This window comes from Aedes aegypti, chromosome 1, assembly GCF_002204515.2.
Source record: "Aedes aegypti strain LVP_AGWG chromosome 1, AaegL5.0 Primary Assembly, whole genome shotgun sequence".
Classification (NCBI taxonomy): Eukaryota; Metazoa; Arthropoda; class Insecta; order Diptera; family Culicidae; genus Aedes; species Aedes aegypti.
In genome coordinates this window covers 194,941,919-195,078,074 of record NC_035107.1, presented here as the reverse complement: position 1 = coordinate 195,078,074, position 136,156 = coordinate 194,941,919, and the positions used below count along the sequence as shown (strand labels likewise).

The 136,156-nt window shown below is 39.1% G+C and overlaps 8 protein-coding genes across 8 annotated transcripts; 5 read left to right on the top strand and 3 right to left on the bottom strand.

Annotated features, from left to right (window-relative positions):
- The first annotated feature begins 22,718 nt into the window (after positions 1-22,718).
- LOC5567782 (uncharacterized protein C7orf26 homolog) lies at positions 22,719-43,811 on the top strand. Its single transcript, XM_001657633.2, has 3 exons — positions 22,719-22,928; positions 22,998-23,302; positions 43,083-43,811. Exons 1-3 carry the CDS (start codon positions 22,853-22,855, stop codon positions 43,809-43,811), a joined length of 1,110 nt encoding a protein of 369 aa, XP_001657683.2. The 5' UTR covers positions 22,719-22,852.
- An 8,120-nt stretch (positions 43,812-51,931) lies between these two features.
- Positions 51,932-52,909, bottom strand: LOC5567783 (ribosomal RNA-processing protein 7 homolog A). The gene is made up of 2 exons (XM_001657634.2): positions 52,754-52,909; positions 51,932-52,697 (listed from the first exon to the last, which is right to left on the bottom strand). Exons 1-2 carry the CDS (start codon positions 52,776-52,778, stop codon positions 51,967-51,969), a joined length of 756 nt encoding a protein of 251 aa, XP_001657684.2. The 5' UTR covers positions 52,779-52,909; the 3' UTR covers positions 51,932-51,966.
- A 5,448-nt stretch (positions 52,910-58,357) lies between these two features.
- LOC5567784 (histone deacetylase complex subunit SAP30 homolog) lies at positions 58,358-60,007 on the top strand. Its single transcript, XM_001657636.2, has 3 exons — positions 58,358-58,841; positions 59,315-59,530; positions 59,601-60,007. The coding sequence occupies exons 1-3, from the start codon at positions 58,665-58,667 to the stop codon at positions 59,727-59,729; spliced, it is 522 nt and encodes a 173-aa protein (XP_001657686.1). The 5' UTR covers positions 58,358-58,664; the 3' UTR covers positions 59,730-60,007.
- A 34,796-nt stretch (positions 60,008-94,803) lies between these two features.
- On the bottom strand, positions 94,804-107,359 carry LOC5567785 (claspin). Its single transcript, XM_001657638.2, has 6 exons — positions 106,480-107,359; positions 103,045-103,200; positions 101,424-102,984; positions 100,059-101,356; positions 95,053-95,214; positions 94,804-94,982 (listed from the first exon to the last, which is right to left on the bottom strand). The coding sequence occupies exons 1-6, from the start codon at positions 107,200-107,202 to the stop codon at positions 94,854-94,856; spliced, it is 4,029 nt and encodes a 1,342-aa protein (XP_001657688.2). The 5' UTR covers positions 107,203-107,359; the 3' UTR covers positions 94,804-94,853.
- Positions 95,564-97,498, top strand: LOC5567804 (cytosol aminopeptidase). Its single transcript, XM_001657637.2, has 2 exons — positions 95,564-95,941; positions 96,001-97,498. The coding sequence occupies exons 1-2, from the start codon at positions 95,717-95,719 to the stop codon at positions 97,405-97,407; spliced, it is 1,632 nt and encodes a 543-aa protein (XP_001657687.1). The 5' UTR covers positions 95,564-95,716; the 3' UTR covers positions 97,408-97,498.
- A 457-nt stretch (positions 107,360-107,816) lies between the features above and the next one.
- Positions 107,817-111,796, top strand: LOC5567787 (probable cleavage and polyadenylation specificity factor subunit 2). The gene is made up of 2 exons (XM_021856554.1): positions 107,817-108,108; positions 109,555-111,796. Exons 1-2 carry the CDS (start codon positions 107,960-107,962, stop codon positions 111,743-111,745), a joined length of 2,340 nt encoding a protein of 779 aa, XP_021712246.1. The 5' UTR covers positions 107,817-107,959; the 3' UTR covers positions 111,746-111,796.
- Positions 111,797-124,269: 12,473 nt separating this feature from the next.
- LOC5567788 (anaphase-promoting complex subunit 4) lies at positions 124,270-129,811 on the bottom strand. The gene is made up of 4 exons (XM_001657641.2): positions 129,538-129,811; positions 129,366-129,482; positions 126,284-126,429; positions 124,270-126,221 (listed from the first exon to the last, which is right to left on the bottom strand). The coding sequence occupies exons 1-4, from the start codon at positions 129,665-129,667 to the stop codon at positions 124,317-124,319; spliced, it is 2,298 nt and encodes a 765-aa protein (XP_001657691.1). The 5' UTR covers positions 129,668-129,811; the 3' UTR covers positions 124,270-124,316.
- An 88-nt stretch (positions 129,812-129,899) lies between these two features.
- On the top strand, positions 129,900-130,741 carry LOC5567789 (single-stranded DNA-binding protein, mitochondrial). The gene is made up of 2 exons (XM_001657642.2): positions 129,900-130,087; positions 130,164-130,741. Exons 1-2 carry the CDS (start codon positions 130,000-130,002, stop codon positions 130,493-130,495), a joined length of 420 nt encoding a protein of 139 aa, XP_001657692.1. The 5' UTR covers positions 129,900-129,999; the 3' UTR covers positions 130,496-130,741.
- Positions 130,742-136,156: the final 5,415 nt, after the last annotated feature.

The window sequence follows — 136,156 nt, the reverse complement described above, 5'->3', positions numbered from 1 at the left end:
GGATTTGAGCTACAGTGATACTGTGAGATATATTCATCAGCTACAACTTTGCCAAAGACCGTTTTCAAATTGGACCCCTCAGTAATTAGTTATTGATGATTCATAGAAAACTGTCAAACAAAAATCAAAAAGAAAATCAAAAGAAAAAATCAATCCGGGGGCCCTGAGACTGGGGAAGCCAGGAACAGATTTTCAAACAATATGGTTCATAATTTTCAACTACTAAAGCCAGTCTTCAAGACTTTTTAAATGAATATTTGTTCTCCAAAGATTACTACGCGAGTATTCCATAGGCTTACAGATTCATCACAGAAAAGCTTCATGAATTATCTCAGTGATTCGTATAGAGCTTTCTTAAAAAAATATATACAAAGAGATTACTCCAGAAGTTATTATAAAGATTATTTTAGTGATTTACTCAGGAATTCGTTTTGAACTTCTTTAGATGACTTTTCAAGCTATGTTAAGTGAAATTTCTTCAGAATATGCTAAAGGAAATCGTTCACCAGTTCAACATTGAGATACCTACGCTTTTTTTTTTTCTTTTTCAGAAAACCTTACAGAATTTTCTAGAAGAATTTGTTCAGCTCTATTGATTCATTCAGTAATTATCAACACTGATTAATAACTTGAGAAATATTCCTACAGGAATACTTCCTACAAATTACACATTGGTTTATTCTAAGGTTGAGAAAAAAAATGTGTAGATTTTTTTTCGATAAACCAGACAAGAATTATTTCTTTAGAAACTCTTACGATATTTTTTAAGTATTGTTTTGTGCCATTTGAGAACCACATCTTCCCTGCCGTAATCTGCAAAAGTGTCTTACATGCCATTGGAATTTTCAGATCATTTTACAACATATCTGCAGAAATAATGAAATGTTGTATCTTTGTGACATGAAGTTCAGAAACTACTGCTCATTGATCTTTCTGGAGAACAAATTCCCACAATTGTTTAATGGTTCATGTTTAATAGCCCAAAATGTGTTAAAAAATTAAAAGGTGCTCACATCACGTCTTTAGACTACGGCAGTTCAGGAATTACCCCATAGATTATCACAGGAATTGTTCCATAAATTCTACCTGGGATTATCTCACAATATCTATTAGGAATTCTCCCGGAAATTTTACAATAAATGCAACCGGGGATTTATTTCTTCAGAAATTGTGAGCTCTTTCAATTATTTATTAAATATTCCAAAGTAAACCATCAACGAATTCTTTAATGTAATAGTTCATTTAAAGATTAAGGCCACAAAATTCCACAGCAACTATTCATTTAATTCCTTCAAGAGTTCCACTATAAATTTTTCAGGGATTAGACTTTCTCAAAAGTCTAGAAGAAATCAGGAGATCTTCTCTCTTGTAGAAATGTATCATCTATTTCACCAGAATCAGTGATATCTTTGTGAATTAGTTTAGAAAAATCCATCAGATTTTTTTTCAGGAATGCACTTCAACTATTTCTGGAATAAATCCTTAGCGTCTCCTTGGAGACGTTCTTCGAGAAATCCTTGATGAGTTTTTTTGATAGCTTTTTGTGAAAGTTTTGGAAGAACAGAAAAATCAAGATACTTTTAGATAAATTTCTAGTCCCAATATAATAGAAACTCGAACGAAAATAAGAGAAAATAAAAACAAAGCCTATAGAATCTCTTCATTGAGAGAAGAATCTTTTAAAAAATCCCTGGTATAATTTCTGACAGTATCTTTGGAAAAACTCTTGGATAAATTCTTCTGGGTATCATCAACGGGAAATATGGGGGATTCATGTGTAATTTGTAAATAAATCGCTTAATGAACTCCTGAAGACGACTTCGAATTATCAACTGTAAGCGAACACCTGAATTTCATACTCAGGAACTCGTTATATGCAAATAGTAATATTTGGCGCACCGTCACGAGAAATCCCCACATACATTTTTAGAAAGACCTTCTGCGATATAGTTGGATTCTCTGAAAAATCCTTATTGAAACATGATTCCTTATCAGTCTCTTTTATCACTTTTTCCAGGCTTGAGGTCTCCAAGGTCATATTTAAGATACTTAGCCGCTACCAGCCCTGTTGACCAGTCACATGCCAATTTTATGTTACCTAGCGGCAAAAACCCCTATTTAAATGGGCCTCCAATTTGACTCCGCACCGGGCCCCGAAAACCCTACACGGGAAACAATTCTGTGGTAAAATATACTATTTTAGCTGACTGCGCCCATTCTTGAAACTACCATGAAATTTCAGACCAATTTACTATGTTTACGGTACATCCCACCACATTACTAATACATTTGACAGAAATAATTCACAACAACCTGATTTCGACTACAGACATGATAATATCAAGCGTATTTCTGGTCTGCTGAAAATTGCCGGTGCGAGCGCAACCCCCTAAAATAGTAAAAACTACTACAATTTTTTTGCGGGTAGCTACGCTGCTGGTGGTATATCCGTGCATCACACTAGCACACCCTATAGTCCATTTTGCTGCTATAGATTACATACCTATTTTTGATGTTGCGCTGTAGAACTATTCAAATTCCTCAGTAGATGATATCCTTATTAAGGATTCCTTAAGGTGTTCATTTTACCACCCCTTTCCCGACTTATAACAACAGAGTAAAATAAATACATTTGTATTTTCCCCGTATTTTTGTATTTTAAAAATAATTGATAGTTTTTTTTTCACACCATACTGAAAAGGAAAACAAATGTCCATTAGTTATCAATTTCTCCGAATACCGAATTCCTTATCCGTCGGCATCAAGCCATGATATGGGCCTATTACTCAACCATGGATTATCAGGCTTTCACCGGAAATCCATTGTCATTTCAACAATTTTGCTCATTTTTTCTCCTTGCATCCCCAACGATACTAGGCAGTAATTAAAAGTAGATACTTTTTATTTCTCCTTCTCCCAATGTGAACTCCATTATCCAAGTCCTAATTTGGCTTTAGCGAGAAATGTAAAGCGTCCCAAACCCGCACCATCACCAAAGTGGCCAACCGATGGTCTTTCTTCTTAATATTCGGTCCATTCGACCCAGGGTGGAGGCCATTGTGGCTCACAGATTTAGCAGGAGAAATTTATAGGTGGCCCCTTCAAAGCAGGGTTTCCGTATGGAGTAGAGGAGGAAATCAATTTTGTTAATTAATTTTTAAGTCGCTCATCCTTCGCTCTGGAATGGTTTTACATGGTGTGACCATTGGACCAGAAAGTGGTTACTACTGAGGAAGCTCACATTAAACAAAATGATAATGTTTCCGAAAATTTGCTAAACCAAATGATGGTGAACCGCGCACTCTGCTGAAATTACGTGGTGGAAATGATTATTGAAATGCTTTTCCTTCCAATGACTTTTTATAGGGAAATCGTGCGAAGCAAAACCGATTCTTCATGGGCGCTTTGTTTCAGATTGGAATGAAAATTGTCATTTCTGTTGCACTGGGTTGATGCTTATATCTTATCGTTCGTGAGAATTCAATTGATCTGCTGTTGATTATGAAGCTCGTCTGAGACAAGATCTGATAATTGTACCATTGGGTCACAAAACAAGGACTTGAAAGAAACATATATTTATCATTAAATGATCTGAAAAACTAATTGGGAAGTTTTCAGTGCCAATAAAAATGTTTTTTTTTTTTAATTTTGTCGCATGGGGTGTTATCAAATCCTTCAATGTTCATTTCTAGTGATATTATTGCCAAGTAACATTAGTAGCTGAAAAACAGTCTATTCAAATGACCCTCAAATTTGTTCAAATCGCATTAAGCAAAAATGTATTTTAGATTGTAATGATTGATTGATTTGACTTTATTAACGAGATTTTTAGCCCTGGGCTAGTTAATCTCGGGACCAACGGCTTTACTTCCCTTCCGAAGGAAGTCGTCACTATAACTTTTTACGTCATAAGTGACTATGTCGGGGATGGGATTCGATCCCAGGTCCTCGGCGCGAGAGGCGAGTGTTCTAACCACAACAATTTTTTTTTTTTAGATTGTATGTTTTTTTAGCTTTAGCGGAAAGTATTCTATATCGGCAGATAGAGTTAACAAAGACGAAATAAAGACATAGTAGACGGTCACAAAAATGTTCGATATCAATGCAATTCGAACTGAATTGGCCGATTTACAACGGACTAGATCTTTACTAAACGGCAAATCCTCCAAAAATGTCGTGAATACCTGGTCCCAACGCATTCCCCTTTCATCGATTTCAAGGCGGCATACGATAGTATCGACCTATAGAGCTATGGGAAATCATGGACGAGAATAGTTTTCCCGGGAAGCTCACGAAACTGATAAGAGCAACGATGGAAAGTGAGCAAAATTGTGTGAATACTTCAGACGAACATTCCAATTCATTTGAATCCCGCCGGGGACCACGACAAGGTGATAGACTTTCATGCCTGCCGTTCAATATTGCGCTAGAAGGTGTTATGCGAAGATCCGGGCTTAACAGCCGGGGTACAGTTTTTACGAGATCCAGTCAATTTGTTTGCTTCGCGGATGATATGAACATTGTCGGCCGAACATTTGAAAAGGTGGCAGACCTGTACTGTACTCCCTCCTGAAACGCGAGGCAGCAAAAGTTGGACTGGTGGTGAATGCGATCAAGGCAAAGTACATGCTAGTTGATGGTGCCTAGCGCGATAGGGCTCGCCTAGGTAGCAGTGTTACGATAGACGGGGAAACGTTCGAGGTTGTCGACGAGTTCATCTACCTTGGATCCTTGCTAACGGCTGATAATAACGTTAGCCGTGAAATACGAAAGCGCAACATCAGTGGAAGTCGGGCCTTCTATGGTAGTCCTCTACGGGCATAAAACATGGACGATGCTCGAGGAGGATCTGCAAGCACTATGAGTCTTCGAACGACGCACACTGGGGCAGAATCGAAAGAACGCGGAAACAACCTGTAGTTCTTCGGAATGAAGAGATAGACGTTTGATGTCTTATGCATCCTTTCAATAAGGCCGACGTTTTGAGATGAAGTGATATTTTTAATGTCGTTTTTGCGAATAGCAAATATACAAGCATTGTAAAAAGCAAATTGCTAAGTACATTTAGCTACCAGTAAACCGCAAGAATGTTCATGATTATGTTGAATTTTTGTTTTTATTGGAAAACTGTTACATTGTCATGTACGATAATTTCAAACCTTTTTATAAGCTTAGTATACTTCCAGATCACATAGAAAAAATATATTATTGTTATCATATCATTGAAAAAAATAGTCACGAATACTCTGCACTTTTCGTAAGTGGATGGCTATGAAAACACCTGCCCGAACTTGCCCGATCGCAAGAATGGCGAATACGCAATATCCCTGTTTTTTAATATTTTACTAAAAAAAATCAAACAAAATTTTATTTGTACCATCAAATTTTCACCAGACCTGCTTTATGTTAATTAATGAGATAACCATAGGTGATATAAAGTATTTTAATTGAAAAATTACAAGCAAAACTCAAAAAAATTCGGACGCTTTGGCGCTTGCTTAGGACGATCTTTGGCGGTGTGCAAGAAAACGGCGTGTGGCAGTGAAGGATTAACCAAAAGCTCGCCCAACTCGACGGCGAACTCAGTATTCAGAAGGTGGCCAAAGCTGGAAGGATACGATGGGCAGGGCATCTTTCAAAAATGCCGGACAGCAACCCTGCCAAAATGGTGTTTCTATTGGATTTAGTGTTAACTGTTTAGATGTCGTGCTAAACTAGTCACTGGGGTAAACATTTTACCTGTTGACATAAATAAATAAATAAATAAATAAATGAAAGAGTAAGGGGTCTATTTTGTAATTCGAGCGAATTCCCGTGACTCGTCTGAAGTCATTGTCGATCAAAGTAAGCATGCATATTTCAGATGTCACCCGTCGTCTCCCATAGTAATCCAGTCACATAGAGTGACAACTGTCGATAAACTCGAGTGACAGAGCCAAGTCGAGCGAAGTTTTTGGTCGACAGTGACTCCAGTCGAGTCGTTTTTGATCGACTCGACTTATAAAATAGGGCCCTAAATAAATCGTTTTTGTGAGAATCTCACTAGCCCTTAAAAATCTTTCGTACAGAGTCTTTTCAAGGCTTCAAAGGGACTTATGTACAAAATTCTGAGATAATTTTGCTGAGAATTCTGTCAGAACCCCGCTCAAGAATTATTTTATAGATTTTATATGAATTTTGTTCAGAGTTCTGTCAAAATCCCACCTAGGATTATGTGGATTCTCTGCCCAGAATTTAGTACAACATTTGTCTCAGAATTATGGATACATCCAGTCGAGGATTCTGTTAAATGCTACCCAAGGTTTAAAAAAAGACATTTCAATGTTTCAGAGAAAGTCCTACCTAAATTAAAAAAAAGTTTTTTTTTTCTTTAGATAATTCTAAACCAAGTTTTGGCTTATACAAATTTAAGAATTCTGTTGAACTTAAGCCTAGAATTTCAAGAGAATCCAGCTGATTCTATGATTCAATGGGATATTGTTTGACCATTTTACTTGAAAGGAGTCATGGAAAGGTAAATTTATTCTGTAATCTCAATACAGTGGGATTTCGTTTTTGGCATGCTCCATTTTTGGCACCCAAAAATGGAGCAAATGGATTCGTTTTTGGAAACATATTTGATTGCCATTTCAAATTTCACAAATTTCTGTAATTGTTTTGTAAATATCATTGTGTTTTTTGTTCTAATAATTTGAAAATCTGGCTAGCTGGCCAGACAAGTTGCCAGGCTAGCTGGTGGGGCCGAGCACGACAGGGCTCGCCTAGGTAGCAGTGTTACGATAGACGGGGATACTTTCGAGGTGGTCGACGAGTTCGTCTACCTTGGATCCTTGCTGACGGCTGACAATAACGTTAGCCGTGAAATACGGAGGCGCATCATCAGTGAAAGTCGGGCCTACTATGGCCTCCAGAAGAAGCTGCGGTCAAAAAAAATTCACGCCCGCACCAAATGTACCATGTACAAAACGCTCATAAGGCCGGTAGCCCTCTACGGGCATGAAACGTGGACGATGCTCGAGGAGGACCTGCAAGCACTTGGAGTCTTCGAACGTCGGGTGCTTAGGACGATCTTCGGCGGTGTGCAGGAGAACGGTGAGTGGCGGCGAAGGATGAACCACGAGCTCGCCCAACTCTACGGCGAACCCAGTATCCAGAAGGTAGCCAAAGCTGGAAGGATACGATGGGCAGGGCATGTTGCAAGAATGCCGGACAGCAGCCCTACAAAGATGGTGTTCGCTTCGGATCCGGTTGGTACAAGAAGGCGTGGAGCGCAGCGAGCTAGGTGGGCGGATCAAGTGCATATCGATTTGGCGAGCGTGGAGCAGAACCGAGGATGGAGAGACGTGGCCACGAACCGAGTATTGTGGCGTGAAATTGTTGATTCAGTGTTATCTGTGTAGATGTTAACTAAATAGATGATAGATGACAGCGTGTCTGGTAGAACAATATTATTACAAAAAATAGGCATCTCTAAATCTTTCACCATTTAAAAATATAGGTTTTTAGCTTTCATTTGATGTCCACCGTCACCGGGGGATCCCGAACATTTTATTTTAAATTTTTGTTCCTTAAAGCACACTATTTTTGATATGCAATCATGGTAAAAGGCAGTTTTTTTTTTCTCTCGAGCTCGATGGTAGCCTATATTTCAAATGAAAGTTGATATAACAAAGATATATTAGGGTACCGTAATTTCGGGTGAAATTGATCATTTTTCACGGTTTTCCTTTTCTGGTTTCTATAATACAGTCACCCCACAGTTGTGGATCAGCTAAGGGTCATTTTTAAGAATAAAATATGATTACAAATCATGGTGACCTTGTACAAAACAAAATTACCCGCCTGGCAATGCCGAATATGATTGTTTTCGAGAATGCATATAAAAATCGTGATTATTTACGAAAAAGTGTCGATTTCGATAGAAATTTAAAACGTTGTCCATCCCACAGATGTGGATCAGTGGAACAGGAGGGTCCCTAATATGGATCAAATCGACTCGTATTATGGATCAGAACACTACAAAAGCAATTTATCTGTGAACACGGAGAAAAAAATTTGGTAAACACAACCAATTATTAGTTATTTTCAAACTAAAGTTTGGGTTGAATATTGCACAAACAATATTTTAGTTTGACGCAGCCTTGTATGGTGGTTGAAACAAACTAATTTCTTGGTTGTTTATTTTGAGGCTCTCCATTTAAAATCAACAAAATTTTTGTTAGAAACAAACTAGAAAATGGTTGTTTTGTTTGACATTTGTAGAAACAACCAAAAGTTTAGGTTGTTTCAAACAGGTAATATTAGGTTGAAATTACCAATCTTAAGTTTATAACAAACAATTTTATTGTTTAAAATAAACAATTTAATGGCTGTTTTGAAGCTTCCTGTTTTATTTTTTGCTTTTATATTTTTAATTACAAAGTAAACACAATATATCAAATATTTTATTAATTTATTTTTCTCAAAACTGGTTTCATCTTATGGTCGAAGAGTTCAAACCAAATCAAGGAACATCCATGGCCACCAGAGTCACGCGGCAGGATTCTGTCTTGCACTCCTTGTGCGTTATGTAATGGGAGTTTGAACATCCGTCTAAAATTGATAAAGAATGTCAGGGATAAACTGATTAAAACGTATATTATAAATACCTGTTTGCGTTCTGGATTAAATGTAGCAACTCTCGTTGCTATCGTAATGCTTTTCAGATCCGCTCATAGTGAAAAGAAAATTTAAAAATACAGTGGTTTACACCTTGATGATATTACTAGAATCAGTTCCATTGGGTAGCTAACAGTGAAAACATCAACCTAAATATTATTAAATCCAACGCAAACATTTGTTTGAAACAAATTGCGTAGCAGTTCAAAATAAACAAAAAAATGATTAAAAACAACATTGTTTCTTAGGTTGATGTTGACTACATATCAAGTTTGTTTCAATAAAAATGTTGACTTCGAATCAACAAAAATACAATTTAAAACAACCAAATTTCGACCTTAAATTTCAACCAACGAAATGGTTGTTTCAAACTAATGTCATTTTTCTCCGTGAACTAAACGAATGGTGTGTTAGTGAAAGTATACATTTCGGCTTTTCTTTCGGAATCGTCTTATCGTTGATTCATAACTGTGGTACGGGTTTCAATGCCCCACAGTTATGAATCAACGATTCTATGAATACAGAAAACATTTTATTTCATATGAACGAATAAAATACGCTCGAAGATATTATGATTGATTGCAATGCTGTACAGATTTATGGTTCACGTAGATAAAATGTGCTCTGCGTAATTGCAACTCTATTTGATGAGATATTTACCATTTAAGCCAACTTTGATCCATATCTGTGTGCTATCCATAACTGTGGGGTGACTGTATTTACAATGTCAAACAACTAGATGCATTAAAACAAGTACGAAGGTGAGCCTCATTGACTCATGTACCGAAATTTTCAAACAAATGTCATTTTAGTGCTAAGAAATATCTCTAAAATAAAAAATCGGGGAACCTCATTTCGGGGTGAAATTGATCACTTGTCAATGCGATTATTGTTAGTTTTCAAACCAGCTCTAAATAATACATTTGAGCACCCTGAATCCGAATATGCTTGCCAAATTCTTAACAATACAATATTCATAGAAATAATGAATAGCTAAATTTCAAGGCAAACGCGGAAAACGCCTAAAGGTATGCAATTTCCTAAGGAATTGCCTACTATCTAACAGAAATTCAATTATTTCCACTGAATGAGAAAATTGGTACGAGCTCTGGTTATGAAATCCGGTTTGAGGAAATATCTAAAGCATTCTCACAAACTTTCAGGTTTATACCATGTTCAAATCTTTGTTAAGAACTACAAGTTTATGAATGTTTGTCAATACTGTACCGCACGTGGTTTTGGAATTTTACATTATTTTCATAGAAATAAGCATTCTTTAACGTAAAAAACTTCACAACATACAATTCGACAATAGTTACGACAAACAACATTGATTCACTGCAGGTTACATTGATATTTGTGCTCCATTATAAAGAAATAAAGTCGTGTAACACGGTGATCAATTTCACCCTACTGATCAATTTCACCCGAATTTACGGTATACATATGTTGTAATAGAGAACACTGTCCTATGTGATCTTGTGGTTTTAATAAGCTATAGGATAGTTATTCGTACAGTGAAAGTATACATTCAGTTAAGGTCGGCTAATTTTCATTTTTTTACCAAGATCCGCGCAGCCAAATGGTCAGCAAATGAACTTCAACTAATATGTCAGCAAAAAATCAAGTTTATTTAAAGCAGCACCTTTGGGTGCCGTTGACATCAAACGTCACATTTGCTGAGATGTCAGCAAACGACCTTTGACCAAGATATGCACAGAGACATGCATCGGCTTTCTGATTTAAGTGTGTATTTACTTCTAGCGTATAACTGTTTCTTTTCATAGTTAGAATACATGGCTTTCTTCTCCTTCTGTCTGGAATTACACATCTTTTGGGACGAGGCCAGGTTCTTAGCTTAGAGTTCTTTGGATACTTATTGAATGAGAATTTGCTTCGCCAATCGTTCATTAAGGGATCGTTCAAATATTACGAAATGCAACAGGGAGAGGGAGGGGGTCTTACCTAGTGTTACGGTCCATACAAAAATTTCAAATTTTCCATACAAAAGCTGTTACGTGAGGGTGGGAGGGGGTCTAAAATTTGCAAATTTTGCGTTACGTAATATTTGAATAAACCCTAATGTGTTTGTATATTGTATGTCAGAAGAATATTCTCGACCGGTGAGTTCGAACCAACCATCTTAAAAAAATTACGTAATTCATAACAGTTTCACGACGATTTTCCTTCAATTACATATTTCATTGTTAAACTCCATACAAATTCAAATGATTGATACGAATTATAGCTCTTGTAAACCATTTTTACACATCAATAAAACTTGTGTTGATATGTTCAAAATTTTCACAATTAATATGATACATGAAGATGCTTGATTTACTTATTTGGTAGTGAAAAAATAAGTGATAAGAGATAAATCCTTCAGTCTGTTGAAAACTGCATTTTTTATTTTGTATAATGGTTGATGTGCTAGTAGGTAGATGATAGCCCGGGCAAGTGGAAAATATAAGTAACGTAAAATGGGGTGTTAAGGACACGTGGGGTTTTAAGGGATTGAACTTCTCAATCAAGTTCGACAAATCACAGAAACGTTGAAAGTCGATATATAAGTCATCTGAAATGCTCAATTTAATCGGAGGATTGTGAATAGCATTATGTAATAGGAGCTGTCTATTATTATTAAGTATTGTGGTTTCTAGATATTGAAAACGTTTCAGAACATTTTGGTTCGAATTTTATAGGCTTAATACATTCACCTACCAAACCATGAAATATATTTGAGAAAATTTCGCGAGTGACGTAAAAGATAAGTAAATTTAATTGAGATCATAGTAGAAACAAAAACTTCTTGAAATTATATCTGGGTTTCGATTTATAAGAACTTTTATTAAAAAAGTCTCATTTTGAAAATATATGGGGTGTTAAGGGATTATCTTTTCTAACTTTTCTAAGTTACTAAACTCATCAGATTTATGCCGTAATATTTTTCAGTATAGTTTTGGATTGTTCCGTGAAGTTAACCTGCAATGTAAAGTTAAGGGCTTTTTTTTTGTAAGTCACTGAATATCACCAAAATTGACTTATCTCAAAATTTGTTAAAATTGTTAGGAAAATTTAGATGAAAACTGATTTTTGAGAATATGGGGTGTTCATGATAATATTTTCAAAAGTTGTTCCAAAAGTTGTTTTGTGAAAAGTATGGAAATAGGAATGATTATCTTATTTAAGATGGGTTTGGAGCTATCTTTTAAGCACTACCTAGGTCCAAGATTAACAATTAGTAGTTTACGGAACAAGTTGCAGAATGATGATTTTACAGCACGAGTCGTAGGGTAATTACGGCGAGTGTTGTGAAATCGAGTTCTGCAACGAGTTACGTACAACATTTTTTGCAATTTCGTAAAAGACCATTTGAAGGTATCAGAAATCATATCGGAATGCATTCACCATCATTTTACATTTTCTGAAAAAATGTTGTGTAATGATTAATTACGCAACTCAAAACAGTTGCGTAATGAGAAAACGTTGCGTAATGGATCATTACAGCATAGGTTCAGTTGCGTAATGACTATTTCCGCACTGTATACTTCAGTGCAGGAAAGTAGGCCGTTTCATGACAGATTGGCGTGATGAAAAACAGCCAATTACTATGAGAAATTGCAAAAAAATAATATGAGGTTCTATCCGAGCTCTTTTTGGAAAACTTCTTAGGCTTCGTGGGCATGTGTTAAGTGTTGGCGAGCATTGAGTATATTTTAGGATTTTTTTCCGATCATGCTACTGAGTGTTACATGCAAATCCGTTATTTGATGTGGTGCTTTATTTAAAAGGCAAATTGGACACTTGCCCTATTCAAACTCATATCATGTTAAAATTATCCTTTTTTGTCAAGTCATGGCATGGTTGCTCTGCACTGTTCTGGGATACGAATACTGCATACCCAAGTAACCATAAGCACTAATAATAAGCCCTCAATCAGCATCATAGATGCGTACCGTAATCCGTGGTAACATTGATCATTTTTTTTGGATATTTCTTAAATATTTCGTTTGAAAATACAAATGTTGCCAAGTTTATATTTTTAAAACAAGTACTGCCACTCATAGCTTGTGACTTTATACTGAATTTTGTTTTTTGAAAGATTTAAGCAAGTTTAATAAAATGTTTTAGGCGACTTTTTGATTTAGCTGTTATGGGGTAACATTGATCACCTATGTAAAGAACGCTCGTAAATTTTGAAAAAGTCGTTACTTATCTAAATCATGGCCCCTGAAGACGAATATGAAGGCCAAACGCTTACAAGTCATTTACTTTTTGAGTTATTTTAAAATTAAAAACATCTCCAACCACGGAATACGCCTAAAGGTAGGCAATTGCCTAAGGGAATTCTACATTCTTAGCAGTAATTCGTTCATGTTGCCTAATTGAGCATACTTATGGAAGTTTCGACAACGGAATCGTTTTTGGCGATGTCATTTTTAGTGAGAATCGCATTTTTCTTGTTCATATCGTTTTCAGGACTTATGTGAGACATGAATCTTCGGCAGTGTCATCCCTAACAATTGAAACCATTGTTTCGGAAAGTTGACAAATTTACGCATACGGTAAACGCAATTTTTACAAAAATCTTCACTTTCATTAGCCCTTGAATATAAAAAAGAGAAGCACCACTCATGATTTGGAAATGTTCCATCAATAAATGTGCTAAGAACTTTTTTCGAGATGAGCCATTACGATCAATGTTACCCCGCTGATCAATGATACCCCGGATTACGGTACATGCATTATAATAGCACCACAAATGCTTACACACCTTATAACAGCACTTCCGCTGCATCGAAACCCTATTACAGCATCATTAATGCTTCTAAGCCTGATGCATACAGGCATTAAATAAGCACTACATTGGCTTTATATTCGAATACAGGGCATGTTTAAATGCCATCCAGTGTTTTGACAGATATACCACGTGCTTTGTGTTTGCATATAGTGGTAACAGGGAGTCAAACATAAATCTTCTCACTACTACAATTGCAGGTTTTATGACGGGGAAAAGTGATGGTTTAAATTGGTCGCTTTTCTTTCCAATACTATTCATCTTCTGTGGCCGTAGGAGCAAAGGTGCAGGACTTCAACAACTCAACAATACGGGTGTCGCAGGTTCGAGACGCAAAATGAGGAATTTCGTCATCATAAAACGAGGATCAAAATGTGGCAATTGCAAGTCCTCAAAAGGATGAAAACTACCAAAACGAATATGTCTGATACGAAACCAGTAAGCACGATAATGCGGCACGGTAACAGCATTATATGCGCATATAGGGTAATCATTTGATGCATGTCAGTTTTATATACGCATATAATGCTATTATAATGCCAGAAAAGGCGAAACAGCGTGCCATTATAGTGCCAAGATATAACCGTGCTTCTCTGCACCACTAATGCTGATATAAGACCACGTGAGAAACGTCAGTTGTTTTCGCTAGGTTTTTAGGGCGAATATTTTGTGCTTTCGCGTACGCAGCCAGAGAGCTTTCGCGTATGCGGCCAAGCAACTGGTACACGAGGTAAATAAATGAATGAATGAAAACGGAAACCAATAAAAATAAAACCTCCAATAGTATGCAAAAAATGTAATAAAATGATACAGATAGTACTTCTCCATATCAGACATATTCGTTTTGGTAGTTTTCATCCTTTTGAGGACTTGCAATTGCCACATTTTGATCCTCGTTTTATGATGATGAAATTCCTCATTTTGCGTCTCGAACCTGCGACACCCGTATTGTTGAGTTGTTGTCCTGCTCCTTTGCTCCTACGGCCACATAAGATGAATAGTATTGGAAAAAAGTGACCAATTTAAACCATCACTTTTCCCCGTCATAAAACCTGCAATTGTAGTAGTGAGAAGATTTATGTTTGACTCCCTGTTACCACTATATGCAAACACAAAGGACGTGGTATATCTGTCAAAACACTGGATGGCATTTAAACATACCCTGTATTCGAATTTAAAGCCAATATAGTGCTTATTTAATGCCTGTATGCATCAGGCCTAGAAACATTAATGATGCTGTAATAGGGTTTCTATACATCGGAAGTGCTGTTAGAAGGTATGTAAGCATTTGTGGTGCTATTATAATGCATGTACGCATCTATGATGCTGATTAAGGGCTTATTATTAGTGCTTATGGTTACTTGGGTAAAACCCAATTATGAACCCAATTTTAAAATTAATGTTTAAACATGATATAGCCGTTATTTGAGCGGGAAAAATTGCTAAAGTAGTTGCAGTAACCAGAGTGGATCTAGATAAGAGTGGCGTCAATGTCAAAATTAAAAAAACAGCGGTGAACTGTCATTCCCATACAAATCCGCGTTCCAATCGAGCAGGAGACCTGTCAAAACTGGAACATGACGTCACTCTTGTTATCAGGCACTCTAGCAGTAACATGCTCTTTCGTGTTGTTGAATAAAAACAAGAATTTACCGAACATTTTGAGACCCAATTAATAACTAAGTGCTCACCGAACTTTAAGCTGGAAGCAGGGTATGTATCAGCAGAGGGCATTACACCTCTGCTGATACATACCCTGCTTCCAGCTTAAAGTTCGGTGAGCACTTAGTTATTAACTGAAGAAAAAGAAAAAGAAATTTAATGTTTTCTAACCATGAAAGAAAACAGTGCTCGGATCAATATACTTCCACAGTACTAATAAGTGTCCAACAGTCGAACTTTCAACATATCTAATCGAATAAGTGTCCTATGGCTCGTTAAATCCTCCAAATCACAAAGGACAGTTTTATTTTTTACAAAATAAAAGCTAATATATGTTTATTTTATGAACTTTTATTTGGAATTGAAGCTTTCATCGAGCTAAAGACCAATGAAACTGTCATTCATAATGATTACGTTAAAACATAATGCATGTATACACCCCCGTTAATTTGAACGATACCATATGCAAACCATCGGGGTTCAATTTTAATTTGAACATCTAGTCACTCTAGAACCGTGTTTCTGGTCACCTCTTTCACTGTTTCGTTTTGGTTCTGCATTCCGTTCCGTTTTTAATCTGAACGATGTGCAAATTAGCGGAGTACAAATTAAAAAGTGTTCAGATTAAATGTGGTCAAACCAACGGGGGTACCCGGTAAAAACAAAAATTTAAAATAAAAAACAAATGTTCGGCCTCCCTCGGTGGAATTTTTTTGGGAAACACGCTAAATGAAAGCTAAAATCCTATATTTTCGAATGGATGACTATTTTTTGTGATAAACCTTTCCCATATACACGCCGTGTGTACTTTACTGTGCTTTGTTTGAAAATGTTGTGGAAAAATATGAAGTTGGTGCAGTCCCATTTTAAAAAATAAATGCATAACAGTCTCTATCGGAACTTTCACTCCTAATTCGCTCCCAATACGACAATTCGTCCGGTGGGGTGTGCTGCTGTCGTCATGATGATGGTTGACGAGAGCAATGTCAAACTCATTCATGGTTTCAAAACATTTGGAACAAAATATTTATTTTCACCGCTTACTTCACTTATGTATGAAATTGAATGAGATCCAATGGTAGAGAATTCATTTATTATGGATCCGACAGAAATAAGGACAAACATTTTTTTTTAAATATATTTTTTCTCAATCTCCAAGCGTCGCGACTAATATTTGAATAGTGCGCTGTGTTCATAAACATCGTAAGAATGCAGCGCCACACATGTCATTATGACAGTTATGTCGGGAACGAGTCACACGTCGCGTGTCCCACACGCGCGTTCCGATTTGGTGGGCGCGCGACAATATCTACCCAATGGTATTTTTAGGGGTAGCGGAGAATGTCCCGAAGCGTGTTTTATTCAAGCGCAAACATCGCTCAGGCTAAAGTTCAAATGAATCTAACCTCACATATCCTGGTTTTCCAACCTCAAACTAGTGCTCCTACCAGCCGGATCTCAATTTTTATGAAAGTAGTGCAATAATACAAAAACCAAACGTATGTAGAACATAGAAAATGGATATTCCTACCTTTTGCGCCTAACTGTTTCACTGTGAACCTTCTTATATCAGGAAAATAAAACATTTTTCGCCACAGCGGCATGTGATGGATGCGTGAAAAATCAAATCTCTCATCATCTGACTAGTTGCGCTACCAAAGTATAGATGGCTAACAGTATGTTGCGTTTAGCGATTGGAAGCGTATAGCAACTGAAAAACGTGATTTGTGTTCAAGTTTCTATTTTTCGCTGATGAATAGAAGCAAAATGAGTTATCTGTGCTGAGTTGCGAAATGAAAATGGCTTGCAGAAATGTGCTTGAAGATTATGATCTTTTGTGTGAGAAGACAAATTTCAAACTTTGTTCGCTATTTTCTCAATGCCTACTTATTCCATATGGGACAGTTATGCTTTAATGGGCAGACTACTACGCTACACGCAAAAAAAATGTGCGGTAAAAACTACCATTTTAGGGGGTCCCGATCAACCAGTCTTCATTATTCTTTATAGATCTTTGTCCAACGATGGCGATCGCTAACGATTCAAAACGAATCGATATCGATCGCTATCGAAAATCACTGACCGGGGTTAACTTAAGTGCTCGCACTGGCAATAGACCATTTCCGTGATTTTTTTTATTTGCTCATAGGCTTTCTTTTAATTTACTGGACACACTTTCCCAAAGAACCCATATGTTTTGAAGCCTATAACTATAGAAAAACAATGAAAAACTGGCGGCACACTAGTTCACCCCACGGTCCCCTACATTTTATTTCTCTCCAATGTTTTTAGGAACCCCTTTTTTCCCTATGATTTTATCTCCACGTTGTGGTGAATTTTGATCAGCTGTTCCTCTGTGGTCTCCACTTTGTTGTGATTCTCTTTCTCTATCCCTCTTTTATCGCGCTCAATTGATTGTCCTGCTCTTTGAAATTCACTGCTGGAAATGTTGATATTTTTTCATATGGAGTTTCGAGGTTATGTCAGGCGTGCAAAGATCTATCTCCTCTAATTATGCCACTTCCATGGTGGCTGGAATCCCCACGTCTATCCCGAAACCATTTTGGTGCTGGTGCTGCCAGTAAAACTTCTATCAAAACAGGTTCCACCATCGGAGACATAAGTTTAATTGCTCGCGCCTACATATTCCCCGTTTTTTTTTTTCTCAAGACTCTTCAGAACCATCACGACGAAATCCTCCATGACCACAATAAAGATTTTCGTATCCTTCGCATCGCATGAAGCTGCTGTAGAACCTAGAATAATTCCGGTAAGTAGCTCTCCTGCTCTTTCCTGGTTTTGTGGCAAGCGGAAAACTTCACTGCGTGGTAGCATATAATTTTTGAAGCTGTTTGATCCCAACGGGAAATCCGGAAGTTACGAAGTTTCAAGAGCTTCTCGATTGGCATCCCCCAGCTTCTATAGGTATGGTTCCCAAAATAAAACAATATGCTGCCGGGCAGTGAAATCTTCATCGCCGGTCGCAAGATCGGAAGAGAGCAGGATCCTTTCCGGGACTATTCGCACAGTCAGTCGTGCAGCACCACAGTAGCTTCCGGCATGGAGATGAAGAGGATGTTGTTATCGTGTAGGATTCTGGATCGGTAGAAGACCATAAAGTTACAATGATGGCCATTTCCGGGGAGTCCTCATAATTCTGTTGACGGTTTATAAGACCATCATTCGATAAACAAAATAAAATGCTTCTATATTTTCATATCGAGGGAAATTCACGATTTGGGCTTATCTGACCAATCAATAACAATGAGAAAATAATCAATGAAATTCTCAAGTACAATTTTTAGTCCTAACTGATGAAAATTTTATCAAACTTTAACTTTTCCAATATAATTAACATTTCATGAACCTATTTTCGAAACCCTTTTGAATACTACATCGATATTATTTTCAACATCGCCTGTTAGATACTTTACGCCATGGTGCGCCATATAAACAGTTTATTTTTTGTTTGCAGTGTAGCTGTTAACTCTCGTCGTAGTTTTATTTACGAAAGTTATGGACGAATCTGTATTCGGAAAGATTTCAGATTCGTCCATTACTTTCGTAAACAAAAATACGGACGTAATCAATGAACAGTGTTGTTTTGTAAACAGTATAGTTCGTGTTCTACAAATTTATGTTTTTTTTTTTTTTAAATTCATGATCAAACGTCATCCTTTCACCGCAGAATCGCTGGACAAGTTTCTTGTTAAACAGTAAATAATTAAATTATGGCTAAGAGAAAAGTTTTATTAGTTTCGCCCGAATCGCAAAGCACTCCGGATATGAGCGAGCGAGTCAGTTCTCGATTACTTTTTCAAATCGACGTAAGTAACTTTTATACGGTTTTGAGATAATTAATTAGGAAAAATCACAATCTATCTTCTAAAACTGTTTTAAAATGAATCACCTTTTTAACATTTTTTTTGGTACACGGCGCTCAAATTTTGCATACACTCAGCTCACGTTCTAAAACTAGGTAGTTTCTATTATTTCCCACAAAAATAACTATAAGAAAATGATAAGCCGTTTCATTCAGTTACTTTCGACGTTTTTCTACCAGTGTAAAATCGGCTCAAGTAGTGTTTTGTTTTGATTCGTGGTTAAGTCACTTTGTCTCTCCATACAGCGGGGCGGCGAAAGTAGTGGTTAGGTTGCGAAAGTTGAAAATGTTACTTTCGTCGTTTTGTAAATCCGGAAATTAAACGTTCTAAAAGTGAAAAGTTGAGTTGGTACAGAGCGGTACGTGTAGAATTCCGCCTGCTTAACACGTAGGATCGATAAAGTAAGCACAGACAAACAGACGTCACACTCTCATCGATGTCCATCGACCACCTTTTTAACGGTCGATTTGAATAAATGGTAGGTGGCCAACTTACCACCCGCAGCGCTCGCGTCGTTTTTGTTCGTGTTTGACGTTTACACATTACCTCCACCTGTTGGCCGATCGGCCAAACACACCGATTTTAGCATTGGGCGTATATGTTCTCGTGACTATGATTTTCATCGAAATTTGTTCTAAGTGTTACGTCTGTTTGTCTGTGAAGTAAGTTTGTATACTTTTTTGACTTGAGTCTGTATGAATAAGTTTTCGAGAGTTTTGTTGTGTGCTGGGATTTGACATTTCAGTATGTCTACAAACATTCAGTGCAGGGATGTTATTGATCGTTGTAGAAAAATCTCCACATTGTATACCCATAGGGTTGAAACAACTGTGCCGCACGGCGGAACTCACCTCAAATTTGGTGAATTTACAAATTTTCAAAAAATTGTAAGAAAATCAGGAGTGCATATAAAAACCATCTGAAAACGTTAATAATCATAAAAAATAATCGCCTTTCGAAGAAAAATATAAAAATAGGGGGTAAGATTTGACGGAAATGGTCTATTTTCAGCAGACCAGAAATGCGCTCGATTTTACCATGTCTGTAGTTGGAATCAGATTGTTGTAAATTAGTTCTGTCAAATGTACCAGTAATGCGGTAGGGTGTACCGTAAACATAGTAAATTGGACTGAATTTCCATGGTAGTTTTAAGAATGGGCGTAGGCAGCTAAAATAGTTATTTTTACCACAGAATTTTTTTCCCGTGACTATCACCTACTATTTCAAACACATTCTGATGGAATTTCTGATTTTCACAATGCTTCCTTTTCTCAGAAGCAATGGAATATGGGTATTTTTCAAAAACTACCACCTCACAATCCTGCTTTTTACGAGCGCTAATGGCCGCCACAATCAGGCTCGCTTTCTGGTAGGGATCAAACGATCTGACATTTCAGTTGGGTCGATTGACAGCGCATCGATAAGTTTTTGATCGATCTGATCGATTTGCTATCAAACAACCCAAGCCATATGTCAGATCGCTTAGTCCCTTCCAGAAAACGAGCTTCTTTGTGGCGGCCATTAGCGCTCGTTAAAAGCTGGATACTAATAAAAACAGTGTTGATGTGGGCACCAGAGCTTAGTCCGTCTGAGTATTGGTCCTGGTAGAGGGGAAACTTGGCTAAAGCCAGACCGAGGGTTCAGCCTTGACAGTTAAGCTATCAGACAGCTCCAACTGAATACCAAACAAAAAAAGGACCTTGACACTTTTGATCATGTTGGACGTTCACTCATGTATTGAGTTGTGTTTGATCCTTCGACCTTGACGCTTGCTCCTGCGGGGGCCGGCGATGAGGGCAGGATCAAACATGTCGCGCGTCGGTTAAGTAAAAGTGAAAAAAAAACCGCGATTGCTTAGTTGTGTTTGATCTTCCGACCTTGACGCTTGCTCCTGCGGGGGCCGGCGATGAGGGCAGGATCAAACATGTCGCGCGTCGATCGAGTAAAGTGAAAAAGTGCCGCCTTCGATTAGTTCTTTATGATCTTCCGACATTGACGCTTACTCCTGGGCAGTGCTTCAAGAAAGCCCGAGTAGTCGTCAGTTGTTTTCCCTCACGGGTCGCGCGCCTATTTTCTCTGAGTGCTTTTATATAGCCGAGCAAACGACTGAAGCTGAAAGAGGATTGTTGCTGCTCAATGATGACGGATCAATTGGTGAGCTCGTTTCATACTACTGTTCCTAATCTATAAAATATGTATGACTGTACCGTTAATCGTTACAACGGTGAGATGTAAATATGATGTTTCAAAAAAATATGAATGGTTCGTCACTGTGAGTGTCGACATAAACTCTGATTCATAAATTATTTATGTCTAATTTTTTTTTACCTTTATTTTTGTAATTAAAAATAAAACTTTGAATGGTTCGACACTTCAAGTGTAGACTTCCGAAAGGTTCACTTTATTCAACAAACTTTGAAAGGTTCGTCACCTCAAGTGTCGGCATAATTTTTCTCTACATAGATATTGTTCATATCAAATGAAAATATTATATTTACATATAAGCATGTTTATATCTCACAAATAATTATTTATCATGGTCTAATCGCTTATCAAAGTGAATCCTGTGACCCAACGATCCTTCCCATTAACAAACATCCCTCCCAGTAACCTTTGTGGAGATGCAGAGGCAAACACGGTCTCCAAATAGCAAAGGTTACACACTAACATTCCTTCCCCCAATCCCACCTGACTGCAAGGACGTGGCCGGCGCCGTTATTGACCATGTATAAATAGAGGCACTGAATTATGCACACTGAAGAAGATTATGGCCAATCCCAGCCGAACTTCTAGTTGATTCTTTGTGCATTTTCACTGACTTCGGTCAATCACGGAATAGCAACCATTGATATGTGTAGTCAGTCTAAGCTAAGCTAAGCTAAGCTGTTTGACGTTCACTCATGTATTGCGGCGCTTATATTAAATCCACGTCCAGTGGCGGCGGTAACGCGCAGAAGATATGCGCGCAATTCAAACGCAACGTCAAAATTCAAGTAGGCTTGGATTTTATTTGTTCTTCAAGGATACAAATGTTTCAAATTAGCTAAATCTGAAACATTTGGTGATTTTCATTATCACTGCGACGGTATTGCGGCGCTTATATTAAATCCACATCCAGCGGCGGCGGTAACGCGCAGAAGATATGCGCGCAATTCAAACGCAACGTCAAAATTCAAGTAGGCTTGGATTTTTTCGTTCTTCAAGGACGCAAATGTTTCAAATTTGCTAAATTTGTAACATTTGGTGATTTTCATTATCACTGCGACGGTATATCGACATTTTCAGATAATCGCATTACGTGGATTTATCTTGCAGAGCACAATATATCTACATTTTCAGATAATCGCATTAGGGGTCATGCACAAATTACGTCATGCTCCGAGGGGGGGAGGGGGTCAAGCCAAACGTGACAAGCCTTACAAAATGTTCGAAGGACTCATACAAAAAACGTGACAAAGGGGGGGGGGGTTAGGGGGTCGACAAAGTCGAAATTTGGCGTGACATGATTTGTGTACCATCCCTTACGTGGATTTATCTTGCAGAGCACAATACTCACGTTCATATGCGGTTTCGCATCTCAAAAAGCAACGACCGGTACGAGATGTTCTATTTTATTTACCTAATCAATCTTGATTTGGAATATTTTCGAGTGTAAATATGTTAAGCCGCGTTTCCACTGCATAAAAAATAGTCGCATTTAACTTTATTTAATTTTGAGTGTGGAGTGAACATTGTTGTGTCACTTTACTCTACCGTGAAAAATTCTGCTTTTGGACATTATCAAAACAAACTTTCAATATTTTGGATTTTCTTGATTTTTTGTGGAAAAAAGTTACAATTAACAGTGAAAATGAGTAGCCAAGAACGTCAAATTCTTCGGAAAACGGATTTTCCTGAAATGGCTCGAGATGCGCTACCCATAATAGGTAAACAAATTTGTGATTGATTTGTAAATGAGTCGGCATTCATTGCAGCAACGCTACTCCGATCTCTAGAAAACCTCATCATTCATCGCAACAAACACGACCTCGCAATGGATCTGATTGGGGAATTCGTGTTCCGGGAGCGCCGAGATGATCAGCGTGGGGGCGGCCAGCAGTATCAGAAGCAACCGGTCACTCCGCGGCTGTCGTCCATTGATGAGTTCCAGCTGGTATTGGTGCTGTGTGATTTCTTCTCCCGGCCTGGACCGGATGCCACTCGGAATGCGGTGTTCTTTTCGCTCTTTGGCGGTTCCATAGGACGAAGCAGCGTTCTGAACAAACTGATCAGTACAGCTGTGTCCGGATCGATTGCTCCGGTAAGTTGGCTTTAAAGTTCAAGCAATTGATATTTAGACAGGGCTGGTAGCGAGTGACTTTTTAATGACTTGGTCAGTGTTTTCGCCCTGGTCACTAGAGGTCATTATCTGCAACAAAAAGTCACTTTTTCAGTAAAATTGTCACTTAATTCACTATTTCAAGACTGGTAGCAAGTGTTATTTTAGAGACTTGGTCTCTATTTGAAGGTCTCCCAAGTCACTTTTTTTTTCTTTTGCTTGCAGTGAATACTGGTGCATAATTTGAAAGGCTCAAGAGAATCCTTTAGGTTTTCTCCTTAAGTTCTGAGATGGTACCTTCCTTAGCCGAGTGGTTAGAGTCCGCGGCTACAAAGCAAAGCCATGCTGAAGGTGTCTGGGTTCGAATCCCGGTCGGTCCAGGATCTTTTCGTAATGGTAATTTCCTTGACTTCCCTGGGCATAGTGTATAATCGTACCTGCCACACAATATACGAATGCGAAATGGCAATTTTGGCAAAGAAAGCTCTCAGTTAATAGAAGTGCTCATAAGAACACTAAGCTGAGAAGCAGGCTCTGTCCCAGTGAGGACGTTAATGTCAAGTAGAAGAAGAAGATAAACGTGCGCCAAGGGGTCATGCGCAAATTACGTCACGCTCCAAGAGGGGGGGAGGGGGTCAAACCAAGCGTGACAAACCTTACAAAATTATCGAAGGGCTCATACAAAAAACGTGACAAAGGGGGGGGGGGTCAAAATTTAGCGTGACATAATTTGTGTACCATCCCCAAGAAATATGCAAAAAAAGATCTTGTATGTTTTTTTCAGTTTGGTTTTCTGACAGCAATTTTATTCACGTATACGATGGTCAGGCAACAAGATGAGCAGCGGTTGCTGCAATCCTCAGGGCTCAGCTTCACAAATGATACACTCACTACATTTCACTTTTTAACTTTTATTCGGATGTCTTCACTGTATAGATTACAAAAACTTCTGAACCGCTTTGTGTGTGAGTGTGTGAAATTACTTTTTATTCAGATTTACTTTTGGTTACAATGATTTTTACAGTATAAGTGGTCTGCCTTGTTGGCACTTCAGCTTTGGTTATTCCTGGTTTTCTCTTAATCGAGGTAGTTTTTGGAAAATGGACTCTACTCCTTTACATTTTATGTTGGCTTTTGAAGCTCTGTTTTTTGAAAGAATTTGATAACCTGCTTATACTACAACTACAACTACAATTTGATAACCTAGGCTGGGGGGACTAAGTCCCTTATGACCTGTTGGTCTGACAGGCGGCAACGATTCCTGAACGTTTCGATAGCCTTACCAAAGCGTTCGTCGAGGGTTTTGATTTCGGCCAGACGGTGGACCTCAGATGTACGTGTTCTCCGTGGGACGTTCATTATCATCCATAGGAACTTGTTCTGGACTCTTTGGAGTTTCAGATGGTGTGATTTGGCGCAGCTCTCCCAGATTGGCATGCCGTACTCGATGACGGAGAGGATTATCAGTAGATAAACCAGTTTTAATAGTATGTTGCATTTTGTGACCGTCTTGTCAACCTGCTGTCTGAAGACAAACCTGCTGTCTAGTGTTAAACCCAGATAATCAGCCACATTGGACCAATCCACCGTTGACCCAATGAGGGTGATTTTACAATCCTCAGCCGGAGCAAGTCTGGGGGATTGGGAATGGGGAAAGAGGATGACCTGGGTCTTGCCTGCATTGATGCAAATCTTCCAGCTGGTGAAGTAGTCATTCAGGACATTCAGGCTCCGTTGCAGTTTAGATGTTAATGATCTGATGATTCTGCCGTTATGGACGATTGCAGTATCATCAGCAAATAATGATAGGAAACCATCATTTGGCCGAGGCGAACAAATTGTAAAGGAGCGGGCCCAATATGCTACCTTGAGGGACACCTGCCGGTATTTGGTATGCATCGGAGTTTTTCCCGCTCAGAGAGACTGAATGTCCTGTCTGATAGGTAGTTCTTGATAATCTTGATGAGATAGCTGGGAAGATTAAATCGCTGCATTTTGAAGACCAGGCCATCGTGCCAGACGTTGTCGAATGCCTTTTCGACATCGAGCAACGCCATGGCAGAGGATTTGGAGACAGACTTGTTCCGCCTGAGGATGTTGTTAACTCGGGACAGCTGGTGAATCGTGGATCGAGTAAGATGTTATTTTGGTCTGTGGCTGATAGTAGCCGACGGTAAATCGCTTTCTCAAAAAGCTTAGATAACCCCGAGAGAAGGCTGATGGGGCGGTAGCTTTTAGGCGAGGAAGGATCTTTCCCAGGTTCCTTGATGGGAATGACTTTAGCTAACTTCCAAAACGAGGGGAAGTAGCTAAATCGAAGGCACTGGTTGAAGATCAGCGCCAGATGTTCAAAAAACTGGTGACTCAAATGTTTGAGTTCCAAGTTCAACATTTTGTCGAAACCTGGGGCCTTCATGTTCTTGGAGAGTTTGATATAGGCCGACAGTTCGTCAGCTGTTATCACCAACTCCTCCGAGAAGTCGTTGGGGGTCTGATGTAGGCCAGCTTCATACTCAGCCACAGTAGCATCATGTGGCCTTACGATGTTTTGCCCTAGATTATGCGAGCTGACGAAATGCCGGCCTATCTCAGCTGCCTTCTCTTCAGGGGTTATCAAGCGATCCACAGAGCCATTGTTGTCTGATGGGATCAACGGTGGAATGGGTCTAGGTCTGGTTTTAAGGATGAACTGAAGCTGAAGGTTCGGCAGCAGGCGACAGTTGATGTTTTGCTTAAGTGCTGTTGGAGCTGGCTTGATCCCGTCGCAATCCGGGAGAGGAAACCCACGGGTTCGTTGGGGGAGCTACCAGCCGCTGCTGTGGTTGGAGTGGGGGAAGAACCGGTATTTCGCGGCGAGACCGAGCAATAACAGGAAAGTGGCGCTTGTTGAGTGGTGGGGCCACTGACTTCTTCTTGGTTTGGTTTTTGCTAGAGGCCCTGTTCCGGATCTCGATGAACTCGGACCTCGCCTTGCACGTCTTCGCTGTGGGTACGTACGTGGTTTCCACAACAGTTGGCGCACTTTGTATGGGCTTCTTCAATTCGTTGACATGCCTCGATATGGTGATCTTCGCCACATCGGGAGCAGCGGGCGTTCATGGCACAGTACCTTGTTCCGTAGCCAAAGCGGAGACAATTCATGCACTGCGCGACGTCTTTCTGCTTCGGCCTGTACCGGACCCACTCCACGACGATGCATCCGATGGTGCTGATGGTTTGAAGACTCTTCATCGTACTGGTGCCGTGTTCCAGATGAACCAGGTGGTCACGGTGGATGCGGGTTTGGTTGTGCCGGATGATCTTGTAGACGCCGGTGGGTTTCAGCCCGACACTCAACAGCTCCTCCATACGTTCCGATCCCGGCATGTCGTCAAGCCCATGGAGCACCACCTTCAGTGGTTTAGTTCCAGGGGCATCGTGGGTGAAGTACTGGAAGTGCTTCTCGTTGAGGTAATGCACCACCGCGTCGTAGTGGGGTTTACCTTCGGTCATCAGTTTCACACCGAAACCGCATAGGCGAAAGGTGCACTTTAGCCCGTGCGAGATGAGTTTTCGCAGATCCGGGCGTAGATCGGCTGGGTCGTTTTACACGAAGATTGGCGGGCACTTCACCTTCCGCTCGATCGTTTTCAGCTCGTCCAGCCGAGGTGGTTTCGCCTTCCGATTTTTCTTCGTCTTTGCCGGCAGATCACCAGCGTCGTTGTCCATCAGCCCATGGAACTGGTTCTGCGAGAGAATCCTCTTCGCAGCGTTGCCGTCTTGCTCGTTGCCGCTCGCGGAGCGCTTTTTCGAGCAAACGATAGCGGCTGCATCTGCCGTTGTGTCACCCATGACGGGGGATGATAAAGCACACGCCAAATCGAACGACTTTTCACTTTCCGAGAACTGAGCGTAAAACACGTCCGCACGTGTCGCTAGGTAACGAACGAATGATAATGAACCGCTTCGTGACGATACATTTACTTTTATGGACCGATGCACGGGTTCATTATTTGACGTTTTAGCGGTGCCGTGTTATTAAGGTAACCATGGAAACTAGTGAATTCGGCACCGCTCAAACGTCAAATTAGTGAACTCGTGCATCGGTCCATACTCTCAGGAGCAAAGAAAAAAAAAGATACAAAACAAAAACCCACGCGATTGGTCCTCCAATCACAAGATGCGTTCTGTAGACGTTGTACACACGCATTATGCTTCGATGACTGTACGCTTGTGGCTAATTCAGGTGTTGGTGTGTGCGTGTTGATTTCGCGATGGAAGGAAGGAATGAGAAAAGGGAAATAAAAGGGATGTTGGTCGTGCGCTGTACAGGGTATGTGTAGAGGGTTGAATTTAAGGACGTTGGGAAAATGGTTGTAACCACTTCGCTGTTGCGAACAGAGTCTTACTGCCGAATTTCACAAGATGTAGTCAAAAACAACATCATATGACTAAAGAAACAAAACGGCCGAAAATACGTAAGTTCCCCTTACGTTTTTTTCAATCTGCTCTTTCTCATGGTAGCTCCAGAGCTCCATCGATTTTTGATGAATTTGAGACAAATCGAATCAGATGAACAGTATGCAATAGTTACTAAAATATACAGAATATGTGTTGAAATCAAAACAACTCATCGTTGCAATGATCACGTAAACAACACGGCACCGCTCGAACGTCAGAAAGTGAACACACAGACAAACAGACGTAACACTCTCATCATTGTCCATCGACCACCTTTTTAACGGTCGATTTGAAAATATGGTAGGTGGCCAATCCGCCACTCGCAGCGCTCGCATCGTTTGTGTTCGTGTTTGACGTTTATACACTACCGCCATCTGTTGGCCCGTCGGCCAAACACACCGATTTCAGTATTGGGCGTACATGTCCTCGTGACTACCCAAGAAACATTTGCCTATTTTATAATCATTTATTAAGTAATTTTTCACAACTACATACTGAATAGTTGGTTTATTATATTACTTTGCAGCTGCTGCGCACACATTGTTCAAGCAAATCTGGCGAAATTATTAGGCTACCTATCATTTAGTGACTGTAATCATATATTGAAATGATGTTTATTCAGGTTTCACTTAGCCTAATAAGGATTGATGATTTAACAACGCTATTTTAACAAACAACATTATTGCAGTTTAATTCAGCATCATGTTTAACAACATTTTAATTATTTCCATGTGAAACCTTTGTTCAGGCGTTGTTCACACACATTTGGAGAAGTTATAAAGCGTGTCGTTGTATATTGACTTTATTCTACAACTTCAAAATCGATTTATAAGCATTTATCTCAGCTTTTATTCAACTGCCACAAAATTAATTGAAAACAAATAAATGACTAAAAATCGCCTGCACCGTATATATCAAATGCAGCGTACACTTTTACCATGAATTAATAACCACTCTCAATAATTACCTGGATACTGGATTCAAACTCGAGACCTTCCCATCGTCAACGGTATATCTTGCCATCTGCGCCATCCTTGAATTCATATATCAACCTTCCAGTGCCCAATATAAACCTCTTGTAGCTGAACATTGATCATGCTTGAGCTTCTGTTCAACAATGTCTAATCAACACGCGCTATGCTGATCAACAACTGAACAAGCGCATTACTTCTACTGTTGTTCAGTACTGATGCGAGCTGAATTCAGTTGGCTATTTATAGCGTACAGTGAGAAAATTTATGTCAATGCTGGACAAAAATAAAGTTTATTCACAAAGTAAAAACAGTCTGAAATGATTAATCGAATTTCATAATAAGTTTTAACTCGTTAAAACTTTAATTTAATTGTTCATCTAACTATACTAAAATTCATTTATTTCATATATAATATTTTTATTAGATTAATATTTTAAGTATTTGTCGTACTTTTCCGTATATTAAGCATTAAAGAAATATAAAATATATTTCAACCATTTGTATGTTAAATGTGCTCTTTTTGTTTTTCAAAATATCAGACGACTGATTCAAAATATTTTCTAAATATAATTGAATAATTGTATTGAGAACGCATCAGTTATTATTGTACCCAATATGTTTTTATATATTAGTAAGTTAGTGACGAATTCGCCAAGGGCGAAAAGCCACTCAAATATAGATAAATAATAATAATATTAGTAAGTGGAACATTGTAATACATTTGAAATACAACGCAATTTTCAAATATTTTGTCCATTTTTCGAAAATTTGGCTATGGTGTGACCTCTTTTGTAAGGCTTATTTGTTGCTGAACAATGCGTTTATTAATCGTCATTTTGGCCTTCTTTGGATTAACTGCTCGGATGGTATATCTATGTTGTATTAGGATTTTATAAAATACCTATTCAGCTTTAAATCATGTTCATGTTAAGCATGGAAACAGCTGAAGTGCGAAGCAACCAAAACGTTAGTTCGTCTCCTGTACATCTGTTCACACAATTATATTTGTTTGGTGGAATATTGGCTCTTTAATAGAAGGAAAAATGACTTGTTCAACTCATTAATAAAACAATCTTGACAAGTCGGCAGAGATTCTTTGGAGAAGTTTAATAAGTGTTGATACTACTATTATTTATTCCAATGACAAATGTTGAACATTGTCTTACATTTGGATCTAAATAGCATCTTCTCAGCTCTTTGTAGGGCACTTTTTCAGCTGTCACTATTATTCAATAATAATTAAATATATATGTTTATTTGTGACTCTGGACTGTAACAACTTACATGTACTTGCAATAACGTCGCAGATGATGATCGCTACATTTGGAAAATTTAAATTATTATGTTTTTAATCGAATTCGAACTTTACCCTCGTTGATCCATAGTCGCCTACATGTCTTAGATTTGATTTGCAAAACATTTGAAACATTTGAAAATAACATAATAAGACATGATATGTTTTACTTGAATAAAAGCATATTCATATACTGTTATTCGCATTGTTTTAAGTTTTACTAATCATGCTGGTCAACATTTTAAGTATAAGACACTGAAACTTTTGTACGATTTGTTGTTAATCAAATGTTCAATATTTTACTAAAATGATGGCTACAACATATAGAAGCTTTAATCAGTCAATTGTTAAACTTCTTATGTGTTGTAGAACAAAAGCTACTATATTTGCATTTTCGGAGGTTTATTCAGCTCTTATTCAAAACACAAACTTCAAGTGGAATAACAGCTTTTTTATAAGCGGAAATTAATTTTATACAATTAATGATTCAACTAAAAATTTGTTCAGCAATGGTTGCTGCTATGCAGCTTGTATTAAACACGTAAGTCTTCTTTAAAGCTACCAATTGTTCCTTGGGTATGATTTTGATCGAGATTTGTTCTAAGTGTTACGTCTGTTTGTCTGTGGTGAACACGTGCATCGGTACATTCCGTTTTATGTACAGTTAGTTTGTCTATGGACCTATGCACGAGTTCACTATTTTGACGTTTGAGCGGTGCCGAATTCACTCGTTGCCATGGTCACGTAAATAACACGGCACCGCTCAAACGTCAAATAGTGAACTCGGGCATCGGTCCATTGCTTTGGACCAATGCACGAGTTCACTAATCTGACGTTTGAGCGGTGCCGAATTCACTAGTTTCCATGGTCACATAAATAACACGGCACCGCTCAAACGTCAAATAGTGAACCCGTGCATAGGTCCATGATCATTATGTAGAACAACTGTATAGCAACCTAAGAATAGCAACCAATCCAATATAAATAGCCACATGTCACCAGAACCGAAATCAGCTTCCCAATAAACCACCAGTTACATAGTGTTACCACGTGTTTTTCTTTAGGTTATAGGCCCAGTCACGCCATACCTAAGAGTTACTTCGAAGCCAGTGAAAAGTTCTCGAAGTCGTTCCAGCCAAAAGATGTCCAATGCGCGAAAGCTTTGTTTGGCTCACGCAGCTGTTTGGACAAGTTGATCATCAATATTGCCTTCTATTGGTGTAATCGTTATCACTTTTTTTGGAAGTGACAGCCGGTTCGCGTACTTGTGCTTAGCTTTATCGCCAAACTCTAGCTCTGTGATCGTCTTACCCGACGTAAAACGTTTGACTAGACTCTAATATAGCAGTGCGTAGTGAAGTGAATCTAATCAGATCTACTACTAGAGCTAGTAAGACTGATTAAATCTTGGTGAAGGGTGTAATCATAACACAAGCATCAACATCGAGTGACATTGCTTTTGTTCGTGTATAAAAGCCGTTGGAGTACGTTCACGGATAAACTGTTATACGCATTTGCCTATTAAACAACTATTGGAATAGTGGGAAAGAATCGCCGATACATATTGATCACCTCCTAGGATGGCCTCCGGCAGCGGGGGCCTATATGGCTTCCCACCGTTATTGGCATCGGGGAATAATGACGGTACCGTAATTCGGGGTGTAGTTGATCAGTGGGGAGAAGTTGATCATTCCCGTACCCACATGTATGAACTACCAAGAGAGCTATTATCCGTTTTCAATTATCACAAGTTATGTCATATCGTATTACCTGATAGCCGCCCTTGATGTTTCTGAATTCGGTTCGTCGTTCAAGATAGTTATACCATGGAAAAAACAAATTTTTAAGGAAATGTTCGATGAACTGTTGAAGGGTTCTACCCCAAACATTCGACTATTGCCAAGGCTATATAAAGACACAATTTAAATAAACTGTTTCGTACATTCCATATATGTTCTGTGAACCCAGTTTTATATTGGCATTGAGGATAAAAAATCATTTTCTGAGATAAAAATGTTCTTTTTGTGAGCGAGTTGTTAATTTCAAAGAAAATTGCATACCTTTAGGCGTTTTATTTGGTGTATTCCGGATTTCACGAAATTCAATTCTTAAGTTCACAGATTTATCAACAAGTTGTAAGATTTTTGAGGCTTGATTCGGGATCAGTGATCCCAAATTTAGTAAATAGCATGTCTCTTTGTTTTAGGAAACGTGTCACAGTAATTGATCAACTTTACCCAGGAATCAAAAATTCCACTTTTTGATTTCTAAAAAATGTTTTTGTTATTATGATAACAATTCGTAAAAATTTCGTTCCTACAATTCGATAAACATCCAACCAGTACAGGTTTTAAAAATATTTGGATGAGAATACATGCATCCTATTAGGAATTATAGAACAGAATCGCTCAAAAGTGATCAACTTCACCCTATTTTACGGTACATCGTTGTACCTGACCGTCAGTAGTCCAAATGGGTCACTCAGCGACAAGAATATCTTTCTTGTCGACAAATCTATCCGAGCATGTGCAACGGTGCAAGAAATAAAGAAAAATTTCATCGCTGGTACGTACACGGTCGAAGTTGCGTCAATGCGTCAAGCTGAGCAGTTGAAAAAATTAACCGTGCTTGCTGACCAAACACCTGTGCAGGTTGCTGAAGACACAATGAAGAACACGTCCAGAGCTGTTATCACATGTCGTAATTTGAAGGGAATACCAGAAAGGGAAATCGTCTAGGAAATGAAGGACCAAGGCGTTGTCTTAGCACGACATTTTAAGCGTAGACACGGCAAAGAACAAGTAGACGATCTGTGCTTCTCACTTTCAACAAAAGCATGCCCCCAGAAAAAGTGAAAGTTGCGTGCTACGAACGAATTCCTACACGCAAGTACTATCTACCCCCTACCATATGTTATGAGTGCTTTGCGTATGGACAAGTTGCAACCAAGGAACCGAAGAGTTGCTTTATCTGTGCCGAAATCTACCATGGTGAAGAAATTTCGTGCCCGAATCCTACCAAGTGCAAACATTGTGTACAAGAACACCCGTCTACTACAGATGCTATCAATATTCGTAATGGTGTGACAACAATAGGGTCCTAAAGCCCTGTCCCAATTTTAGCGTCAAACGCTTAAGCTTAGGCCAAAAACACATGTTTACTCAATTTTTTAATGTTTTTCGTTTGTTAGGTCCAAAAAAACATTTTTATATATTTTTTAAGATTTTGTCACACCCCTTGGCTTAAACTCAAATTTTGGGTGTATTTAGTTTTCCGTGTCCCTTCCGAAATGTCAGATAGGAACAACCCCAGTGTAAAAACTTGTCGACTAAGCGAACGTCAAACATGATCAAAAGTGTCAAGGTTCATTTATGGATCCAATTTTTAAATTAAAGTTTAAATATGATATATCCGTTTTTTTAGCGGGAAAAATTGCTAAAGTAGTTGCAGTAACATGCTCTTTCGTGTTATCAAATATGTAATCTAAGTAGCTAAACAATCAAAATATCCTTGGCTACGCCCCAGACCCTAGTAACTAAGAGTTTGTTATTTTTCATAACTGTTCACTTGCTAATAAACCTCCGTTGAAGTCAGACGCTTTTCAAGCTTAATCCATTCCTTTGAAACGGTACCCCAGGTAGAGGTTATGGGCTCGTCCGGCAAGGATTCGGTGCGCGGTATCCCTCAATACCAAGGAGGTCCTGGATTCCATAACTGGAGTTTTCGTGTACGTGCGTACCTGGACGCTATGGGAGTGGAACATACCCTGACGAAGGATGCCCCGGAAGAAGCTGCTGAAAAAGCGAAGTTTGACGAGGCTGACAAGAAGGCAAAGTCGTGGTTGATCAGGTTCCTGGGAGATGAGTGCCTGGACTCTGGAGACGGTACGCGAAGCAAAAACGGCTAAGCATATGTGGCAAGCATTGCAAAAGAGCCATGCCACGAAATCGTTAGCGACGCAGAATCTGGTTCGGAAGCAACTCATGCGCTTGAAGCTACAGGAAGGCGAAACCATGCGGAACCATTTGGTGCGGTTCGACGATCTGACCCGGCAACTACGAGTATCAGGCGCGGAACTGAAGGAATCGGATATGGTGTTAACGCTGTTTGGGACGCTCCCGGAAAGGTATGACCTGTTGATAACTGCTCTGGAGAACCTCGGTGACGATAACCTGACGTTGGACGTAGTGAAGCAACGGCTTCTGGGTGAAGAAGTCAAGCAGCTCGAACGGCAACAGGACAGCACGATCGAGTAATCTACGGCGTTTGCAGGTGAGAAGAATAAGGATCGACCGAAGAAATTCATCGGAAAGTGCGGCAAGAAAGGGCACATGAAGAAGGACTGCCGGCAGAAGAACCCCAGTGAAGCGAACTCGGCTACTGGATCTGGAAGCAAGGCGGTAAGTTTTATGGCTGGTCGCACAGGTGAAGCCCGAAATAGTGACGGACGATTAAGCTTCAAGCTAGACAGCGGATCAAGCGATCATCTAGTGAACGATGCTGCCGTGTTCTCGTCGTTGAGCAAGCTATCAAGTCCCATCATCATCAAAGTCGCGAAGGACGGTGAAACTTTGGAAGCTCGAAAGAAAGGAACCATCGAAGGTGTGAGCAACAAGGGTGTTCAGATGACGATCAACGAAGTCCTGTTTGTGCCGGAGCTAAGAGACAACTTGATGTCTGTCAAGAAATTGGCCAAGGCTGGAATCTCGGTGCTGTTTTGCGGTAAGCAAGCTACCTTGCAGACAAACAACACAGTTATTGCTACAGCGTACTTGAAAGGAAGTTTGTTCGAGTTGGATGTCAAGCTTCAAGCGTCTTCTGCGAATGTATGTCAAGCTGAGGTGAGTGAGTTGTGGCATCGTCGGCAAGGTCACCTGAACTAACAAGCAATCTCGAAGCTGGTCCAGCACAATATGGTTGAAGGTATCAGAATGAAGCCACAGAAGATCGGATTTTGCGAACCATGTGTGCAGGGCAAGCAGTGCCGTGAGCCCTTCGACGGAACTCGTCAACGTGCAACTCGGTTTCTGGAGAGAATCCACTCGGACGTATGTGGACCTATCGACCCCCCGGCGTGGGATGGCTCACGCTATTTCGTATCTTTCATCGATGACTACAGCCATTTTTCGGTGATTTATCTGATGAAGAAAAACAGTTAAGTTTTCGAGCGGTTCCGAGAATACGAAGCAATGGTGACTGCGGCTTTTGACAAAAAAAAATTCGAAGCTGACGGTGGATCAAGGCACGGAGTATGGATCCAATGAGCAGAAGAAATGGTACAAGAGCAAAGGAATTCAAATCGAGGCGACGGTTGTATATTCCCCGCAACAAAATGGGGTGGCCGAGCGGTTCAATCGAACGCTCATCGAAAAGGTACGTGCTATGCTTATAGATTCCAGATTACCGAAAAAGATGTGGTGTGAAGCTGCCTTGACTAGTGTGTACCTAATGAACCGGAGTCCGACGGCAGCCCTGTCGGTCCAGAAGACCCCCGCGCAACTGTGGCTAGGAGTGAAACCCAATCTGGAGAAGCTTCGAATTTTCGAATGCAGAGCCTTCGCTTGGATACCTGGTCAGCAACGAAAGAAGCTGGACGCAAAAAGTTTTGAATTTTGGTCGGCTACGCGCCGAATGGCTATCGGCTCTGGAATCGAACTCATCGGAAGATCATCGTGGCTCGTGACGTAAAGTTCGATGAAGGTCGTTTTCCGTATGAAGTTGACAATGAAGCCAAAACAGATTCTCCGTTGGTAGTCTAATGTTCCTACGAAAAAGAGGGGGATGATGAAGCCGAAGCCGAACCCGTTACGCAAGAACCAGGAGTGGCAAGAGAGTTTGAAGAACCAGACCAGCAAGATCTGCTAGACCAGCTTGATGATTCCGATGATGAGATGGACAAGGCAACAGCTTCGGCGCTCCCATCGCAACCAGAACACCACGAGTTCGAAGGACAAGCGATGGTGAGGCGCTGCGATCGGGAGCGCACATTTCCGGGTAAGTTGCTCGACTATTTCGTTGGTTACGGAGCAAATTCTGCTGTCCCATTGTCCACAGATGTACCCAAAACGTTTGGTGAAATCGCCCGCCGAGATGACAAAGACGATTGGATGCGTGCTGTGGCAAACGAGTTGAAGTCGTTGAAGAAGAACAATGTCTGGCAACTTGTGACCTGCCCCAAGGACGTGAAACCGCTCAAATCCAAGTGGGTGTTTCGACTGAAGGAGGACGAAAACGGTAGACCGGTTCGCTACAAAGCCCGACTGGTGGCGAAGGGGTATCTCCAGCAGCAGGGTCACGACTACGAAGAGACGTATGCTCCGGTGGCTCGCCTGACAACCATCCGCACCGTATTGGCAGTTGGCGTACATCGGCGATACTACTTCCACCAAATGGATGTTCGAACCGCGTTTCTCCACGGTCGCTTGAAGGAAACCATCTTCATGGAAGTCCCGGATGGCGTAGCTGCGAAATAAGGTCAAGTCTATCGGTTGGTGAAATCCTTGTACGGTTTGAAGCAATCTCCCAGATGTTAGAATGAGCGATTCAACGAGGCGATAGTCACAATGGGCTTCAAGCGTTCACAACACGATTATTGCCTGTACACCACCCAAGTAACATTTTTAGTTTTTTTCATTTACTACAAGCTGTTGTTACCACCATATCGTTAAAACTCATTTTAGAACTTATTAGTTTTAATAACCTTAATAAACCTTTGATAAAACTTCGTTAAGTCCGAAAAGGCCCACACTACAGGAGGTTGTTAAGACTATACCTTAAAACCGTTTCAAAACTTCTTAGTTTTGTATCGTATGAATACATCTACCCTTGTAGTATACTATAAAACATTAATAAGAGCTATTGTATAGCCTTATTGAGCTCATCTTGCGGTATTGAATCTTTAACGATATCCTAATACACGGAATAAAACCAATGTTAAGAGCTTATGATTGAACAAACATCAACCAAAAAGTTGTTTATAAACCATAACCTTTTTTAATATTAAAACCATCATGATGTCTACCGACTCATTATAATCAATGAAAATAATCATTTTTGCATGGCAGAAAACTCCCTTCCGATCGCGTAAAATTCCTGCCAATAAAAATTTACTGATGGAATGATTTAAAAATTTTCGATTTACAGCAACGCGCCACAATAACGACATCGTAATTGGCTATCTAATATTTGACTTCATTCCGTTTTCAGAATGATTTCATGCTCATCTCAATCTTAAATTGAAATTTCCCCTCCATATTGTAATTATCAACCCAAAACGGCGACAATAAAAATGGATTCCATCCAGTTAAATCTTACTGGTCTTGTCTGGGATGGTTTAAGATCAATTGGTGTTTATTCCGAACAATATAATAATTCATAAACGCTTTTGATCTTAAGGACCTGTGCGCAAAATCCTTCACTGGCTAAAATATTCCTAAATCAGAATATTTGTTCTGCACTAAGACAAATAGGTTTTTTGGGAGCCTTGACATAAACTTAATGCACTCAAGAAAGCTTGTGCTGTCAAAAACGTAAACAAATAGGAAGATTAACTTTGTGATGCAATTCATTTTATTAAATTCGTGCCGTTAACTGTTTTAATTGGAATGAATTGTTATAATAAAGTCCATCGTGCTTGATCGGTTGTACTGATGCCGAAAATGGTAAGTGATAAGACTTAGTGTTAGTCTTATAAGTTTTACCTATGCCTCTATAAGACAAGCAAGATGAGGTTTCAAGTATAGGTTTTAATAGACACTACACAGCTCCTTCAAAATACAATTTATTATCAACAAATGTGGCCAGCAAATGAGTTTTCACAGGAGCTCTTATAGATATCTTCAAAGCATTTTAAAGAGGGTTTTACCAAAAAGAACGTTTAGCATTTTGCAATGCTTTATTAAATCTGTTAGGAATGAATACATCTCTAATAAAACCTTCATAAATAACATCTAAGATCAAAAAGCACTGAAATTGTTACTTGGGCAAGCTGGATGACAACGACGAGCTAATACTGATCCTGTACGTTGATGATCTCCTGGTGGCTGGACGCAATCAGAAATCAATTTCAAAGCTTAAGAAGGACCTAGCATCGAAGTTTGAAATTTCCGACTGTGGGGAGCTCCGACACTTCTTAGGCATGAAGGTAGAGTACAATCGCGACGATGGGCAGCTGAAGCTTTGTCAAGATGCCAGCATTGAAAAGCTGGTGACCCGTTTTGGAATGGCTGAATGCAATCCTGCTCGTACACCGATGGAAAAAGGCCTGGTGCTCGATCGAAATGGACCGGACGCAAACCAACCATATCGTGAGTTGCTGGGATCACTGATGTACGTGATGCTCAGCGTTCGACCGGACATTTGTTATCCTGTTGGCTACCTGGGGCGTTTCCAGCAACAGCCGACCGTCGAGCTTTGGCAAGCCCTGAAACGAATTGTCCGTTACTTGCAAGAAACGAAGAAGCTGATGTTGCAGTTCAAGCGTAACCCAACTAGTAGTCCATCGGTTGGATACGTTGACGCCGACTGGGCGTCAGATACTGAAGACCGGAAATCGGTAAGCGGTTACCTGTTTCATGTATTTAGATCCACGGTGACCTGATGCAGTAAGAAGCAAACCACGGTTGCAACTTCGTCTAGCGAGGCGGAGTACATCGCGCTTAGTGCAGCTGTTGCAGAATCCTTGTGGCTGCAAGGAATACTTGAAGACCTTCAAGAATCCACCAAACCTGTTACCCTGTACGAGGACAACCGCAGTTGCATTTGTATGGCGAAGAACCTGGAGACAAAACGCACCAAACATATAGATGTCAAGCATCATTTCGTGCGTGATCATGTAGCTTCCGGGATGCTTAAGATAGAACCCATCTAGACGCAGAATCAATTGGCGGATATTTTTACAAAGGCCCTGGAGTTCAGCCGGTTCAAGACCCTGAGGATGAAGATTGGATTATCTGATTGAGAGGGGGTGTAATCTAAGTAGCTAAACAATCAAGATATCCTTGGCTACGCCCCCGACCCTAGTAACTAAGAGTTTGTTATTTTTCATAACTGTTCACTTGCTAATAAACCTCCGTTGAAGTCAGACGCTTTTCAAGCTTATTCCATTCCTTTGAAACGGTACCCCATTCTAAGAAAATAAAAACAAGATTTCATTACACATTTTAGGACCCTATTCCTACGAGTTCCTTGGACGTTCCTGAAACATATGAAGATATATTTGGGCGCCCTGGAAACATTCTGGCTTCAAGCTGTGAAGGATGATGTAATACATTTCTTATCACTGTAATAACCTTCTTAGTCACACTACTGGTTTCTGTGATATTACAGAGTAAATTACTAGTGGATGTGTTTGGTCCGAAGACCCGGATTAACTGATTTATTCGGGCTGGACAGGCCCGTTTTTATAGGGCGAGCCAGACCGCCAAAAAGCATATTAAGCATATCTTACATAGAACCGATGGAAGGTTCCTGGAGTGACTTATTGCTTAGGTCAGCAGATGACACATCGATCGAACCGTCGTACGCTCATATTGATTTGGCGAACGATACATTGTTGCAATCGATTCGCAATCCATTTGCAAACGTAAGCGTTGAGATGCGAACGATAGCACGTATTTCGTGAGCATGGAATTGGCTCGTCTTTTGCACTACAATGAATTAGATTCCCATAAGCAAAATAAGGTTTGGCGTCTGGAAGCTTGTCCCAAGGAAATTAAACCTATCAAAACTGTAGCAGCGGACATTGCAGAACAAAAAAATATATATATTCATAAATTGCCAAATCCATTGTATCCCTTTTGAGAAAGAAAACACGCATACTTCAATTCGCACGCAACCGAAGCCACCCCTCTCACTGTCTGTACGGGTAAAAGTGGAGGGAAATTGCGAAACGAACGCAAAACAAAATGCAATAAATACGACCCTCTAAGCCACACCAATGTCATTCAATTGGTGGACTCGAAACGGAACAGATCGTGACAACAACAACAACATCAGCAGCAGCAGCAAGGCGAGTGGCTAGTAGCAGACAGACTGTAGCGAGGTTTAAAGAGTTGACTCGCTGCAGCTGTCTCCTATAAATAGTGGCCCCAATCCGAAGTCGGGTCATTCAGTTGGCGGACTCGGAAAGGAACGGATCGTGACAACAACAACATCAGCAGCAGCAGCAAGGCGAGTGGCTAGTAGCAGACAGACTGTAGCGAGGTTTAAAGAGTTGACTCGCTGCAGCTGTCTCCTATAAATAGTGGCCCCAATCCGAAGTCGGGTCATTCAGTTGGCGGACTCGGAAAGGAACGGATCGTGACAACAACAACATCAGCAGCAGCAGCAAGGCGAGTGGCTAGTAGCAGACAGACTGTAGCGAGGTTTAAAGAGTTGACTCGCTGCAGCTGTCTCCTATAAATAGTGGCCCCAATCCGAAGTCGGGTCATTCAGTTGGCGGACTCGGAAAGGAACGGATCGTGACAACAACAACATCAGCAGCAGCAGCAGCAAGGCGAGTGGCTAGTAGCAGACAGACTGTAGCGAGGTTTAAAGAGTTGACTCGCTGCAGCTGTCTCCTATAAATAGTGGCCCCAATCCGAAGTCGGGTCATTCAGTTGGCGGACTCGGAAAGGAACGGATCGTGACAACAACAACATCAGCAGCAGCAGCAAGGCGAGTGGCTAGTAGCAGACAGACTGTAGCGAGGTTTAAAGAGTTGACTCGCTGCAGCTGTCTCCTATAAATAGTGGCCCCAATCCGAAGTCGGGTCATTCAGTTGGCGGACTCGGAAAGGAACGGATCGTGACAACAACAACATCAGCAGCAGCAGCAAGGCGAGTGGCTAGTAGCAGACAGACTGTAGCGAGGTTTAAAGAGTTGACTCGCTGCAGCTGTCTCCTATAAATAGTGGCCCCAATCCGAAGTCGGGTCATTCAGTTGGCGGACTCGGAAAGGAACGGATCGTGACAACAACAACATCAGCAGCAGCAGCAAGGCGAGTGGCTAGTAGCAGACAGACTGTAGCGAGGTTTAAAGAGTTGACTCGCTGCAGCTGTCTCCTATAAATAGTGGCCCCAATCCGAAGTCGGGTCATTCAGTTGGCGGACTCGGAAAGGAACGGATCGTGACAACAACAACATCAGCAGCAGCAACAAGGCACAAAATGGACCCATCAGACGGCGGTCGCGACAAAAACTAAATGGGTGTTTCGTATCAAGGAAGATGAAAATGGAAACGCTGTCCGCTCTATAAGGCTCGCCTTGTTGTCATGGGATTTCAACAGAAGCCCCGACTGGATTATGGTGAAACCTATGCACCAGTAGCAATAATGGCAACCATTCGGACCGTCCTGGCTGTAGCAGTTCAACAAAAGATGCATATCCAGCAACTCGACGTCAAGACAGCGTTTTTATATGGCGAACTGGAAGAAACAGTTTATCTTGCAGTACCGGATGGCGTAAAACAACTTCCATCCTAGCATGTAAATTACAAAAATTGTTATATGGAATGAAATAAAGTTCCTGTTGTTGGAACAACAAGCTCAATGAAACACTTCTGGAAAATGGATTCTCACGATCGAAACATGACTATTGCCTTTATATCAAGACCAACAGACAAGGTAATGTCTATATTATTATATACGTTAATGATGTCCTTATTTTTGGAAAACAAATGAACGCAATACTGGAAGCAAAAACGATATTATCGAGAAGATTCCAAATGACGGATTGCGGAAATGTCAGCTGCTTCTTAGGTATGAAGATTCAGTACGACAGAGCTTAAGGAAGATTGTGATTGTGATTTTCACACGAAGCTTGAACCAATCGCATTTTAACCAAGTTCGGTTTGCAAGACTGCAATTACGTTAAACACCAATGGAAAAGGGATGCCAACTACCAATCGAAGATCAAAGATCGAGATTCAACAAACCAGGCGTACAGAGAGCTTCTAGGCAGCATCATGTACACAATGCTATGTGTTCGTCCCGATATTAGTTACTCCGTTGGATAGGTTGGATACCTTGGAAGATATCAGCAAAATCCTGGTAACTCTCATTGGCAAGCTTTGAAGAGGACAGCTTGCTACTTGAAAGGAACAAAGGATTTGAAACTTGAATACACCTGTAAAAGGAGTTCCCCGATTCTGGTAGGATTCACCGATGCTGACTGGGCCTCAGATGCAGTTGATAGAAAGTCAGTAGGTGGTTTTGTTTTTCAAGTTTTCGGAAATACCGTTTCATGGACTAATAGAAAACAGCAAACAGTTGCTCTATCATCAAGCGAAACAGAATATGGTTCATTAAGTGTAGCTGTTTCTGAAGGTAGTTGGCTCAGAGGAATTCTTGAAGATCTGAAAGTTTTACCGCTTGATGAATCATTCACCATCTTTGAGGACAACCATGGATGTATCTCAATGGCCAACAACGTTTCCCGATCAGCCTGGATAGCCGCGTAGTGCCGGTAGCGATTGTTTCAATTGGCTAAGAATTAAGACTACGGACTGCCTGTTCCGGTGGTAAAAGTCCACCTTACAGGTGATCCCTAATTCAAGATTGTATGCGGTTCATGTGTATTGTGCCTAGTAATGAATGTTTAGGGGGGTCTAAATGAAACCTAACCGCAAACGGAGCCTGTGAAGTACCAAAGCGCTCTTCACAGCGCCCTTACTGCGTTACCCGGAGCAAAGGTGCAAGTGATCTTGTGCATCTCCGAGATAATCGACTGCCTTTCTTCAGTGTTAAGCCTGAGGCTAAATAAGGGTGGGATTATAAAGATGTTGTAAGTTTAAATTTTCATCTTAATGGTTTCGCATTATGCATTTTACACTGTGTAATCTGTACTATTCGCCTTTGGTTGACACGGGTTGCCATTAACACGGCACCGCTTAAACGTCAAATAGTGATCTCGTGTATCGATCCATTATGTTGCTGTCAGGCCGCCACCAGCCATGTATTCGTAATCTTAGGCCATCTTCAGCAGAGTTGCAAAACGTATTTCATATTTTTTGTAACTCGCCTTGCAATTTGTAACCTGATAAAAATGCCCTATTATATTTGATTTATCACTTTCAGTTATTGTGTGCCGCTGGAACATGGATGCAACAGTTGGGCTGCACATCGCCGCCCAGTCTTGAGCTAGCTCAATGCATCGTTAAGGACTTTGTGATATTCTCTAACAAATCCTCGGAACAGCTGAAATCCCTGCCGATGGTGGCCCCCCGTTTCGCAGCCAATTTTATGACGGCGGTCACAGATTTGTACCTTAATGGAGGTAAAGGCCAACTGGTCGCACCTCCTGATCTTCTTCTGGACGTCATAACTGAATGGGTTTCTGAAAATCCGGCCCTGTGCCTTGCTTCCCAACAGCCGATGGCCCTTCCAACAGGAGCGATCGCTATGCCTGTTGTAACTCCACTGGCCGGACTGATCCGATGGTGTGTCCTGTCGATGATAATTACCCAAAAGCAAGATCTATACAGCAAACTACATCTAGCCGTGTTACAAAGCTTGCTGGAAGCGACGCCCCCTGTTACTGCCCCTCCGAGTGCTCTGAATGCCCAGCACCTGGGGCTAATCATCAGCTCGCTGCAAACCGAAATGGAATCTCTACTCAAAATGGGCAAATCGTTAAACGAAGAGTACATTCACAGCTGCCTGGAACGATTTGCCCAGGCCGTGCAGGTCGGATTAACGTCGCGGTGCATATTCGGAAACATTCCTCAGCTGGTGTGTCGCTTGGAGACACTCCCGAGCAAGAACAAACTGTTGCAGATCGTGATCAACGCCAACAAGACTGTGTGAGTAGCTATTTTTTTAAAGATGTAAAAGGCAGAGTGATCATTTATGCCGAAATTTTCCATTATATTTTTCTCGATTGTCGTTCTCGTAGTTGCTTGTGAATATTTTACTGACCAAAAAATTAATTATAGGTCGTATTTTCCCTTATTGTATACGAAGACGTAGTCGAAATTTCTGTCAGGGGTGGGGAGGGCGAACGACCTTGACAGTTATTTCATGACCATATTTAACACCATTTTTGTTGTGAAAACTCACAATTTTGTATGAAATTTCTCATTTTTTGTCTTTTAATACGATTAATCAAAAAGTTTTCAAAAAATAAACATAGATTCCATCTTGAACTTCTTCAAAGAATTTGTCAAAAATATGTCAAAGGTTTTTTACCTCCATCAATATCGTGAATATTCTTCAAGAAAATCCGCAATGTAGTGGAATGAGCATCCCTTGAAAACTACATAAATTCTTGAAATTTCATCTGAAATAACATGCATTCCCAAAGCGGACAAGGGAATTAAACAATAGGCATGCTATAAATCATTGTTCTAAACTCAAGCAAAAATAAATAAGTAATGATGTTTAACTGTTAGAATTTTGTTTAAAATCTAATCTTTTTGCACAGAAGCAATATAAAAACTAATAACTTTCAGGTTTGGAGAGAACAATAATTGAATTTTTAGATTATATGAGATAATTTCACAATCAAAAATAGGGAGCTCATTCCACTCAAAAAATGACAAATTCGAAAAATCATTAATTTTATTCGTCAACTTTATAAGACAACAAAAATTGCTGAAAATCATGCAAAAGTCCGAAGATTCCATAATATTTTCAACACTTTCCTTAAGGCGATTATAGAGCGAAGCCACACCTCAAATTTTCAAGAGCACAAAACTTGAGAAGCAAACAGCGCTCCGAGTTGAAAATTTATCCACCACAAGCATTTGATTCGTTTTCAACGCGAACTGTTGTCAGATTCTCCAGTAGAGTGGTTCAAAAAATCGTTTTTGCTCCACACCGCTCATTCAATTCTAGACCAAATTCTGAGTGTCCTCTCATAACTTGAGCTCATTTGGATGAAAACTGAGACTGCACAAGCCCTTTAAAGTGTATATGGGAATCACTATGGGAAAAGCAAGCAATTCATTCAATCGGTCATAGTGTTTGCCCAGGTGCTCTTGGGGATTGGAACTACGTTGATACTGTGAGATACATTCATCAGCTATAACTTTGCCGAAGACCGTTTTCAAATCGAACGTCTCAGTAACTAGTTATTGATTTATATCCAGTCGCAAATTCTTCAGCAGTGCTCATTTAACTTCTGAACAGGCAACATTGCTGCACCTGGCGTATTACGAAAGTTGATGATCGGTGATATACATGATAGTGTCGAAAATAAAAGTGACGATAGTGAGTGATTAAATGAAATGGGGAATGAGGACCTTTTAATAAAACTATTTCGTTCTTCACTTTAACCACTCTAGTAGCATTTCAGGCCTTATCATAGTTTGATAGAAGTCTGAACTACTAGACTGCAAAACTACGGCAAGGGCTGATTGCTGCTAGCGTATACAGTGACCATTTGAGCAACATTGCTTAGGAACGTCTGTGTGATGAACGCAATAGAGGCTTATAAAAGCAAATGCTGGGAACGAGCTTAGGGCAGATTAAAAGTGCCAGTACTACCCCTATCGCTACTGACAAAAAAAACATCGACTAACGGGGAGCATTCGGGAAAAACCTATGCAACGATACGAGTACACTCAACAATGTCATCTGTTTCCTTAAAGATTCAGGATTTTTCTCCCAAATATAACCATACCTCTACTTTTTCCCGCAGTCGGGGTATCTCTGCCGGTGAAGAGTTACGACCTTCCTCCGGGAGAGCTCTACCTTGTTCTTGCCTCCCTTTCATTCTCGGCTTAGTGTGGAATAATTAAATTTAGCTTAAACCTGTTGCTGGCGACTCATTTAATCTCACCGAAAACGTGTTTTCCCAAATGTTGTGATAGTTTATCTGTGTATTTTAATATGCTGCTTGAAACTCTGTTAAACTCCTCTTTATCAAAAGCAGCCCTTTTGGCACTTTTTTGACGAATGGTGATTAACTAGTCGTATGCGCTAAAAACACCTTAATAAAGAATAAAAAACAATAAAAAAGGAATTTCTAAAGGTATCCTCTGAGAAATTACTAACTGAAATTTCGGAAAAACTGAACGGCAATTCTGGTAAAAATTCTAAGTAATCAGTGAAGGCTTCTCTATAGATTTTATTGCTGGAGCTTAAGAAAATGTTTTATTGCTTGAGGTCAAGAAAATTTAAGAAGCCGCTAAAATCAATAAATTAATGTATTCTTTGGGCAAACACCTGATTTAATTTCAAATAAAATTCTTGAATAGGTGCATACAGTAATACGAGCTGTAATACTTGTCATCTCAAAAATAAAATAAAATTATAGAACAAAATACTTATAGAAACATGACAAAGGGGGGGGGTTCGAAAAAGCTGAAATTGAGCGTGATATAATTTGTGTACCATCTCAAAGAGTTATCTCACTATGGACAATCATTATTATCCAACTTCGGGGATCCCATATGGCATAATTATTAGGCAATTTGCATAACGTCGTTTGTCAGTTGTTATATGGCATAATGTCGTACGACATAAATAGTCGTTTGGCAAAACTGGGGTTTAACCAAAGACGAAATAAGGACACACCTATTAGTCGAATGGGTACCACTTCTAGTACTACACTCGGTAAAAAAAGTTTGACAGATCGCAGTACATTTTTCACGGCATTCTAGATTTTGCTCTTTTGTCTGTTACTTCATGTGCCATAAAATTTTAGCCAACTGCAACGAAGTACATATTTAGTCCTCACTTATTTGATTAATAATGCCAACCAAGGATGGAAAAATCCTGAGAGAGACTCGCGAAGAGAAAAAATATCAACGTCATATGCAGACCAGATCCCGCTGTCACGAAACGTCAAATGCAGCCCATCGTTTTTATGGCTGAAAAGGTGAAAAGTATTGTATTCAAAATAAACTACTATTTAAAACCTCAGTCAGTGGAGCAGATTTTCCATAGATGCTGATGAATCTAGACACAAGACTAGTTATTTATAATACCTGCTACGTTTGCTGGCATGAAATTTCACTCAAAATGCCGTTTATGCTTCGGCGTGATGCAAACGCAATAAATTTTTGCTGAGATGGTCATGTGAAAGCTTGAACGGATTGCGCAAGATTGATATAAAAAACTCAGAAATCGCAGAAAAAGAAGACCGTCTCCGCGAGTCTCGTCTCAGGAAAAATCGTCTCTAGCGACAAAGGAAACAGATTTGATTGGTCTAATAGGGCCGTCGCTTTTGAAGCAGCATGATTTTAACAGCTAAAGCTAAGTATGCTGTTTCGTTCAAGATAAGTGAAGAAATTCCTTGACTGAATGGGTCAAGAAATTTACTACAGAGAGCCACATTTGAAATGACATTTCTCCTCAACTGCGTACTGCGATCAGAAAAATTTGATTTTCTGAACCATTTCTGGGAAGAAATTTTCCACGCATCGAGATAGGCGATTCCTTTTCTTGTCAGTAGCAAACCAGGCTTAGCTAAATTTTCTCAATTAATACGTTATCAAAAGTAGTTTTAAATAATCCTACTATTGTTTTCTTAATTAGGTTAAGGAATTGCCTAAGTGCAATATTAGATTTTTCTCATGAAATTCATGTAATTTTTATATTGCTGTGTGCGTTTAAAATGCAAATATCAAATGCGGAAACACCAAACGCGATAAGATTTTCCACAAGAAATGCGGTGTCAAAGATACAGTTTTCTTGCTTGACGGTGATTTTTATAATCGTTGCTAGGTGTCCTTTGATTGTTTTATGTTACCGCATTTGGATGACGTTTAGTGAAGATTGGCACCTCAAAGGCAAACAGCAATACATGATGCATACCATAATTATTCTCCCTGGGCTCGGGATTGTGTTTTCCATGGAGCGATGATTTTTGATATTTGATCGCAATGGCAACCTTTTTATTATAAAATTCAGATTTTATTTTCTGACCTAAAGATTCTGGTCAAACTACTGTATAACACGGCTATCATTAATCAAAATTACTTATACTTCTAGAAAAAAATAATTTCAAAATGGCGAGAAGATTACAAAATGAGGGTGGTCAGAGCCTTGAATGTGCAATGTGGGCTAGTATATGGGAATACTATTGGCGGTTTGTAATTTTCTACTAGGTTTTTCGAGATCCAACAGGTGCACCGGGTTGCGGATAGGATCAAAAGGAGATGCTTGACAATGTTTTGAAGATAATCAATAAATGAAAGAACTACCTATTAGGAAAGCTACATCAGCTAAGTTTATACATATACAAATGACATAGGGTAATGTCGAGCATTCGCTACGTAGGAGAATGACTAATTCTTACCTAATACCAGGGAGACCACGCGGACAATTTCGAAACAAATTATCTCTATACATCGGTCTTAAGATCCGAAAGGCTCAACTAAGCTGTAAAATCGTTCTTTTGGAACTACTCATTACTAACTGTTACATAACTAACGGAACGCAATATTGGGTGTCTTACTTCTGGGAAGTATATGCCAGTAAACAGCACAGCACTTGACTTCCTTAAGACATAGAGCAGTAGTACGACATAATAAGCAGGCCCGGATTTGGGGGGGTACCGAGGGGGCAAATGCCCCGGGCCCTCCGATGAAGGGGCCCCCCCGAGAAGTGAATACTGTTCAATGAATTATTTTTACATTAATGATTAAAGATTTTAAATTGAAAATACAAATCCGATACCATTTCTAACAGAGATATTATGACATGAGATTATGTTTTTTTTAAGTGAGTAGCTAATTCAATACGATGTTTGTCTCATTTTTCCAGTTCCAATGAAAATCCTCTCTGATGAAAATCATCAAGGTTATATCAAAAACTTTAAAACTTTTCGCGGGTTAATAATAGCAAGCTATCGCAACTTTTTGGAGAGAAACTGTCAAAATTACAGTGCTCTTTGTCCTGGAATGATCTTGAAAAGACGAAGATATTCGATAATTCGTGGATTTTCCTGATTTCACTATCACGATAATGAAGCAGCTATTCTATCTGAAATCCTACCGGAATTTCGATATTTCCATATTCTACTGTAGTCTTTTCCATCTGTGCCAGATTTTAATAAATTTGTATTAATATTTTCTTTGTTTTCTTGTAATATATCTAATTTTACTAAAAGCTTAGAATTAACTACAGTTTTGACCCAAATCCACATATTTCGTTTGAATATAACAATATTCACTAAGAGTTTAGAATATATCATAATTTTGGCCATAATCTACAGAATTTTTATACAATTATATTTTTCCCGATTCTTAAATTAATAGCTTATAGATTATCAAGGTAATTTTGCTATGGTCTTTGCAGGATTTCCGCTTGATAGGCTATTTACAGATACTAGAGCATCATCTGCAAGTTATCTAAGTGTCCATAGTTCTTCCAAACTGTTGTTAATATCGGGAACATTAAATTTATAAAGCAAGTAACTAAGTGCCTTGGGCACTAGGCCATCCCTTATTTTTCGAAAATGCGAAATGTTTTTAGTTCGTTATTGTAAAGTGCTCCTTTTGGTAAGAAAAAAATCAGGTAAAATTTTGAAGTCCCTACGTGGACGCTAAGTAGGCCTTAAAGGTATCAGGTGTACATGAACCCCGTGCGCAAATCGAGCTCGCTGCTCTAGTGCACGCTTCGTGACTACGTTTGTTTTCTTTGTAGTTGTTGATTTTATGTCAGCGTGCACTGTAATAAAGATGTACAAAGTATAAAATATTATTTTAGTAAGTAAGTTCCTGTCAATTTGTCAAATCAGGTAAAAATAACCTTATTTTTCTTTATTGTCAACATTTACCCTACTACGTGGTACTGGCCAAACTAATAACTTGTTTTAAACAATAAAAATCTATTGAACAAAGCTAGTTGATATAACATTCACAATTACAAAGGAAATACACTTTTATGATGACAGTATCAACGCGCACAGGAGAATGTGTAACTAGTGGCTGTTTATACCCATGTAGCGTGCACTAGAGCAGCAAGCTCGATTTGCGCACGGGGATCATGTACATGCTTTCCAAATACAGTTAACTCTCCCTTACTCGATATTCCGTATCTCGATATCGAGTTAGAGAACCATAGTAAAAGTTGGTTTTCATGGCTAACTCGATGGTCCCTTGGAACGCAGTTGCACTGCTTTTGTGTTCTGTTACTCGATACCTCCCTAACTCGATGGTCCCTTCAATATCGAGTAAGGGAGAGATGACTGTATCTTATTTTCGTACTACTAAGCTTTCCCGATCATTTTGTACCAAGGGCCCCCGCAAAGAGATCCGACCCGGGCCCCCGAAGCCCAAATCCGGCACTGATAATAAGTGCAACTTTACATAGATATTTGCCTTGATTTTGTTTGTAGGCATTTCAAATATAAGATCGGTTTTAATTTCCATAATGACAATGAACATTCAATAAGTCTAACAATACTTAATAAGGGAAATTACATCACAGTTCAAAATTCTCCTACATCACGACGACAAATCAATCAAATACATTCGATAACTTCGACCTGTTATTCCTTTATCTTATACTACCTTTGGTCTTAAGCGGCTACCTACAAAAATATTTGATCTCACTTTTTTTTTTGTCAAATTTATAAAGTGGGATCAGTTCATGCATTATTATTTTTCCAATTCACAAACTTTTTGAAATGATTCTATTAACAAAATGTGTTTTATTTTGCTATAAACACATTTACACTTTGCAGCACCAATCGCATTGCTTTGTCAAGTCTTCTCCAATTCCCTATACCCTACCCCAACCGTTCCTGTGTTCATGCCATTACATATCCCTGCCCTCGTATTTGAATTGATTTGCGCTCTTATTGCCTCACTAAACGTTGTAAAATGGAAAAAATGATGCATATCATAATTATTCTAGCATTAGATTCCGTTCAATTTACCAGTGAAAATATCCCTAAAATGTCTAGCTCAGATATACTGAGACATTTGATTAGGAAAATGTATTTCTGATGTTTAAACAATTGTTTCATTGCATTTTACTCTTAATCTAAATTCAACAACAAAAAAAATAAAATCCCGCCTTAGATTTTGCAAGAAATTCAGAACTACAACTATAATTAACGTCAAATATGATTTCCTATTGCATTTCATTACAATACACTGGCCAGAACTGGTAGACCAAATTGACAAAATAAGTCAATTCATAAAAACATTGAACCATAGAAATCAAATGTGGTAATTCCAGTCCTGAGCTTCAATATTTTCGAATCATAAAACTATCGTTAACATCAACCATCGACACGATTTATAACTGCTCTCTCTCTTGCTGAGTATGACTATAGTGTGGTTGAACTCGTAGCTTTTACGGACATATTGAAACTTTGAACAAGTTGCAATCATTTTTTTTGTTTGTCATTGATCAAAAATTTTACCCTTTACGACATTTCTACAGATTTTGTTTGCGCTTTGCAGCAAAGGCGGCATCCACAAATAACGTAACCCTCCGAGGGGGGTGGGGGGGGGAGGTGGTAAGCTCGAACGTTACGACTCATACAAAATTTAAAAAAAATCCATACAAAAAGCGTTACGGAGGCCCCCCCTCCGGGATGGGGTCGAAAATTTCAAATTTTAGCGTTACGTAATAAATGGATGCCGCCAAAATAGATCTGGTCATTTTACCTTATGCCGTTTGACTTTATGCCATTCGGGATATTCCCAGTTCAACCTACTTGTTGAACTATACTTACAGATTCGTCTATAGATACTTTCTTTCAGAAAATTTCACTCAAATCTACTGAAAGGTGAAAAATAATACCTGTCGCGTTTTTTTTCGTTCTATCTAGAATGTAGGTTAAAATAGTTTCAAGATTGTATTTCTGTTAAGAAAAAAAATACGGAAATCAGATTAACCCTTCAGTCGTTGCGCAGTTTGCCACCGTGTTTTTGAGGTTTTTTCACCACTGTTGTACAAAATACAACAGCGCGACGACTGAAGTGTTAATTAAAAAAAGGCTGTTTCATTCTAGGAAGTAATAATCAGAAGATTTTTACTGATAACTTTTATTGAACATCTAGTAAGGCTTAAACCGTTTCGTCTTCTTAATTTGCTGCATTTTCTGCAGATCGCGATCGTACTTTTTCCTCAGGCTAACAATATCGGTCTTTTTCGATTCGCGAATTTGGAACGTGTAGAAGTTCTTTAGCTCCTTGTGCTTGCGATCCTTGCTTAATTTGTCCTCTAATTTGCTGACCGTTGCCTCCTTTTGCACAAACGTGTTGGCGCTCGACTTGGTTACCGTGACCCAACCCTCATCGTCCGGTTCCGTTTCCTGTTGGGTCTTTTCTTGGGCAACCTGGCGATCGTAATTGACCATGTATGCGTCGATTTCCTGCTGCATCAATACAGGATCTGGGATACGCTCCTGGTAGGCCTTGGTCCACTTTTCGATGCCCGTCAGAAGTTGGCCATCTGCATTAAGGGCATTTAACTTCTGCATTCGCAACAGCTTCTTAATGGATGACGGTTGTTGGTAAACTACGTAGGCAACCTTGAATCTGTTTTCCGACTGATCGTTTTGAATGGCATGTTCCTCGGCAGGTTTTTCCTGTAGAATAACGTGATCTACCTTGCCTGTTATGCTAAAAGCTGTTTGCAAAGATTCTGGCGTTGCATACGGCGGAACATTTAACACGAATAACGTCCTACCGGCTGGTTTCGATTTGTGGATCGCCTTGGAAACATTTTCCTTGATAAGCACCTGATGACAAGCGGTGTCCTGATCTTCGTACCTCAGCGGGATTGCTGCAATGTTAAGAAGTTAGTCATATCATTTACGTCATATATATAAGAATGCTTACGTATAAAATCTGCTGCTGAACCCATAGCTATTCGAACGCGAATTCCAGCTGTAATAGTTACTTTTGAAAAAATTACAACAATATTCAACAATTTCCTCTGTCCAGCTGCGTCCTCGTGTTGATGAGTTTGACTTTAGTTGTTTCAATCACCTGTTTCGTAACATATCTGATCTAGATCAGTCAGCTCCATTTACACACGCAGCGAACTGGACTATCGAATTTCATACATTTTGCCTTATGAAAGGTGGAACGATTATTGCAATACGAACGCTTTATGTATCGTTTTAGCATCACTCCAAATCAAGGCGTCGATTGGCGCGTGGTGCACGCTCGGGCCTATCGATCGCAAGGTTCTTGGTTCGATTCCAGGTTGCCGCGTTAAACGTTTTTTGTTTTCAAATTCTGGTTTCATAAGGCAAATTTATGAATTTCAACCCGATTTCTTGTGGCGAATTTTCATAAGGGGTTCCTATGTTTATCGATAGTCCATTTGCCTGAGTGCACTACTCCTAACACACGCTAAAGTAAATTACCGCAAATTGAGTAAAGCACAAAAATGCCACACTTATATGTTTTTCAAATGGACCATTAAAATAACCAAAACGGCCGCTATGGAAAGCATAGATAGCGCAACCGTAGCCTTGTGTGTTTGGCAGAACAGCAAAGCTGTCACAATGTTAAATCCCATATACAGTGGCGCCTTTGTTTTGATGCGGTAAGCACTGACAAAAACTGCATTCAATGATCCATTGTGTATGAATAGGGTCCTTAAATTTCTAATAAAATCTTGTTTTTATTTAACAAAACGAAAGAGCATGTCCTTGCAACCACTTTAGCAATTTTTCGTGTTAAAATAACGATTATATCACATTTAAAATTCAATTTTCATAATAGGTTCAACCTTGACACTTTATATTATGTTTGACATTCACTGAGTCGGCAAAAACGCCACAGGGGCTCATCTTTTTAACACTGGGATTGTTCCTATTTGACATTTCGGAAGGGACACGGAAAACAAAATACACCCAAAATTTGAGTTTAAACCAAGTGGTGTGACAAAATCTCAAAAATTAGAATTTTTGACTGTAAACCAACGAAAAGCATTCAAAAATTGAGTAAACATGTGTTTCTGGCCTAAACTCAATCGTTTGGTACTAAAATTAGGACAGGGCTTCAGGACCCTATTATTACGGACACCCACCCGCCCCCTTCAGCGTTATGAAATCGATTTCTTCCGAGGTTTCTTCACCACCGCTTAAGCCTTAAACCTACACGGAGACGGAATTCAACTCAATTTTGGGTTGTTTCAACGCAATTTCGTAGTTGAGCCCAATAACTCAATTTTGGCTAAATTTCCAATGTCCCCACTAGGTAGTTTGATTTTAATTCCATTAGAAAAATATACTCAATTGGGTCCTAAAATTTTTAATGAAATCTTGTTTTTATTTAATAACACGAAAAAGCATGTTACTGTAACTACTTTAGCAATTTTTCCCGCTCAAATAATGGCTATATCATGTTTAAACTTTAATTTGAAAATTTGGTCCATAAATGAACCTTGACACTTTTGATCATGTTTGACGTTTGCTTAGTCGACAAAAACACCACAGGGGTTTTAGTTCGACCACGGGGGTTGTTCCTATCTGACATTTCGTAAGGGACACGGAGAACAAAATACACCCAAAATTTGAGTTTAAGCCAAAGGATGTGACAAAATCTAAAAAAATGTTTTTTGGGTCTAAACCAACGGAAAACATTAGAAAATTGAGTAAACATGTGTTTTTGGCCTAAACTTAAGCGTTTGGCACTAAAATTGGGACAGGGCTTTAGGACCCTATTGTGGGTTGATTTAACGCAAAATTGAGTTCTTTCGACCCAACAATAAGAAAAGTTGCATTTACCCATTTGGCTTATTGGGCCAAAGTACCCCCATTGGGTAGATGCAGCTCTCTCTAGTTTTGACAACAGTCGTGTGGGAGATAGAGAAAACCGAGAGATTTTGGGTTGAAACTATAATCGATATACTTAATTTTGGGTAAAGTAAACTCAAAAATTAGGTAAAAATATTTCTCCGTGTATAGTTTAACTATATGCACGGTGGTTTGCGAATACCCTTAAAAGGGTAAAAATTCACCCATTTCCGCTAGAAGTGCCTCTCCACATTTAATGAGTAAATACGGTTTGCTCTTTAAAGAGTAAAAGCGGCTTCTGTCAATGGATGGGTATTTTTTACCCCTTGTAAAGATGTCGAATGTTTTACAAAATGGGTAAAAATTTACCCTTTTTGTCAAAAATATTTTGCTGGGCGTTTCAGTATAATGCAAACAAGGGAATTTCAATGTGTAAATTAAAAATATCAATAATAAACACTAATTTATTCCGTTTTTTTTTATAATCTACCTTTGGTTACACATTTATTATTGTGAATGCTGCGTCCTGCTTTTTTTTCAAGTTCGTCATTTATTTTCGGTCGTAGATCTGGAAAAATGAAAGAAATTTGAAATAATTAACATACAATTTCAATGTTTCTATATGAACATGGTATTCTCCAACAATATTGTACTTACTGGCGTCCTGGAAGATGATAATATTAATAATAATTTCAACGGATCAACAAGCTCTTCCGCCAACTGATGGTGGTCATTGATTTTTCGATTTCAACTATTTTTTCACCCATTAATGAGTAAAAATTTACCCGTTTTTGCACTGTGTGCAAGTTTAAAAAAAGGGTATGTTTTACCCTTTTCATGATTGTGAAATTCCCCATTTTATGACAGAAATGATTGCTATTTGAAAATGGGTATTTTTTACCCTTTAAAGGGTATTCGCAAACCACCGTGTGGGTAACCGAGGCTTACGGCTTAAGCGAAGATGAAGAAATCGGCCCTTGGATTTTAAGATCTGAACGTCGTATTTCTCAACGAAACGCACATATACATTCCATTACTTACATACACATTTGTTCTATATATGGAGAGTTCAATGCGACGGTAGTCAGATGTCAAAGTTAGTTTGACATCTTCTCCTGACATTCGAGTGCTTTTTAGTTGGATTTTTTCCAACCAGCGAACATCCAACCATCGAGTAATTCCATGTAGCGGACCCCCAACGAGCGAATCCCCACTGTATTTTACGTCGCCTATACAATTAGGGCCCACACGGAGCCGCAAATCAACCCAACTTTGACTTCTTTTGACGCAATTCGGCTCTTCCGTGGGATAACCCAAATTTGGATTAACTGATATATACCTATCATTAGGTTGTTTCCATTTGACAGCGGCAAAACAAACAACTCAGTGCAAAAAAAAATCTACTCAGCGTTAGCTTTCGAAGTCTCCGTGATGGGTTAAAACAACTTAACGTTAGGTAAACTCGAAAGAACCCAAAGTTGGCTTATTCCATTGAACTTCGACGCTGGGTCGGTGCGTCTCTCTCTCTCTCTCTCTCTCTCTCTCTCTCTCTGTTTTTGACGACATTTCTGTTGCGAGAGAGGCAAAACAACCCAACCGTGGGTAAAAACTGAATGCAGTTTACCCAAATTTGAGTAAAAAGAACTTAATTTTTGGGTATTCTGATTTCTCCGTGCATTCACAAATTTCATAACGCTGAAGGGGGTGGGTGGGTGTCCTCGAGATGTTACGGCTCATACAAAAAGCGTTACGCGGGGGTGGGTAGGTGTCCAAAATGGCAATTTTTGGCGTTATGAAAATTGTGAATAAACCCTCATCCTGATGTTCATGACAGTTTTCTCCGGCCGGCTCAGTGTTTTCCATTTTCCAGCTGAAGTGACTGGAATCAAAGATGAAAGGTAAATGGTTTTTGAAAATGTATCATCAGTACATTATAATCAGCTTCTCAATTTCGTCATGAAAGTCGTATCATTCGTGAAAATCACAATATCTCAGGCAGTCTAAAATGTCACATTCGACCTTTTCAAATCGAGTTCCAGAATTTTGGGTGTATATATTATAATCGAATGGATCATTGAAGGTAGTTTTTGCAAGTGCTCACCGCACCAAAACAAAGGCGCCTCTGTATATGGGATTTAACATAGGCCTATTCAAATGACGTCTCAAATCAGCTGATCGGGAAGCACTTTGACATTTCTTCTATGAAAATGACAGGCCGGTGTTAGCACCGATCCTCCACCGATGTAAACAAATGCATAGACGGATCTGTCACATGAAAAGGCCTATTGTGACAGCATACTCCACTGCACTGTGACGTCACGCATCAATTTTGACAGGTACTGGTCCTGTTGCTTACAGTTTGGACTTAGTACTTTTTTCGAATCATTCTTAATTTCGTGAAACTGCTGCGAGGAGAGGTCAAATCCACTGCAGATACCCACGGATCGTATTATTCTATCTTCCTACCGAGGAAAATCGTCACCATCAGCATGCTGGTGATAGAAATGCGAAGATGAAAAAATGATGGAAAAAACGACTAAGTCCGAAACGTAAACAACAGGACCAGTAGCTGTCAAATAAGTGAGGTTAGGCTCGTCATATGCAGCGCTCTATTGCTGTTCTGTCAAACACACAAGTCTACGGTGGCGCTATCTATGCTTTCCATAGCGGCCGTTTTGGTTACACGCTCGTTCAGATCTACTCAAAAGTGAGTAGATTTCGACTCACTTCGGAACAAAGTGGAACTGCTCAAAAGTGAGTAACACCATCGTTACTCACTTCAGAGTAACATAGTCAAATGTCAATATGGGAGTAACACTTACTCACTTCGTTTAATCTTAAATTTGCGAAAGTGAGTAGATGTCACTCACTTCAGGAAATAATAATTTTGGAAATAAATGTATTATGTTATTTATAAAATCAGAAGAAATATACAAAGAGCATAACATTTATTCATTATCTCATACATAATACATAATAATAATACATGATAACAAGTAAAAAAAATGTGATATTTGTGTTGAAATTTTCGCTGCTCTGGAATGGATCCCCGGATGTTATAAATATCTGGGGCATTGATGAAAGTCATGGAGGATGTAGTTTGACCGATCCAGTAGCCTTCCCGGTTAGACTGTAAAGAATTGATAATTAGTCCAATAAAAAGAACGGCGGTAAAACTTACAGTTTACGGTTATTTGATCAAAACCTTGGTCATTTTCAATCCGACCTCGCTTCCTTGATATCAGGGTTATTGACTTCGCAGCACTAATCTGGAGTTCGCCGGTTGGACTTCCGAAGCGCTCTGCCGGCTCGGCTTTTATCTCGGCTGTTTTTGAAAACAGTCCGACATCACGACGACGGAAGAAATTTCACCACAACGGAGGATTTGTCAGTTCGAGCGCGCGAAATTTTCACAAGTCTTTGACGTTTACAAAGTGAGTCAAATATGTTTGTGTTTACTCAAAAGTGAGTAAGGTCGTTTTCTTTCATGGTTGAGTAAAAAGTTACTCACTTTGATAAAATAAAGTTACTCACTTTTGACAGCTAACTTGAAACTTCAAAAGTGAGACAAAGTTACTCTCTTTTGAGTAGATTTGAACGAGCGTGTATTGTAATGATCCATTTTGTGTAACTGTTTTTAGTGTGACGGCACACATGCATACAAACAACACACATTTATCATCGTCTCTATTTTCGGTTGTCATTCTTTTCTTCGCGATTGTCCACTGTGTGTTGCTGATTTATTTTGTGGTAGCCATTGCAAAGTGATTCCGGTAAAAAATCATTATTCCCAATGATTTCGCTGTATTCTATGCGATTATAAGTGCAAAAGATTCCTCTTTTCGGTGTTGTGTACGGCTTATGTGTCAATTCGTAGAAAACAAACATCTGCAAGCCAAAATTCTGTGTTGAAACTTTTCGAAAAAGAAAGCTTCCCAATAATTTCAAGCTACAAAGTTTGTGCAACCCGTTTCTTCGCCTGGGCCAAGTTTGCATCCGTAATGAATAACAACGGGTTCAGTACGGGCGAGGAAGACTCCCGTGGTCCGGCGGATCAAGTGTGCTGCCTGTTGGATGACGGTGACCGCTGTCGGAACCAGGCCGGGAATGCATCCTACAGTAAACGTATCCAGAAGACGGTCACTCAGAGGAGACTCAAGCTCAGCATCGACACAGCCGTGAGTACCTTGTCTTCACACACATCTTCACAGGGAACATGATTACAAAAGAGAGGGGAGGTATTTTCTACACTAAGGCAAAAATACTCGATGAGGAATTATACATTATAAAAATATATCTTCGTGTCTAGATTTGCTATTGTTAATTCGATAATTGTTTTTTGGACTCAAAATTAACATATTAATATGTATATTCAAATATACATTGTATCTGTGTCCCAATGGAATATTTTGTATGAGATGTTCCAATGAAATGAATACGCTGTTAACATTTTACGCAAGTGAATTTCCCTATAATATTGTTTTTAACAACACTCTGTATGATATATAAGGTTTTTTTTACAATATAACGTACGGGATGTTAAAAGTTCATTCACAAAATTCATATTGTCAAAAATCACTTTTTGACACCCACCCATGGTACGTTTTTTACCCGGTAATACTGATCTGTTCCTCTCGGATTGATTTCACAGGCGAGGCATATCTACATCTGCGACTTCCACAAGGGCCGCATCCAGTGTGCCCGCACCAAGCGGCGCCGTCGCGACTCCGAAGATGATAGCAACGAGACGGATACGGATCTACCGGAAGTAGATCTATACCAACTGCAAGTAAACACTCTACGAAGGTACAAACGGTTCTACAAGGTATCTACTCGACCCGGCATCAACAAAGCTCAGCTATCAGAGGTAAGTGTCGAAAAATATATTTCTCAACGGTATGGTAGTTTAAATTATGTTTTTTTCCTCTTTCGTGCAGACCATCATGAAACACTTCAAAACCATTCCGATAAAGGAAAAAGAGATTCTCACGTATTTCATCTACATGGTCAAGTCCAACTCGAACAAGCTAGATCAGAAAAATAATACTAGTAATGAAGCCACCTGAAGGTAAATGCATTTCCTTCCTTTGCAGTAAAATTAAATGTACTTTACATTAATGACAAATATGAAATAGCCTCGTGCATAATATTTTAAGTTAGCTGATTAAAAAATCATTTTTAACTGTACAAATCGTACGTTATTATGCAATGTAGTTTTGTTTTAGTAAGGAACAGTAAGTACCATCAGAGATGGCAAGCCATTCACTCAGCGCAAAAACAAAAATGATCTGTTTTATTAAACGATTGCATTCGCAAATGTGAGCAAAAATGGCTGACTGATGAATGTGATATTTGCATAGATACTCGGGTACAGACAAACAGAGTTAACACCTTAAGGTGCAAGAAAAAATGGCTTAAAAGTCAGAACTAAAAAAGCAGTTTTCTCCTTCTAAAACAATAAATTGATGAAAATAAGAACACACAGCCTATTTATTTGGCAAATAAAAGAGCTGTGTGTTTTTATTTTCTTCGATTTGTCTATTTAAAAAGAGAAAACTGCTTTTTCAGTTTTGACTTTTGCACCATTTTTACTTGGGCCTTAATCAATTTCCAAACTTACACTACACTCAAAATAATCCAAACGTCATTGTTACGTGAAAACATACGTGGTTTTTTTCCATCGCACTTTCCACGTAGCTCTTACGTTAATCATAGGTAGCCCAGAATGAACGCATGAACTTTTGAACTTCGTCCATTCCACCGGCGCTACACGTAAGAGCTACGTGGATTTTCCGGTAGCCTTTACGAAGCGTTTCAATAGGACTTAGATGGTTTTGAATTAAATTTAACTGGAATAAAGACCAACCTTATCTCTAACAGGCTTTGGAAGAATACTAATTCCCAATTGAAAAATGTAAACAGACCTAAAAGATTGTATTATTTTTATATTCAATCTGAGCATTGTGAATCCTGTTTCCCAAATGTTGTGAGTTTGTTCTGTCTTGTTGTAGCCTTCGCATTCGCGTGCTATAATTGATAGAGGTTATAAATCAGGTATAAAATATGAAGTAATGCAGGGATTCTTCGGTATTCAAAGCATATTTACCTTGAAGTCAATCTAACACAGGGTTTAAAGTTCAGCAGCTTCTGGAGTTCCTCAAAAATCAAGCAGGCGCCATCTTAGGATTTGTGCTCAACACCGAATGTACGTACAACATGCAGATGTCAAAATGAACTTAGGCACCTACGTGAATTTCACGTAAGTGCGATAGGTAACCTCAGTAACAATTACCGATTCACTATTTGATGGTTATGAATGGCTTAGTGATCTTTATCTTAGTCAGGTAAAGTGGAGGCAAAATGAATTTGGAATGATCTACGTGATTTTTCACGTAGCAATGACGTTTGGATTTTTTTGAGTGTACCATCATCTAGTGATCAATGGGTTTATTCTACGAGTAGCGTGAGGTGAGAATTATCGGTCTCGTATAGTGAGATGGCAATAGTCGACTCGAGTGAAGTGACTCTCCATTTGATTTGCACGGCGAGTCACTTCACTCGAGTCGAGAATTGTCATCTCGTTATATTATACCGACAATGTTCACCTCTCGCCACTCGTAGAATAAGCCCACATGTCACAATTCGCAGCGGGCGCTAATGTGGGATGTCAAACGCAAAGAAAAATAATTGGCGTGCCTCAGGTTATGAAGTTTGAAACTTGAAGAAAATTTGTGCATTCAAAATATTGCTATTGGATTTGGATTCCAAGTTGTTATACCTTAACTAGTTTGTCTATGAAAATTGCGTCAGTATTATGTCTGTTGGTCTGTGCCTTAGGTATAATGAACAGTTATTTCTATCCGAACCTTCTTAAGACCTCAGCTATGACAGACTCATGTTTGTACCAAAAGGGAGCTCATTTGTGGGTTTATTCTACGACTGGCGTGAGGTGAGAATTGTCGGTCTCGTATAGCGAGGTTACAATTCTCGATTCGAGTGAAGTATGATTTATTCTACGTGTGGCGTGAGTTGACAATTGTCGGTCTCGCATAGCGAGATGACAATTCTCGGCTCGAGTGACTCGTGAGAATTGTCGGTCTCGTATAGCGAGGTGACAATAGTCGACTCGAGTGAAGTGACGCTCCATTTGATTTACATTGCGAGTCACTTCACTCGACTCGAGAATTGTCATCTCGTTATATTATATCGACAATACTCACCTCACGCCACTCGTAGAATAATCCCAATTAACACTAATCGTCTCACGTCACTCGATGTGAGAGCAACTTGTCTCGACTCACACGCCGCGCAGAATAATGGTAGCTTAATGGTCGGTCTCGTATAGCGAGGTGACAATTTTAGACTCGAGTGAAGTGGCTCTTCATTTGATTTGCATGGCGAGTCACTTCACTCGAGTCGAGAATTGTCACCTCGCCCCACTCGTAGAATAGACCCAATAGCATAATAGCCATTTTGACATAACTGGGGTTCCACAATATTTATGCTTTAGGCTTATTCTGGGTGGCGTGAGGTGATAATTGTCGGTCTCGTAAAGCGAGGTGACAATACTCGACTTGAATGAAGTAACTCTCCATTTGATCCGCTTTACACTCAATCTGATTCAACATCTGCGGCTATGATTTTTCAAAGGGCCCGGGACGAATGTAGATTGCACGCTGCGTTATCTGAATCGACTTCCGTGACCGCTGTCTTCGGACTGATCATCGGCACAGACAGTTTGTGGCGTTAGTGTTGAGGAGTTGCTAGTTATGACGCAAGTGGGTGATCAGAGATAGCTGCCAACTCTTCTTCTTCATCGTAACAGATGAAGAAACAATGTGGACAAGCTTACCAGACTTTCAGTCAAGCAGCCTATGGTTTTGTGAGTTAGAATTTCTGTGGCAGTCCGAAAATGTATGGCCTGGAAATAATTAAGATCAACCATGGAAAATATTTGACCTAGTATACCCCATCATACACTTACAGATTCTTTGATGATTTTTGGGTGATTCGGAATATTGAAGTATTTGTTGGCATAGTAGGGCAGTTCAAAATTTAATATAGTTCAAATTTTAATATAGTTCAAAATTTAATATAGTTCAAAATAACAATCTCCCATATCTTTCTGACCATCCTTACCATAACAATAGCGTTCTGTGAAATTTTCAGCTTTCTAAGTGATGATTTAAAACCTAAAGGTGGCCCAAAGACGAAGTAGGTTTATATGGTAATTGCTATTAAGAAATTTTGAAAAATGTTCCAAACATATTGCTACTGGAATGTAAGAACAAACTTATTATCCTGTAGCGAAAACTCATTCATTAAACCAGCAACCATTGTCATGTACAGTCAGTCTATGCTATGCTATGTAGCAAAAACTCATTCATTAAACCATAATAAAGAAGTTTGCTGAAGAGAACAATGGATAGGAGAAGAGATATTCATGAGCTTGTTTGCTATTATTTAGCTTCATATGGGATTAAGGCCTTGCAAACATCTTCAAAAATCTCAAACAAAAATACCGTTAAGTCACCAGTCACCGTGCGGCCTCCATTCACCATACATATATACAAATTCCTACAGAATATTTATACAATTTTCACAAATTATTCTTTTGTCAACAAAATAAGATAAAACTGATGAAATGAAGTAGTTTTTGTCACGAAGCATTTTGAAAAACCTAGTTTATTTAGTCAAAATCATGTGAATTCAGTTTGATAATGAGATTTTTTAACATTCTTAGTAAAAACGCCAAAAATTCGTATTTTTAATTTTAACGTTAAAGTATGATTTTTTTCAAAATTTCAACAAGTTTTCACTGTGGATACTACTAGTAAGATATATTTCATCGTATGAGCAATGAGATTTTATGCAAATTAGAATTTTGCATTGTGTTTCGACTGAAACGATGCACGGTGAATGGACCCTTCTCAATACATATGGTTCCTATTACCGTGCATTAGTGTACAGTATGGCCCATAAAAAATACAAAAATTGTTTAAACGTTTTTTTTTTTTTTTTTTTTTTTTTTTTTTTTTTTTTTTTTTTTTTAAATCTTTAAGTGTTTTTTTTTTAAATCTTTGAGTGTATTTTAACGCACGAGGGCTAGTTCTACACTATTGTTTAAACGTGAATTTAGCATCCATAAGTGTTATTGTCATTTTTTTTGCTAGCTAACAGGGTTCTGAATTATCGTATCAATGATGCGAAATCTACGATTTTTCGCACGTAAGGAGAATGCTTTTTCACTTCCTCACGTGAATATCTTTTTTCGCTCACACTTATTTTCCCTAGAGTTACGATGGAGGATAACCGAAAATCATTCCACTCCGGGGATAATTTCTTTTTCACCCCATCATATTTTCGCTCACCAACTTCTCCCGAGAATTATCAATATGTGGATAAACAAAAACTGGTGCCGCCGACGGGATTCGAACCTACAACATTGTTAAAAACAGCCGCGATGCCTGCACGCTTTCCATGCTACCACATCAACTTGACGAAAGCAGCGGTTAATTTGATGCATAAAAGCAACTGCTGCTTGTGGCGATGGACACATGAAAAGTTCTCCATGGAGAGGAGAATGATTAAATAAAATTCTCACAGCTGTGGAGTTGTGCTATTATCTTTTTTCGCTTTGTTTTGTAGACGGATAATTTCGCAAGGCAGCTTTTCGCTGAAAATTGTGGTGATGGAGAAATCCATTATCGTGAGAGTGAGTGAGAATTCGGAAACTTGCTAGTTAACGTAATTTCTGATTATTGTAGTATATTCTGACATTACCTCGCTATCCAGAACAATTGTTGTCATATTTTTCTTACTGTCATAAATAATGTAATAAAGCAAAGAAGTTCAAAGGTTTTGTCCTCCCAAAGCTAGAAACAGCGTCTGATTGTCGTATACTCTGGTGATAAACTCACTTTCAAAAATCACACTTTATTGTTGAAAATTTTAGTGTGTTTAGTATCAGAGGATGGAGGAGTTCTTAGAGAACGTGTTTTTCATGATCACAATAAAATATTTTGCTAGGGACATGGTTTTGAGAGCATTTGCGTCTTATAGGTTTGATATGCCTTTATTTTTTGTTAAAGTTGAATAAAAAATAAATACGGAGGCTTAAAACAAATTTTTGAAGATGAAATTTGTTCCTTCGATTAGAGACAACTTATATCAAAACTAGCTCTTAGGTTTTGAGCAAAACGGAGCCGCTTATCACACTTATATAAAGGTTCAATCAAAGCTCTCCAAAATGAGCCGTTTTTTTCGAAAATATGTCTCCAATGTCCCAATGACCCAGGTATGAACCAATCCTATCATTTGATATGGGCGTATGCTGGAGACAAGGCCTGTGAAGAATATCACGCCATCGTTGATGTTTTAGAAGCTTTCATCACACAGATATTGAACTCGACGTCCGCATGATAAAATTTAAAAGGATGTTTCCAAATCCTCTCTGGTAAGGTGGAAGGAACAGATAAAAATCATGTCCAAAGCGAAAAACTGAGTTTAAATAGATTAAACAGTACAAGTAATGAATAATATTTATGTTTCATTCACATTTAATATGTAAAAACTACCATAAAACATGATATGACGATTTTCGCATTTTTTTTATGGGCTATTACTGTATACTGTATACTGTAATAGGCATGAAACCATTCGATAACATTAGATTTATTGTGATGTCGTGACTAAACTACTTCATATTTAGTTTTTGAGTGACTATGGAATGGTTTAAACAATACAGTCAAACTTCCTTTATTTTTAAACTTCTTATGCAGGGTGTCTACTACCTGGAAAACCTGGAATTATCAGGGAATTTTATTCAAACTGGAAAAACCTGGAATTCTCAGGGAATTTCGGCCATAATCAGGGAAAATATTTTGAATCTGTAATGCAGGATAGAATATGCCCTTTTTGTGAGAGAAAATCTTTTCAATAATAAAAATTTTCAGCTGCGCTGCTATCAATACGCTACTAGAGATGTTAAGTCCTTATTGTTTCAAAGATTTTTATTTTTTTTCCGAGCTTAAATTGGAAAGTTAATAAAGGCAAATTTGTTTTCAAAATGTTTTTTTTACTATTCCACATGTTCTGGAGGAAGCTTAAAGGAATGCTTCAGGTATTCTATAGATTCTTTCTAGAATACCTTTATGAAATTCTCCAGGAATGCCACCAGCAATTTTTCAAGGGATGCTCAAATGAATTCCTTCACAAATTTTGTCAAAACAATCGTAGAGCACTGCAACATTATTACCTTCAGTAATTTACACATAGATCACTCCGAAAAAAATATGACAGCGATTATCTAAGGATTTTCTCTATATATTTTTTCACCGATTCATTCATCGATTTTTCTAGTTGTTACTTCTAGGTGATTTACCACATATCATAAAGAAGTTCGTTCACAAAGGTTTATTCCCGGTTCTTCCACAAAGATGTATTCTTTATTTCGATATTTTTCCGAGAAATCCTACACCGATTTTTTTTTATTTTTTATAGGGATTCTATAAAAAAAATCATCTACGATTACTTTCAGAAATTGCTCCAAAAATTCCTTCAAGCATCATTCAATGAAAGCTTTTATAAACTGTTCCAAGAATTCCTCAAAAAAATCGACCTGGAATTTCTCATTAAGTTCCTCAGAATTTTTCCAGCATTTCATCAAAATATTATTGCTGTGGATATCTCTAATAATTTTTCAAATAATATTTCCTAACTCCATGGATTCTTCAAAACTACATTCAAGGTTCCACATCAGTTAATGCTACAGCCATTTTTACAGGTATTTTTCTAATTATTCATACTTAAATTTCTCAAGGGAGTCTCTCCGAGTTTCTTCACAAAGTCTTGTAGGACATTATTCAAAGATTCGAGGGTTTTTCAAATGTATTAGCAATCCCAATAAGAATTTCATCAAGGAGTTATTTCAGATATCCTTGTAGGAATTCATCAAGGCATACTTTGAACTCACAAAAAATTTCTTTATAAATTCCACGCGGATTTTTCTCAAAATTTTCTCCAAAAAAATCTGAAACAAATCCTTTACATTTCCCTGGAGATATCTCTGTAAGAATGAGTAGTAGTTTCTATAATTATCCTCAGAAAAATCCTCAGAACTGTAGATTGAATTGTAGAAGGTATCCAAAATTAAAGTCTTGGAAGAATTTCTTAGAAAGTTATTGAAATATCACAGAACAAACTCCTGATTTTTTTTGCACGGTAAAACAAGTAGTTATACTTGTCGTAGTGCCAAGGGCCTCTAAAACAGTTTAAAAAATCATTCTTATAGACATTCATGTAGAGTGCAGAACCACCTGGGCACTTCCATGATTCACTTTGGCATGGGGCATTTTTTTCTCGACTGCCGAAGTGAATCAAAAGTGCCAAACATAGGATCCGGCTCCCTGTGGTCTTTTTTGGTACATGTTTTTTTTTTTTTTTTTCAGGCGAGAGGTATCTAAAATTCTTATTTCCAAGACAATCAAACGCTACCAGACCCGATTTCCTTAAGGTATCATCTTGGAAAAAAAAAACAAAACGCCCTCTAAAGAAATTTTGTGGGTGTATCGCAGATGTCCGTTCAGAAACCCATTTTAAGGGAAAGGTTTTTCCCTTAAGTTCGAAAATAATATGTTCTTCATATTTGATTTTGATTATTAAAGGCACTTTCAGATCATTTGGTTAGAATTATTGTTTTTTTGTAGAAATCAAATAAACATCAATAATGTTGTTCACAAGTTTAGAACAAACTGATAATAAAATATTTGTTTATTTAAATAAAAAATACCTACTCTGAAATTTATCTTTTTTTTTTATTTAGGTGCTTTTTTTTAAATAAATTTTTAGTCGTATAAAATAAACTTTTCGTTAATCATTCATGTATTTTGAGGAATATCTAGAACCTGGAATTGTTTTTCTTTAGCCTGGAAAAACCTGGAAAACTCAGGGAATTTCATTTCTGTAAATGAGTAGACACCCTGTTATGATTTTTATTGTAAACGATGATTTGAATACTTTTGAAATTGAGTGCGCATACTACTAGCAACATAGTTGCTACATGAACAACGTTTCTTCAAGATACAAAATTGAATCATGACAAAAACTATACGAACGGTGAATGGTGCACTAGTGTGCACGGTAAATGGTGACCTAGAACGGTACGAGGCGACCTCAACAGACATTTTTAAACATAATTTTTGAGTATTTTTTTGTTATGCATCACTAGTTTTAGATTTTTCCCTGAATTATGATATAATTTCACGCTACGTAGTGGTATTTTAGTACGCCTCAAATTATTTGGAAAAGTTTTATAATTTTTTGAAGCGCAATTTTTTTTAAATGCGCGGTGAATGGTAGCTTGGCGGTAGCTCAAAAGGGATTTGCTTCTTCAGCAACATCCTTCATTAAACTTGAAGAATGAATTTTCACTATGGGATAATAAGTTTTTACTTACTTTACAGTACCATCGTGTTTGAGATTCCTTCTGGAATACTTTCAGGGATGCCACCAGAAATTTAACAATGGATGCTTAGAGAATTTTTTTCAGAATTTGGTCCAGAAAATCCTGGAGCACACCAACGCTACTGCATCCAGTAATTTCCACAGAGATTACTGTGAAAAAAATCTCAAGATTTCCTTAATGTTTCATTCAGATGTTTTTTCCACTGATTCTTCTATTTTTCTCACCGATTTCTCCAAGTGTTATTTCTGAGACATATTTCAAAGTTCCTATAGAAACCCTATAATTAATCTTTCGCTTTTTTCCCTTTAATCCAGGCATTTTTATAAGGATTCTTTCAAAAATTGATCCACGATAACTCAACGAAAAAAAAAAAATTAAATTACAATTTCCAAATCTCCATGAATTTTTCAAAACTTCATTCAAGGTTCCACACCAGGTAATACAACAGCAATTATTATAGTTATTGCTCCGATCCTTTATAGATAAATCTCTTCAGCGATTCTGTACGAATTTCTTTAAACATTTCTGAACATTGTTCAGAGATCTCGTAGGAATTCATCAAGGCATACTTAAAACTCACACAAGTTTCATCGGGACCCTAACAAAAGGCGGAAACACGAAAGGCAGACTGCCTTAGACGTGTAACAAAAGGCGTAAAATAACATAAGACAAAATCTGAAATGGCGGAATCAGTCAAAAAACACATTGAAATTATTTACTTATGCTTCCGAACGATAATTATACTGAGCTGTTTGCGTTTCCCATTCATAACAGCATTTACAAAATCTCCAAGCGGACTTTGACTCCCTTTTCAAAAGCGTAGCATCCTGCATAAAGTTTCAATTTTTTTTCAATTTATATGTAGATATTAGCACATAACATAAGTGGAACTGCTAAGCGAAAGCGCATCAAAAAGTTGACCCCTTTTTCTTGTAAAGGAGAGAGGTATAACTGGTATAAAGGACATCGTCCTCTCAATGAAAATTGTAAAAACAAATCGTTTTGACAGATCTTTGAAGCACGTCATTGTCAGCTGGTATAATAACAGTAAAGCTTGAAAAATCCGGAAATCTAATTAAGATGGCAAAGATTCTAAATAAATTCTCCAGTTGGAATACTTAAATAAAAGGAACTTAAATTATTTTATGGATTCCTGTATAATCTCAACAGCCGAAACTGTAAAATAAATTAACGGAGTACGGTAATTTTTTACAGTTTTCTATAAAAATCACCGTATTTGGTAAAAAAAATGACGGAATTACGGTGTTTTATTACACCGAACTGTTCATCTGTTGAGATTACGATGAAATTCACGGATTCCGGTAAATTGAACTTAGTTTGAATGCATTCATTTAAGAGCAAGACTTCCCCGCCTCTAAAATGGAATACAGCTTCGATGAGAAAATATTTTCTACAATAGATATTTGGCACTAGCGCATAGCTGAAATGTAACTTTTACATTTCGTACGTGAGTTTGTATTAATAAACGGCTTTTTACGCTATTTTTTGTGCGATTTTGGATTGATGGGGCATTCTAAATAGATAAATGGGCTGTATAGAATAAACAGAGATTCTATATGTTTGAACACTAGAAGGAAAGAAAACAAATAATATTCTATGAATAATTACAAGAAGATAAATATTTAGGGTTACTTATATGAGTTCAAATTAATTACTTAATTATGAACAATAATACAATGTGATCTAAATAACATATCTTACCTTTCTATTGATTACACTGGAAGCGTTGAATATGTCGAAAAGCTTATCGAAATCAGAGCAATAGTCTGCAGTGTTAAGGCAATCCTTAGGGATCACCTTCAATTTGACATATGATTTGATCGCAGCCGCCGATGTCGAGCTCAAAGTTTGTGTTGCTAAACCGACCTTCATTTCACCAAAAGGTGGAATGTATACATGCTTTCGTTTTATTTTCGGAGTTGCTCTGGGAACACGTTCCATATCCTCATGGTACAACTTTCGCAGATGATCCCACTTAATCAACTTTCCACGATAAACAGCGTTGTTATGATAAAGATTGTTTCTCGAGCATTTGATCGAGTGTGGACTATCGTGCATGCCATAAATACGCTTGCCATCATGTTCGTAGTATGGTTTCTCAGGACTGATATTAAGCTTATTGAACAGCGACCGATTTGTGGCATTTTGGTCACTTATTATAAGCTTTGGCACAAACCCCGTTTCTTGGACGACAGCAATAACGTGCTTCAACAGTACTTCTTTTGCTGAAAAGCCATTTTTGCTGAAGTAATAACCAAGAGCTTGCTTGAAATCACCATTTATACCTCTTATCATAAATACTAGAACCGATTTTGCTCGCTTGGTAGTGTCGACTTTTTTCTGATCCGGTAACATCGACGGGAATCCAACTATTTCATCCGGTTTCGCATTAGCCAGATATGCAATTCCTTCTTTAAGGGTCATTTCATCTAAACATATGGTCACGAGACGGGAAGATTGTGGCATGAGTTTTGCTTTTGATTTAAGTAAGCTCAAAACGTTTTCTGATATTCCATCTTTGATGTCCACACACGTCATCCACTTCTTCAGCAAAGATACGCTAGGGAGCTTGATGTGCTGCTGGAGCTGCTTGTAAGCCTTGTTTGAGCAGTAGTAAAGGGACAATGCAATGTTTTTTTATTTTATTTGAATGTCTAGCCTCTGCATTCTTGTCATGCTTGTCATTCTTCACCAATTCAGCAATGAAGAAGGAATCCTTAGTTTTTCCTTGTCTGCTCTACTTTGAAGCATTCAAAAACTGTTGATTCAATTTGAGTGCTCTCTTTTTCCATCTTCGCACAGACTTTGTCCGTTGTTTCAGCTTTTGATTTTTCATTTTTAAACGACGACGCAAATTTGTGATTGTTGATTCTCTTTGCTTGATGGTTTCATAGTATTTTTCAATGGTCATTGTATAATCATGGTCGGGTATTTGTAGCTTAAGGCGTTTGGGAGGTATTCCACCATTATTCAACGGTATTTCTGTTGTACGTTTTCGGTGAATGATTTTATCAAGATTGGATGATACTTCAATGTGGGATGCGACGTCAATATCACCCCCTGAATAAAACTTTACAGGAATCGGAACAGCACAACGTCGCAAACTATAAATGAAGTTTATAAATAATGATGTTGGAATGTTGAACGAAATATCATTTATTTTAATTTCTTCAAACTCAGATTCAAATTATAATTATTATTGCATCATTATTAAACCAGAATGAAGAACAACCAAAAATGAAATTTTATTTTATTGTACCGCAACGCTTTCTATCTATATCCAATGCCTAGCCAATATAAATAGAAAGCGTTTTGTTTGGATGGGCAGCTGAAAGCGAATTCAGGTTAACTTCTGCATCCATGAGAGAACTCATAGGCGTAGGGGTAACGCACCCTAACTAGAGATCAGGGAGTCGTGAGTTCGATTCTGATCGAGAAGACGTGTAATTTGTTTGCAAAAACTTCACTTCAATTTGTCCATTTAATCAAATTGTAAAGTACAGTGGGGATTCGCTCGTTGGGGGTCCGCTACATGGAATGACTCACTAAGCTCTATTGAAGTCTCCATATAGAACAAATGCGTATGTATATGTGCGTTTCGTGACGATTTGCTCTCCAGATGCGTTGGTATTGAACATTTTCACCAGCTGTCAGTCGTTCCAACTAACGGGTCGGATTCGCTAGATGGAAGGCAGTCGTGTTCCAACTAGCGAATCTCCGCTGTATAGAGCGCTGCATATGACGATCCTAACCTCATTTATTTGACAGCTGCTGGTCCTGTTGTTTACGTTTCGGACTTAGTCGTTTTTTCCATCATTTTTTATCTTCGCATTTCTATCACCAGCATGCTGATGGTGTCGATTTTCCACGGTAGGAAGATAAAATAATACGATCCGTGGATATCTGCAGTGGATTTGACCTCTCCTCGCAGCAAACTTTCACGAAATTAAGAATGATTCGAAAAAAGTACTAAGTCCAAACTGTAAACAACAGGACCAGTACCTGTCAAAATTGATGCGTGACGTCACAGTGCAGTGGAGTATATGAAATGTTTAATTTTTCGGTAGTTGTCAAACTTCCACTCGGCTGGTTAGCCGTGAACCACGAATTATAATTAATTAAAAACAAATAATTTTCGATCATTTGTCGTTTCGACCTCTTGTCATTCGACCTTTTGTCCATAAACCATTTTATGTAAGCAGAAATCTGCGACGCTTTCAATCATTTATTATCTGTAAAACTCTCCTTGCACAGCAATGCCACCCCACAATTGCGAGCAGCACCCAAACTAAAGTTTCAATACTAGTAATGGACTCCTTAGTAGCTGAAATGCATTATCGGCGCTTTTCCACAATAATGTCTCAGACGGATATACGTTTTGTGCAATCTAACAACAAGTTCCATGTCTTTCTTCATAGTATGCCTTTAAAGCATACAAAATCATTCGTTTTTTTAGCGAAATATGCATTTGGAGAGCTGGTGCCCTTATGCCTATTATGAGCAATTCTCGCTGAAACCAGGCCGCCATCGGCACCCATCGTTAGAATTCCAATTTTATGTCACTGATCGCTAGCTTTCGATAAAACTTAAGGGTGGTCCTTTTTGTTTTCTCAAATTGATGGACCCCTCGTACGCCAGCTAGCTAAACAGTTTGGAAAAAAGCCCATTTTTTGATAAATCTTGGGTATTTCTTCACGTGATATGTCTCATATTTCCCTTGGAACACATACCAAACTTAATGGCATCGTATAGAGAAAGGATATAGCTTTCATTTGAAGTTAAAAAAAATCCGGCGGCCATTTTGAATTTGGCCGCCATCTTGAATTTTGATAGAAAAATCGTTTTTTCACCATTAGCGCACCGCTCGTTTTGAATTCTGAGATCACCATCAGAAAGCTGAGGAAAAATTGCGGCTACAGAAACTAGGTGTGCAATGGTATTTACCCTATGAAATGAACGATTTTTTAAAACATGTTCCACGATTTTGACGTATATGGCGAGTGCAATCAATGCAAACATCATTTTTGGTACAACAAAGATACAAGTTTTCAATAGTTGGTGTATTTTTCGAGTCAGATGAAGAATAGGAGTATTATTTTGAATGAAAAAATCTGGCGGCCATCTTGGATTTTGACGCCATCTTGGTTTTAAGTAGTAGAATGAGTTTTCACCTTGATAACACTCAACATGTTGAATTTTAATGCCACCGTTACACTTACTATTCTTCTTGTTCTTCTTTTTCCTGACGTTACGTCCCTACTGGAATAGAGCCAGCCCCTAAGCTTCAAAAATAAATTAACAAGTAGGATTTGTTAACGCTTATTTGCCACCTGAATGATTATTATTATTATTATTTATTATTACCTGAATGATTGTTCTGCATATCGGCGAGTTGAAAAATAGCATTAATTCTTTCATTTATTTGGTCTAAAACCATTGATAGAAATGAACAATCTGTTGAACAGCTAAAATAAGATAAGAAATAAAGAATATGTTTGTTTTTTAACGGAGATCTTTAATTAATTAAACATGAAGAGCGCTGAGATGGTGAAAAATCATTCTACTGCTAAAAACTAAGATGGCGTCGAAATCCAAGATGGCCACCAGATTTTCCAAACTCAAAATGATTCACCTGAGTTTCGGCATTACGTCCACATTAGAACAAAGCCTGCTTCTCACCTTTCAATTTCGCTATTTTTCACATGCATGTTGGGTGTTAGTAAAAACAATACTTTATGATTCAGAAAATCAAGGATTTTTTTTGCTTAAAAATTTAAGATTTCCATTCTAAATTAATGCACTTTTGGAAATGTTTTACGTTAAAACTACAGATATTACCACAAAACTTACTAATATCCCAACGCACAATTGATAAACTTCATTCGATGACAAAAAAGCATATGGTAAAAAAAGTTTATTTCAATCAATGTTTTTGGACGGTTTTTATTCATTAAATTTATTTATTCATAATAACTGAATTCAAAGATATGTCGAAGAAATATTCTGTTATTAAAAATCGTATTATAAAAGAAAATTCCTATTCAATAACCTGTATTTATAACTAATAAAGCTGAGTATCAGGCTCGGTTCCACTAGGGACGTAACGTCAGGAAAATGAAGAATAATAAGAAGAAGAGTATACGTAACCTTGTTTTTATTGGTAACCTCTAAATTCGACATGCTGAGTGCTATCAAGGTGAAAAATTAATTCTACTAGTCAAAATCAAGATGGCGTCAAAATCCAAGATGGCCGCCAGATTTTATCACTCTAAATAATACTCCTATTCTTCATCTGACTCGAAAAATACACCAACTATTGAAAACTTGTATCTTTGTTGTACAAAAAATGATGTTTGCATTGATTGCACTCGCCATATACGTCAAAATCGTGGAACATGTTTTAGAAAATCGTTCATTTCATAGGGTAAATACCATTGCACACCTAGTTTCTGTAGCCTATCTTACGCAATTTTTCCTCAGCTTTCTGATGGTGATCTCAGAATTCAAAACGAGCGGTGCGCTAATGGTGAAAAAACGATGTTTCTAACAAAATTCAAGATGACGGCCAAATTCAAAATGGCCGCCGGATTTTTTTTAACTTCAAATGAAAGCTATATCCTTTCTCTATACGATGCCATTAAGTTTGGTATGTGTTCCAAGGGAAATATGAGACATATCACGTGAAGAAATACCCAAGATTTATCAAAAAATGGGCTTTTTTCCAAACTGTTTAGCTAGCTGGCGTACGACGGGTCCATCAATTTGAGAAAACAAAAAGGACCACCCTTAAGTTTTATCGAAAGCTAGCGATCAGTGACATAAAATTGGAATTCTAACGATGGGTGCCGATGGCGGCCTGGTTTCAGCGAGAATTGCTCTTATGGTCCCTCCCGGGGTCCATAATAAGAATGTTTGCAAATTTGACGTTTCCTATTATGGACCCTCAATTTGATTCCCATGTTATCCGGCTCGCTGCTGACGTACTCTATTATGGACCCTCTTGTGTGGTTTCATTTACAAAACTGTTCAAATATCTATATTTGTGCACTTCAGACCAATATTTTGCCTGAAACTGCTGCTGAACAATGTTATACATTTGTGAGTGTTATTACTCAAGAAACAGTTTAATAAAGTTTTGTTTAGTTAAGAAAAAATGCTCAAATTTGAATTGAAATATATTTAGGGGGAGATCCCCCAGTACCGGACAGCACCCAATACCGGACAAAGTCGAAACATTGAGAAATCATGGTTCAATCAAGATGGTGTATTAGTAGAAAAGGAAGCTATTATGGAGACTAATGTTTGCGTAGAATTACACATCCTTGAAATATGCATGCCTTTTTAAAAAAGTACAAAAGTTTTAAAATCTTAAAAAAATTGACGTATCGCCTTAATTTTTAGCCTATTTAGTAATTATTTTGAATATGAAAAAAATACTTTGGATCACGCAAGTATATTCGAACATAATCCTAATTTTATAGTATGAATGTATTTTGTACCATAATTGAACTAAATATGGACAAATTACAATTTTGGTTAAGCACCTTCTGCCCCCCAGTTCCGGACAGCTTGATTTGTTATATGATATCTTTGTAATTATTGCACCAGTGTCTCAAAATACATCAATTTTTCATGGATTCCGTCGATCATGGTATCAAACATGCAATAAAATTAAGAAAAAATAACATTCAGAACAACATCGTAAAATGTGCTGTTTTTCATCATATAAGAAAGAGGTTTTTGATAGACATCTTGCAAACTGATAATTACTCAAATTTTTCTTGTAAATGTTGCAAATGCATTGAATTTGCAATTATATACTATTCCTATAGTGAACACATTCAATGATGTTCAAATTTACAGAATTCGAGGCATTTTCAGATCATATCCGGTATTGGGTGCCACCTTTCAAGATCGATCAATTTGGCACTAAAATACATCAAAATGCAATGTCAAAATTCATATTTATATTTTCAATTTTTTTTTTTGTACACTATAAAAATGATAATATTTATCATAAATGGGTAACAAGAACACATAAAACCAGTATTTTTCGAATTATGAATTTAGTGGCTTAAGTGTCCGGTACTGAGGTATCTCCCCCTATCCAAATTGGGCCGTTTTGGGCTACGCTCACTACCATTTCTGCATCTAGACATTTTCTATTTTCATCAACATTTGCAATGAAAGAAATAATACTGAGTGATTTTTGGGTAACGTTGAATCAATTTTCTCAATTGTTAGTAAAGTCAATTTTAAGTAAATTTTGTGCCACAATAATAATGGAATGCTCATCAAAAGTTTCTGTTCAAAATCTGCTGCAAATAAATTAATTCTCTACCCAGCTATACTCTTAATAATATTCGCTGACAGACGTTTTACTTAGACTCATCAACTGTTTTTTTTTTTTTTGCACAAAACTTACCCTCTGGATTTATTATGGGGATTCAGAAAGTCGGAGGCCTCAAAGTGGTCTGAGCACACGTATTGCGGCTTTTTCCTGATGTTTTTGACATTCAGATTCAAATTTGAATTGAGGATCCAACGCTCTTGCACCTCTGGTGTTCTGTTTAGCGAATGAAAATGAATACGTTGTTAATTTAAGTGTAGATGTTAAGTTGCACATAGAATCAGTACCGCTTATCTAACGCTTTAAGTGACACGCCGCTCGTTTTGTAATTGCTGCAGCAATCGAGAAAACCACTTCCTTCACGGCATTTTCAAAAAAAAATCTTACACGCACTCGCGCAATCGCTCTGATCGGATTAAGCTGACAATGCTGTTCTATACCAGTTCCATATTCTACCACCGAATTCGTTTTTGAACCTAAGTTGGAGCTAACGGAACCCGTCCTGAATATTAGCTTCAGTCCCAACCCAATTCAGGTTCGAACGAACAAAAATCTCCCTGACGTTGGTTTGTTTATCCTGCCGACAAGGATGAAAATCGAAAACGACGTCGACAACAATGGTGCGGCAATAATCTGACGGGAGGCGACAAGCGCTTTTGTCATACATTCGAAAATGTCCTAAACAATAAATGGTACCGAACTGTTTACACTCATGTAAAAATGTTAAAATAAATATTAGTTTCTGGAACTTTGATGTTGGCCTGGAAACAATTTAGTAAATATTAGCACAAACGTGAGAGTATTTTTAAACACATTACACAAATAAGGGAGAATGGAAAGAGATGCGTGATGCATACCAAATATATTGAGGTGCCTAACAGAAAGTGACACGGGAGCTCTCCACATTCCGGGAGCGATTGAATAGGATTGATTTTTGTTTGAAGTGATTATTGGACGCTCCAGAAAAGGAGATGGAACAAAACAGCGCTTGCTGCCTTTGATTTGTGGACCCATTTGATTTTGATGGGAAAAGTTACGTAATGTGTTTTCCATTTAAAATCGCTACCTAGCAAAAACAAATGGAGCCGTTGGGCACACTTTTGTTTGCTGCAAGCGCCTTCTTCCCAACTAGGATGTTTTCAAATGTTTGAAGAAAACTTGTATAATGATTGTGACATTTCAATGTCCTCTCGAAACATTCTTCAATAGCCTTCTGGGTACAACTTTTTGAGCACGAGTTCCACATATGTTATGTGATATTAGCCTATTAATACATAGGTGATGGGTCCAATGCCCTCCGTTACGCTATGGTGCCCCCCAAAGTGTTCGATGAATCTAGCCAGTTTTATTGCTTCTTCTTCTTGGCATTACGATCCCATTGAGACAGAATCTGCATCTCGGCTTGAAATAAGTGTGGAAGTGTTCAATAAGCACTTCCACACTTATTTGCCAAAGTTAACATTTTTGCATTCGTATATCATATGATTCTACGTCCCTAGCCCGAAAGTAACATTAGCCCGTATACCACTTGCCCGAATAATGGACATAGTATATTCTTCGCGGTAAATGGCTGGGCATAGCGTACCATTGGTACCTCGCGTACCTGCAGGAATAAAATAGACCCCTTTGTGCGGTCCTTAGCCTCTTGCCCAGCAACTCCTATCCCTACCTCCTAATGGTACTGGCCGGGGTACGAGCAGGCTTCTTCCTTGCTCTTGACTTATCCTCTTTCTCCCCCTTTTAATGATCAACTACAAAAGAGAAGCGATTTTACCCACACACAAACTGAGCGTACGAGCTCTGCGGGATGAAGAGTTCACACGTTTATGTTTTGTTATTTTCATTCCCACAGTGGTGAAGAGCTTGTTTTGACAACCTCAGTGCTTAAAAGAGAAGGAGATTATTTTCTCCCTTTCTCAGTTAGGGGGAGAGCATGTTTTCCCATTTCTCAGTTCGGGGAAGAGCATTTCCAGACAGCTCTTCGTTGTCTCTTTGTAGCTCTTTGCCCAAAAGGGCAAAGAGGACAGCGAAATCATGCTCTTGTGTTGACGGAGAAACCAACCTCAGTTCATCCCAAAAGCAATGATGTTGTGTTTGCAGAGCCTCGCAGTAAGCTAGAGCTGTCAAATGGAAGATGTGCGTTTGGATAGAGCCAACGTTTCTCTCCACTCTCTCAGCCACGGATTATTCAACCAACAGCGAATGCTGGTTCATAATTGTTGTGAGCGTACGAGGTCGCTTCATCTATCAGATCAAGATGAGCAGAATAAAGCCTGGGTACGAGTAACCTTGGGGAAGATCGGGTAACCAACCCCCGGTGGGAACTTTGATCGTATGCTGACAGGGAAAGGGGGGGTTTGCTTTTGCAAACCTGGAGCGTCTGTACTCCACGTTAGGAGCAGCTCACAACAGCGTCTGTTCCCCATGTCAGGGGCGGCTGATCATCGTCCGAGTGCCAGAGAAGGACTGTAAGCTAAACTGCGCACTATGGCCCTCCGAACATTTAGGGGGAATGGTCCTCCGGAAATCTAGGGGGTTGGTGTCAGGCCCTGCAAGCCAACCGTAAAAACACATCAGCACAGGAACGTCAACGAGAGAATACGGACCGGAACAATTGGCAAAGACCACAGCGACGAAAATGGACTAGCGATTGGAAACTCGGTACGTGGAACTGCAAATCTCTCAACTTCATTGGAAGTACTCGCATACCCTCCGATGTACTGAAGACCCGCGGTTTCGACATCGTAGCGCTGCAGGAGGTGTGCTGGACAGGAGCATTGGTGCGAACGTTTAGAGGTAATCATACCATCTACCAGAGCTGCGGCAACACACGCGAGCTGGGAACAGCTTTCATAGTGATGGGTGATATGCAAAGGCGCGTGATCGGGTGGTGGCCGATCAATGAACGAATGTGCAAGTTAAGAATCAAAGGCCGATTCTTTAACTTCAGCATAATCAACGTGCATAGCCCACACTCCGGAAGCACTGATGATGACAAGGACGCATTTTACGCGCAGCTCGAACGCGAGTACGACCGCTGCCCAAGCCACGACATCAAGATCATCATAGGAGACTTAAACGCTCAGGTTGACCAGGAGGAGGAGTTTAGACCGACGAATGGAAAGTTCAGCGCCCACCGGCTGACGAACGAGAACGGCCTACGACTGATAGATTTTGCCGCCTCCAAGAACATGGCCATTCGTAGCACCTATTTCCAGCACAGCCTCCTGTATCGGTACACCTGGAGATCACCTCAGCAGACAGAATCGCAAATCGACCACGTTTTGATCGATAGACGGCACTTCTCCGACATAACCGACGTCAGAACCTATCGTGGCGCCAACATTGACTCCGACCACTACCTGGTGATGGTGAAACTGCGCCCAAAACTATCCGTCATCAACAATGTACGGTACCGACGCCCGCCCCGGTACAATCTCGAGCGGCTGAAACAACCGGATGTCGCCAATGCGTACACGCACCAGGCGGCGTTGCCGGATGAGGGCGAGCTCGATAGGGCCCCTCTTGAGGACTGCTGGAGGACAGTCAAAACAGCCATTGACGACGCTGCCGAAAGCGTTGTTGGATATGTGGAGCTCAAGAAACGATTGGTTCGACGAGGAGTGCCAGGAGGTTTTAGAGGAGAAGAATGCAGCGCGGGCTGCAATGCTGCAGCATGGTACGCGGCAAAACGTGGAACGATACAGACTGAAGCGGAAACAGCAAACCCGCCTATTCCGGGACAAAAAGCGCCGCCTGGAAGAGGTGGAATGCCAAGAGATGGAGTTGCTGTACCGTTCTCAAGAAACGCGGAAGTTCTATCAGAAGCTCAACACATCCCGCAAAGGCTTCGTGCCGCGAGCTGAGATGTGCCGGGATAAGGATGGGAACATCTTGACGGACGGACGCGAGGTGATCGAAAGGTGGAAGCAGCACTACGATGAACACCTGAATGGCGCAGAGAACACAGGCACAGAAGGTCAGGACAACGAAGGTGATGGCTACGTCAGCACAGCGGACAGCGGAAACCAACCAGCTCCCACGATGGGGGAAGTTAAGGATGCCATCACATAACATAAGTGGAACTGCTAAGCGAAAGCGCATCAAAAAGTTGACCCCTTTTTCTTGTAAAGGAGAGAGGTATAACTGGTATAAAGGACATCGTCCTGTCAATGAAAATTGTAAAAACAAATCGTTTTGACAGATCTTTGAAGCACGTCATTGTCAGCTGGTATAATAACAGTAAAGCTTGAAAAATCCGGAAATCTAATTAAGATGGCAAAGATTCTAAATAAATTCTCCAGTTGGAATACTTAAATAAAAGGAACTTAAATTATTTTATGGATTCCTGTATAATCTCAACAGCCGAAACTGTAAAATAAATTAACGGAGTACGGTAATTTTTTACAGTTTTCTATAAAAATCACCGTATTTGGTAAAAAAAATGACGGAATTACGGTGTTTTATTACACCGAACTGTTCATCTGTTGAGATTACGATGAAATTCACGGATTCCGGTAAATTGAACTTAGTTTGAATGCATTCATTTAAGAGCAAGACTTCCCCGCCTCTAAAATGGAATACAGCTTCGATGAGAAAATATTTTCTACAATAGATATTTGGCACTAGCGCATAGCTGAAATGTAACTTTTACATTTCGTACGTGAGTTTGTATTAATAAACGGCTTTTTACGCTATTTTTTGTGCGATTTTGGATTGATGGGGCATTCTAAATAGATAAATGGGCTGTATAGAATAAACAGAGATTCTATATGTTTGAACACTAGAAGGAAAGAAAACAAATAATATTCTATGAATAATTACAAGAAGATAAATATTTAGGGTTACTTATATGAGTTCAAATTAATTACTTAATTATGAACAATAATACAATGTGATCTAAATAACATATCTTACCTTTCTATTGATTACACTGGAAGCGTTGAATATGTCGAAAAGCTTATCGAAATCAGAGCAATAGTCTGCAGTGTTAAGGCAATCCTTAGGGATCACCTTCAATTTGACATATGATTTGATCGCAGCCGCCGATGTCGAGCTCAAAGTTTGTGTTGCTAAACCGACCTTCATTTCACCAAAAGGTGGAATGTATACATGCTTTCGTTTTATTTTCGGAGTTGCTCTGGGAACACGTTCCATATCCTCATGGTACAACTTTCGCAGATGATCCCACTTAATCAACTTTCCACGATAAACAGCGTTGTTATGATAAAGATTGTTTCTCGAGCATTTGATCGAGTGTGGACTATCGTGCATGCCATAAATACGCTTGCCATCATGTTCGTAGTATGGTTTCTCAGGACTGATATTAAGCTTATTGAACAGCGACCGATTTGTGGCATTTTGGTCACTTATTATAAGCTTTGGCACAAACCCCGTTTCTTGGACGACAGCAATAACGTGCTTCAACAGTACTTCTTTTGCTGAAAAGCCATTTTTGCTGAAGTAATAACCAAGAGCTTGCTTGAAATCACCATTTATACCTCTTATCATAAATACTAGAACCGATTTTGCTCGCTTGGTAGTGTCGACTTTTTTCTGATCCGGTAACATCGACGGGAATCCAACTATTTCATCCGGTTTCGCATTAGCCAGATATGCAATTCCTTCTTTAAGGGTCATTTCATCTAAACATATGGTCACGAGACGGGAAGATTGTGGCATGAGTTTTGCTTTTGATTTAAGTAAGCTCAAAACGTTTTCTGATATTCCATCTTTGATGTCCACACACGTCATCCACTTCTTCAGCAAAGATACGCTAGGGAGCTTGATGTGCTGCTGGAGCTGCTTGTAAGCCTTGTTTGAGCAGTAGTAAAGGGACAATGCAATGTTTTTTTATTTTATTTGAATGTCTAGCCTCTGCATTCTTGTCATGCTTGTCATTCTTCACCAATTCAGCAATGAAGAAGGAATCCTTAGTTTTTCCTTGTCTGCTCTACTTTGAAGCATTCAAAAACTGTTGATTCAATTTGAGTGCTCTCTTTTTCCATCTTCGCACAGACTTTGTCCGTTGTTTCAGCTTTTGATTTTTCATTTTTAAACGACGACGCAAATTTGTGATTGTTGATTCTCTTTGCTTGATGGTTTCATAGTATTTTTCAATGGTCATTGTATAATCATGGTCGGGTATTTGTAGCTTAAGGCGTTTGGGAGGTATTCCACCATTATTCAACGGTATTTCTGTTGTACGTTTTCGGTGAATGATTTTATCAAGATTGGATGATACTTCAATGTGGGATGCGACGTCAATATCACCCCCTGAATAAAACTTTACAGGAATCGGAACAGCACAACGTCGCAAACTATAAATGAAGTTTATAAATAATGATGTTGGAATGTTGAACGAAATATCATTTATTTTAATTTCTTCAAACTCAGATTCAAATTATAATTATTATTGCATCATTATTAAACCAGAATGAAGAACAACCAAAAATGAAATTTTATTTTATTGTACCGCAACGCTTTCTATCTATATCCAATGCCTAGCCAATATAAATAGAAAGCGTTTTGTTTGGATGGGCAGCTGAAAGCGAATTCAGGTTAACTTCTGCATCCATGAGAGAACTCATAGGCGTAGGGGTAACGCACCCTAACTAGAGATCAGGGAGTCGTGAGTTCGATTCTGATCGAGAAGACGTGTAATTTGTTTGCAAAAACTTCACTTCAATTTGTCCATTTAATCAAATTGTAAAGTACAGTGGGGATTCGCTCGTTGGGGGTCCGCTACATGGAATGACTCACTAAGCTCTATTGAAGTCTCCATATAGAACAAATGCGTATGTATATGTGCGTTTCGTGACGATTTGCTCTCCAGATGCGTTGGTATTGAACATTTTCACCAGCTGTCAGTCGTTCCAACTAACGGGTCGGATTCGCTAGATGGAAGGCAGTCGTGTTCCAACTAGCGAATCTCCGCTGTATAGAGCGCTGCATATGACGATCCTAACCTCATTTATTTGACAGCTGCTGGTCCTGTTGTTTACGTTTCGGACTTAGTCGTTTTTTCCATCATTTTTTATCTTCGCATTTCTATCACCAGCATGCTGATGGTGTCGATTTTCCACGGTAGGAAGATAAAATAATACGATCCGTGAATATCTGCAGTGGATTTGACCTCTCCTCGCAGCAAACTTTCACGAAATTAAGAATGATTCGAAAAAAGTACTAAGTCCAAACTGTAAACAACAGGACCAGTACCTGTCAAAATTGATGCGTGACGTCACAGTGCAGTGGAGTATATGAAATGTTTAATTTTTCGGTAGTTGTCAAACTTCCACTCGGCTGGTTAGCCGTGAACCACGAATTATAATTAATTAAAAACAAATAATTTTCGATCATTTGTCGTTTCGACCTCTTGTCATTCGACCTTTTGTCCATAAACCATTTTATGTAAGCAGAAATCTGCGACGCTTTCAATCATTTATTATCTGTAAAACTCTCCTTGCACAGCAATGCCACCCCACAATTGCGAGCAGCACCCAAACTAAAGTTTCAATACTAGTAATGGACTCCTTAGTAGCTGAAATGCATTATCGGCGCTTTTCCACAATAATGTCTCAGACGGATATACGTTTTGTGCAATCTAACAACAAGTTCCATGTCTTTCTTCATAGTATGCCTTTAAAGCATACAAAATCATTCGTTTTTTTAGCGAAATATGCATTTGGAGAGCTGGTGCCCTTATGCCTATTATGAGCAATTCTCGCTGAAACCAGGCCGCCATCGGCACCCATCGTTAGAATTCCAATTTTATGTCACTGATCGCTAGCTTTCGATAAAACTTAAGGGTGGTCCTTTTTGTTTTCTCAAATTGATGGACCCCTCGTACGCCAGCTAGCTAAACAGTTTGGAAAAAAGCCCATTTTTTGATAAATCTTGGGTATTTCTTCACGTGATATGTCTCATATTTCCCTTGGAACACATACCAAACTTAATGGCATCGTATAGAGAAAGGATATAGCTTTCATTTGAAGTTAAAAAAAATCCGGCGGCCATTTTGAATTTGGCCGCCATCTTGAATTTTGATAGAAAAATCGTTTTTTCACCATTAGCGCACCGCTCGTTTTGAATTCTGAGATCACCATCAGAAAGCTGAGGAAAAATTGCGGCTACAGAAACTAGGTGTGCAATGGTATTTACCCTATGAAATGAACGATTTTTTAAAACATGTTCCACGATTTTGACGTATATGGCGAGTGCAATCAATGCAAACATCATTTTTGGTACAACAAAGATACAAGTTTTCAATAGTTGGTGTATTTTTCGAGTCAGATGAAGAATAGGAGTATTATTTTGAATGAAAAAATCTGGCGGCCATCTTGGATTTTGACGCCATCTTGGTTTTAAGTAGTAGAATGAGTTTTCACCTTGATAACACTCAACATGTTGAATTTTAATGCCACCGTTACACTTACTATTCTTCTTGTTCTTCTTTTTCCTGACGTTACGTCCCTACTGGAATAGAGCCAGCCCCTAAGCTTCAAAAATAAATTAACAAGTAGGATTTGTTAACGCTTATTTGCCACCTGAATGATTGTTCTGCATATCGGCGAGTTGAAAAATAGCATTAATTCTTTCATTTATTTGGTCTAAAACCATTGATAGAAATGAACAATCTGTTGAACAGCTAAAATAAGATAAGAAATAAAGAATATGTTTGTTTTTTAACGGAGATCTTTAATTAATTAAACATGAAGAGCGCTGAGATGGTGAAAAATCATTCTACTGCTAAAAACTAAGATGGCGTCGAAATCCAAGATGGCCACCAGATTTTCCAAACTCAAAATGATTCACCTGAGTTTCGGCATTACGTCCACATTAGAACAAAGCCTGCTTCTCACCTTTCAATTTCGCTATTTTTCACATGCATGTTGGGTGTTAGTAAAAACAATACTTTATGATTCAGAAAATCAAGGATTTTTTTTGCTTAAAAATTTAAGATTTCCATTCTAAATTAATGCACTTTTGGAAATGTTTTACGTTAAAACTACAGATATTACCACAAAACTTACTAATATCCCAACGCACAATTGATAAACTTCATTCGATGACAAAAAAGCATATGGTAAAAAAAGTTTATTTCAATCAATGTTTTTGGACGGTTTTTATTCATTAAATTTATTTATTCATAATAACTGAATTCAAAGATATGTCGAAGAAATATTCTGTTATTAAAAATCGTATTATAAAAGAAAATTCCTATTCAATAACCTGTATTTATAACTAATAAAGCTGAGTATCAGGCTCGGTTCCACTAGGGACGTAACGTCAGGAAAATGAAGAATAATAAGAAGAAGAGTATACGTAACCTTGTTTTTATTGGTAACCTCTAAATTCGACATGCTGAGTGCTATCAAGGTGAAAAATTAATTCTACTAGTCAAAATCAAGATGGCGTCAAAATCCAAGATGGCCGCCAGATTTTATCACTCTAAATAATACTCCTATTCTTCATCTGACTCGAAAAATACACCAACTATTGAAAACTTGTATCTTTGTTGTACAAAAAATGATGTTTGCATTGATTGCACTCGCCATATACGTCAAAATCGTGGAACATGTTTTAGAAAATCGTTCATTTCATAGGGTAAATACCATTGCACACCTAGTTTCTGTAGCCTATCTTACGCAATTTTTCCTCAGCTTTCTGATGGTGATCTCAGAATTCAAAACGAGCGGTGCGCTAATGGTGAAAAAACGATGTTTCTAACAAAATTCAAGATGACGGCCAAATTCAAAATGGCCGCCGGATTTTTTTTAACTTCAAATGAAAGCTATATCCTTTCTCTATACGATGCCATTAAGTTTGGTATGTGTTCCAAGGGAAATATGAGACATATCACGTGAAGAAATACCCAAGATTTATCAAAAAATGGGCTTTTTTCCAAACTGTTTAGCTAGCTGGCGTACGACGGGTCCATCAATTTGAGAAAACAAAAAGGACCACCCTTAAGTTTTATCGAAAGCTAGCGATCAGTGACATAAAATTGGAATTCTAACGATGGGTGCCGATGGCGGCCTGGTTTCAGCGAGAATTGCTCTTATGGTCCCTCCCGGGGTCCATAATAAGAATGTTTGCAAATTTGACGTTTCCTATTATGGACCCTCAATTTGATTCCCATGTTATCCGGCTCGCTGCTGACGTACTCTATTATGGACCCTCTTGTGTGGTTTCATTTACAAAACTGTTCAAATATCTATATTTGTGCACTTCAGACCAATATTTTGCCTGAAACTGCTGCTGAACAATGTTATACATTTGTGAGTGTTATTACTCAAGAAACAGTTTAATAAAGTTTTGTTTAGTTAAGAAAAAATGCTCAAATTTGAATTGAAATATATTTAGGGGGAGATCCCCCAGTACCGGACAGCACCCAATACCGGACAAAGTCGAAACATTGAGAAATCATGGTTCAATCAAGATGGTGTATTAGTAGAAAAGGAAGCTATTATGGAGACTAATGTTTGCGTAGAATTACACATCCTTGAAATATGCATGCCTTTTGAAAAAAGTACAAAAGTTTTAAAATCTTAAAAAAATTGACGTATCGCCTTAATTTTTAGCCTATTTAGTAATTATTTTGAATATGAAAAAAATACTTTGGATCACGCAAGTATATTCGAACATAATCCTAATTTTATAGTATGAATGTATTTTGTACCATAATTGAACTAAATATGGACAAATTACAATTTTGGTTAAGCACCTTCTGCCCCCCAGTTCCGGACAGCTTGATTTGTTATATGATATCTTTGTAATTATTGCACCAGTGTCTCAAAATACATCAATTTTTCATGGATTCCGTCGATCATGGTATCAAACATGCAATAAAATTAAGAAAAAATAACATTCAGAACAACATCGTAAAATGTGCTGTTTTTCATCATATAAGAAAGAGGTTTTTGATAGACATCTTGCAAACTGATAATTACTCAAATTTTTCTTGTAAATGTTGCAAATGCATTGAATTTGCAATTATATACTATTCCTATAGTGAACACATTCAATGATGTTCAAATTTACAGAATTCGAGGCATTTTCAGATCATATCCGGTATTGGGTGCCACCTTTCAAGATCGATCAATTTGGCACTAAAATACATCAAAATGCAATGTCAAAATTCATATTTATATTTTCAATTTTTTTTTTTGTACACTATAAAAATGATAATATTTATCATAAATGGGTAACAAGAACACATAAAACCAGTATTTTTCGAATTATGAATTTAGTGGCTTAAGTGTCCGGTACTGAGGTATCTCCCCCTATCCAAATTGGGCCGTTTTGGGCTACGCTCACTACCATTTCTGCATCTAGACATTTTCTATTTTCATCAACATTTGCAATGAAAGAAATAATACTGAGTGATTTTTGGGTAACGTTGAATCAATTTTCTCAATTGTTAGTAAAGTCAATTTTAAGTAAATTTTGTGCCACAATAATAATGGAATGCTCATCAAAAGTTTCTGTTCAAAATCTGCTGCAAATAAATTAATTCTCTACCCAGCTATACTCTTAATAATATTCGCTGACAGACGTTTTACTTAGACTCATCAACTGTTTTTTTTTTTTTTGCACAAAACTTACCCTCTGGATTTATTATGGGGATTCAGAAAGTCGGAGGCCTCAAAGTGGTCTGAGCACACGTATTGCGGCTTTTTCCTGATGTTTTTGACATTCAGATTCAAATTTGAATTGAGGATCCAACGCTCTTGCACCTCTGGTGTTCTGTTTAGCGAATGAAAATGAATACGTTGTTAATTTAAGTGTAGATGTTAAGTTGCACATAGAATCAGTACCGCTTATCTAACGCTTTAAGTGACACGCCGCTCGTTTTGTAATTGCTGCAGCAATCGAGAAAACCACTTCCTTCACGGCATTTTCAAAAAAAAATCTTACACGCACTCGCGCAATCGCTCTGATCGGATTAAGCTGACAATGCTGTTCTATACCAGTTCCATATTCTACCACCGAATTCGTTTTTGAACCTAAGTTGGAGCTAACGGAACCCGTCCTGAATATTAGCTTCAGTCCCAACCCAATTCAGGTTCGAACGAACAAAAATCTCCCTGACGTTGGTTTGTTTATCCTGCCGACAAGGATGAAAATCGAAAACGACGTCGACAACAATGGTGCGGCAATAATCTGACGGGAGGCGACAAGCGCTTTTGTCATACATTCGAAAATGTCCTAAACAATAAATGGTACCGAACTGTTTACACTCATGTAAAAATGTTAAAATAAATATTAGTTTCTGGAACTTTGATGTTGGCCTGGAAACAATTTAGTAAATATTAGCACAAACGTGAGAGTATTTTTAAACACATTACACAAATAAGGGAGAATGGAAAGAGATGCGTGATGCATACCAAATATATTGAGGTGCCTAACAGAAAGTGACACGGGAGCTCTCCACATTCCGGGAGCGATTGAATAGGATTGATTTTTGTTTGAAGTGATTATTGGACGCTCCAGAAAAGGAGATGGAACAAAACAGCGCTTGCTGCCTTTGATTTGTGGACCCATTTGATTTTGATGGGAAAAGTTACGTAATGTGTTTTCCATTTAAAATCGCTACCTAGCAAAAACAAATGGAGCCGTTGGGCACACTTTTGTTTGCTGCAAGCGCCTTCTTCCCAACTAGGATGTTTTCAAATGTTTGAAGAAAACTTGTATAATGATTGTGACATTTCAATGTCCTCTCGAAACATTCTTCAATAGCCTTCTGGGTACAACTTTTTGAGCACGAGTTCCACATATGTTATGTGATGCCATTCAACAGCTCAAGAACAACAAAGCCGCTGGCAAGGATGGTATCGGAGCCGAACTCATCAAGATGGGCCCGGACAGGTTGGCCGCTTGTCTGCATCGGCTGATAGTCAGAATCTGGGAAACGGAACAGCTACCGGAGGAGTGGAAGCAAGGCGTTATATGCCCTATCTACAAAAAAGGCGACAAACTGTGAAAATTATCGTGCAATCACCATCCTAAACGCCGCCTATAAAGTGCTATCCCAGATTCTCTTCCGTCGTCTATCACCTATAGCAAACGAGTTCGTGGGAAGTTATCAAGCAGGACCAGATCTTTTCCGTGCGGCAAATCCTCCAGAAATGCCATGAGTACCAGGTCCCTACGCACCATTTGTTCATCGATTTCAAGGCGGCATACGATAGTATCGACCGCATAGAGCTATGCAAAATCATGGACGAGAACAACTTTCCCGGGAAGCTCACAAGATTGATCAGAGCAACGATGGACGGTGTGCAAAACTGCGTGAGGATCTCGGGCGAACACTCCAGTTCGTTCGAGTCTCGGCGGGGACTACGACAGGGCGACGGACTTTCGTGCCTGTTGTTCAATATTGCGCTTGAAGGTGTCATGCGGAGAGCCGGACTTAACAGTTGAGGCACGATTTTCACGAGATCCGGACAATTTGTTTGCTTCGCGGACGACATGGATATTATTGGGAGAAAATTTGAAACAGTGGCAGATTTGTTCACCCGCCTGAAACGCGAAGCAACAAGAGTCGGGCTAATGGTGAATGCGTCGAAAACAAAGTACATGCTGGTTGGCGGAACTGAGCGCGACAGGGCCCGCCTAGGAAGCAGTGTTACGATAGACGGGGATACCTTCGAGGTGGTGGACGAGTTCGTCTACCTCGGATCCTTGTTGACGGCTGACAACAATGTTAGTCGGGAAATACGAAGGCGCATCATCAGCGGAAGTCGTGCCTACTATGGGCTCCAGAAGAAACTGCGGTCAAGAAAGATTCACCCCCGCACCAAATGCACTATGTACAAAACGCTCATAAGACCGGTAGTCCTCTATGGGCATGAGGCGTGGACTATGCTCGAGGAGGACTTGCAAGCTCTTGGGGTTTTCGAACGCCGAGTGCTAAGGACGATCTTCGGCGGCGTGCAGGAGAACGGCGTGTGGCGGCGAAGGATGAACCACGAGCTCGCTCAACTCTACGGCAAACCCAGTATCGTGAAGGTAGCTAAAGCTGGAAGGATACGCTGGGCAGGGCATGTTGCAAGAATGCCGGACAACAACCCTGTAAAGATGGTGTTCGCCACGAATCCGGTCGGAACAAGAAGGCGTGGGGCGCAGCGAGCTAGGTGGATTGACCAGGTACACCAGGACCTGGAGAGCGTGGGTCACAGTCGAGGATGGAGAGAAGCGGCCATGAACCAAGTAAATTGGCGAATTATTGTTAGCGAGGCTTTATCAAGATAATTGATGTAAAGCCAAATAAGAAGAAGATATTCTTCGGAAAAAAATGTATTTTCAGTGATTTTTCCTTCTTTTAATCATCGGCTTTTCTTCCTGGATTTATTACCTTAAACATGTTTGGAGCCACGAGGCACTAAAGAGTTAGCTGGCATTCTCCCTTCTAAGAAACATATGCTGTTTCAAGCTGTTCATATTCGGGCGAATGTTATAGAATCAATAGAGATGACGTCATGGATTGCGATTATTTGAGTGATACGGCAAACATTGCCTAATTATTTTCTAAAGGTAATCAACAGAATCACATAAGGCTAATTAAAATAATGCGGACTTTTTAAACCAGCAGAGCAAACGGCCGGCCGTTTGCTCTACTGGTTCAAAAAGTCCGCCTAATTTTAATTAGCCTTATGTGATTCCGCCTTTCGTGTTTCTGCCTTTCGTGATTCCGCCTTTTGTACGAAGTCGCCTTTTGTTAGTTCTGCCTTTCGAAATTCTGCCTTTTATGTTTCTGCCTAACGTAGGACACCCCCAGTCTCATCAGAGGTTGCTCTAGGATTGTCTTTAGAAATTCCTTGCGGATTTAAAAAAAAAAAACAATGGAAAATTCTCTTGACATTTCCCTTGATAAATAACTAGAAAATATCTCTGAAGACTTCCTTGATATTTTTTCAAAAGCAAAATTGGAGTAAATTTTACACTAATTGGTTCAGCAATAAAACAAATGTGTTGCATGCAGCTCCAGCTAAACACCCAATAAAAACAGGGTCAAGGTCAAGGGATTATTACAGTACCTTGAAAGAAAAAAAAAACTACTAATTGAACTTTGACACTTCACTTTTGCAACAAAATAAAACTCACTAGTAAGGCGAGCTAATACCTTTACAACATATTAGAGTTTAAAGGTATTTGCTCGCCTTACTAGTGATTTTTGTTTTTGCAAAAGTGAAGTGTTAAAGTTCAATTAGTAGTTTTTTCTCATAATATTTTCAATTGATATGAAAAATGTCCATGTAGACAAACTTGAACTTTCGAACAATTCAAATTTTGTTCAACAAATAGCTAAACGCAACATTCCTACAGCCATCAGGACACTCTCGTGCCTATTCTGCGCGGCGTGTGAGGTGACACGAGTCGAATGAGGTGACAATTGTCGACTCGCTTCCATTTGATTAACATTAGTCGTCTCACGTCACTCGCGGTGAGAGCGACTCGTCTCGACTCACACGCCGCGCAGAATAAGCACGTCTGGAGACACGAGAAAAATAACACTTTTGCTTTTCATGTAGAAAGTCGCTCTGAAGACACAAAACAAAGAACGAATGCTTGGGCTTCCACAAAGCATTCCACTGCCCAGCAAAATGCGCGAAACAAAACAAATTTCTTCACCGGCGCCACGCAAAAACAATCCAGCTTGCTTGTGCTTTCCGGAACACTCAAGATAATGATAATTTAAATAAAAATTTAAAACTCAAATTGTGTTGCTGCTTCTCCTTTCCAATGGTTTTTATGTGGCCCGCATTGATTATTACGGCCATTAACTTTCCCTGCCCCCGGCTTTGGACTGACTTGCGCTCTTATTGCCCTACCAAAAGCAGCAAAATGAAACATAAAGTTTTGTATGTCGGGTTGTTTGTTGTTACCATCGGAATTTTGATCTATACTAAAATTGTTTCTGCACAATGGTGCATGCCAGACTTGCTAGGCATTTTCAAAAAAGTACTGGCAACCCTAAGCACAGGTGAAATTCAGCTGAGGTGATCCATAAATTTTCGACGAGCGCTGGTTAAATCGAATTGGTATGATTAACTCAATAATGATTAAAATAAATGTATTCGCTCACTTGCCTTGCCTATAATCGAAATAAGTGACCAGATGGTCAAACTATTGAAAAACAATCAACTTTCGATTCAATAATTTTTAATGATTTTGAATAATTTCGCCCGGGAATGTAGGCAGGCACAGATACTACACACGAAATATGAAACAGTTTTTTCCATCTGCAAGATAACTCCAACTTACCAACGACAATCTTTTGTTGTGTACCTTCGATCTTTCTGGACAAACATGGAAAAAGTACCGTAATCCGGGGCATATTGATCACTATTTCACAACTTTTTGTCATGTTTTTCTTTGCAGTTCAAATATTGTCAAATTTATTTCGGTAAAACTAGTACTTCATTGATCTATATCAGAATATGTAGTCGTTTTTTGATGAAATAAATTTTAATATTTCATAAAGTTAGTTTTAATATCAATAATTGAAAATGACACATTGGGGCGAAATTGATCACTATATAATTAAGCATATTTTAGAAAGTAAAATTTACCTATCTACTAAATTTGCGTCTCCTGAATCTGAAAATGATGTCAAAATTCTTTCAACTTGTGTATATCAGTATTTTTTTGCAAAATTAAACATTGTAAATCTGCATAATACGCCTAAATGTATGCAATTTCCCTTGAAATAAGCAGGTTCTTGAACAATAAACGATTTTATATGCAAACAACTATTCTTGTAATGCTGTGCGATTTCAAAAATGAGTTTAGCAGTTCACACTGAAGCTTACACAACATTATTAGCATTCAAAGTTCGCCTGCAGGCTTGGCACTAGCGGATTGTTTAGTACTGACATTATCAACAGTATTACTAACGCCTCAAAAAATGTGAATATTTATATGCAAAACTGACCTTAATAAAAATTAAATAGCCGTATTATCATTAGACATCTATAAACTAGAAAATATGGAATGTTTGTTATGCCAACGAAGTATTAAGTAATTCACCCCAGTGATCAATTTGCCTTCGGATTACGGTACCATAGTTTTCTATGCATTTAATTTTCATTTTTATTAGAAAAAAGTAAAAAGATGGGTATTTAGATACTTTATATTCAATCGTAATTAAATGTGCTCTCGTGACATTACTTGTGAATAAGCATGTTCGTAGAATTGAATAAACTACTATGTAGAGATATTTCCGATAAGTATTGGTGCTTTGTTCAATAGTTTTTTTTTTTTCTTTCATTATTATTGAGATTTTAAGCCCTAGGCTGGTTTAAAGTGTACTTGCGAGGTCTGTATCTGTCTGTCTCCGTGTTGCTTTTGCGGCATTTATTGTTGCAGTTGAGGATACCTCTCGGGGCTCCTCGTCCTACAGATTTCGAAGTAGGTTTGACAGGTAGCAAAGCTACAGGGGCTGCTGCTTTAAGGTTTCTCGTGCTTGGTCTGTGTCTACATTGCGTCATAGATTTTAGCTTCATTCAAAAATTTAAGCAGCTTAGAGAGACAACTGTACTGAGTGCTGTTTGAACACAAACAATGCCGTGTTCTCTTCTAAGAACTCCAGAGTAGTGAATTTGTTCTCTTTGGCTCCAATATTATGGGAGAGTCTGGTATGTCCTGTGCGTAATCGGAAAAGGACAATTTTGTCCCTCCGTGATGCTAGGTCGTCCCATTATTCAACATTGGGTTTGATTTTCCTGGCAAAAGTAGCTTGGTCTACCAACGAAGACAGTTATGAATTTTTAAATTAGCCCAAAAACATATAATTGTTTTGAAGCACACCTAAATTCTCTCCAAATAGACTGAAATTTTGACCAGAAGTTCATTTTGATATGAAAAATCGGAATATTTGTTGACTGGGGAATTTCCAGACATTTTTGAAAATATCAACAGGTCTAATGCGCAGCTCTATGCTCATCTCTCAAAATTACTCACGTCATCGAAAATGGCTGATCCGTCTTGTCCCGTCCTTCTTCTTCTTCTTCTTATAGGCATTGCGTCCACACTGGGACAGAGCCTGCTTCTCAGCTTAGTGTTCAATGAGCACTTCCACAGTTATCAACTGAGAGCTTTCTTTGCCAAAGTTGCCATTTTCGCATTCGTATATCGTGTGGCAGGTACTATGCCCAGGGAAGTCACGGAAATTTTCATTACGAAAAGATCCTGAACCAACAGGGAATCGAACCCATACACCTTCACCATGACTTTGCTTTGTAGCCACGGACTCTTACCACTCGGCTAAGCAATGCGCCTACTTAAAAGAAACACAATCTAATTAACTTATATTTTATATATTCTGTACAAATAGATCAAAATTCTTATCTACATGAGCTGTGCTAGTAGCAGCCTTTTTTTGCTTTCCGCCTTTGGGGACTCGTCAGTCGTTTTCACTTTTTTAGCACTGCTATTTGATTCATTGAGTTCTGCGGCATCCGATGAGCGTTTGGATCCCTAAAATGAAAAGGGTAATCAACATATGTTTCTTACATTACCTACCTACTGTTGGATGACGCGCGCTTACCATTTTATCCACAGCTGGGCTGACGGCGGTGAACACGAAATTTCTACCTTTTCCTGCCGTGGCTGTATTGAGTCCTTCGGTTTCCGGGTTTACTTTGGCTAAATTGGCCAGCCGTTTGAGTGTTTCTGAATCGCGCGTTAAAAAGGATGCTTTACTGTTGCCCTGAAATTCGAAAGAAAAAAATGAATTTGAGTATCGATTAGTGTCGAAACCAGGGTGAGTTCACTTTATTCTTTAGATAAGGATAATTTAAGATTCTGAGCATAGCACGATAAACTGTCGCGCCAACGATCTTGAAAACCTTCAAAAGCGTTTTAGATCGTCGCAGTTGATTCAAAACATTTTAGTCCTCTCAGATTGTAGTCTAATCAATGACGAAAAGAATAGACAATTTTCTTCAAAGATTGCAAAAGTTAAAAATTTTGAATTTTTGACATATAAATTGAATTTATATCTAGTTATTATAGGTACTTGGGAAAAATCCGAACTTAGGTCTTTGAAATAAATCAAATCGTCTTATAACAAATCCAAGCAATCGATGCTTTAAGAACGTCAAAGAAAATTTTCATTCCGTTCAACAAACGCTCAAGCATTCGTCAGCCCATCTAGCGATCCGTCGGAGAAAATCTCGAAAGTCCAGGTACGAATTAACGAAAGCACCGCGATGCCTGTCCACACCTGGCTCTGGGCGCAATCGTTCCACAAAATTCAATTACTGGCGCAATTGCGTTCCATTGTGCCGAAACGCAGTCTTCACGGTCAAACTGTAGTCGGTGCGGAGAAATGTTCCCGACCACCATCCAGAGGATTGGTCCTGGGAGTTTACGCCGATGAGCACGACCGGGAAGACAACGGTCTGCTGACACCAACTGCCGCCAAGTATAACGAGGTATTGTTGATCGGTATTTGATGATTTTTAGTTTTACCTGAACTTTTCCTAATGTCTAGTCCTATACGAACGGGGCCCTGATGGATATGCTTCACCTGGCAGGGCCATTACCGAAACGTGGTCAAACCAGGATTTTCTTCAATCTGGAACCGACCTACTCTGCGGTGGCGGTCTGTGGACTCGGCAATGAATGCCTTGGGTACGATCCGACGGAAAAATTGGACTTGTCGAAAGAAGCAATCCGTATAGCAGCAGCCGCGGGATGTCGTGCTCTGCAAAAGCTGGAAACCAATCGTATCTACGTAGAAGACTTTGGCCACGCTGAGTCCGCAGCCGAAGGCGCTCACATGGGCATGTGGATCAATCAAAAGCTGAAGAAACCGGAAGATCGTAAGTTCATGCCACAACTTCAGTTATACTACGATCCGCAACTGCCCTGCGATGCAAATGGTTGGAAAATTGGCCTTGCCAAGGCAGAAGCACAGAATTTGGCAAGGGAACTGCAGGAAGCCCCAGCGAATCATATGACTCCGACGACGTTCGCCCAAAATGTCGTGCAAATTTTGTGTAATTCAGGTGTCAACGTGGAGGTTAAAGTGAGGAGTTGGGCAGAAAGTCAGGGAATGACCTCGTTCTTAACCGTAGCCAAAGGATCATGCGAACCTCCAATTTTCCTAGAATTGAGCTATTACGGAACCAACCTCAACGAAAGGCCAATTGTGCTGGTTGGACAGGGCAACACCTATGACAGTGGTGGTATCTGTGCCAAGAAGCTTCACGCGCTCAAAGACATGCGAGGGGATATGGCAGGAGCGGCCTGTGTCGTTGCAACATGTCGTGCTATTGCTGCCCTGAAACTGCCCGTCAATATCCGAGCTCTGATTCCACTGTGCGAGCATATGATTGGTTGCAATGCGATGAAAGCCGGAGATGTAATTCCAGTAAAGAATGGAAAGAGCATTGAAGTGGTCAATACCGACTACGAAGGCCCTTTGGTGCTGGTAGATGCCCTACTGTACGCGACCAGCTTTGGACCCAAATACATTGTGGACGTTTCGACGATTTCAGATCACGTCCAAAGTTCGTTCGGAAAAGTGTGCAGCGCTGTGTTCACCAATTCAGAAGACCTATGGCAACGTATCAAGAATGCAGGAGTTCACACCGGCGATCGGGTTTGGCGGCTGCCCCTGTGGGAGTACTTCAGCCAGCAGATGTGCTCGGTAGAGCACGTGGACGTCCAGAACTATGGCAAAGGGGTGGGCGGAGAAGCATGCAAAGCAGCAGCCTTTTTGCGCGAGTTTCTACCCTGCGGTCAGTGGATGCACATCGATGCCCATAACGTAATGACTACCAAGGGCGAGGATTACCCGTATCTACGCCGGGGAATGGCCGGGCGGCCGACGAGAACATTAATTGAGTTTATTGCGCAGGCTTGCTGCAAGGAAAAATTTAGCTCTCATCATTAGGATACATCTTAAAATGTATAGTTACATGTATTCTGGTAGTATTTATTGCAAGTTTATTTTTTGGTGGAATAAATTGTTTGAGTAAAATTTATATTGGTCATTATTCATGTTAAGATTAACTTGCACATAAACTTCACAATTCGCATGGTTGCAAATGAAAACAACTTCTACCCCATTAACTCAAAATTAGGTTAACGCACGAACTCACTTTTGAGTACTTTATTTTTTCCGTGTAGCGAAACCCGTTTTGAATTCCCGTTTACGCCAGCAACACCAAGTGGGCCATGGTTTCGAACGAATGGGAACCGATCGAATGTTTGATCCGCCGTTAACAATAATAGAGGTGAAGGTTACAAATTATCTTAGGAAAACATTTATTCTTGTTTACGAAGGATCAGAACCGGCTGGTCCCAGGCCAAATTCAGAGTTCCCGCAAAATGAGCTTCGCAGCGGTGATTGCAGGTGCTACAAATTCTAACGGATCGAAAATTCTTGCAATTTGGCTAAGAATCGATCGTTTGTTCAGTTGTGCCTCTTGGTTCGTGTTATCTGACACGACGAACGTGAACCTATTTTCTTAAGGATTCCACGAGACGCCCAATGTCTTCATTATCGCGTTTACTGTGGGATCGGTTATGTCTACGCAGCTTTCTCGTTGATTTTCAGCAACCGTAGCCAACAATGCTTCGGAATTCGAACAGAATGTATGCGCCTCGAAACCTCCTCGCTTTAGCAGTCCAATGATTTGATCCTTGAGTTCAATCGCTTCTTCCAAAAATCTTGCTCCAGTAAGTACGTCGTCGATATAGAAGGATTTTATAACCGCCTCGGCAGCAAGCGGGTATTGTTCCTTACGGCCACTGCAAGATGCCGGAGAGCCATTGTTGCCAGAAATGGTAAAGATGCGAGTCCGTATGTTGCGGTTCGCAGATCATAGATGCGGATCGGTTGATTCTGCCTTTCACGCCATAGTATCCTTTGGTATCGGACATTGTCTTCATGTATCTCCTCCTGCCGATACATTTTTGGAATGTCGGCAGAGAAAGCGAATTTGTATGACCGAAAGTTTAGCAATATCAGGTGAAAGTTCACTTCCCCATGGTTTCTTTCATACTAATCTGACACATCTACCCTTAGTGGAGTTATCTAATAATTCTGAGCGTTGCCTCTTTTCACGTGTCGTGGACTCCTCTGGTACCTCTTTGATTGAAGCATTGAACATTTTCCTTGATGATGAGCCCGATAAGCGTCATCCCGGCTATAATGCACACGGCCTCTTTAGATACCGTTCGGTATGCACTTGCTACTCTTAAGCACATGATCCTGTACGTGCTTTCCAACCACTTTAGGTTTCTGTTCGTTCTAAGCGCTTTTGACCAGATTGGTCCTTCATACCTTAGTATGGATAGCGCCACGCTTGCCAGGAGCTTGCGTTTGCTGGGGCAATTACATTAGACATCATCGCCGTAGATGCTCTTTTACAAGGCATATTCAACGTGACTAGCGAAGCTGAGCTTGTCATCGATCATTACCCCAAGATGCCTAAGAGATCGCTTGAACTCTATGGTGCAATCACCTACCGAGATAAGTGCCCGTTGCTCGGACTTGCGGTTGTTGACCACCACCACCTCAATCTTGTGACGGGCCAGTCCTAGTTTCCTAGACATTATCCATTCCTCAACTATGGAGATAGATTGCACTGTTGTCAACTCTACTTCCTCCATCGATTCACCATAGACCTCACCCTAGTTGGCGAAGCCAACAATCTATACACCCGTCGGAAGGGGCAGCTTCAGTACGTCATCGTACATCGCATTCCATAACAGCGGGCCCATGATTGAACCTTTTCTGTCCCTGTGTCATACAGTAGAATCATACCATCAAAATAACTTGCTAGAATCTTACACAACTGCACCGGTACCAACATTTGAGTATTTTTTTAACTCTTTTTTAGTTATTTTTCTCTCCCTATTACTACATTCGCTCCTTTTATTGTTGTCAGAGCGAAAAGCAAAACAATCCAAAAACCGAACCGTAGTGCGTTACCTCAAATTTGAGTAAGAGGCAAAGTACTGGAAGTTGAGGTATTTGATCTGCCGGTTGAGTGAAAAGAGTGAAAAGAACTTAGCCAGTAGATAACTTCTACCCAATAAATTCAAAATTATGAATTCCCGAAATTGAGTGAAATGAACTCACTTTTGAGTACTTCATTTTTTCCATGTAGGTCTATAGGGAAAGCGGGGAAAGCATAAAGCTATCATTACACGTTATGCCAAATGTGCAAATTTATGGCCAGGAATGAAACAACAGACAAAAATCGGGTTTAACTCTGAAAAATCTTTGCGATGAAAACATTTTGTTACAAGCTAAATATGTCATAGTGTACTGCAAGCTGAATTGATTTTCAAGCGATTTGAGAGGGAATCTGAAAATAATAAGATGAGGAATGTAAATGGGTTACAGATAAGTGTACAATCAACCCTAAAACCACTTATTCTGCAGAATTTGTCCAAGTGGCGTAGTAATGCCACACTGCAGAAGAAGTTAACTAGTACATATATTTATCTGTCCCCGCATAGGTACAGACGTTGCTAGGATAGGCCAATTATCTTTATCTTTGAATGCTTACAATAACAATTCTGATTACTTACCAGCAAACTTGTAGACTGTTTAATTAGAAAACAGGATTCTTGCGGTTTATTGCTGGCTTCAACAGTCTTTATCTGTCGAACAACAGTTAGTTTCCGCTTCATCACCAACGTGGATTGATTATCAGCAATGGGATTATTCTCCACGTCCTCCTGGACAGATTGATCTCCCAGTGACCCACTCAAATCAATCGAATCCAAATCGATTTTTTTCTCCTTAAGCAACATCTCGCGTTCAAATCTCATTTTGCGCCACTGAGCCTCCGTCTCACCGTCACTTTCTTCGCCCTCGGCCTTCTGTTCATCTTTTCCCTTGTTATCGTAATCCAAAGTAAAAGTTGTTTCCACATTGCGCCATCGGAATTGCCTCTCTCGACCTACGCCATCTTTCTCTTCATCTTCGAAGAACATGTCCTGCAATGTCTTCACCTCTTTTTTATCCTGCTCCAATATCCTCCGCATATGGATCCGCTCCAACTCTTCCTGCAACTTTTCTTGATCGAACTTTTCCTCGTCACCAAGCTCAATATCGTACCGATCGAGATCCTTTTCGTCCTCATCCGCGCTGCCCCATTCCGACTCCGACAGTTCGGCTTCATTCTCCACAAAAGTTTTGGCCACCTTCTCTTTGTCCTTCTTGGTCAGCACTACTTCGACTTCATTCTCTTCCGAATCGTAGTCCACGAACCGTTCTGGCTCGTCTTCATCCTCTGCCACTTCTCCATCGTCTGCATCACCGATTTCATCCGCCTCGGATTCCATTTCACTTTCTTCGTCGTCTGATATATTGAGCTTTCGTCGTTTACGTTTCTTTTTCGTCTTTTCTTCCTCGTCTTGTTGTAAATTTTCCTCGTCCGAAGAAGCTATGACCAACTTTCCATTGGTGGTCACCTCTGATGGTAGAGGTTGTTCTGCCTCAAGGTCTGACGTTTGTCGCTGAGTAGCAAACGTTCCCGAGCAGAGCGCTATCAACTCACCATCGTCAACCTGTTGATTGCCATGCTGTGTAAAAAGGGCAGCAGTTGTAATAGGTTGCTCACTTTCTGCCGTCATGCGATCACTTTCGGTGAGGATAAAATCGGAAGGAGTCGTCATTGCTTGGGTAGTGGCTATTGACTCGGAGTTCGATAGCGGTGGACGAGCTTGCGTTGCTTCGAACCGGCCGGAACACAATGCTAAGAGGTCTTCATCATCCGCATGGGCATTAGCAGATTCCTGTTCTTCAGTGTCCTTCCATAGTAGCGTCATATTTTCGCCGGTTTCGAGATTGTTACGATCGGAGAGAGTGAATTTCTCATTACCTGTAAGAAAAGATATTTATTGCCGTCGAAATGTAAAATACATCGTTTTTTTTTTCAATAGACCTACCTTCTAGAGTAGAAAACAATTCCTCGGTAGTCGTTCTTTCTACAGTCTTCGTTTCATTCGCCTTTGATTCTTTTTCTAGAACTTCTTCATCTGAATCTTCAAATGCTGCAATGATTCGGCTCTTTCTTTTCTCCTTATCAGGAATGGCAGATTCGTCTTTGGATTCTTGCTCACTGTCTTCATCGCTTGATTCTTCATTCGATTCTTCGCACTCAGCTGCTTGATTTACCAATGCCCCATCGTCTTCTTCGTCATCTTCGTCTACTTCCGCTTCGTCGTCAAGCAGGTCACATCGCTTACTCTTACTAACTTCCTCTTCATCATCATCATCATTATCGTTGCATTCTGTTTCGTCCTCATCATCATCTTCAGCTAGTCCGCCATCGGCAATCAATGCTTCTTCCTCATCCTCCTCGTCGTCATCGATCTTCTTCACCGATTGCGTCTCTTGTTGTTTCTTTAAAAGGCTGTTTCGTCGCGCTTGTTCCATCTTTTCCCACAAGCTTTGTTTAAGTTTCATGTAAGCTGCACCCGGAACTGGCTCTTTTCCATTTGGATCGCGCTCTTCTTGCTCCAGATCCAGCTTTACCGTATTCATTTCCACCACTCCTTTGTCGGTGCTGAGAATGTCCACACTGGTAGCTTTGTGTGCCTTTTTCCCACTGCATTTCACAAAGCGTTGAAGAAGCAATTCAGGTCCTGAAGGCGTTTTTGGCAAGACGTCTCCCGTGTCCAAATCAATCATCATGTCCGGATCGCCTGTAAGTGCTGGACATGCCTTGAACGAACCTTCCATCAAAAGTTCTGCCTTTATCTGTGCCAGTTTAGAAGGCGTTGGTTCCGGGAACGGGTCGTAATCAATTACCGGCTTTTGATTGCTTGGTCCAGCAACAGGTTCATTGTCTGCCGGTGCTTGTATGTTTTCAGGCTCCACTTGAGAAGCCAAAAGCGATTCCACGTTTTCGCTTGTTTTATTGACGAGAGCGTCCAAAGCGTCGTCCTCCGTATCTGATACTCGAAGGCTTTCGACTAGTTCAGTATCCATTGGCGCGATTGCCACCGAAGCTGGTTCATCACCATTTGATGCATTCACAATCACATCACCTTCGGTTGAAACGGGATCATTTGTATCATGCTTGTTTCCTTCAGAGCTGGCAGGTACCATCGCTTTGTCAATGGGTGTTCCTTCTTCTGCGGGTTTCATTTCGACATCAGGTTGTTCGCCCTTTTCGGGTTTCTCTTGTTCGTTCGTATCTTCATCGCTTTCGCTTTTGAAGAACTCCAATGCTTCCTTCTCACGTTCTTCCAGTTGTTTTGCATAGGCTGCCAACTGTTCTGGGGTCATTTTTATGGCCGCGGCAGCTTTTCTACGTCCCATTGACACATTTGCTGCGGATGCTTTGCTCACCACTGGTTTTAGTATTGTTCTACGGCTTAGGAATTCTTGAAGCGTATGCTGCTTAGGACGGTGATAGGGGACTGAAATAGCCGCTTCTCGGGCCATGCGTTGTGATTCGCTTTGTATGACTTGCATCTGCTCCATCGCTGCTTTGGCAGACATCTAAAAGTTTAAGAAATATTTAGTGTAACTTCATTTCGTTCAAATTTGATTGTAACATACTCGTTGCGGCTTGTCATGTGAACTATTCTTGGATTTATGTTTTTTCTGCCTTCTATCATCTGTCTCACTTCCGCTACCACTGTTTTGGCTTCCAGAGCTGTTATCTCCGTCTGAAGCTGCTGGACGGCTCTCATCGTCGCTAAAATCTAAGTTCAACTAAAAAAATTAAAATTACATTAATGTAAACATGAGAACTTAAGAGTAATTCTCACGGTCTCACCCCACTATTTAAACTAGGTCTTTCAAAATGTTCATAATTATTATGGCTTGAAAGCTCTTGTCAACTTAGTAGATAAACTGCATTCGGTTGGTCCTATATTGCCTATAAAAGCATAATTATCCCATATGATCAAACCAAAACCGTTTTTCATCGCAACATTCATGTTTCAACATATGCTTTACTATGCATAGAAAAATTCACGCACTTAGTTTGAAAATGTTGATAATAGGAACATGGGGGACTATTATTATTCAATTATCATGTCATAAAGGTTACCCAAGTAATACAAAAAATAAAAGATCTTCAGAAACAAAAGAATCGCAAAAATGAAGATCAATAAATTTCTCCGTCATGCAAAAGGTACATCTGCTGTTTTGAGTCGGAGGTTTAACAAACGTGACAAAACATTGAATATAAAAAAGTCAAGATCGTAAATCATTTCAAACTTAAAATATGGTCAGAAAATTTACGGCGAAGCATATTTCGTGTCAGGTGGAAATCTAAGATCGACGCCAATCGATTAAAACACGTTGCAGACCATGAACAGCATTGCTCAATCCATAATTGGTGCGACTTGGTGAGGCTTCCATCCTCATCATCGAACTATTCCGTAATGGACAAGGTTGCACGTTGAGATGCATTAGTTGCAGGATAGCTTCGCAATCGATTCTTCCGTTTAGAGTATCGACAACGGTTAAAGCTCTACAAACGTCTCTTCGAATCCGCAAAGGTTGCAAGTCGATCAGTTGACAGTGGCTCTCGTAACTCGGAAGGCGTAAAGGGTCTCTCCAAGGTAGCCTCCGAAGTGCAAAACGAAGAAATCTTCGTTAAACTGATTCGATTCGCTCGCATCAGTTGTTGTAGTTCGGACTCCAGACCGCAGACCCATAATATTGCTTATATTTTCATATGTCTGAACCAGAGGTATTTTTTAGATTTTCTTATTTATATGGTATATTCAGTCAATGCTCTCTTGTTAAATTTAAAGCTTACGAGAGAATTTTCGTATTTTTTCAAGCTTAGTGTTCCACCAAGGCACGTTAACTTATTTTCCTGGGTAGACTTTTTGTGCTGATTCGAACAGCTCTGAAATAATTGAGGTTGAAAGATGTTCTATCGAAACTTTGTCAACTGGTAGAACAATCTCCTAACCAGATCTTGCAGACGTAATCTTTACAAATGCAATAGTGAAACCCGTTATTAGGTATTTTCAGTCGAGAGTGGACTGAATATTCCCAGCACTAATTCAAAACGTAGAAGCAGAGTTGATTCCATCTCTTATTGAGATGTTTAGGGGCAAGCTTAAGATTATACTATGTTTCATTTGTTAGAAGAGCAGTGAAAGTTATCTTTATTCCTAAAATTGGAAAGCGAGATAGTGTGCATCCAAAATCATATAGACCTATTAGTCTCTCGTCAATTTATGGAAAAAAAGTGTTGTATGATTTTATGAATTCACCATACATGGCTGAAGTGCCCATTATCTTCTTCTTGGCATCACGTCCCCACTGGGACAAAGCTTGCTTCTCAGCAGCTCAGTGTTCAATGAGCACTTCCACAGTTATTAACTGAGAGCTGTCTTTGCCAAAGTTGCCATTTTCGCATTCGTATATCGTGTGACAGGAACGATGGTACTCTAGGCCCAGGAAAGTCAAAGAAATTTCCATTTCGGAAAGATCCGGAACCGACCGTACCCAGACATCTTAACCTTTCGGTTGTCGCGCGAATTTTTGTAACGCGAGTAGTCGCGCGTTGTACTTTGTACAACACCCTTGGTTTTGTGAATATCCCAGGAGTATGAACACTTAGAAAGATGACGTCTTCGGCAAAATTGTTCAGTAGTTCAAGGGCTATCATTATTTGAGCCATAAAATTCGAGATTTGGCCGCTAGGCGGCGCTAGTGAGCATGAAACTTTTGTTTCGCAGATCTCAGGATCCTGACCACTTAGAAAGATGACGTCTTCGGCAAAGTTGTTCGGTAACTCAAGGACTATCATTGTTTGAGCTAATTGATTCAAAATTTTGCCACCAGGCAGTGCTAGTGAGCGTAAACTATTTGTTTCGCAAATATGTCAGGAGCCTGATAACTTAGAAAGATGGCGTCTTCGGCATAGTTGTTCAGTAGCTCAAATTCTTTCTTTGTTTAATCCTTAAAGTTTGAGATTTTGTAAAATAATGATTATCCCTGAGCTTCTGAACAACTTTGCCGAAGGTGCCTGTCTAAAAAGTCAAGATCCTGCAGTATCCGTAAAACAAAAAATTCATGCTCACTAGCGCCGCCTGGTGGCAAAATATCCTATTTTTTGGTTCAAATAATGATAGCCCTTGAGCCACTGAACTACTTTGCCGAAGACACTATCTTTCTAAGTGGTCAGGTTCCTGAAACATCTGCAAACAAAAGTTTCATGCTCACTAGTGCCGCTTAGTGGCAACATTTTGAATTAACTAGCTTGAACAATGATAGTCCTTAACATACTAAACAACTTTGCCGAAGACACCATCTTTCTAAATGGACTGGCTCCTGAGAAATCTGCAAAACAAAAGGAAAACTTTCATGCCCTCTAGTGCCACCTAGCGGTCAAATTTCGAATTAAATGAGGTACCATCAGATAGCGCTTCAACTTAAGAACAACTTTACTAAAGACCCCAAGTTTCTATATTATCTGGATTTTGAGATATAACGATGTGGAACTGTGGTTTCCTTGAACTGTATATAGTGCGTCCATTATTATGCGACTTCCATGTACATTTGTTGGTTTTACCGTATTATAAAGGGCCGTACTGTAAATAAAAACTGTCGAGTGTTGTTCTTAAGAAGATTCTTGAGGAATACATTTTGGTTTGGTGTAGATAGATATCTTTGTTGCAAAATGATAGCATATAAATCACAACTGTTGTACAAAGTACAACAGCGCGACAGCCCGAAGGTTAACCCTTCAGTCGTCGCGCGGTTGGCCACCGTCAGAACCACCACGCTGATGCTATGTACGATAAGCGAGGTTTTATCACCAATGTTGTACAAAATACAACAGCGCGAGGACTGAAGTGTTAAGCATGGCTTTGCTTTGTAGTGTAGCTGCGGACTCTAACCACTAGGCTAAGGAAGATTGAATGCTGTTGTGTAAATTATTTTAACATTTTGAAAGACCAAGAGTTTTAATAGCAATTAATAGTGAGCGGGTTTCGACGAGAATTTCTCCTGTTACATACTCACACTGGACAGCAAATCCTTAGGATCACCCTTCTTGGCATTAGTTTTGCCCTGATCCCGTTCTTTCTTCGTTTTGAGCTTTTTCTTCTTTTGCGTCTTTGTTTCACCATCCGAATCATTTGCCGGACTAGCCGAATCCGAGTCGATCAACGACTTAAATCTGCTCATGGATGTTTCGATTTTTTCACCAATGGCATCGATTTCCGCATTCTGCTTCTTCAACTGGTCTTTGTCGGATTGTTCCGACCCATCATCGCTATCGATAATGTTGGATACCTTTTTGGCGGGAGCACTCGATCTAGTCTGTTCTTCCTCCGAGTCGGTATCAATGAGTTGTGAAATCTTTTTACGACTTCTGATATTTGGGGATTTATCCTCCTCGTCATTGCTATCGTCAAAAGTCGACGGCTTTTCTGAACCCTCATTCTGTCCATTGCTCGGTTCCATTCCGACCTGGGAAACGGTTATCGATTGAGGATCATTGCTCGAACCAGTTTCATTTATGGTCCCTGATTCTGCCTTCGGTTGTTCCTGCTCTGCTGAACATTGTTCTTCTTCGTCATCGGAATCCTCCAGACGGAGCGTATCATTGTCATTCAGATCTGAATCTGATCCACCGTAGGTCAGAGTCATTTGCGAATCCGATTCGCGATGTTTTGATTCTTCGTCATGCAGATCTATGTGGGGATTACTGCTACGAGAGCTTTGATTCGAATCCTCATCCATCTTTTGTCTATTGCTGTAGGTCCTCCGAGGACCTGTGTATACTTTCGTGGACTTTTAGGTTGGATTCACAAATATAATTTAACAAAAACTATTAATTTTAAGCGAAAATTAAACTACACTTTCTGCACTGAGCAGCGATACGATTTCGCAGTTTTCCCGCCACAAACGGGAACTCACCACAGCAGCTTTTGTGAGTGCCGGGAGTCCCGGCCCAGGAACCTCATTCATAAGCCCTTCAGATTCGTTCGAAGCATAAAAAAATGACATTTTTGCATGACGCGAATGAGCGATGGAAAGAAAAACGTCAAAAAATTCCAAACCACCACCACCTGCCAACGTATTTTGACAGCTATGGACCAATGCACGGGTTCATTATTTGACGTTTTAGCGGTGCCGTGTTATTTACGTGACCATGGCAACGAATGAATTTAGCACCGCTCAAACGTCAGATTAGTGAACTCGTGCATCGGTCCATGGACCAATGCACGAGTTCACTAATTTGACGTTTAAGCGGTGCCGAATTCACTTGTTGCCATGGTCACGTAAATAACACGGCACCGCTCAAAAGTCAAATAGTGAATTCGTGCATCGGTCCATAGCTATAGCTGTCAATATACTTAGACCACCGGCGACATCGAAAACAGAAGCGCGCTATTTATCTGTAGAAATTGGTTTAATTTTTTCCTAAATTATCCGCGAAAAGCAGCCAAAAGTGAACTAAAATTGTGTGCAATCGACGTGAAATCACCCGACGGAAATGACGTCCATCATTAAACTGCACGCCATTTCCGGCGCAATGGATGAATCGCCACCGTGTTACATTCTGCAAGTGGACGAGGTGCGTTTCCTGCTGGACTGCGGATGGGACGAGAAGTTCGATCCGAACTTCATCAAGGAGCTGAAAAAGTAAGCATTCGTTTTCGTTTAGGTAGTTGCGTGTCTCTGCAATCGATTTGTAATTTGTTATTTTTTTCGTTCATGCAACGTAAGCCTGTTAGTTAAATACTTTTGATCAGGTCAAGGAAAATTCCCCTAAAACCCGTCGACCAGAATTACCATTCCCCATAAATCCGAGAGCCGGATCCTATTTTTGACACTTTTGATTCACTGGCTGGATTGGTACCAATTGGCTCGTAATTGGCACCAACATGCTACCATTGAAGTACTTATTGCCAAGTTTCAGAAACATTGGCCCCCCACTTCAAAGTGATTTATATATCTATAGATATGCCTGTAGTAGTAGTTCTGTAACCTGCATCTAAGTTTTTGAATGATCTTGTTAAAAGCATTTTTTGGAGCTCCATCGTATTCATGAATCCTACGATAATAAGTCCCCCCCTCCTTGGTTATGTGACCTTGCGCGATGGGAGGGCATAATCCATTAGCCCAGTACCAAACAAAAAGTGACTTCAAAACTTCAAGTATTACCTAGTCATTAAAAAGACGAGAATTGAACGTTCTATGTGTATATATATAGGTTACTATTTTATATTTTTGATTTCAGTCAAGAAAAAAAAACTCGTAGTTCATCAAATACATGAACTCCGGGAAACTAACTCATAATAGATTTTTTAGCGAAATTCTTGTTCAAGCAAAAATGCATTGCAGATTTCGAAGTAGATGAACAAGACGAACTACGTGAAGCATTTTTGAACAAAGCTGTGGAATTTCATGTTTTTCACTTCAATAACGTTCATTCGGGAAAATGGACCTTCCATCAAATCGCTATCGTTTTTAAATTCGACCGCAATCTATATAATTAATATTTTTTATCTATCATGGTCAAAAGATGCTTGGAAATGACATTTGTGCTACAATTTGTCGACATAGACTACAGCATTGCTCAGTATGTTATTTACAAGAAGTGCATTCATGTACGTACAACATATATTTTCATGTCGCTTCTCCATGCGTAAACAAGAATCCGAATTTCTCAGGACTAGAGGCTGACTATACAAACACGACAACGGGAGGGAAACTGAAGCAAAAACAATTTAATAAAACTACGCTGCACAATATTCAAACAAAATAGTGTTAAAACGGGCTACATAGCCTATTCCGTCTAAATATTGGCAAACGTGGAGGTAAAATTTGTACTACGGGGTCCAGCACAGACAAATGAGCTGTCATGCAGCTCCAGCTGAATACTCCATAAAAACACATTGCTTCCCTTTGATTTACTAGTGATTTTTAGTATTTAGTAGCCTTACTAGTGATTTTTTGGTATTTCCTTTTTTTCTATTGCAAAAGTTAAGTGAAGTGTTGAATTTCAATTAGTGTTTTTTTTTTAAACATACATCATATATGTAAAAACTGTAGACTTATTTGAGTAAACATCTGTCTTATTTCCAGGTATGTCCACACGATAGACGCCGTGCTGCTGTCCTATCCGGATGGGCTCCATCTTGGTGCCCTTCCGTATCTGGTCGGCAAGCTGGGTCTGAACTGCCCGATTTACGCAACGATTCCAGTGTACAAGATGGGTCAAATGTTTATGTACGATCTGTTCATGTCCCACTACAATATGTACGACTTCGATCTGTTCACGCTGGATGACGTGGATGCGGCATTCGATCGGATCATTCAGCTCAAGTATAACCAGAGCGTTTCTCTGAAAGGAAAGGGATATGGCATAACCATCACCCCATTGCCAGCTGGGCACTTGATTGGAGGCACCATTTGGAAGGTGATGAAGGTCGGCGAGGAGGACATTGTGTATGCAACTGATTTCAATCACAAGAAGGAACGACATCTGAACGGTTGTGAGCTGGAGAAGTTACAACGACCCTCACTGTTGATTACCGATGCCTATAATGCAAAGTATCAGCAAGCACGGCGCAGGGCTCGCGATGAGAAGTTCATGACGAATATTCTACAAACTTTGAGAAACAACGGAAATGTTCTGGTGACCGTCGACACGGCTGGACGAGTTCTAGAGTTGGCACACATGCTGGATCAGCTGTGGAAGAACAAAGAGTCTGGTTTGATGGCATATTCGCTGGCGTTGCTGAATAATGTAAGCTACAACGTTGTTGAATTCGCAAAAAGCCAAATTGAGTGGATGAGCGACAAGCTGATGAAGAGTTTCGAAGGCGCACGAAATAATCCATTCCAATTCAAGCATCTGCGGTTGTGTCACACCATGGCCGAGTTGGCCAAAGTTCCGAGTCCGAAGGTTGTCTTGGCAAGTTCTGCAGATATGGAGAGTGGATTCTCGAGAGAACTCTTTGTTCAATGGGCAAGTAATGTGAACAACAGCATCATCATAACCTGCAGATCCTCGCCCGGTACGTTGGCCAGAGATCTGATTGAGAATGGCGGCAATGGGCGTAAGATAGAACTGGATGTGAGAAGACGTGTTGAGTTGGAGGGAGCCGAACTGGAGGAATACATGCGAACGGAAGGGGAGAAACACAACCGGTCGATCATCAAAAGCGATATGGACCTGGACAGCAGTTCCGATTCCGATGACGAGCTAGAAATGAGCGTCATCACGGGGAAACACGACATAGTTGTACGCCCGGAAGGGCGTTCTCATACCGGATTCTTCAAATCAAGCAAAAAGCAGTATGCAATGTTTCCGTTCCACGAGGAAAAAATTAAATTTGACGAATATGGGGAAATAATCCAACCGGATGACTACAAGATGATCGATTTGGGTCCAGACGGTGGCTTCGAAGATAACAAAGAAAATCAAATCAAACCCGAGGACATCAAAAAGGAAAAGGACGAAGAACTGTCGGTTTTAGATAAACCTACGAAATGTATCAGCAGCCGTAAGTTGGTGGAAGTCAACGCTCAGGTGCAGTTTATCGATTTTGAGGGCCGTTCGGATGGGGAGTCTATGTTGAAAATCTTATCGCAACTTCGTCCTCGTCGAGTTGTGGTGATACGCGGATCGCCTCAAAATACCGCCCATATTGCAGAACATTGTCAGCTGAACATTGGCGCCAGAGTGTTCACCCCAAATCGAGGTGAGATAATTGATGCTACCACCGAGACTCACATCTATCAGGTGCGGCTGACGGAGGCGTTGATTTCTCAGTTGGAGTTCCAAAAGGGCAAGGACGCGGAAGTGGCTTGGATTGATGCGCAGATTGTTATTCGTAACAAGCAGTTCAGTGCACAAGGGGCGGAAGATGAGATTACTGGTCCCCTGAGTGGTATGACGAACAATGCAACCACGAACAACGCAATTGCCGCTGCTACAGCAGCTGCTTCGGATACGCCGATGGATGTCGATCAGGTTGAGGGTAACGATGACAAAAGCGATCGACAGATTTTGACGCTTGAACCAATGAAGAACGATGAATTGCCGGCACACCATTCGGTGTTCATCAACGAGCTCAAGCTGATCGACTTCAAGCAGGTTCTCATGAAGGCCAATATCAGCTCAGAGTTTTCGGGTGGTGTCCTTTGGTGTAACAACGGAACGGTAGCTTTGCGACGAGTGGATACGGGCAAGGTTACGGTCGAAGGATGTTTGTCAGAGGAATACTATAAAATTCGAGAACTATTGTACGAACAGTATGCTATTGTTTAATGATGAATAATAAATAAAATATTCATAAACAGTAGATCCATTATTTTTTAAGTTTGTCTTTTCACATTAAATTCTTACCTCAAAACAAATAGGTAGGTATCACATTTTGTATCATACTAGTGTATCTGCAATGGAGGATTTGTATGGAATTTTCGAAAATTCGCAAAATTCATTTGATTTTCGTTAGATTTAAGGTTAAAGATGATGAGAACTTCCTACTAAAACAGGAAAAACAAAAGAATACCCGTAAAACTGACTTGGGACTACGGTACCTTGTGATAATAATTAATCATGCAAATTGCTGGAAGCTGCTGCATATCCCAATGTTCCCTATCTAAGCTGCTTGTTCATCGAAGGGAATTGAATCTGCCTTCGGGGTTGTCCAAGCACGCTAGGTCTGAACCAGACGATTATAAAAATCTATACCTTTTTTCGCGTTGGAGTTCAGTATTTGGGTTACGTTTGCATAATCGGAAGGTTTTAAAATGTTCCATCGTAAAAAATTTGGATTTTTTCCAGTTCTTAGATTTTTTTTTATTCTAAATTATATGAAAATCCCGTTTTATTTTTGACACATTTCAGCCCATACCCATGCATGGAAAAAAATCACCGATAGAGTATTTTAAAATCTTCCGACCATAAAAATATAGACCAAATACTGATCTCTTGCGAGAAAAAATCCTATATAGCTTGCCACATGATTATTTGCTCGAATTTTGCGATAAATTGTTTCGATAACTTTTATGCATGGAGAATGTAGAAGACCTTTTAATTATGGATTGTAGGCGAAAAAATCCAGTGTTCGGCTTTCGAAGCGTCCGGCCAGGTTGGCCCACGCCAAGAGCGCCAGCTTGAAAGGGGGTGCATAAATGCACTATGGACTTGGAAAAGTTGGAGAAACGTGTTAAATAAGAGTGCATCTCTCTCTAGTTACAATTACACGCAAAAAAATTGTGCGGTAAAAATTACCATTTTAGGGGGTTAACTTAAGGCGAAGTAGGCCGTCATTGAAATTTGTATGTGTCGTTGATGATTGTTGCTTATTCATCTCATGATTTCGAATCAAAGAAAATCATTTGTTTTTGCACTGACACAGCTGAAAAAGAATCAGCATGCTTTATGCATGTTAGCGCGTACAGTGATAGTTTTTCAAGTCAATATAAACTATCAAGACTGAGTTTTATCACTTTGAAGAGCAAGCTGAAAAGTCATCATTGTTGCCAAAACGAATGACGGGCTACTTAGCCTTAAGCGCTCGTACCGGCAATTTTCAGCAGACCAGAAATGCGCTTGATCTTAACATGTCTGTAGTCGAAATCAGATTGTTGCAATTTTGTTCTGTCAAATGTACCAGTAATGCGGTGGGGTGTACCGTAAACATAGTAAATTGGCCTGAATTTCCATGGTAGTTTTAAGAATGGGCGTAGTCAGCTAAAATAGTTATTATTACCACAGAATTTTTTCCGTGTACAAATAACATATTTTATTTATTTTAATCCTGAAAATAATTTTCAAACAAAAATGACTAAAAATTCAAAACAATTCAGGAAAAAAACTACGGAATGTTTAACAAGTTCCAATAGAAAATTAGACTCCCGGAAAATTTGGCCAGTTTTTCACATAAACTCGAGAAAGATTCTTGGGCATGGTACTCGAAGTACCTACCTTCTATAGCAATGTCATAAAATACGAACTAAATTCTTACATACAATCTTGAGCAGGTCTTCAACATAATCCAACATGGATTTAGGGCATATTTTTGAGCGGAATCTGCGTAGACGGAATTTTGTCAGTTTCGGCAGTCGGAACACTCTATACGGACAGCATGACCCAACTAGATATATGGCAACGAAATTTATCATCTTTTCGATTTTAATATCACCATGACTGAGATTCTGAGATTAACCTCGCGCTCCAAAAGTTTTTGCAGGTCTGGATAAGATTTTACTGATTCATTCGGTGCAAGGAGAAATAACTAGGTTCTAGGATTTTCCTCTTGTTTCCCGTGAATTCAACAAAATCGCATTCTGAATGTTCTTAATCACCCAAATAATATTATGCGATTCTAAAAATAATGTACTATTGCATTGATTCTTATAACTCGTAAAAGTTTAACTATAAATATGCTTGTCGAGATTTGTGGGAGGCCCTCAAATTTGGGGCAAACATATTTTTGCCAAAACATACTATTTGTCTTCTACCATTTGTAATGTTAAGCACAACATTCAGCTGCTAAATAACGGTGTTTCAGACAAATGTTTAGTTGGTACCACACAGCTATAATTATATGGTCGTTTTTTGTAAGAAGTGCCGTCAGCGTTCATAAGCTCCCACAGGTGGTAAAATTCAAATGTTATAGCATAAAAATTGCTCGTTCGCTTAGATTTAGTATTTATTCATCTTTTTTTCTTTTTTCTGGCGTTACGTCCCCACTGGGACAGAGCCTGCTTCTCAGCTTAGTGTTCTTTTTATGAGCACTTCCACAGTTATTAACTGACAGCTTACTATGCCAATGACCATTTTTGCATGCGTATATCGTGTGGCAGGTATGATGATACTTTATGCCCTGGGAAGTCGAGAAAATTTCCAACCCGAAAAGATCCTTGACCGGTGGGATTCGAACCCACGACCCTCAGCTTGGTCATGCTGAATAGCTGCGCGTTTACCGATACGGCTATCTGGGCCCCCATCTTTGGAAAATGTATTTTCTTGATTGTTGATTTTACATACTGAATATTACCAGTTCTGACTAGTGATCCATAATATCCAGGAAATGATTGTTTACCACGGTTATAGATCACTTCCAAACAATGTAGATTTCTGCCATTTTAAGCATTGGATTCAACATTTTCAGGCAACAGCACTTAGGATAGAACTCATAGAACATCAAGGTTTGTAGATTTCATTTTAGCAGACACAAATGGGTGAAAACTTGGTGTGGAGCGGAAACAGTACATGTCTCATGTCGTTTTTCTTTATTTGCACCGCCTGCACCGTTTTCCCACCGGTGTAGCAAAAGCTGCACCCAAACCGTTCTTTTATTCCGCAGGTAGCACACCGTTTTTGCACTCGATCGCAAACGGTGCAGAAATTTCTACACCCTGATCGAGCTGGGTGTAGCAGGTAGTGCACTCTTTTCACCAATACATGTATGGTTCTTAGCTGTCAGTGGCATTCTTGTTTTGGTTGGTTTTGTTGCGTTCGGTAACGAACAAGCAAGGTTCTACATTTTCGCTCATTTCCGACTGAGCGGATAAAATGGATTTATTTCAGAAAGGATCCTTTCAGAAAGAAAGAAATACACGGAGAAAAAAAAATAGTAATTCCAACCAATTTTCGGTTGTTTTCAAACTAAATTTTAGGTTGAATTTTGCCCAAACAAATTATTAGTTTGAATTTACCACTTCGGTTGTTTGAAACAAACTAATATTCAAAGTTATTTTCAAAACAACATGAGAATTAAAAACAACAAAAAGTTGATTTGAAACAACCATAAAATTGGTTGTTTATTTGACAGCTGCAAAATCAACCAATTATTTAGGTTGTTTCAAACCAGCTGAAGTGATTTGAAACAAACAAATTTCATTTTGAAATAAACTAATGCGTTGTTTGAAACAACCGAGTGTTTTGGTAGTTTGTCTCTACTTTCTTATTGTTTTTTTTTCTTATTATTATTAATTCAAAACTTCTTTGATGTGTTTATATGTACTTTATTGGTATTTTAAGAGTAACTTCGCATTTTACCACTAAAAGAAATAGAAATAATGGTTTTGGTTGAGCGATAAAAATCCCCGAACTCCAATTTCCACTTGTTACCGTTTGTATTGCTTCCATTGCAGCTATTTTCAAAAAGAGAAATCTGATGAAATAATCCAGTCGAATCGGCGAAAAAATCATTTTAACGGTTGTTCGATTCCTTTTACTTTATCTGCAAGAAGTTAAATAGAAATAAAGAAACATAACTCAAATTATTACATCTATAAATACCTATAAATATGACTCAGATGGAGGGAATTCAGTTTCCGATATCTATGGTACCACTGTAAAGGAATCGTCTAAAATTTACGGAGTTTTTTTAAAACACCATACGGCTAGCTAGTTGAATAAAAAAGCATAATTATTGAACTTTTCACTAATTATTTATGACAATTATTTTACCGGATAGAACTTTACTAGATAACGACTGATTCTAAATATGCTCAACAATTTTCTCAAGATGGCTGGCTCTTCAGCCCAAATAAATTTAGTACTAATGAACCGCTGCTGAATGGCGATTTCCAACAACCCAATGAATGGTAAAAACAATGCACACATTTGTTAGAAACTACAAATATATTTGTTTATAACAACAAAAATCTGATTATAATTAAACATATATTTCAGTTTGAAAATATCTAAGAAAACAATTTGTTTCAACAAAAAACTTCAGTTAGATTTAACAAAAAATCAAGTAAAAACAACTAATATTTTAATTTGAATTTCAACCAAAAATTTGGTTGTTTCAAACAACATGGTTTTCTCTCCGTGTATCTAAGCATTTATAAATGAACATCACTGCAAGAAATACATATTACATAAGTATAATATGGGAAACTATGAAGCATGAGTAAAAAAAAATCTGAGTAAATTTCAGAAAATTCAACTGAAAAAAAAACGTGCCAAAATATTCAGCAGCGGCTGGAGCTGTATGTTTCCATATTTTGAACTCGGATTACAAAATCTCTGCTTCTATATTTTTTTCAAAAACAGTCGATTGCCGAGAATTCGATATTGATTTTTTATTGGCAATGATCGATTTCCATTACTCTTTTCGCATTATTAAAAAATAACGAATTAACCTTTTACATCGTGAGCTAGAAACATTGCGTAAGTATAAATGTTGATGAAGTTATAAGCCAGAGAGAAGATCTGTGAAGTGTTGATATATGAACATTCTTAATTCTAAATAATTTTTCTTGAATCACGTAACATAAATCATGGTTATAAATTCCCAGGGAAATAAATTTATTTTTGTATACCAAACATTTGTTTTCGTACACGATATAGTAATGTTTTCATCCAGTGCTGTAGAACCGTTAACAAACTATCCAAAAAAAAAAAATGAATCTAATGTTTTTTAATCCCTTACAGTACATCACGAATAACAGAAACAGCTGTTCCACAGACAAACAGACGTAACACTTAGAACAACTCCCGATCAAAATCATAGTCACGATGACATGTACGCCCAATGCTAAAATCGGTGTGTTTGGCCGATGGACCAACAGATGGCGGTAGTGTGTAAACGTCAAACGCGAACAAAAACGATGCGAGCGCTGCGGGTGGTGGATTGGCCACCCAACATATATTTGAATCGGCCGTTAAAAAGGTGGTCGATGGACATCGGTGAGAGTGTGACGTCTGTTTGTCTGTGGCTGTTCTATCTGTTTGAAAATTGATATTTTGTTTTGATTGACGCCTTCACTAACACCATCATATGCTGTCAAAATATTGCACCGAAACCGTTCTATTTTCCGGTGTCAATTGTTACACTCGCACGGTGCACCGTCGAGAATAATCGAAAACGACATCAGTTACTACAATGCAGTATCACAAAAAAATGTCCAAAAACATAAAACTTGAACAGCAAATTATTTAGAGGTGACATATGCTTCCAAACAAGCAGAATTTTCATGGTTTATTTATTTTTATTTATAATAATCACCGTCTTCGAATTAAAATCGTACAGACTGAACCACTTAGCACTAATTTACGCATACTTAACACACAGAGAAACAGACGTAACACTTAGAACAACTCCCGATCAAAATCATAGTCACGATGACATGTACGCCCAATGCTAAAATCGGTGTGTTTGGCCGATGGACCAACAGATGGCGGTAGTGTGTAAACGTCAAACGCGAACAAAAACGATGCGAGCGCTGCGGGTGGTGGATTGGCCACCCAACATATATTTGAATCGGCCGTTAAAAAGGTGGGCGATGGACATCGGTGAGAGTGTGACGTCTGTTTGTCTGTGGCTGTTCTATCTGTTTGAAAATTGATATTTTGTTTTGATTGACGCCTTCACTAACACCATCATATGCTGTCAAAATATTGCACCGAAACCGTTCTATTTTCCGGTGTCAATTGTTACACTCGCACGGTGCACCGTCGAGAATAATCGAAAACGACATCAGTTACTACAATGCAGTATCACAAAAAAATGTCCAAAAACATAAAACTTGAACAGCAAATTATTTAGAGGTGACATATGCTTCCAAACAAGCAGAATTTTCATGGTTTATTTATTTTTATTTATAATAATCACCGTCTTCGAATTAAAATCGTACAGACTGAACCACTTAGCACTAATTTACGCATACTTAACACACAGAGAAACAGACGTAACACTTAGAACAAATCGCGATCAAAATCATAGTCGCGAAAACATGTACGCCCAATGCTAAAATCGGTGTGTTTGGCCGATGGACCAACAGATGGCGGTAGTGTGTAAACGTCAAACACGAACAAAAACGAGGCGAGCGCTGCGGGTGGTCGATTGTCAACCTACCATATATTCGAATCGATCGTTAAAAAGTTGGTCGATGGACAGCGATGAGAGTGTGACGTCTGTTTGTCTGTGCTTAACATCTAAACAATTCTACTTATTCGAGTTTTAAACACATTTTTGCACATATCGAAGTCAAATTGATCGGAAACAACATTGAAGGAACGAAGACAAGAGTCGAACGGATTATTGAAACCATAATTAGTGCGATGGTAAGGAATCAATGAGAATATAACCGAGGTGAGGAAGAAGACATTCAGTGTGCGTGACATCCGTGTACGGTGTTTCACAACTACAAGCGAGCGAGCTCCCATAAGAAGCCGTGTAAATTAGTGACGTAGTTATTTTTGTTTACGTTTTTTCTCTTTACCAATACATAGCCATTGCTTCTTCTTCCACACCTTAGTATATATTCTCATTGGTAAGGAATCGCAATCATGGGAGTGTTTCGCAGTCGTCGAGAAGGGATTTGCAGAGATATTTGCTCGAGAAGCGCAGGACAGTCTATAGCACCGTTAAGAATGTCAAATACAAATAGACGTTGCATTTTTACACGCCTGACAGTCAGCGGTTCTAAACTTATCAGTTGGCAGCGATCCGGATACGGAGGAAGATTGTCCGGATCATTCCAAGGAAGGGAGCGAAGTACGAAACGAACAAACTTCTTTTGAACGCGTTCAATGGAGAGTATCGGTGCAACATAATACGGTGACCAGACAGAGGCCGCGTATTCAAGAATGCTCCGCACTAAACTGCAGTAGAGTGTTTTCAAAGCATAGATATCAGTGAATTCTGAAGCGTGGCGCCGGATTAGTCCCAGGACTGAAAAAGCTTTAGCAGTCGTGATTCCAACGTGTTCATGAAATTGTAACTTAGCGTCGATGGTAACTCCCAGGTCGCAGATCGAAGCTACACGTTCTAGATGTGCAAATTCCATGTGGTACTGGTGGGTAACGGGGTTGTTGGAGCGAGTGAAAGTTATAACTTTGCATTTATCATTATTGACACGCATACCGTTGTCGCTGCACCAGATCAGCAAAGTGTTGAAGTCCTCTTGCAGCGCAAAACAGTCAAGTGATGAACGTATGATACGGTAGAATTTGAGATCATCGGCGAACGAGAGTTTGAAAGATGAAAGGCACAAACACAAGTCAATCACAAAGATATTGAATAACAGTGGACCCAATACGCTACCCTGGGGCACTCCAGACGTTACGTTGATTTGACGGGACCTTGATGAGTTGACCACTACTTGCGCAGTACGAGCGGATAGGTACGAAAAAATCCACTCCGTGAGCCAATCCGGGTAGCCAATTCGCTTGAGTTTATCGATGATTAAAATATGCGGAACCGTATCGAACGCTTTTGCGAAGTCAACATACACTGCGTCAACTTGATTTCCCGACTCTATCTCCCGTGTCAGCGAGGTAACGTAGCACATCAGGTTTGTTGTTGTTGAGCGATGTCTCATGAATCCGTGTTGATACTCGGATATTATCGGTGCAGCTACGGTGTAGAGGGCATTGTGCATCAGTTTTTCGAAAATTTTGCTCAAGCAACACAGTATTGAAATACCACGGTAGTTTCTGACTCGGTTGATGTTCCCTGACTTGTGGATTGGAACGATGAAAGCTGTCTTCCACACGGAAGGAAATGTTCTTTCGCTCAGAGATCGATTAAATAAAAGCGTGACAGGAGTGACAAGTTCTGCAGCACATTTTCTCAGGAGCAGTGGTGGAATGCCGTCCGTCCCGGGTCCTTTCTTACAGTCCAGAGTGTAAATGACATTCAGCACCTCATCGGCGGTGAACTGCATGATGGGGAAGTTAATGTTGTGCGAAGGAACATGCGCAAAGCAGTCCTGACGGGGTACAGGAGACGATTTTCATGGTTGCAGGGTATCTCAAAAGTGTAAACTATCTGAAAAGCGCTTTCAGGTTTTATTTATTGATACATTCCTAATTCCTTTCTCTACTGTCCATAAAAGAGCATTTTACCCTTGTTTCCAGCTCCAACACTACTATTCTTTTGCAGTAATATGTGACCCATTGTTAACTTTCGCCAAATTATGTAATACAAATGTATTGAGTTAATAATCTCTTGATTTTGCGCACTAATCTGTAATATGAAAATTGATCCATAATATGGTTTTCAGAAACTGATAAAATTTTTAATTTTTATGCAACCCTACACTCAAGATAGTTTACTAACCGAAGTTCCAATTTGAAACGATTCAATTCTTGCTTTTACATTAAAATTTTATTTTTTCTATGTTGTTTTATTGAATTTAAAATGTTACTCAACACTATTTGATCCATAACTGTGGGGCCATGGTATATTGAAAAAAGCACTAGAGCAACCTTTGGAGGAATTCTTGAAAGAATCATAGGAGACAATCTAGGAGCAATCCTTGAAGATATTCCTTAAAGGAAGATTCAAATATGATCGCCATCGTTTTTCAAGAGATTTCGTCGAACGCTTCTTCTTCTTCTTGGCAATAACGTCCCCACTGGGACAAAGCCGGCTTCTCAGCTTAGTGTTCTTATGAGCACTTCCACAGTTATTAACTGAGAGCTTTCTTCGCCAAAGTTGCCATTTTCGCATTCGTATATCGTGTGGCAGGTACGATGATACTCTATGCCCAGGGAAGTCAAGGAAATTTACATTACGAAAAGATCCTGGGCCGACCGGGATTCGAACCCAGACACCTTCAGCATGGCTTTGCTTTGTAGCCGCGGACTCGTAACTACTCGGCTAAGGAAGGCCCCCAAATTCGTCGAACGCTACCAAGATGTAAAAATCCCTAAGTGTATCCTTGGATTTCCTAGCGGAACCTGTACAAGGTGACCATGTGGCCACAATGGTGAAATATGATCCTAAGCTGCTAGTATCTTTATATCTAGGGGTCCATCATATCAATACAGAGTCAGAATTAGGGCGAATGTGAACACTAATATATTGTCAGTAAAATCGGTTTGAAGTTCAGCGGATATAATTTCAATTCTATATTATGTCTCCGATCGATTTAATCGCATGATGCATTTTTGTATGATCCATTACAATATTACTTTTGTAACAAACCATTTGATTTATTTTCATATTATGAACAACATGTTTAAATAAATAAAAAAGCATCATGCGCCATTCATCAAAATTGAGGATTGTTACGCCCTCGTCCTTCTGCTTTGACTATCATCAGCTTCGCCGTTTTGCTACGCTCTTTCACACGAACCTTCTTCACTATCGACCTTCTGCACACTCAGTTTTAAATGCGCCCTGCTGCCACACTCAATCGCAAATGCGCCCGGTTATCGCAAAGGGGGAAGATGGGCGAAATTGACATCAGAGTTCGTATCGAAAGATAATATCAAATGCGCCTTTATGTTTTTCTCACATATTTCGTGAAAAAGGTTATTTTTAAGAAACAGTTGTGCATTATATGATTGTAATTTATCAAATAAACTGTTAGGTGAATAAAACTCAATTTGTTTACATTTGTCAGGCCGTAAATCTGGTACTGTATTGATATAATGGTTTAGTTGATGTTTTAGAGTGATTCAATGTATTTATTATTGAGCATCCTCTTTTGGCTGCCTTAGGTATCCTGCCACTTAAGCCCTATTTTGAAATTACGCCGTATTTTTCTAAAAATCATCAAAATCGGTTGAAAGTTGACACACGGTGTGTTTCGTAGAACAAGTTTATTACAAAAAAATAGGTAAGTCTGAAACTTCTCCACAATAAAATCTAGGTTTCTCTCGTTCATTTGCTGCTAAAACAAAAATAATCGGTCGGGGGGTCCAAAGTAATTTTATTTTTGTTTGATTTCGAGAGACTTGCACATATGTTTGAATTTGCCTATCTATGTGTTTATGTACATTAGGGCGGTTTAATTAAAAAAATGTTTGAGAATTCAATCTCACATATGTTACTTACTATTCTTACTATAAAAATAGTGTTCTGTGAAATTCGCAATTTTCTAAGTGGTGATTTAACGTGGCCCAAAGACAATGTAGGTTTATATGGAAATTACTATGAAGAAATTTTGAGGTATGTTCCAAACACGCTGTAATGTAAGTACAAACTTATTATCCCATTGTAAAAGCTTATTCTTCAAACCATAATAAAGAAATTTGCTGAAGAGAGAAATTCAATTCGACAGATAGCAGAAGAGATATTCATGAGTTTGTTTGCTATTATTTAGCTTAACCCCTCTAATGGCAGCTTCATTTTTTCAGCACAAGAGTATATTTGAATCGCGATAACTTTTTTGTTTCTCTATATTTTTCCACCATTTTTTCACAACTTTTCTAAAAACTCTTCTACTTTTGGAATCTATGTCGGTATTGACCATTGGTCAACTGGTTTTAAAAATATGTCGGTGTTCCTTGGGGGACCGACACTTCCCATATAAAATTCAAATATGATGTTTTAAGAAGTTTTCAAGATCTCTTTACGGCTAGAGTGGTACCGAAAACATAAAAGCTCATTGCTCAAAAACAGTTGCACCGATTTGTCTAATTTCTTCACAATAGACTTTCATCAAAGTTTAGTTTTGAAAAGCGAATAACCAAATATGAGAAAAAATCTGTAGCCAGAAATAATTACGAGAGTTATGGCTATGCGTCGGTCCCCCAAAGAATTTTGGAATACCTCCGAATATAGATGACCAATGCTCAAAACCGATACAGATTCTGAAAAAAAGAGAGTTTTTTGAGAAGTTGTGGAAATTTTTTTCAAAAATATTGAGAAACAAAAAAGTTATCGCGATTTGAATATTTTGAAAAAAATGAAGCTGCCGGTAGAGGGGTTAATATGGGGTTATAGTACTGCAAACAAGTACAAAAATCCCAAACCCATTTTAGCCTCATGATGTTAGTTTCTGATCTTTTCATAAGCACTGTGCCATTAAGAAAATAACATAAAAAATATAAGATTTGAAACTTCTCAAATACCATCCAAATTTGCGTATTTTTCAGCACCATGGGGCAAGTATATTACATGCCTTATAACAAGGTTTAGCACATGCGAAGCCCTCTACTAGTTAATTCGAATAACTGAAATTGTGTTGTTTGAAAGGCGGATAAGTCACTTTTGTATCTACGGGTCATGCACAAATTACGTCACGCTCCAAGGGAGGGGAGGTGGTTAAGCCATGCGTGACAAGCCTTACAAAATTATCGGAGGACTCATACAGAAAGTGTGACAAAGGGGGGAGGGGTCGAAAAAATTGAAATTTAGTGTGACATAATTTGTGTACCATCCCCTACGAGTAAAAAGAGAAATCTCGCATATTTTATGATCTCGTCCTAAAAGCCATAGCTTGTTATTACTGAGCAAACAAATGGATTTACACTTTATTTCACAATGCTACGACGAAGAGAAGATCCTCCTCTGTCTCCCAGCGATGACAGTTTTTATTTTGGTCCGTTTATCTGCTTAATAACAACGAGCTACACACTCGGTTTTCAATGGTTTTAAGAGTTAAGAGTTTTCTTACATGACCAATTTTAGTACGATTTTCAAGGTTTATCGTGGACAATAACTTAAATGACGTTTGAGACAGGTTTGCAATTATGCGTATATCATATGTCATATACGCTTATTACAGCTCTTTTGAGCAAGAACAACTTTACCTTCCAAGCCAAGGTGTTCAAATGGTTTGATCTTGCAGTTTGTCCCATATCTATGTTCAACGCAATGTGTGTCGGTGCAAAAACACATATCCATGAATACTTCACACAAAATAAAAAAAAATGTTCTGGACCCCCCGACCGATTATTTTGATTTTGGTCGCAAATGAAAGAGCAAAGTCTAATTGTTTTTAGTTCGAAATTTCAGACTTACCTATTTTTTTGTGATAAAGTTACTCCACAAAGACACCGTGTGACAAAGTTATTGCAAGTAAAAGAAAATTTGTTTTATCGATTTTTTTATGTTGGTACTGTGAAGGATATTGAAATATACTCAGATCTAATATTCATCATTAATAATGATTTGTATTGACGTATTGAAGAACATTCAAGATTGTATGGATTCCTTACTATTATCTAAACTACTATTATCCCGCGACGTATCCAACAGATCGTCTTCCTCTTCTTGTGGGTCCATGTCGTATATCCTGATGGTTCGTTGAGATTCGGACACAACCGAGGCCATGTTCCTCGATCCAGACACGGCAATTTTCCCAGCATCCATGCCTTCCAAAAGCTTCAACAAGCCTTCCTCTATGAGTGTGTAGGCATTCACTACTCGACAGCAACTTCCACCGCCATTCGCATCGGATACTATCTGATTGCTGACGAATGGAACCGCTTCCAGTAGTTCCCAGATCCGGTCCAGCGGAAGCTGCATGAAGTAACTACTGGAACGACCTTCGCTAGTTCGCGCTCGCAGCAAAACAGAAAGTGTTTCCCGGTTGTAGAACTGGATGTGCTTGAACGTTAGATCCCCCAAGGCCGACAAACGGGCATCAAAATAGGGCTTCTCCTGAAAACGTAGCCGCACCGAACGAATCATTGACGATGGATTGCATTCCGTTATGACGAGACTGTTGTCGGAGTCGAGCATGGCAAAGAGCGACACGTTGCAATCTTCCACATTCATTTGGGTGACAGTTTGCTGGAAGTCGTCCAATGAATCGTTTCTTAGCGAGAGCATGCTCTTCTGTTTAAAATCTTGACCGATCACCGACACAGGTTTTTCGAAGATCCGCTCGATGCTACTCTTCAGTTGATGGTGCTGTTGGACGAGAGAGCTGTTTTCGTTGTGAGGGAAAATCAGTGGACAAGCTTTCAGGCACTCGTTTTCTTCTTGGAGTTTGGTCCACTGGTTGGAGACGTCTTCCTTGGGTGGGAACACAAGCGGCTTGTCCTCAAGGTACTGACCAACACGTTCTAAATTGAACTTGCGCTTCTTGTGTTCCGAAATTGAATTTTCCTCTTCCATGCTTTCATGATAGTTTGCGTCGAAGTTATTTAGAAACTCCGCCAAATAGTTGATCTCCTGTTGCGTAACGGAAGAACTGTCTTCAGACAGAGTTTCATCCATTAACCGTACGATCACTATATACAACCAACGGAAAAAGATTTTAAAATCTCTCGTGGAAGTATCGATCGTTTGTTGCAACTCATAAGCTTTGATCAAGAAAGACCCGCAGTTGATCAGTGCTTCGTTTGTAACATCTCCCAGTAATGGTTTGTAATAATAAGCGTTGCTTATCATACCTTGTAAGGAATTCAGATGGTAAAAGACGCTGCTAATTGCCGTGTGAAGTGGCTTAACCACCAATTTTTGTATGGTGGAGTAACTCAACTCGATGCTGTTCCCCAGCTTTTTCAGTCCCTTTTCTGTCAAATCCCTCAGCAGAAATTGCTCCAGAGCTGGGGAAGTGCTTCCAAACATAAGCAATTCAAGAAAATCAGCGGATATCGATCCTTCAGTTTGACTGTTGGCGTATTTCGTCAACTTGTTGTCCATTTCCAACAACACGGTTTCCCAAGCCTCGACAATACACTCAATAGTGTCGCTGATGTAGGTCATCGTTCCCAGAATATGTGCGTGCTTGATGGCCAGATTCAACAGCGAAGTCGAATATCGCTGCAGAATATCGTTTTCAAAGACAACCAATTCAAGCCATCCGCCCCTTTGAACGACCACGAACAGTTGCTTGAAGTTTGAACTCATTTTCGCTTCCTTAATAGTACCCTCATCTGGGTGAATTTTTAGAGTCTGAAACACATCCAATTCACAGCAAGATAACATCCCAAATACGGACAAGTTAACGTGTCCATTAGAACTGCCTATGATCAAAAGGTTGAGAATCTGCTTCGAGTAGAACTTCAGAGTGTTGTATTCACATGACTTAGCCGTCGACGAGAGCGAATTCAAACTTGGCAGCGGAGGTAGGAATGTAGTATAATTATTCTACGGATAAGAAGAAAGGTAACTATTCAATAATTTAAATAAGGCAACGTTTTGTAACTTACAATTGCATCTCCACTGGTATCATTGACTGAAACTTCTTTGCTGTTCTCCGTCCAGTTCATACAAGTTATGTCCGATTTGACATTGAAGTTGTAGATTTCTTCTTTATTTTCGATGTTAATCAATATAACGGTCCCATTACTGTAAGCTGTAAATATTAATTAAAAAATCACATTAATTCTCTTACTTAATGGACTGGGAGCCCTTGAATCATTGCCATTCCCATTATAACCAGTCTGCCAAACGTATGGCCCGTGGCCTCATCTCTTTTCGTCCGGCGAAGACCTTGAAGACCTTTCTCATATCTGGCCCTTTTGCTGCTCTACAAACAGAAAGACATTGACACTTTAATGCACACACAAAGCATAAAACACAACAGATTAAAATTTCATAAAAAAACAGTGCTCGCACAACTCCCCGATGAATGTCTTGTTCGGTCGGGACACTCAAGAGTTGTTTTGAAGCGTGAGTAAAGGTGAGCATCGCTACAGAAAGAGAGAGATCCAAAAAAATCCCCGCATTTTTTTTGCACTCTCACTTGAATCGCTTGAGGATCTGTGTTGAAAATTTTGAGTTCAGTTTTTGATTCTCCGAAAAACGGCAAAATCACCTTATCTTTGCTTCGCAGAGGAGTTTCTATCGAGCCTGCCACCGATTTGAGAAAACCGAAACGACCATCCTTTAGTTTTAGCATAGGTATAGTAGCAATCAGTGACATAAGATTGGAATTCAAACGATGTGTACCGTACTGCTTCGAAGTACCGGGCGCTTCGAAAGCCGGACACACGCCTTATTAACAGTATTTTTGGATTAAATTCCGATTTTTTAGGATGGGATCCATAATTACACGCTGTGAACTGACCATCGAAATGTATACATTTTGCCTTACACGCAGCGAACTAGACTATCGAATTTCATACATTTTGCCTTATGAAAGGTGGAACGATTATTGCAATACGAGCGCTTTATGTATCGTTTTAGCATCACTCCACATCAAGGCGTCGATAGGCGCGTGGTGTACGCTCGGGCCTATCGATCGCAAGGTTCTTGGTTCGATTCTAGGTTGCCGCGTAAACGTTTTTTTGTTTTCAAATTCTGGTTTTATAAGGCAAATTTATGAATTTCACCCCGATTTCTTGTAGCGAATTTTCATAAGGGGTTCCTATGTTTATCGATAGTCCATTTGCCTGAGTGTATGAAAGGTGGAATGTGGAACCACAGAAAAACAGACGTAACAGCTAGAACAATTATCGATTTAAAACATAGTCACGTGAACATTTACGCTCAATGCTAAAAATACTTCATTTGGCCAAACGTGAACTAGGTGGCGGTAGTGAGCAAACGTCAAACTCGAACGAAAGTGATGCGAGCGCCACGAGTGGTCCGTCGGCCAACTACCAATTCTCGCATACTCTGAGATAACGCTCTAAAAGCCATTGGTAGCCACGTGTGTAGCTCGTTGTTTCTGAGCAAATGAAAGAATAAGCATCTACACCAACATCACGGGCAGGTAGATAATGATCCTTTCTTCCACATAGTGTTGTTAAATAACATGAAAATCCATTCAAATGCTCAGAAACAACGAGCTACACACATGGTTACCAATGGCTTTTAGGGCGAGATCAGAAGTTATGCGAGAATTATTAGAATTGGGCGCTATTCTGCTGCACGATGAAAATAACTAGAGTGTTACGTCTGTTTGTCTGTGGTGGAACGGTTATTGCAATACGAACGCTTTAAGGGGCTGTCCATTAATTATGTAAGGGTTTATGGGGGGAGGGGGGGTTTGGGATTTCTTACGCGCCATACAATTTATTTTTAATTTTCATACAAAAAATATTACCATGGGGGGAGGGGGGGTTGAAAAACCCTGAAAATTGTCTTACGTAATTAATGGATCGCCCCTTATGTATCGTTTTAGCATCAACTCACATCAAGGCGGCGTCGATAGGCGCGTGGTGTACGCACGGGCCTAACGATCGCAAGGTCCTTGGTTCGATTTCTGGTCGGCGCGAAAACATTTTTTGCTTTCAAAGTTTGGTTTCATAAGGCAAAGCTATGAATTTCAACCCGATTTATTGTGACGAATTTTCATAAGTGGTTCCTACACGCAAAAAAATTGTGCGGTATAAACTACCATTTTAGGGGGTTAACTTAAGCGCTCGCACCGGCAATTTTCAGCAGACCAGAAATGCGCTTGATTTTACCATGTTTGTTGTCGAAATCAGATTGTTGTAAATTCTTTCTGTCAAATGTACCAGTAATGTGGTAGGATGTACCGTAAACATAGTAAATTGGTCTGAAATTCCATGGTAGTTTCAAGAATGGGCGTAGTCAGCTACAATAGTAATATTTACCACAGAATTTTTTCCCGTGTATGTATTTCGATAGTCCATTTGCCTGAGTGTATGACGTCTTGACGAGCTACATACATTTTTTTTTAATTACAACGCTTGAGCATCAATTTTATTTTCACTCAGAATGTATGTAGAATCCGAAGCTTGTTTATCATCATTCTGCTACTGGCTGCGTACACTACTATTATAACAATCCAAGCTGGATTCTGACGAAATCCTGAGCACAATTCTTACAGGATTTTCGGCAAGATTACACACTTAGATTAAATTACTGGGGTTGGTAAAATTTTACTGGGTTTTGGAACTACCGAAAAAGTCAGTAAAATGAAAACTGTCGCCACGCGTATTTTCACCATGTTTTTTTTTTTCGATATATGATATAAAAAGAAAGCTATCTGCAAAATTTCAGTAAAAAATCTCTGTTTTTCGATTTCTGACATTTTTTTAGTTTACTGACTTTTTCGGTAGTTCAAAAACCCAGTTATTTTTACCGAACAGATTGAGTGTGTATTTGAGAAGCAAAAATCTATTTTGAATCTCCTCGACGGAAATTTTTATATTTCCCATAAGTTTTGGAATTGCTATTCTAAAACAATTTGACCTGCCATCTGAGATTTGGCTCGCAATCCAAAAAGGTTGGGCAAGTCTGCGTTATTTTCTGTACTTTCATCAACTTTCCTTGAGATGACATCTGCCCCACTTTCCCCTATTCAAATAAATACCTTACCAATTGCCATCACCTTCTCCAGCGGTCTCCAAGCTATTCCACGAACTAGTAAGCCCTCTTCCGGTGGAGGCAATTGCCACACCTTTTGCCATTTCAGACGATGCAGTATAACTTCTCCTTAAAATTTCTTGAAATTATTATACAGCATTTTAAATAATGGAAAAATACCAACCTTTGTCGTTTCCAATGGCCAACAGGTCCATCTTTTCGCTCCACTTAAGTATGTCCACCCTGTAGCCTACATTTTTGTTACCTATTTGTTTCATTGGATTTCTACCACTGGAATATTTAGACGAGCTCATTTTCCTTGAAAATTTGGTTCAATTATTACGCGAAGTTTTATTAATACAGCAAAAATTTCATAAATGAACTTAGAAGCGAACTCTGCTGCTAAACAATTTTATTTATGTTCGACCGCCCGGTTTTTTTTTGTTTCATGTTTTGATCCTTCTATTCGCGAGCGTTTCTTAAGGGACTTTACCACTCATACATTTTACTATGGGGCTTATGAGGATTCCACTTCGCTAAACGCACTCTAACTGTCATCGTTATTTTGTTTATAGAAATCACCACACCGGCGAAATCGGACTAAATTCCAGTTAATTTCAATTTCGTTTCTACTTAAGAATTCGCAATGTTTACCCGATATAGCACTCGAATCTTCACCAACAATACTGTGCTCCGACGGCTGTATTGCAGTGACCCCGGTCGCATCGAAAAAAGTATGTAATCTGGGCGCTCATTCACGCCAAATCTTCACATGTTTCAACACCATCGTCACCCTTATGTATATTCCAGCGGTCAATAGCGTAACGTTGCTGGGCCGCGTCGGAGCCGATCCGCAGAAGCGTGGCAACGATGCCCATCCCGTGGTTACATTCTCCCTAGCGACACACTCCAACTATCGGTACGAATCCGGCGACTGGATGCAGAAAACCGATTGGCACCGGGTGGTGGTCTTCAAACCGGCCCTGAGGGATGCCGTCATGAGCTACCTCCGGAAGGGCCAACGGACAATGATCAGCGGGAAGATTACCTACGGCGAGATTACGGATCAGGAGGGCAAACAGCGACCTACCACCAGCATCATTGCGGATGATGTAATCTTCCTGCAGAACCAGAATCAGTAGCATTTGTTATGTTTCCATGAAGAGTAGTGCTTGTTTGCGTATGAGTCATTATAGTTTCATTTACCAATACGATTATCTCGCCTTTAGCATCAGGCTGTATTTAGAGAAACTTTTTTTTTTCCAAAGAATTGCATTGAATTTAAAACCATATTTATCATGAACCAGATAAATACAAATCACGTAGTATAGTAGAAAAGTATCAATCAACATGAATAAAACCCTGAATTAATTCATACAGGGCGAAAAGAACCCTCTTTCACTTCCAGACATGAGTTGAAGAATGATTAGTTAACACTTCAGTCGTCGCGCTGTTGTATTTTGTACAACACTGTTGAAAAAACCTCGCTATTCGTTCACAGCAGCAGCGTGGTGATTCTGACGGTGGCGAACCGCGCGACGACTGGAAGGTTAATTTGAAACATATGTTTTATGAGTACAAACGTTTACAGTATAAAATGAATCAAGCCTACCTGATGCACTACAAAAAAAAGTAAATATTTGTTCATTGTTCAATTGCAAGTTTTAATGTATGCATTTTAGTTTAACTTTGATGGTACATATACGGGGAGCCGTATCTTGACAATTTTGATTCACTTCGGCAGGAAGTTTTTTTTAAACCCTCTCTTTCCCATGGTAGCTCCAGAGCACCATTGGTTTTCGACGAAGTTCAGACAAACCCAAACCGATTCAGATGAATACTATAATTAGGCAGCGTCTATGTATTACGTAACACTAAAATTTTAAATTTCTGACCCCCTCCCCACCATCCATAACGCTTTTTGTATGGAAAGTTTTAAATTTGTGTATGAGCCGTAACGCTTAAGCCTACTCCTCCCGCCCCCTAGAGCGTTACGTAATTTGTGGATCCCGCCTTACTAGAGTATGATTTCATACGCATAGATAACCAATCAATTTACTATTGCAAACAAATACCGTTAAGTCACCAGTCACCGTGCGGCCTCCATTCACCGTGCACATATACAAATTCCTACAGAATATTCATACAATTTTCACAAATTATTCCTTTGTCAGCAAAATAAGATAAAACTGATGGAAGAAGTAGTTTTTGTCACAAAGCATTTTGAAAAACCTAGTGTATGTAGTCAAAATCGTGTTCTGTTTGATAATGAGATTTTTTAACACTCTTAGTAGAAACGCCAAAAATTCTCATTTTTCATTTTAACGACAGAGTATGAAATTTTTCAAAATTCCAACAAATTTTCATAGTGGATACTATTAGTAAGATGTATTTCATCGTATGAGCAATGAGATTTTATCCAAATTAGAATTTTTTTATTGTGTTTCAGTCGAAACCCAATGCAGGGTGAATGGATCCTTTTCAATATTTATGGTTCCTATTACCGTGCATTAGTGTAAAAGGCATGAAATTATTCGGTAATATAAGATTTATTGTTATATCGTCATTAAACTACTTCATATTTAGTTTTTGAGTGAATAAGGAATGGTTTGGACAATCCAGTCAAACCTCCTAAAACGATTTTAATGAAAAAATAATTATTTAGCCAATTTTTAACCTTTTTATGGTTTTTATTGTAAATGAAGATTTGAGTACTCTTAAAAATGAGTGCGCACACTACTAGCAACATAGTTTCTCCATCAACAACGTTTCTTCAAGATACAAAATTAAATCATGACGAAAACTATACGAACGGTGAATGGTGCACTAGTGTGCACGGTAAATGGTGACATAGAACGGTACGAGGCGAATTTTTGAGTATTTTTTTTTGTTATGCATCACTAGTTCTAGAGTTTTCCCTGGATTATTATATAATTTCACGCTACGTAGTGGTATTCTAGTACGCTTCAAATTATTTGGAAAAGTTATATAATTTTTTGAAGTGCAAATTTTTCTTAAAAGCACGGTGAATGGTAGCTTGACGGTACTATTGGCTAATTAAAGTGATTTCCAAAAAACAGCTCATTTGCAACACTATTTGTTTAAGCACTATTTAAGCTATTTTCGTAAAGTCGATCTAAGTCGTGAGAAATAAAGGATTAAAAGCTAGTGGCACAGACAAACAAACGTAACAGCTGGAACAATTATCAATTCAAAACATATATGTCTATAGTCACGTGAACATTTACGCCCAATGCAAAAAATACCTCATTTGGCCAACCGCGAACTAGGTGGCGGTAGTGAGCAAACGTCAAACCTCGAACAAAAGTGACGCGAGCGCCACGAGTGGCCCGTCGGCCAACTACCAAATATTCGAATTGGGCGCTGCTATCAAATATTAGAATTGCTATGCGATGCAAATAATTAGAGTGTAACGTCTTTTTGTCTGTGCTATTGGGCTCATATTTAATTTCCCTGACATCCAAGTTTGCTCATATTCAAGAAGTTTGCAAACTTCTTGACATCAGCCAACGTCTCTTCTTCCTCTTCTTGGCATTAACGTCCTCACTGGGACAGAGCCTTCTTCTCAGCTTAGTGTTCTTATGAGCACTTCCACGGTTATTAACTGAGCGCTTTCTTTGCCAAAGTTGCCATTTTCGCATTCGTATATGCGTATATCGTGTGGCAGGTACGATGATACTTTATGCCCAGGGAAGTCAAGGAAATTTCCATTACGAAAAAGACCCTGGACCGATCGGGAAGCGAACCCAGACACCTTCAGCATGGCTTTGTAGCCGCGGACTCTAACCACTCGGCTAAGGAAGGCCCCACCCAAGAAACATTTGCCTATTTTATAATCATTTATTAAGCAATTTTTCACAACTACATTGTTCAAGCAAATCTGGCGAAATTATTAAGCTTCTTATCATTTAGTGACTGTAATCATATATTGTAATGATGTTTATTCAGGTTTCACTTAACTTAATAAGGATTGATGATTTAACAACGCTAGTTTAACAAACTACATTATTGTAGTTTAATTCAGCATCATGTTTAACAACATTTTAATTATTTCCAAGTGAAGCCTTTGTTCAGGCGTTGTTCACACAAATTTGGAGAAGTTATAAAGCGTGTCGTTGTATATTGACTTTATTCTACAACTTCAAAATCGCTTTATAAGCATTCATATCAGCTTTTATTCAACTGCCACAAAATTGATTGAAAACAAATAAATGACTAAAAATAGCTAACCTGTATACATCAAATGTAGTGTATACCTATACCATGAATTAACAACCACACTTTTAATAATTACCTGAATACTGGATTCAAACTCGAGACCTTCCCATCGTCAGCGGTATACCTTGCCATCTGCGCCATCCTTGAATTCATATATTAGCCTTCCAGTGCCCAATATAAACCTCTTGTAGCTGATTATTGATCATGCTTGAGCTTCTATTCAACAATGACTAATCAACACGTGCTATGTTGATCAACAACTGAATAAGCGCATTACTTCTGCTGCTGTTCAGTACTGATGCAAGCTGAACTCCGAGGGCTGTTTATAGCGCACAGTGAGAAAATTTATTTCAATGCTGGTCAAAAATAAAGTTTATTCACAAAGTAAAAACAGTCTGTAATGATTAATCGAATTTCATAATAAGTTTTAACTTGTTAAAACTTTAATTGAATTGTTCATCTAACTATACTAAAATTCATTTATTAAATGTATAATATTTCTACTAGGTTAATATTTTAACTAATTGTCACAGTTTTTCCATCTATTAAACATTATACAAATATAAAATATATTTCAATCAATAATCCTATGTCAGAAGACTGATTCAAATATTTTCTAAACATATTTGAATATTGTAGCGGACTTTAGGGTAAGTGTGCCATAGGGGCAAGTGTGCCACCCCTGCTTTTTATAAAAATTACAATATATATATTTTCTTTGAGCTTAACAATATGTTCCTTCATAGTTCACAATATAATAATCAAAATATGATGAACATTGCTCTATTTTACACGTATTTACATCGATTTTTGCAAAGACAACCAAATTTGAGTGGATTTTTATAAGATTTCGTTGTTTCTAAATAGCATGGTAAAAGGTAAATTATTACCAGATTTTTCTAACGTACTGTACATCGTGAAACTATTCAAATGTGTAAGTTATTGTGGCATTTGAACGAAAAAAGTATTTAGTTTTGCATACAAAATCCAGTTTGGTTGAAATGTATAGTTATTGGGGCAAGTGTGCCACCTATTTGGTAAACAAAAATTGTTGAAGTGAAATTTATAAAAATGTAAACATCATCAACAAAATCATAATAATAAACTAAAATGAGGCACCGGTAGTGGTTTCTGAAGTATAGTAGGGGAATAACTAACATGTTTGCCCCCCAAAGTGATTTTATCTCAAAATATACAATAACAACATGTTTTTCGGCTTATTAAGTACCGTTTTACATATCTACATCAATATTTTACCGTTATTTAGTGCTGATCTAGTGTAATATTATACATATTTGCCGTAATATAAGGGTACCACTTATATTGTATTGAATGGAGACAAAAATAATCATTTTAGTTATTCGAATGAGTAATAGAGAGTTACGCATGTTTTGAACCTTGTTATAAAGCACCACCTTATTACGGTAAACTTAAAATTATTTTTTAAATTATAGATTAGCGTCTGCTTTTTAAATAATATTAATAGGAAATAAAGAAAATTTCATTACAAGTAGAATTACATGCGATGTTCATTCGGTGGCCGTCTTGCCCCATATGGGTGGCACACTTGCCCCATAGTGTCGAAAAATAGGTTATTTTGGATGATATTTGAGAAGCTCCAAAACCAATACTATTTGAAATTATTTTCATTTCAAATGGCACAGTGGTTATGAAAAAATGTGAAACTATCATCATGAGGCTAAATTGGTGGATTTTATAAACTTTGGGCAAAGTTAGAGAACAATTTGCTTAAGGTGGCACACTTGCCCCAAATTCCGCTATTGAGAAAGCATCAGTTATTATTTTATCCAACATGTTTTTATATATTAGTAAGTTAGTGACGAATTTGCCAAGAGCGAAAAGCCACTCAAATAAAGATAAATAATAATAATATTAGTAAGTTGAACATTGCAATACATTAGGAATACAACGCAATTTTTAGATATTTTGCCCATTTTTTAAAATTTGGCTATGGTGTGACCTATTTTGTAAGGCTTCTTTGTTGCTGAACAATGTGTTTAGTAATCGTTATTTTGGACTTCTTTGGATGACCTGCTCGGATGATATATCTATGTTGTATTATGCTACGTTCATACTAGAGCTGATATTACGTAATATACACGCAAACAAATTTTGTTGTATAATCTACCGAATCCATGGTAGAATTAAGAACTGCACCAACGATTTTCAACCGACTACAAAAATCTGTTAAGTTTACTATAATCTGGTGAAAATCACTGAGCAGTGCAGTAAATTTGACTATGTCCATAGTAGCATCCACTACAAAGCATTGTATTTCAATCCGTGACACCCACCGTATAACACAGTGTGGTCAAAAGTATGATGCTAAACTTCTCAAATCAAGAATGTTTCTAGTCAAAAATACTACAACTCTGGTTAAATCAACAGAAGAAATTTTCTTGTGTAGTGATGTTGACTATGTTTTGGTAGAGTTAACAGATTAATGTAGTCGGTTGAAAATCGTTGGTGCAGTTCTTAATTTTACCATGGATTCAGTAGTTTCTACAATAAAATTCATTTCAGTGTAGGCTATCTTGATATCA

Excerpts from the sequence above, each read along its gene's own strand:
- LOC5567782 (XM_001657633.2), top strand. The coding sequence starts at position 22,853 with ATGAGTAGCCAAGAACGTCAAATTCTTCGGAAAACGGATTTTCCTGAA. Across the intron at positions 22,929-22,997 it reads AGATGCGCTACCCATAATAG|AAAACCTCATCATTCATCGC; the intron begins GTAAACAAATTT and ends TCCGATCTCTAG. Across the intron at positions 23,303-43,082 it reads TGTCCGGATCGATTGCTCCG|TTATTGTGTGCCGCTGGAAC; the intron begins GTAAGTTGGCTT and ends TATCACTTTCAG.
- LOC5567783 (XM_001657634.2), bottom strand. The coding sequence starts at position 52,778 with ATGGGTTCAGCAGCAGATTTTATAC. Across the intron at positions 52,698-52,753 it reads TTCAGCAGCAGATTTTATAC|CAATCCCGCTGAGGTACGAA; the intron begins GTAAGCATTCTT and ends TTAACATTGCAG.
- LOC5567784 (XM_001657636.2), top strand. The coding sequence starts at position 58,665 with ATGAATAACAACGGGTTCAGTACGGGCGAGGAAGACTCCCGTGGTCCG. Across the intron at positions 58,842-59,314 it reads AGCTCAGCATCGACACAGCC|GCGAGGCATATCTACATCTG; the intron begins GTGAGTACCTTG and ends TTGATTTCACAG. Across the intron at positions 59,531-59,600 it reads ACAAAGCTCAGCTATCAGAG|ACCATCATGAAACACTTCAA; the intron begins GTAAGTGTCGAA and ends TCTTTCGTGCAG.
- LOC5567804 (XM_001657637.2), top strand. The coding sequence starts at position 95,717 with ATGCCTGTCCACACCTGGCTCTGGGCGCAATCGTTCCACAAAATTCAA. Across the intron at positions 95,942-96,000 it reads CTGCCGCCAAGTATAACGAG|TCCTATACGAACGGGGCCCT; the intron begins GTATTGTTGATC and ends CCTAATGTCTAG.
- LOC5567785 (XM_001657638.2), bottom strand. The coding sequence starts at position 107,202 with ATGGATGAGGATTCGAATCAAAGCTCTCGTAGCAGTAATCCCCACATA. Across the intron at positions 103,201-106,479 it reads CTAAGGATTTGCTGTCCAGT|TTGAACTTAGATTTTAGCGA; the intron begins GTGAGTATGTAA and ends TAATTTTTTTAG. Across the intron at positions 94,983-95,052 it reads GCCCAGCTGTGGATAAAATG|GGATCCAAACGCTCATCGGA; the intron begins GTAAGCGCGCGT and ends TTTTCATTTTAG.
- LOC5567787 (XM_021856554.1), top strand. The coding sequence starts at position 107,960 with ATGACGTCCATCATTAAACTGCACGCCATTTCCGGCGCAATGGATGAA. Across the intron at positions 108,109-109,554 it reads TTCATCAAGGAGCTGAAAAA|GTATGTCCACACGATAGACG; the intron begins GTAAGCATTCGT and ends TCTTATTTCCAG.
- LOC5567788 (XM_001657641.2), bottom strand. The coding sequence starts at position 129,667 with ATGAGCTCGTCTAAATATTCCAGTGGTAGAAATCCAATGAAACAAATA. Across the intron at positions 129,483-129,537 it reads GGCCATTGGAAACGACAAAG|GAGAAGTTATACTGCATCGT; the intron begins GTTGGTATTTTT and ends AGAAATTTTAAG. Across the intron at positions 126,430-129,365 it reads GGAGAAGGTGATGGCAATTG|CTTACAGTAATGGGACCGTT; the intron begins GTAAGGTATTTA and ends TAATATTTACAG.
- LOC5567789 (XM_001657642.2), top strand. The coding sequence starts at position 130,000 with ATGTTTACCCGATATAGCACTCGAATCTTCACCAACAATACTGTGCTC. Across the intron at positions 130,088-130,163 it reads CCCCGGTCGCATCGAAAAAA|CGGTCAATAGCGTAACGTTG; the intron begins GTATGTAATCTG and ends TGTATATTCCAG.